The sequence below is a fragment of the Desmodus rotundus genome, chromosome 13 (assembly GCF_022682495.2).
Source record: "Desmodus rotundus isolate HL8 chromosome 13, HLdesRot8A.1, whole genome shotgun sequence".
NCBI lineage: Eukaryota > Metazoa > Chordata > Mammalia > Chiroptera > Phyllostomidae > Desmodus > Desmodus rotundus.
In genome coordinates this window covers 55,900,263-56,044,441 of record NC_071399.1, presented here as the reverse complement: position 1 = coordinate 56,044,441, position 144,179 = coordinate 55,900,263, and the positions used below count along the sequence as shown (strand labels likewise).

At 35.4% G+C, this 144,179-nt stretch overlaps 1 pseudogene; it reads right to left on the bottom strand.

Annotated features, from left to right (window-relative positions):
• Positions 1-27,200: 27,200 nt before the first annotated feature.
• On the bottom strand, positions 27,201-130,828 carry LOC112311438 (mitotic spindle assembly checkpoint protein MAD2A pseudogene; annotated as a pseudogene).
• Positions 130,829-144,179: the final 13,351 nt, after the last annotated feature.

The following is a 144,179-nucleotide window of genomic DNA, read 5'->3' as shown; positions in this document are numbered from 1 at the left end:
TATTGCAGTATTCTGATTCTCTTCCTAATTTTCAAAAAACTTGCCTTTTCTTCATTTGGAGTTGAAATTGTTCATCACATCCACTACGATTGTTCTTCTCTCCAGACTTCAATGTCTTCATTGAAGGTGACTTGCAGGAAGGTGACTTTCAGACACCAGACCAAGGAGTTTATGATTATCCTTTCTTAAGGACCTTATTTCTCATATCATTTTCTAAATGTACATATTTGTCAAGGTTTATTCCTATACAGGCAGGCAATCTCATCAATCTCTGCTTTAAAATTACCCTCTATGGAAACTCCTCATTAGATATATCTAGGCTTAGTGTTCAACCACATTTTGTAAGAAATCTTTCAGTTTGCTCTGTCTGTGAAACTCAGCATGGAATAAGCCACATAAGACCTCTCTGTGTTCTGAATATATCTGGTGTCCATTCTCTGTCCATTTGCATAATTTTGTTCACTGAATGGAATAAACCTGTGTGCATAAAGACTCAATCTGGCCATCACAGCCAGAAAAAATCCATCTTTCCCATTCAGCTATTGTTCTCTTGCTGTTCAGCTAGAATATTGCCGAGCTCACTGTAGGATATTGCACACGCAATAGAATGTAAATAGAATATAGATGGTCTCTGTTCTTACAGAACACGTAGTGTAGTTTTCACTCTCAAACCCAGTTGGAAGAAATTGTCCTTTTTTCTTCTCAAACATAGTATATATCTCTTTTCTGACACTTATCCACTTCTGTGTTCCATGTAGGACATTGTACATACTAGGCATTCATGTGGCATTTGGTAGATGAAATAAATGTCTAACTTTAGACAGTGTGTAAAATGGGAAACAGATTATTTAACCTCTCTGATCTTGCAACCATACAAATCAAATAAGAAAAAAAAAATAGTCAAGAGTATAAACCTAAAAGAGCAAGATAGGATGCTAATGAGTAGGATAGGAGATGGACTACCATGGGGCAAGGAAAATCTCACATGGTTTGGGGAGCTGGAGGATGGTAGAAAAGAGAGACAGGTATAGGAGTCTTCATTACTCCAAAAATGTTTTCAAAACTAAAGAAAGTTTAGAGTAAGATTTGTTGGGATCTAACATCAGTAACAGTGTGTCCTCAAGAGCAAACAATAATTGTCCTGGATACAAAAATAAATAAATAAATAAGTCTATTTAGTTTCCAAGTAGCAAATAATGTTGAGGAAGATGTCAGGAGTAAGTCCTCAGGTCCATGGTTAATACACAGTGATTGATTTTAGTTCATAGGAAGGAGTTTTTTTGAGAACCAAATTGAACACCAAACCATAGGACTGGAAGACAGACTATACAACCAAGACAGGGACACAGACATTATGAATTAGCAAAAACCCACTTATCAAGTTCTAGTTCAGAGGTGTAGGTGTTTTTAGAACAAGACACATGTTTGCTTATGAGGACTCGGTGGTGTATGGGCTCCAAAAGCAACAGGAATCATTTGATGTTGAGTTTATAAAAGCTAGGCTAGCATTACTCAAGTCCTTCCTGTCATATTTCAGGGTTAGTCTATTACCCTAAGACTGCTGGTTAAGGTCAAGATTTTTTAAAAGATGAAGTGAAAGGGATGACCAGTTTACAAACAGCAAAAAAAAAAATTCATTTATGCATATGTAATCAGAACAGGCAAATGTTCTAGATAATAATCATTAGAAAGTGAAGTATTACATTCAAAGTAAAGATATTGTCATCTAGTATAACATAAAGCTCTTTATTTTATTTTTTAAATATATTTTATTGATTATGCTACTACAGTTGTTGCAATTTTTCCCCTTTTGCCCCCCTTCACCTGATACACCCCATTCCCTCTGGAAATCCCCATCTTAATTCATGTCTATGGGGCATGCATATCAGTTCTTTAAAGTCTCCATCTCTTTTATTGTTCTTAACATCCCACTGTCTATTCTGTACCTAGTAATTTGTATTTCTTAATCCCTGAATTTTTTCCGTCATTCTTTCCCTTCCCCCTCCCAACTGATAACCTTCCAAATGATCTCCATATCTATGATTCTGTTTCTGTTCTGCTTGTTTGCTTAGGTTTTTTTTTAATTTTTGATTATTGTGAATTTATTGACATTTTAATGTTCAAAATTTTGATCTTTTTATTTAACATTTCATATAATAATGATGATGAACTCCTTTAGCTTTACCTTGTCTCAGTAGCACTTTATATCCCCTTCCATTCTAAATGATAGCTTTGCTGGATAGAGAAACCTGGGTTGTAGATCCTAGCTTTTTATCACTTTGAATACTTCTTGCCAGTCCCTTCTAGCCTGCAAGATTTCTTTTGAGAAATCAGATGATAGTCTTATGGGAACTCCTTTGTAGTTAAGTGTCTACTTTTCTCTTGTTGCTTTTAAGATCCTCTAACTTTAATCTTTGGCATTAAGTTATGATGTGTGTTGGTGTAGTCCTGTTTGTGTCTACCTTGTTTGGGATTCTCTTTGGTTCCTGGACTTGTATGCCTAGTTCCTTCACCAAATTTGGGAAGTTGCTTTTATTATGTTTCAAATAAGTTTTCAATTTTTTGCTCTTTCTCTTCTCCTTCTAGCATGCCCATGATTCAAACCCTGGTATTTTTAAAGTTGTCCTAGAGGCTCCTGAGACTTGTTTGGGGGTTTTGGGGATTCTTTTTTCTTCTTGTTATTCTCATTGAATTTTTTTTTATTTGGGCCATATTTCTTTGTCTTCTCATTTTGGCAGTCTCCCTGTGTTTGTTTCTATGCATTAGGGAGAGCTGCTTTGACTCTGTGTAATAGACCTATTTACTTTAATAAAGTTAAATAATTTAACAAGAAAAATAATTATTTTGAGAAAAATATAAAGTATTAATTTGGAGCTATTAATGTAAATAGATAATATATTTTTACTTGAGAGCATGTAGCACAATGGTCTTATATCTTGTGTTTGAATATTTTATCAATATATGTGTTATGATAGAAAGTAAATAATTGAGTTTTCTGTTAATACCTACAATTACACCAAAAGAATTTTAAAATAATATTTTTCATTTTCACACTCATTACATGTTAAGGTCTATGCTAAGAGTTTTCTTTCACTCTTTCATTTAATTTCTCTTGTATTCATATATTCATATGACAAATATTATTTCAAAAAGATAGAAACTTTGAAACTCGAAGAGATTAAATAATGTTCAGAGTCTTGCCATTAAGGGACAGTGTTAGGCACTCACTAAGTACCTAGAGAATTCCCAAAGTCCTGAGATTTAAAAAACATACTGCGAAAAACAGGTCATGCAAATACTCACAGTATCTTATAATGAAGAGTCATAAAATTTATCAGAGGGAATAAGAGATTTGAAGTTATACCTGTAAAAACAATTTTCAAGATTGGGGAAGACCGGGCTTTGGACGGGAAGATGGCGGCAACATAGGTGGGAGCGGAATCCACTTCCCCTCAACGCCAGGGAAATACCTAGCTGATCTGAGGAGCAGAGCGAACAGCCAACAGTATTCCAGCATATATGAAGATCAGAGACCAAAGATAGAGGACATTGAAAGATCTGATGGTGAGACAACAAAACCTGGAGTGCTGAAAAGACTAGAGTTAGACCATGTTAAACACATAAACGTCAGCTCAAGACCAGTGAGCACAGGAGAGTAAGGAGAAAGCACCACCGAATCCCATTGGCATTCTACCATAGAGGTTCATATCATAAACCCAGGGAGTCAGAACAAAGCAATTTAAAGAGCAGAGGCCAACAAGAAGAGCCTCACAAACAATGGGAAGACAAAGAAACAATTCCCAAATGAAAGGAAAGGAGGAAGTCTCAGAAAGAATACTAACCGAAAAAGAGGCAACTCAACTATCAGATACTGAGTTCAAAGCAATGGTCATCAGGAAGCTCACTGAGCTCTCTGAGCTCAAAGAGAACTACCAGAAACTACAAGGAAACTACAATGAACTCACTGCAAACTATATCAACATGAAAAAGGAAATAGAAAATATCAACAAGAGCCAAGAGGAAATGAAGAATACAATTTCTGAATTGAAGAACACAGTAGAAGGAATGAAAAGCAGACTTGATGAAGCAGAGGATCGGATCAGCGAGCTGGAGGATAAAGTAGAAAAAAACACCCAGAAGGAGCAAGAAAAGGAAAAGAGGCTCAGAAAGAATGAAGAGGCAATAAGGGAAAAATGCAGGACAACATGAAACGTAACAATATCCGTATAATAGGAATACCAGAAGGAGAAGAAGAAGAGCAAGGGATAGAAAACCTGTTTGAAAAAGTAATGATGGAAAATTTCCCTAATCTGAGGAGAGAAAAAGTCACCCAAATCCAGGAATCACAGAGAGTCCCAAACAAGAGGAACCCAAAGAGACCCACTGCAAGACACATCATAATTGAAATGGCAAATTTCCAAGACAAAGAGAGGATCTTAAAGGCAGCAAGGGAGAAAAAGGAAGTAACATACAAGGGAGCCCCAATAAGGTTAGCAACTGACTTCTCAATGGAAACGCTCCAAGCCAGAAGAGAATGGCAAAAAATATTCCAAATAATGAGAACCAGAGGCCTGCAACCAAGACTACTTTACCCAGCAAGGCTCTCAATCAAGATAGAAGACCAAATAAAGAGTTTCCCAGACAAAAGAAGTCTAAAAGAATACAGCTCCACCAAACCAGCTCTGCAAGAGATGCTAAAGGGACTGCTTTAAGGAAAGGAAGGAAAAGAGAAAGACAGAGGAACACAGGTAGGATATAATGGCAATGAATAACTACCTATTGATAATAACCTTAAACATAAATGGATTAAATGCTCCAATCAAAAGACATAGAACAGCTGAATGGATAAGAAAACATGACCCACACATATGCTGCCTACAAGAAACCCATCTCAGGACAAAAGACTTACACAGACTAAAAGTGAAGGGCTGGAAACAAATTTTCCAAGCAAACGGACAGGAAAAAAAAGCAGGGGTAGCAATACTCATATCAGACAAAATAGACTTCCAAAGAAGGGCCATAAAGAGAGACCCAGAAGGTCACTTCATAATACTCAAAGGAAAAATCCACCAAGAAGACATAAACATTGTAAAGATATATGCACCCAACATAGGAGCACCCAAATACATAAAGAAAATCTTGGAGGATTTCAAGAAAGATATTGACAGCAACACAATTATATTAGGGGATTTGAACACCCCACTATCAAAAATGGACAGGTCTTCCAAACAAAAGATCAACAAAGATATTGTGTCACTTAACAATACCCTAGAGGAAATGGACTTAACTGATATATACAGAGCTTTTCATCCCAAAGAAGCAAAATACACATTCTTTTCAAGTGTCCATGGAACTTTTTCAAAGATAGACCACATGATAGGACACAAAGCAAGCCTCAACAAATTCAAGAAAATTGAAATCATATCAAGCATCTTCTCTGACCACAAGGGTCTGAAACTAGAAACCAACCCCAAGGGTAAAAACCCAAAACACTCAAAATCATGGAGACTGAATAGCATGCTATTAAACAATGAATGGGTCAAGAACGAGATTAGGGAAGAAATCAAAAACTTCCTGGAAACAAATGAAAACGAACTCACAACAACCCAAAACCTATGGGACACAGCAAAGGCAGTCCTGAGAGGGAAGTTCATAGCAATACAGGCCTACCTTAAGAAGTTAGAAACAGTTCAAACAAACAACCTAACCCTATGCCTACAAGAACTGGAGGAACAACAACAAAGACAGCCCAGAGCAAGCAGAAGGAAGGAAATAACCAAGATCAGAGCAGAACTAAATGACATAGAGACTAAAAGCACAATTGTAAGGATCAATGAATCCAGAAGCTGGTTCTTTGAACAGATAAACCAAATCGACAAGCCTTTAAGTAGGCTCATCAAGAAAAAAAGAGAGAGGATCCAAATAAACAGAATTAGAAATGAAAGTGGAGAGATTACAACTGATACCACAGAAATACAAAGGATCGTAAGAAATTACTATGAAGACCTATATGCTAAGAAATTTGAAAACCTAGATGAAATGGACACATTTCTAGAAAAATATAATCTTCCAAAACTGAATGAAGATGAAGCAGAAAACCTGAACAGACCAATATCAGCAAAGGAAATTGAAGCAGTCATCAAGAAACTCCCATCACACAAAAGCCCTGGACCAGATGGCTTCACAGGAGATTTCTACAAAGCATTTAAGGAAGAACTAACCCCTATCCTTCACAGACTATTCGAAAAAATCCAAACTGATGGAAGACTCCCAAACTCTTTTTATGAAGCCAACATCATCCTAATCCCAAAACCAGATAAAGACACAACGAAGTAAGAAAACTTCAGGCCAATATCGCTGATGAACATAGACGCTAAAATTCTCAACAAAATATTAGCAAACCGCATCCAGCAATATATTAAAAAGATCATCCACCATGACCAAGTGGGATTCATCCCAGGGATGCAAGGATGGTACAATATTCACAAATCAATAAACATAATACATCACATCAACAACAGCAAAGACAAAAATCACATGATCATATCAATAGATGCGGAAAAAGCATTTGATAAGATACAGCACCCATTTCTGATAAAAACACTCAGCAAAGTGGGAATAAAGGGAGCAGTCCTCAACATAATTAAGGCCATATATGAGAGACCTACAGCCAACATCACACTCAATGGACAAAAACTTAGAGCTTTCCCACTAAGATCAGGAACTAGACAAGGATGCCCTCTCTCACCACTCCTATTCAACATAGTATTGGAAGTCCTAGCCACAGCAATCAGACAAGAAAAAGCAATAAAAGGCATCCAAATTGGAAAGGAGGAAATGAAACTGTCACTGTTTGCAGACGACATGATAGTGTACATGGAAAACCATATAGACTCCACTCAAAAACTACTCGACCTAATAAATGAATTTGGCAAAACAGCTGGATACAGAGTCAATACCCAGAAATCAAAGGCATTCCTGTACACCAACAACGAAACTGCAGAAACACAAATCAGGAAAAAAATCCCATTCGATATAGCAACAAGAAAAATAAAGTACCTAGGAATAAACCTAACCAAGGAGGGAAAAGACCTGTACTCAGAAAACTACACAACACTGAAGAGAGAAATTAAGGAAGATACAAACAAATGGAAGCATGTACCATGTTCATGGATTAGAAGAATTAACATCATCAAAATGGCCATACTACCCAAAGCAATTTATAGATTCAATGCAATCCCTATTAGAGTACCCATGACATATTTCACAGATATAGAACAAACATTGCAGAAATTCATATGGAACCATAAACGACCTCGAATAGCAGCAGCAATTTTGAGAAAGAAGAACAAAGCAGGAGGGATCACAATACCTGATATCAAACTGTATTACAAGGCCATTGTAATCAAAACAGCCTGGTACTGGCATAAAAACAGGCACATAGACCAATGGAACAGAATAGAGAGCCCAGAAATAAACTCAAGTCTATACGATCAATTAATATTTGACAAAGGAGGCAGGAGCATAAAATGGAGCAAAAACAGTCTCTTCAACAGATGGTGTTGGGAGATCTGGACAGCTTCGTGCAAAAAAATGAAACTCGATCACCAACTTACGCCATACACGAAAATAAACTCAAGATGGATAAAAGACTTAAATATAAGTCGTAACACCATAAAAGTCCTTGAGGAAAACATTGGCAGGAAAATCTCAGACATTCCACGCAGCAACATCCTCACTGACACATCCCCTAAAGCAAGGGACATAAAGGAAAGAATAAACAAATGGGACCTCATCAAAATAAAAAGCTTCTGCAGAGCTAAAGAAAACAGCACCAAATTACAAAGAGAACCAACAGTATGGGAAAACATATTTGCCAATGATACCTCAGACAAGGGCCTGATCTCCAAAATATATAAAGAACTCACACGACTCCACTCCAGGAAGACAAACAACCCAATTAAAAAATGGGCAAAGGACTTGAACAGACACTTCTCCAAGGAAGACATACAGAGGGCCCAGAGACATATGAAAAGATGCTCAGCATCACTAGCCATCAGAGAGATGCAAATTAAAACCACAATGAGGTATCATCTCACACCAGTCAGAATGGCCAACATAAACAAATCCACAAACAAATGTTGGAGAGGATGTGGAGAAAAGGGAACCCTCGTGCACTGTTGGTGGGAATGCAGACTGGTGAGGCCACTGTGGAAAACAATATGTAATTTCCTCAGAAAACTAAAAATGGAACTGCCCTTTGACCCAGTAATTCCGCTGCTGGGATTATACCCTAAGAACACTGAAACACCAATCCAAAAGAATCTGTGCACCCCAATGTTCATAGAAGCACAATTTACAATAGCCAAGTACTGGAAACAACCGAAGTGCCCATCAGCAAACGAGTGGATCCAAAAACTATGGTATATTTACACAATGGAATTCTACGCAGCAGAGAGAAAGAAGGAGCTTATACCCTTTGCAACAGCATGGATGAAACTGGAGAGCATTATGCTAAGTGAAATAAGCCAGGAAGTGAGGGACAAATACCATATGATCTCACCTTTAACTGGAACATAAGCAATAGAAGGAAAAAGCAAACAAAATATAACCAGAGTCATTGAAGTTAAGAACAATCTAACAATAGCCAGGGCGGGGGTGGGGGGGTGGGGGCGGGGACAGTGGGTAGAGGGGATTACAGGAACTACTATAAAGGACACAAGGACAAAACCAAGGGGGAGGGTGGAGAGGGGGGAGGGAGGTGGGTTCAGCTGGGGTGGGGTGGAGGGATGGGGAGAAAAGGCATACAACTGTAATTGAATAACAATAAAAAAATAATAATAAAATTTTAAAAAAAAGTGGCAAAGAGTGAAGACTTTGCAAAAATATAGTGATTATTTAATTGGGTAAAAAAAAAAACAAACCTTATAATTACTTTAGTAACATACACTGTGATATGTAAAGTATTTTTGCATAGCTATGAAAAAAACTGTGGAAGCAACAGTATATCTTTAAGTATAAAAAAATGAAAATATAAAAATGGACTTGTTTAGTTTTAATTAACATATATAGAGAGAAATAATTTTTCTTTTATAAATATAATTTATCGATTATGCTTACAGTTGTCCCATTTTTTTCCTCCCCTTTACTCTCCTATGCCCTATACACCCCTCCCACCATCATTCCCCCACTTTAGTTCATGACCATGGTTCATACATACCAGTTCTTTGGCTTCTCCATTTCCTGTACTATTTTTAACCTTTTCCTGTCTATTTTGTACCTACCAATTATGCTTCTTATTCCCTGTACCTTTTCCCCCACTCTCCCCCTTCCCCTCCCTGCTAATAACATCATCCATGTGATCTCTATTTCTGTGAATCTGTTCCTGTACTACTTGTTTGCTTAGTTCATTTTTATTTTGTTTTTTAAGTTTGGGTTGTTGATAGTTGTGAGTTTGTTGTCATTTTACTGTTCATATTTTTTATCTTCTTCTTTTTCTTAAATAAGTCCCTTTAACATTTAATATAATAAGGGCTTGTTGATGATAAACTCCTTCGGCTTTACCTTGTCTGGGAAGCACTTTATCTGCCCGTCCACTCTAAATGATAGCTTTGCTGGGTAGAGTAATCTTAGGTATAGGTCCTTGCCTTTCATGATTTTGAATACTCCTTTCCAGCCCCTTCTTTCCCGTAAGGTTTCTTTTGAGAAATTATCTGATAGTCTTATGGAAACTCCTTTGTAGGTAACCCCCTCCTTTTCTCTTGCTGCTTTTAAGATTCACTCCTCATCTTTAATCTTGGTAATGTAATGATGATGTGACTTGGTGTGTGCTTCCTTGGGTCCAACTTCTTTGGGACTCTCTAAGCTTCCTGCACTTCCTGGAAGTGCAGTCTATTTCTTTTGCCAAATTGAGGAAGTTCTTCATTATGTTTTCAAATAAGTTTTCAATTTCTTGCTCTTCCTCCTCTCCTTCTGGCACCCCTATGATTTGGATGTTGGAACATTTAAAGTTGTCCTGGAGGCTCCTAAGCCTCTCCTCATTTTTTTGAAATCTTGTTTCTTCATTCAGTTCTAGTTGAATGTTTATTTCTTCCTTCTGGTGCAAACTGTTGATTTGAGTCCCAGTTTTCTTTCTGTCACTGTTGGTTCCCTATACATTTTCCTTTATTTTACATTTCATAGCCTTCACTTTTTCACTCAACCATTGGCCACACTCAACCATTTCTGTGAGCATCTTGATGACCAGTGTTTTAAACTCTCAATCTTTTTATTGCTTAGTTATATTTTTTTTCTGGAGCTTTGATCTGCTTTTTCATTTGAGCCATAATTTTTTTTTTGTCTTGGCACACCTGTGATGTAGTAAGGGGCAGAGTTTTAGGTATTCGTCAAGGCAGGGCAGCCCATGCCACTGTGTTGTGGTACTGCATGTGGGGGAGGGGTCTGAGAGGGAATAATCTGTTTGCTCTGTTCTGGGTCAGCTTTCAGTCATTTCCCCTGCTACCCATAAGCAAATTGGGCCCTTCTAGTGCTGATTCCCATGGGGGGGGTGGTTTGTGTATATTCTAGGACCCTGTGAGTCTCTCCAAAGAGCTCTCCTGTGAGGCTGGGAGTTTCTCCCATCACTGCAACCCCCACAGGTTTTATCAGTCAGAGGTCTTGGGGCTTTATTAACCTGTGCTGGAACCCTGGGTTTCATGGTCTGTCTTGCTCCCTAGTTGTCCTCCTGGTTTATCCTCATGCAAATTTGGTACTGCCCAGTGCACCAGCCACCCCCTCACCTGTCCTGGTCATCCACCTGCACCTTGCAGAGAGTCCTCTCCACCCTGGCTGCTCATCTCTACCCCTCTTACTGGTCTGGATGAATGTTTCTTCTTTAACTTCTTTGTTGTCAGAGTTCCATACAGTTTGATTTTCTGGCAGTTCTGGTTATTTTTTTTTATTTTAAATTTGTTTTTATCCTTCTTTTGGTTGTGTGAAGAGGTAAATTGTATCTACCTATGCCTCCATCTTGGCCGGAAGTTCTCATTTTTCTAATAAATGTAGGCTTTACTCATCAAAGGAAAAAATGTTCATCTTAGTCATAATGCTGTACATTATATAAGACAATAATCTTATAAGTATAAAAAATGTTTGTTCTGAAATATTATGCAATTTTAGGAAATTTTAGTCCTTGCCTATGTATCTCTGGTTCTAGGAAAATATGCAGTGCATTGGCTTACACACATTTTCAATTTTGTTAGTGTTCTTCAAATTACAAGACAAAAGATTACTTAAAACCAAAGACATACAAGAATTGTATCTTTTTTAAATTACAAATACAGATAACTGCCTTTTTCATCATAAACAAATAAATGAAAATCCCACCTTGCTATTGAACCATTAATTAGATGGAGCAGCAGGCTTTCTTCCTACTGATAGCACTCATGATTATTTCTGATTCTGAATAGAGGAACTGTTAGAAGTTTATTAATTGTGTAAACTGCTATTATTTTTCTCTTTCTGTCATCCTTTAACTTTAATCCCACATTGTCCAAAACACCCAAAAAGTTTAGCTAAATGTATCAAAATATAACTAAGAGTTCATTTAGTAGCCCAATGATTTGCTTCTACTTTGCTTCACACAAGCTCAAGGAAAGTGGAAGCATTACATTATGAATATGCATCTATAAGAAAAATCGATTATGTTGGAGTATGCATACCATTGCCTTTGTAGTCTGAAAGAATAGGTTTGGAGGCCAAGATCTGCATTTACTAACATTGTGGCCTCTTACAAGATTCTTAATTTCTATAAATCTCAGTTTTCTTATATGGAAAATGATATAATTGTGCCTGAAGGTTGTTTTGAGGATTAAAAGATATAACATATGTAAATTACTCAGCATTTGGTCTGGCTTGTAGTAGGCACTCGAAATTGTTAGATCTCTTTTCCTGTGATGAATTAAGACGGTTGAGGATTACACAGTGATAGATAAAACTCGTTCTCATTTTGGTTTTGAAATGATCGGTTCATATTATGAGTAACGTAAGGGGAGTCCTTCTAATCAACCCTAAAAGTGCTGCCAGATGATGACATCTACCCAGCTCTTCTGTATACCCGTCTGTGTTGCTTTCACTCTTTGAGACAGATTAACTCTGAGTAATTATCCAAAGCCAACCTCCTGTATTGGTCACCGGATCTCAAGCCTTCTTACCTTCTAAAAGCTGTCCTCTGAGTCTGCCTTTGCTTCCTTAGATCAATTTTTCTTTAGGTGCTGTATCATTCCCAGTGGCACATGACTTAAAACCAATTGAAAAGTTCTCCTCGTGACCACAGTGCTGTACCAACTCCATTGGAAGCAGCCTGCTCAGAGGAAAGGCCATATTAGGAGATGATTATATAACATATATAATGTTACATAATATGTGTGGTTGAAATTAGTGTATTTATAACTTATCATTGCACAAACATTATATTCACATGGAATTTAATTTTAAAACTCCGGGTATAAAGTAATATAAGGACTCAGGTAAACAAATTGATTTTGAAGGTTAATTAATAACAGTTTGCAATTATTGAACATGAAGGTCAGGTGAAATTCATGTCTCCAACCTCAGTACATTGAACTATTAAACAAAAGAGGGAAGTAATAAATCAATACATTTAAATTACTGCAATGCATTATCTAAGAAAAGAGCAAAAGTCAATGAAGAAAAGTTTTTACAAGGCTTACAAAATGATTTGTACATAGAATGACAGAGCTGAACTCAAGTTTTATTTCTGATGTTTGCAATCACTGCGCTCTTGTTGCTCACTTTGAATCTCTTGTTCAAACACAAGCATGTATTGAAACACTAGGGTGCTCCAGTTTTATAATGGGAGCAGCCATGAAAATAGAGAAGTGTTTCTTTACTTAGGGAAGCAATTAAATAGAAAACATATCTTATATACTAGATTAAAAAGTGTGGTCAAGCAAGAAGAACTGTTCAGTGTTTCTATCTGACACTATGTAGGATCTCCTTGTTCTCTTTTTAGCTAAGTAAAGTGTTTCAAAACTTCACGGAGAAAGAGAACAGTTTATCTTGTTATGCCATCTTTGAGAATTTTACTTGTCAGTGATCTGAGTTAATGAGTATGAAGCTTCTGAAATTGTTTTACAAGATCTGCATACAGAAAATACCACTTGGGAGCATGCTGATGATATCAAACTACATCCTCAAGCTCCTTCATTTCTAGAAGAGTTCATTTACTCTTAGGTTTGTTAATTGATGTGTTTTTGCAAGATTATCAGACTGTCCCAACTATTCCAAAAGAAAATCTCTTTTTACTCATGAGTCTTAAGAATGGATTCAATATCTTCTCCACAATATGACTATTTTATTCTTATTCGTATGTATTACCTGGCCTTTATACATTTTGTCACTCCAAAACATTTTGCTAGCAAGATCTCATTTATCATTTATTGCCTCTCTTACGTTTTTGCCAGTGACAGGCCACTCACTGAATTGTGTCCCTTTTCAAAGTACCACATGCTCCATGAGGCAAAGTACCAAATACTACTCCCCAGATTACCATCTCTTTCTCAAAATTTTGATTTTCTTCACTGAGGTTGATTTAAGAGTCTCATGATATTGGTGGATGTTTACTGATCTCCCAATGAGAGGAGCACCCCCAGGGGTTCCAGCCATGGCAAGCTGCTATGGCTTTAACAACTGGCACACAGTCTGCCGAGAAAGGAAGATTAAAGTGAAACCTTGCTGTTTCATACTTCACTGCTAATTCCATGGCCATGTATTAAAAGTGCTCTTTCTTTGGAGGTAAACACTGCCTGACTCTGCTATAATCAGCAGTGTGTTGCTTAAAAATCTTGTGGTCTGGAAATTTGCATACAAAATAATGAAACTTACTAGAAATACATAATCTGGGAAAATCTATGCAACTTTGTAACTAGATTCACTTTTAACAACATTGAAACAAACGAAAGATACTACTACCAAAGTTAAGAAGGCAAATGACTAGACCATCCCGTGAAAGCAAAAACCACTTGATGATAGTTATGGTGGAGTATGTGGAAGGAGAGCATTGCAAAAACTGAGTTATTTAGGCAAGGATTAAGTGCACAAATATAGTGAAGAACCCTCAATAAACCTTTCTAAAATAAGGCAAAAGAAAGAATGTGGCAAAAGAAAGAATGACAGATGAATGGCATCTTGAGAAGCAGATACACCTTCATTACTTACGGCCTCAAGCAACAGTAGTCTGATATAGGTTCACCGGCCCTCAAAAGAAAATAAGAAATAAAACATTGTAAGAATTTAAATTTTTGGTTTTTATATTTACATGTGTTCATTTATTTAAACACTGCACATTATTTCACATTTAGCTTGTTATATTTTCAAATGAAAAATGGCTATATATGTAATATTTTTAAATGTTAGCAAAGCGCAAATGGTCAGAATTATTAACAATGATTTTATAACAAAATTAAATATGTGTAAAGTTTGATATTATGGAGCATTATAATGCTGATATTTTCATTTTTTATTTTTCTCTTTTGAAATATCTGTGATTGTTTCTAATAATTAGAAGCAAAGATTTGGAAGGTCAGATTTCAATAACTGATAATCCTAACTGAGAGATTGTGAGCCAGTAAAATGTAAAATGCTGCTTTGATTTAATTTAAAGGTCACCGCTACTCTAAGCAGTATACACTATTATGAGCTACTTTTCACAAATGAGAGAACAGAGGCTAAGATTTGTTATGTAAAGTTCCTGGGTTACAACTAGTCTAGTAAGTAGTACATCTTTGATTGGAATTCAAGAAGTTTTATTCACATCTTATGTTTTATGCAATATGTCATATTAAAACATGGAACTACATACTGATTATGAGTGAAAATAGGTAAGTGAACTAGAAAAGGTCTACAAGAAGAAGATGAATTTAAAAAATGGCTTCCTAGGAATAGAAAATGTGTGTTCTAGGAAATACGCTTTCCTAGAATAAACATATGGAGAACGCAAGGGGCAGGAAATAGTCTTCCCTGTGGCACAAAGAGCAATAAATTTGGCACCATTTGATTTTGGGATTCAAATTAACCTGACTCCTTCATAATCAGAATGCCTGGAATGTGAATAGAGAAGGATAGACCAAGAAATTTAACAATCTCAGCAATCATGAGAGCTGTGTACGATGATAAGCTGAAGGAATTCAAATTGAAAACTGTCCTCATATTGGACAATGACTCGATAAGTTTTATATATAATCTGAAAAGAAGGTCAGATCTAGGTACTATAGAGTTTGGAAAGGGCGTGTCATATACATATGTCAATTACTAAATCAATGTGGCTTTAAAATTTTTAGTTATATTAAGTAAATTTAGCAAATAAGTCCTGTATTTTAAATATTTCTAGAAGAGTTAGGAAAAAGGAAAATATTACAACATGGCAATATTCATGGATATGATTAGCTAGAGAAATCTATATAAAGATGTCCTTGTTAAAATAAATGTACTTAATATAAATAGTCAATATATTTCCTTCTCCAAACCAACTATTTGGTTAAATAAATTTCCTCATAAAAAGGCATTAAGATAAACCACAAGAAACAATAATGATGACATACAGTGAATTGTTTAGAAACTACAGATTTTTATGTTATGCTAATTTAATAATCTTTTCCATAAAAAATTAACTTGTGTTTTTGAATTCACTGATTTTAAAATGGACCTCAACTTCAGAAATGTCAAAAGAAAATAAAAAGGAAAAAGTTTAAAAGAGAAAATATATTAATTACTAAATTATCATTACAAGTTATTGCAATAATTTTATTAATATGAAAATTGTATAAGCTAAGTAAAATTAATCAGTATGTTTAAATCAATAATAATTCCATCTTAAAAGATTGAAATGTCATTGACTAGTCTTTTTTGTTGAGACTTTATTTGTTTATTTTTAGAGAGAAGGGAAGAGAGGGAGGAAGACAGGGAGAGAAGCACTAATGTGTGGTTACCTCTTGTGTGACCCTAGTTGGGGACCTGGCCTGCAACCCAGGTATGTACCTTGACTGGGAAGCAAACCAGCAACCCTTTGGTTTGCAGGCTAGCACTCAATCCACTGAGCCACACCAGTCAGGGCCGTTAACTAGTATTTTAAACAGGTGTTATATACATAAATGATAGCTAGATAGAGGATAGATAAAGTAAAGATAATATTCTTTTGTCTGGTGCCTCAGTATTACCATTCTATTTCCTAGAAGGTTGGAAGCCTTAAAGTTGTGTTTTCAGATCCCCTTGCTAATTATAGTTAGTGCTGGCCAATAGAAGACTCTGACAAATAAGATGACAGGAAGAAAAGGGCATTCTGATCCTTGCTCTAGTGGTAGAAGCAGCAGCAGAGGCTGCTGACAGAAAGGGACTGTGGCCTCCAGCAGAGTTGGTTTTCCCAGTAGGGGCAGTGGGTGACAGAACTGTCCAGAGGCATCAGTTGTGCCTCCAGCAACTTGGATTTGAGAATGGACTCCTGGATGGCCCAGGGAAAATGGCAACTTTCTGATCTCCAGTAAAAAACTTTTTAGATATGTTATTATTCTATCCTTTCCAAGAATGTTGTAATTTTAAAAAAATAAATTGTTCTTTGTTTAAATATCATGGATGGGTTTCGTTTTTTGAATTAGACATTGATACAGATAGTAAAAAATAAAAAAAGGGGTGGGTGGGAGGGAGAGAAGAGAAAGGAAGGAAAAAAGAAATGAAAAAAAAGGAGGGAGGGAAAGAAGGTGAAAAGTTAAATTGATCTACATATTCAAACACTGAATATAAAACATTTAAGAAAAAAAGGCACTGAATTCAAAACATACAAAAAGAAAAAAAAAGAGCCACTCAGTCACTGGATGAGCAAGAGGAAAAGCAAGAAAGACAAGTAGGAAAGTCGCTAGAAAAACAGAACAAGGCAGACCAGGTGGAACTTGGGTGAGAGGATGTGGGATGAATACTGGCTAAACCTCTGTCAAGTGCCACATTGTTTGGCCTCAGTTCGACTTTTTCTGATATCACAGTAATAAAACTACTTTCTTATGGTTCAATTTGTGCCAAGTTAAAAAATTCTTTTTAAAATGTTTAGTTTATGTCATTTTAACCTTGTTTTGTTGTGCTTGAATATAGCATATAGTTAGCTCTGAATCTTAAGTCAAATTAAAATTTTGTTTTCTTTTGATAGTTTCTCTTAAAGCTCATTAACTCCAGAGGGAAAGAGGGAGGCTGAGTGAAAGTAGAAAAGGGGGTGTGTGTGGAATGGGGACATGTGTAATAGTATCAATGATGTATATATTTTTTTAAGTTTCTTAACTCCATTAGTTGATACCACTGATGTGTTATTTGGTCATAACTAAAGCCACTGATGTATTTGGTCTTAATTTTGATACATTCTATTATGATTAATATATATATAAAACTTTGTAATACATACATTAATATATATTACTTTGTATTTGCAGTTTTTCTAGTTTGCTTTAAATATGGTATTTATAAAAGTTGGTATTTTTGTTCAAATGATTTAGTTTTATGTCTTTGTTTCTTTTTATCCACCATTTATCATTTTTATAACCTACTTTATTTTACTAAATGTTTTCATAATTTGTAAACAAATCCTTAAACACTCACCGATTGCTTAATCAATTGGTTATTTCTTTTCACCTTCCTTCTTCCTACATAATTATTTTGTCTCTTTTGTCCAAAATGTTTGTTTTTTTCTGTAAGATGGCTCTAGTAGTACTTGGCTGCCTTTAACTTCATCCAAAACAATTTTGTTAGATTGTATTGTGACAGTTGTCCCAGCTTACATTAAAAAAAACAAACATGAAAATTGGTGAATTATTGTGCAGTCATTTTAATATTGAAGATGGAACAAAATAAGCTTTATTATTTGAAGAAAAGTAAAAACACAGCTGAAACAAACAAACAACAAAGCAATGATTTGTGCAGTATATGGAAAAGGTGCTGTGATGTGTCAAATATGTTAAAAGTGGTGTGCAGAGTGTCGTGCTGGAGATTTCTTGCTGGATGATATTCCTTGGTCAAGTAGAGCAGGTGAAGTTGATAGCAATCAAATTGAGACATTAATTGAGAACAATCACTGTTATACTACATGGGAGACAGCTGACATACTCAGAATATCCAAATCAATAGTTATTGGTGAAAATGAAAAATGTGTTTTATTTAACAGAATAAAAACATACAGACTTTTGGCCAACCCAATCTATCTTTGGTTTTCCAGGAATTGCAATATGTATCATTAATTTACCACAATCTGAATTCATGTGATGATAAACTACTTTGAACAATAGTAAGAATCTTTTTTAGTGGTATAAAATTTTTACCTCTCCCCACCAACTTGCTATCCCCAACATATTTGTTTTTTTTTTTAATTTTAAACAGGTGATTACATTTTAAAGTAATTAAAGATAATAAAGAATGTTTTATATTTTACCAGATATTTCTCTTCTTTATTCTTCATTACTTTCCAAACTATGGGAAATGAATTTACAGTGTATCTGGCATTTTTTTGTAATTGAGACTCTGTTGACACTCCCTAGTGCGATCCCCGATTTTCTGACCTCAGAAATTCTACCCTGCTTTCCAGACTCCAGCCTTTCTGGGCTGGGACAGGTGCAGTGCCCTCAGTGAAGGCGTGGAGGTTCTTGGAGAGATTTCCCTCAGCTCCCTTCCTCAGGGCCTCCAGTTTGCACTTGGTGAAAGACAAGTGTGCCCTGTAAAAATTTCTCTATGTTCTGTTTTCCAGTCTCCAGCTCAAATGTGGCAAGTATAGTACAGGATGATTCTTGCACACGTGCTCAAAAACAGACTAAAAGAACTGCTAGAAAAGAAGCAATTTTGTATTGTATCAACTGGCAAAATTAAGTAATCAGACTTGCTGAAGTGAAAACAATTATAAATAGTCCACACTTATTAAAAACAATGTATTCTGTGAGCACGTGTTTCAAGCCTAAGTAATTACAGGGCAGTATTTAATTCAAGCTAGAGAGACAAATGCATTTTCAAAAAGGATGCAAAAGTGAGCGACACCTGTGGGAGGCCTGGTTAGTGTGATTTATGAGATCTTGTTGGCTGATACTAGGGTTCAATGAACAATGGAAAAAACATTTGCTACAAACTTGCTTCCCATCCCAACATGTTGAACTGCAGGATATGAAGGAGGATGCTCAGCAATTTATGTTTCAAAAAGCATTTCAGGTTATTCTGATGAATAATCAAGTATGAAGACACTAAACTGGTCTAATTTTTAAAAGTTTTAAATGCTCAACTTCTAATGTTATTGAAATATAATGTAGAAAACAAGTCACTACAATGCATTTAGAGTTTAGCTAACAGCCTTTAGATATTATAAATAGGAACTGCTGTCTCCAAAATTTTATAACTAATCCCTAGAAAGTAAAAAACAGTATTTCTAATTGAATCTGTATATTTCTATTCATATATTACATAAATCTAATATAGGATTATTTTCTATTTAGGAAAAAGTCTTTTCCTTGAAACTTTCAGAATGAAAGTATGAAAACCCTGTGTGATTTATCAAAGACCAGTGATGATACAACAATCAAGTGACAGCCTTCAGTGATAGTTTGTATAAAGGCATGCTCACTTCTTTCACTGAATGACTAGAAGCCACAAATATTCCACCCCAGCCCCCTCCACCCCCGTTGTACTGTGTTCCTTAGGTTATAGTCTTTCATATAACAGATGCTTTTGGGGAAAAAAAGGTAAAGTTGTTTTTTGTTGTTGTTTTATATAGATGAATTTATGATTTGATCAAAATCTTGGGAGTCAGTTCTGTTCCTATCCGTCAATATGTTGAAAAAAATGCTCTATAGAACTTCAGTGTTTCTTAGATAAAAATAAAAATAATAATAATAATAATAATTAGATAGCCTGAAACACAAAGATGAAAAGTAGAGTTCTTGGACACTTATCCTTAAATCTATTTAGTCATAGTTATTAACTCATACCAAAGAGATTAATAGAGGGAAAATCTTTGACATATAAGCTGAATAAAATTAGAGGGAGGGAGATGAATAGTTTCATAAGGAGCTTTTGAATTTGGAATTGCTTTGATAAAAATTTCAACATATTGCAGAAGACATTAAAAGATCATCATCTACAGAAAGGTTTGCTCAGTGCAAAATGAGATTTGGAAATAAATCTTAGAACAAACATCAAAATCTCATTCTTCTTTACCCAAGTTCTAATTTACTGCCTACTTTAAAACAGTATTTCTCTGTCCCATCTCAGTTCACTTACCATTCTCTTTTTTCACTAGGTCCACTGCTACCACCCTGATCCATGCCGCCACCATGCTTACCTGGATTATTGCAGAATGATTCCCCCAGCCCCCAGAATCCCTTGCTCTACCCTATTCAACCTCTCTGCTCCAAGCACACTGGCTTCTGTGATGTTCCTGGGTCATAATCATGCATGCTCCTACATCAGTGCATTTGTCTTTTGTTTCCTTTGCTTGACGTGGTTTCTGTTTAGATATTTGCATAGCTCGTCTTCCTTTTTCTTCTGATCTTTAATCAAATATCAGTTAACCAAAAAAAAATATATATATATATATCCCCATTTGGCCAGTATTCAAAACTTAAAGCCCACTTTATTTTATGTTCTGCTTTATCACTTGTAACTATCTAACTTACTTTGTATTTAATCAATTACATCTCTTCCTTATTTCCAGTTTTTCCAACTCCATCCTGTTCATGTAAGATCCAGAGCTCTCTTCTATTCTTCTATTCTATGTGATGTCACAGTGCCAAGAAAACAATCTAGCATGGAATACACATTCAAATAAACATCTATGGATTAAATTAATGCGAATATAGCCCTGGCTGGTGTGGCTCAGTGGATTGAGTGCTGGCCTGCAAACCAAAGGAATGCTGGTTCAGTTTCGAGTCTAGGGCACATTCCTGAGTTATGGTCCAGGTCCCCAGTAGGGGCTGCGTGAGAGGCAACCACACATTGATGTTTCTCACGCTCTCTTTCTTCCTTCTCTTCTCTAAAATAATAAATAAAATCTTTAATAAAAATAGAAAAAACAAATTAATGCAAATATAAACAATAGTGACACAAAAACTGGAGATAGAATGACAACTTATATTTATAAATAGAAAGTCCAAAAGAAGACAAGCATATAAAAAATAACCATTCATGAAAAATCAAATGAATATTTTTTTAAAAACAGTGAGAAGAACGCTCTTACTTGGTACGTACAGCCTGAAGAGATTCTAAATTTTGCTAGATAATAAGAAATCATTTTTTGCAAAAGCAAATAAAATATCATTTTTTGTCACGTATTCTTTCTTGTAAGAATGTTATAGTAGATATAAAACAATTCTTTCAATCTGACATTGTCACCAAAAAGAAGAAAAACCCATACAAAATTAAAATAGTAGAAAGTTAAATTATATACTTCATTGATTTTGGAAAATCCTCACCTTTACAGTGTACTGCAAAACATTTACAAAAAAAAAAAAAAAGAATTCCAGGGACTTAAAAGTTCAACAACGCAGCCCACGTTGTGGAACAGTGGCAGATCCAGAGCATTTTTCATGATGGTGAAAAGTGAGCTCGTTAGCAAACTGATGGCTTAAAGCTGACTCTGCGGGCGGATGCAGCTAAACTTCACAGTCCTTCATGAAGCGAGATCGTGAAACATCCCCGGCCTCACTTTGTTGGAAGCTGCTCAGCATGCTTTCTGGCTTAAGGTAAGATATGAGTCAGTACAAAGCCGGGTGGAGAAGGGCGAGCATTTGAAATAACAGAATGAAAGGCCACCATAGAAGCTGGCATAGTATAAAGTAAGATAATTCCGGTGTGAATTCTTTGAACAAAGAATATGCCAAAGCCATTGTTAAAAGTTTCAACACATAACTCTAGATATATGTGTATATATCTATGTATGTGTTTGTGTATACACACACACACACACCACACACACTATTTCATGCTGCTCTAAGAAAATTTTTTTAAAATTTTTTATTTATAAATTTTATAACTAGGTAAGGATGTAAAAGACATTTATTTTAATTATCTCAGGTTAATTAGAAGCAGGACAATATACGCTCTCAAGTTTCAAAGAGAATTAATTCTTTAATGATTAGAGTAAATAAAATTATGACTGTTAATTACTGTTTTGCATATTCATAGTCAAAAGGAAATTGCTAACAACAGAAATCACATACAATTTTTTAAAAATGAGCAGAAATTATTGTGTTAGTCTTTAGATTCAATTTTTGGTACTTATTTGTTGGACATTTCCCACAATACTTGGACTTCAGAAAGATTAATGTAGTAATTATATAATTCTTATATGCTGGTAATATTACATTTTAAAACTTAAAAATCAACCAGATACTGCATCAAATAATGTGAGACAGAAGAGGAGCAATGGAAGCAATGACCAACCAGAATTCCACGGAGTGTGGGACTAGTTAGAACAGTTAGGAACTAGTCAGGGTGGCTGAGATATCTCACCAAAGTAACATCATTGAGAAAGAGCTGTCGGTGTGCAAATCATTTTGTAATCAACCTGTTCAAGTGATTCAAAAGAAATGGGGTCAGTTTCACAACAAGGCCCAAAGAAAGGAAAGACGTTTGATAGCAGCCTAGGCAATAACAAGAGCAGGAAGCTGGAAAGAGGGCTGTATTCCAGCATCCTGGGGCAGAAAGAGTGGTCAGAAAGTGTGTATGTTTGGACAGGAGATGGGGGTCAAGACCTGAGCAGCGGGAACAGAGCTGAGCTTGGAAGTCTATCCAAGCAGAAAAGAAGCAGATCATCAGTGAACAAGGCAGATGGCAGGAATCAGAATTCAAAAAGCAAAGTTAGCTGGATTCATATGCAGCAGAGTAGAATCCTCCTTCCCAGACCTAGGTAACATTTTATTTCAGGCAGAAAAAGAACACTTCTTTTTCATTTCCTCCCCATCTCTCATAAAGACTCCCCGACACTGTAAATGTATGGATACAGGGATTTAAATGCATTGGTTCTGGCAGACTTTTCTTCTCTTCTCTTCTCTCTCTGTCTCTCTCTCTCTCTCTGAAACACCCTCTCACAGTTTATTCACAGAGAAACAGTGGTAGGTACTAGTAAGTGCTTAAAGCATATATATTAAATTGCATTCATAACCCATGAGGGCTGGTCCTTGGTCTGACCATTATTAGTTCCACCAGTGATTTTGATATTAAAATTTAGCACCTTCTCATTAAATTCTCTAAGAACATCAATATTGTGACAGAGCAGCTGCCTTAGAGAATAGTTTTAAAACTCAATTTGACCATGACAAATTATGGAAGCAAGCACAAACAAATCAGATGCAGCCTGAAAAAGCAGAACCATGCTGCATTTTTCTTATTGAAAACCACTCACTTAAAATGGTTTATTCATTATGTACAATCTTCCTTTGATTTATTAATTAACACTCTGGAGATTAAATAGCAGATTCTGTCACTGGTTTCCAGTTAACTGTTGTCACAGATAGTATTTTATTTTTTTCTTTCAAAATAGCTCATCTAGAATTGCTTGTTAATGTAATGAGAAACATTTCTCTCAAGCACAATTTTCTTTTGCGGAAGATGAAGCACCTTACTCCTGTGTTCTTTCATATTGCTCTGAGTGCATGGCATGCTTTTGGGGGATTATTTTTTCATTTTTATTCAGAAAAATTACATGAAGTATTAAAATATGTGACTAAAAAATCACAGGTGCTTCATTACATGCTGTAAATTCAAATCATTTAAATAACCTTTTTTCTTCTTTATGGATATTTGTTAAACATTAAAATTTTACTGCATGAAAAGTGAAATATTGATCCCTTCATAAAGAAAGATGAAAAGGTATTATGATTGTAATAACAGAAAGATGATAATGGTTGGTCAAAATGTGGAGGCACCTCGGTCAATAGTTGTTTTAGCCTTTCTTGTAAGGGACGTTGTCAAAGCACCTGAAACAATTCACATTCATTGCATTTTACTATCAAATTTTTTAAAATCACACTTAGTAAAGAGAGCTTATTTAAAAGCATTGTCACAGGGAGTGGGAAAGGGACCATTGTGACGGTGGGGGCGGGGAAATTATTGCAGTTCAGAGAATTCTCTGAGCATAAAATCAGGAAGCATCTCAAGGATTAGGCAAAACATTTGTGGAGAGGAGTAAATAAAACCAGAAAGAACCAGGTGGGAGCAGCAAGGTGATAGGTGGTTCCATGACATAGTAGGTCAGAGAAAGTTTTGCTGAGGCTAGCCAAATTTGGAGGTAGGTTGGGGTGAGAACTATTTAAGAGAGGTTGTATGCTGCTCAGATTATGAGTAGGGAGAAGTTTAGGAATCTTGTCAAAGAAGAAAACTTTAACCACAGTTTGGTTAAAAAGCATTTTCCTCCGATTGATCACTAGGGACAAGTAGTTCTCTCAATCATTTATGAGGCAAAAGGGAATGTGGAAAGGCTATGTCTGCCTGGGTGATAGGTAAACAAGCGGACGTCTGTCAGTTTTGTGTAAGGCATATGGTAAGGGTGGTTCTTTTCACTAAGATATTTCCCAGAATACAAAAGGGTGGGCAGATTTCTTAACCTTCCATGCTTTCCCAGAGCACAGAGCTCGGTTAAAGTTCAATATTGTCAGTATGTCCAAGAATACTGTTTTAGAAATATTATTATTCTTGCAGTCTAGCTACTAATATTTTAAATATGAAATGTATTCTTAACACAAATAAACCTTTATTTTCTACCTTTATAAATAACCTGGTATTTTTGTATCTTTTTGAAAATAGAAAAATAACAAACATTTTTGTTTGTTATTTTTGTATTTAGTTGCATTTCATAAAAGTACATGAAAGCAACTGAAAATATTGCTTATTAACAGATTTTTATATCTTCTAAGCTGCCAATATGCTAAGGTAAAAATGTTTTATTCCCTGACTTTTCTCAAGTTTAGCATGCATGAAATGGAAAGGTACTCATAATTTATTGCTTTCTAAATCAGGATATCTGGACGAGATGCAGTTTATGGTGAATGCATAAACTGGTCAGTTTCATTCTTTCCTCCAGAGCACACTCATACCACTCCCTACAAATATATAGTTCAGTAGAAAACAACCACAAAGCTGCATTACTGAATATACTTGAAGCAAAGTTATTAAAGTATAATTTAAATGCTTTTTTTATTAGTGCAATAATTGACAGCTTCTTTCAAATAGCAACTTATAATTAACAAATACTTATAATTTATTCCATGAGACTTATTTAGTTCACTGAGAAAGTTGACCAGCGACCACAAATATCTGTTGGCACATGTAACAAAACCAAGGGCTGGATTTGGAGAATCACTTTGACTGGAGCAAAATGTTCTTGGGTAGATTTCTCTCTCTTCTGGAAGAGTTCACTAACAGATGGCAACTTGTCATTGTTAATGGAGTGTTATCCTGAAAAACTTCAAGGATCCATGCAGAGTCTGACACTCTCCCCCTCCTCTTTTGAAGCCACCTCACAGAAATAGCCAATAATGACCTCTGTCTTTTCACAGATGATACCACCTTATGTCGGCTGATTCCTTCCAAGCCACATAGTGGCTGCTCCAATCCAAATATGACAAAAGACTTTTTTCTGTTTGACAGCTAATTTGCGTACTAAATAATAGAGGCATCAATGCAGTAGGAAGAGTATTTGGACACAAACGTGGGAGTCCTGGGTTCTAGCTTGTTTTTCGGAGTTGGCCAGATAACTTCTCCTCTCTGGATTGCCTTGTTCCCATTGAGACTTGACCAGACTGCCTTACACAAACGAGAAACTCATTTCAGGTAAATTTGTGAGATTCAAAATTCCTTTGATATAAAAAAAAGAAAGCATGCATTTGTTAGCTGATTACATGTGACCATTTTACATTTAGTTTACTTTATTCTAGTAAAATTACATTTTTATAGGGAAAAATGGCAATTGGTTTCTGAACTATATAATAGTCATAAAACACTAACAAAAACACTTTCTATATTTGCTTAGCAGTACATATATTTAAAAGCTCAGCCACAACATAATTTTGGTTTCTATAAATTCATTACTAATTTAGCACTTCAGAAATGACAATATGAAATGGCAGAAACTTACCCAAGATCATACGACTTGAAGAAATCAGTGCAGATCACCTAGCTGATGTGAATTCTGGCACCAAGCTTCCTTCACTTCTTAAACCGGAAGTATCTACTTTATTTTATTAATGGTAAATAATATTCATCTTATACCTGCTAGTTACATGGTGTTTTGTACTTTTAAATGTTTTCTTGAATAATTTTACTTAAAACTTAAGAATAATATCCAGAAAAAAGATAGAAAATAGGTCCAAGGTCTCAGAGTTAATCAATGATAGATAAAGAAGGGTAATTAGTAACAGGCAGGTAGAGGGAGGTATTGAAGGTATTTTCCTCAATATTCCAAATTCCACTCCTTTTTATTTATTTATTTATTTATTTATTTATTCATTATTTTTCAAACACACACATTTAACTTTGTTTATCATTGTTATTTAAAGCTTGATTTTATGAAACACAAAGGCATTTTTAAGAGTTCTGTATCACCAGAATTTAAACAGCAGATAGGCTGTTTAATGATAGTTTTATAGGTGTAAATTGCATATGTGAAAATCAAATAATTGGAGATTTTTCTCAGTAGGGAAACTATACAAAACTATATAAAATAAATAAGTGGCAAAAGGACCCATAGCAATATTTTGTTATTATGGATTATCAGTTGTTTTAGTACCTACGCAAAGATTCTGAATAGTAGGACTTCTTTTGCTATCTATCATATTTACCTATTTTCTGAGTCAAGCTGCCTGATTAAAAGGTCTGATTTAAGAAGGCATTTATATTTATATATTTGCATATATTTAGCTTTATAGCAAAAGTTTTCCATCTATAGTTACCACCTTCAAAGGAATTAACATTACAATGCTGACGTAATCTGCTGGTTCCCTTTTGAACAGTGTGCAAAAAATTATGTCAATCCTATAGAAAGTCAAACAGGTACCAAAAAAATGGAACAGTTACATGCAGTTCAGTAAAGTATAATGCTAAGTTTTTTCCCATCTAAAGATTAATCAGCTATGTTGTCTTGGCTTCAGGAAACACACATCCGAGAATTACATTAGTGACCTGTCTCATCTTCAGTCCTAGATGGGGAGTCTGCAGGCCACCATGCTGTTTTCTTTGTGGGTGGTAGTGGTGAAGGAATGCAGATGGACTTGCTCAGAATTGGTAATGAACTGTGGCCTTCCCATTTTTCAGTTGCAACCAAATCTTTGTCTGTACAGATCAGTAGATTAAATGAACAAGAAACTTCCAACGGTGGCAGAAATGTCACTGTAGCTGTGATCTGTCTGATCACTTAGCAGATTTCATCTTTGATTACTTTCTGAGACTTTTATCAGGGTGTACTGTCATCCTTAGCTGTCTGTCACAATCAATATTGAATCGCCATCTCTTAAGGATCTCGCCATTTTCAATATTTCTGAACACTTGTGTAAACAATCTTTAGTTGTTCCACAACATTATTTAGACATTTCGTGAGCTCAGGATCAGTAGTTACAAGCAAGGTAAGTCCATATTTCTGCACTTGAGTAAAGGTTTGAGATGGATGAATGCCACACTGATATAAAATGCTGTTGCTGCCAAACGAGAAGAACTCAGGCAGGAGTTTGGAGCAATCCCATTGAGGGTGATGCCCTGCTTCCGGGAGAGCTATGGCCCATGGCTAGGCCCACAGCTGCTGCACCTGCTCACCGCACACAGCCACCGCGGGCTCCGCCCCACTCCACTGTTTAAATCAGCCACTCCTAGAAGATAATTAGGCTGGACACCAATGCCTATTGAACAATTAGAAATCCATTATTTTCACCAGATATGTTTTCCTTAAACTTGTTCTGTTTTCTAAGTAGCCATTTTCCTCCCTCCATCCCTTCCTTTCTTCCTTCTTAGCATTCCCTTCCATTCTCTTCCCTTCATTCTGCAGGCTGCTGTCCACAGTGTTGTTCTACACTGGTCTCATAGACAGTAACGTATGTTGCCCTTTTAAGAACTGTTATGCAATGACTCAAACAAATGAATGTAATATTTTTGCAGGTTTTCCTTTTTGTAATTAGAAAAAAATATCACTACTACTTTTCTGCAAGTATATATTTGCAACACTATGAGAAGATTAACATTCTCATTGCATAAAATGTGTTATTTCCTGGAATAAATAGACTACCTAGTACTAAAGCAGTTTAAAACATAACTGAAATGTAAATAGAGTGAGACTTTAATTTCCTGAAACTATTTTTCTTGAATGAAAGGGATCCTTAAGACAATACTTTTAGTTTTAGACAAGACACTTTACTTAAATATTAACACTTTATAATACCGTGCATCTTAACAAACACTGACAAATATGACAACTATATTTTACATTTTCAGCATATGTTGTGACTTCCAAGACATGAGAGGGAAATCTGGTTATGTAGTGCAAGGGACACACCCACAGACTCCAGCATGACTCCATGTGTTCAAAGGAAACAAAATGCTCACATGCAACATTGCTTAGGCCAGTGATTTAAAATAAATAAAATATATTTGTTTTTACAGTGTAACCAGCTTCATTGGAGAGATTGATTTTAAATCATAGTCAGAGAATAATAAGCCAGAAAAGTACCCTGACAGTTTACTTTCACCATTCCAGACAAGAAGTCATCTATGAAACATCCTTAAAAGAGAGATTTACAAAAGAAGAGATAAGATGAAAAGAAACATTATGTATTAGTATACATTTCTTTGTTATAGTGGGCTTCTACACAAGAAAAAATCCAATGTAAAAGGCAATGCCACAATTCATCTTTAAAATTTATATAAACTTTATTAAAATTTATGACTTTTCAAAGAGATCTCAAATCTCTTGATGTGTTTCATCATTTTATCGACAATTTTGAAAAATGACTCCTTTTATTCATTGTACTTATCATGATCCATAATATATATTATTAACTTGGGTGAAAATATTTTCTTTACTGATGGTTGAATTGTAGAGATTAATATATTGAAAGGTGATCCATGAAAGCTAGCATTGCAAAAGGAGTTCTGTTTATGCACAGCTCCTGCTGGACAGGAAAAATTATCCTTCTATCCCTCTAGGGTGTTGGTCTGATATAGTGATCAAATTAACACAAGACAGGTTAACAAGAGAAAAACATTCAATTACATCTGTACAGGCGTTCCCTAAGAATATGAGACCCACAGGCAGTTGAGTAATTGAGGCTTATATGCCATCCTGAAAAGGGTCAGTGGTCTGGGACTTCAAAAGGAAGGAATTCAATTTACAGGAAGATGGAAATGGCAAATGTTCAGTTAAAAAAAAAAAACAATAACTTTCGTGACATGCAGACACAAAGGGACACAGAAAAGAGAAGAATTTGATATCCGGGCCCTGCCAAACTCTACCCCCACTCAGCTTATCACAGCTAGCTCATACCCTCTGCAGTTACCTCTGGTGATAGTTCTCATTCTTGGCCAGGCCCTCTATCTAAATTCTTATAGGTGGCTAATGGAAAGTTCTTGAATCTGCTGGGACTTGATTGCCTTCAGCTCAAAATAATTGACATGGCAAAGTGGCACATTTTATGGGGGCTCATTCTAAACTTCTTTACTCCTTAGTTACTGAATAGTGCTTAAACTTTAGTCCCCTTCAAAGTCCTCTTCATTTAATAAAATACACCTATAGAGACATTTTTTCCACTGCTCAAAACAGTTTTTGAACTCATTGATTTTGATGCCTTTTAGTGCTCTGCCGCTTTTTTGTTTGTTTGTTTTTATCTATCTCTTCCATGTCTGTAAAATGTTTCCCTTTGAGGAGTCTTTTCATCCAGGGAAACAAACAATAACGAAAAGTCACTTAGAGAGAGATCCAGTGAATGAGGAGGGTAGAGCAAGGGGGTTTTATGTCTTTTATGGTCAAAAACTGCTGAACACTCAGCACGGTGTGGGCAAGTATGCTGGTAAATCACTCATCATGAAATGGGCAAATCCATTGAAAGTTTTCAAAAATATCTCTTGAAGCTAAATGCAGCTTCTCATGACAATGCTAGCTGGCACACTAATACAGATGGGTTCCTAGAACACTCACTTAGCAGAGAAAGCCTATACTACAGGGGGCCCGCCCTCCAGACATAATTCCATTTTTGTTTTTGTTTTTGTTTGTTTTGGTCCCCTCTCATATATTCCAACCAGTGGTAATTCCAATTACCTACATGATGTAACTGAACAGGAAATTGGAAAGCGGTAATCAACAACACAAAATTATATAGGAAATAATGTTATGCATATTTATTATCTTCCTTTTAAAAATTATTTAATTCTCTTTATAAATTTAATTTTTAATAACTGATGTGTTTAACCACCAGGTAGCAAAATTTCTGAAAAGTTATCAATCACCCCTGTATCCAACCCAGCTGAGCCTCTGAGAGCTACCAAAGAATGCTGTAGATATTGGAGACAGGCACGCTCACCACGCTTTTTTCTCCATAATACTTCCCAGTGAACTCTGCTGCTGCTAAGGTTTCCATGTGAGTTCTGCCTGACCTTCTGCTTTATTTTCATAAAAAACGGCAGGAAAAGTCTCAGCAGGTAGATACATCATCGTCTTCTTTTTTCTCATTATCCAAAAATAAAAAAATTCCAAAAATTTTATCCAGATCTAATGTACATAAAGATTACAAGCATATCAATGTTTAAAATATATATGACATTTGGTCCTATGAAAATTCTTATTAAAATTAAATTGTAATGGAATTTCAAATATGGACCCAAATTCTCTCACAAGAAAACTTTATTAAATGTTTTAGATGTGGTAAAAATAATACTTTATTAAATTTATTGAATATGATTCATATTATTTTACATCTATAAAAAAATCTTGAAACCAGATCATGTTATTCTCTTTCTTCTCCAATATAGGCAATGTTCTATGAAACATTAGAAACTGAGTCGTTCCCTGACTATGTAAGGATCAACAATTACTGCTAGGTTTAACAGTGACTCTGTAACAATGGCTAGGTATATTTTGAAACATTTAAAGAGACTTTGATTAACTGGTTCTAACATAAAAGATACCTTTGGAAACTCTTCTGACTCTTAGAGTGTAACCAGGCACTAGTGCTGGTAATACATCCCCTAAACCTTTCATCTCTAGCTTGTCGCTGTCACAGTGAAGATACGGTTGACTAAATTCCTTCTAATGTCTACAGCAGTGTTGGGGAGAAATAAATTTTTCTCTACCTTCTATATTCTCTAGACTAATCTAATAATTAAGTCAACATGAGGCAAATTAACAAAAAAAATCCATATTTAATTACATACATACATATGGGAACCATGAGTACATGAGAGTGGCAGAGGCCCACATGCATGAGAAGTTCAGAGAAGCTAAGGAATTGGGGAAGTGGCCTGAGACTTCAGAAGGGAGGAGAGTAACTCACAGGATGATGAGAAGAGCAGATAGATATATGTTCAGTAATTAGATATGTCCCCTGCTATATAGATAGCCCATAAACATTAATTCTGATAATAACTCTTATTCCAGTCATAGCCCCCAATTTAAATTGTTTGTGGGAGAGGTAAGTTTCTTTTGAGTATGCCAGGTCTCAGTTGCCTTAAGCTCAAACTAATCCACATACCACAGATGCACATCTTTGTGTGACTCTTGCTGAACAACTACAACAGGAGCTTTTAGAGCAGACATTTCAATTCTCTGACCCTTGGTACTCAATGTGGTCAGGGACCAACAGCATCTATTTGTTAGAATCACAATATCCCAGGCTTTACCTCAGACATACTGTTTTAGCATCTCTATTTTACAAGGGTCTCCATGTGATTCTAACCCAAATTAATGCATAAAGGTACTAATACAGATAACATTCATGGGCTCTGTGTTAGTTCTGATCATTGCTATAACTTCAGGCCCTATGAAAGTGCCTGGCATTGGCATATACTCTGAAATAAATGAATATATATTTGTATTGGCATGTGGATTAAATAGAAATACTGTTTTGAGGTTATCAATTTGTTTTCTTCATGACCATTGTCATAGGTAGCAGAAAATGGAATCTAAAAAAAACAATGGAAAATATGTAACATAAAAGTAACTAGATTTTGAACAAATATGGAATTGTTAATAAAGAAATATCCATTACAATAAAATAATTTTCTGAAGTATTATTTTATTTGAAATTTTTCCTTTATATCAGATAGCATTATAAGGTAGTTTTTCTTAATTTGTGTGATATTAATTTATTCTCCCTTGAAACATTTATTTTAAGCATATTTTTATTATCTAATTAAAGTGTTTTCAAAGTGCTTAACATCTATATCTCTTGTAGTCCTTATCAAAATGCCCTTTCTTGGATCTTGCTCTGTGGTTACTAAAAATCTCAGAGATATACACCTGAAAACACCATGGTTGATTTGCCCTGTTGTTTGGGTATCATTTAATCTGACTCTTAGCCAATATGTTAATGATGACAAAATACAGGTATGACTATTTTCCTTTCTTTTACAAGATGGCTAATAGATGTAACTATACAAATATTAAACTAATTGGCTATGCTTTGAAGTGGTCTGAGCATCATTAAAGCCAAATTAAGAGACAATAAGACTCAGTTTAACATAAATGAGCAGACACCTTAGAGTGATATATTGGTTAGATCTTAAAATTATAGTTTGTCTTGAACTACATCGTGTTGAGAATGATTCCAGACAATCAAGACTTCTGAACTGTTTTGCTGATATTTATAGAAGTAGCAAGAACAAAAATTCTTCTTACTGCTCACTGCTAGACCATCATTCCAGTTTTTTTGCTTAATAAAATCAAAATGCCAATTCATATAGTGTAGATGCATATTAGTAGACTAAAGATAGAATAATTTTATCAATGGTGGTAACTGTGTAAAGTATTGTACAGTATTTTTTTAAATATCATCTTTGATCTCAGATGGTGGGATGAAGGGATGTATGTCATCACCTTCAAACCTGCAAAAGCTAAGGAAGACTGGATGGTACTAACAATTCTAAAGAATGAACGAAGCCCACATCAACATCTCCCCAGATATGTACTATATGCATGGATATAAGCCGGCCCGTTACGTTCCATTGCAATAGGCATTAACATTTCAGAGTTATTGAAGTGAGATGGGAAAACAACTATAAATTAGTGACATATACTTGAAAGTGATGTTATTAAGAACACTTATTTATTTGCCATTCTGTCCATTTATTTTATTTACTTATTTTTAGGACTAATAACAAAAAAGTATTTGTCATTGGACAATTTTTTAATTTACTTTTTTCTTTTTCTTTTTTATTTTTAATATATTTTATTGATTATGCTATTACAGTTGTCCCATTTTTTTCTCCTTTTATTCCCCTCCACCCTGCACCCCACTCACACCATCATTGCTCCACCTTAGTTCATGCCCATGGTTCATACATATAAGTTCTTTGGCTTCTCCATTTCCCATACTGTTCTTAACCTACCCCTGTTTATTTTGTACCTACCATTTACGTTTCTCATTCCCTGTACTTTTTCCCCCTCTCCTCCCCTCCCCAACCCTGCTGATAATCCTCCAAGTGATCTCTATTTCTGTGATTCTGTTCCTGTTCTAGTTGTTTGCTTAGTTCATTTTTGGTTTTTTAGGTTCGGTTGTTGATAATGGTGAGTTTGTTGTCATTTTACTGTTCATATTTTTGATCATCTTTTTCTTAGATAAGTCCCTTTGACATTTCATACAATTTAGTTTTTTGATCATAATTTATACTTGCTAGTTAAAAACCCCATGGATTTCTCTAAATTTCATTATTTGATTATTATCCTTCACTTTACTGATTACCTATTATATTATGTTCTATATTAATGCTTTACCAAGATAACTTTTTACTTGCTATATGTATCAAAAGAAGATTCAAATGCAAAAATACCCATGATTTTCAATACATAAATGCCCATAACACAATTAAGGCTGCTGTTCATGTGTGTGAGCTAAGTTAATAGAAACTATATTAACAAATTTTAGATGTTCACAGAAGAGACTATAAATCATTTATAACACATTATGTTATAATTTATTATTTATAACATTTTATAACAATGGAACAACAGTGCTGACCTACCTTGTACTCAGTTCTCAGACAACTTTTCTTCTCTGTGTTCATTCACTCCCAAGGTGATTTCTTGTTTAAACATTATCTATATAATGCTAATTTCCACAATCATATTTACAGTGTCCCATCTCACATGGAGTAAAATTTGTTATCATGTTTTGCCCTCACACACACCTTATGTCGTTATTGCCTTCTCTCTCTCATTCTCTCTACATCCTGCTGTTTTTTGAACAACCTAAGTACTCTTCTGCTTCAGGGCCTTTGCTCACTGCTCTGCTTCAATTCCCTCACTCAGTTAGCAACATGACTGTTCCCTCATGTCTTCTCACATATCACTGTATCGGAGAAGCATCTTTCAAAGTTTATATAAAATTTCACTTTCAGCCCTGGCTGCTGTGCTTCAGTGGATTGCGTGCTGGCCTGCAAACTAAAAGGTTGCTGGTTCAATTCCCAGTCAGGGCATATGCCTAGGTTGCAGGCTAGGTCCCCAGTTGGGGACATGAGAGATGCAACTGATAGATGTATTTGACACATTGTTTTCTTCCTTCCTTTCTCTCTCCCTTCCCCTATCTCTAGAAATAAATAAAATCTTTAAAAAACTGTTACTTTCCTTCCTTGTCCCTCTTTTTTTAAAATATATTTTATTGATTATGCTATTACAATTGTCCCATTTCCCCCCTTTATTTCCTTCCGCCCTGTATAACCCCTCCCACCCGCTTTCCCTGCCTTTCATTCATGTCCATGGGTCGTACATATAAGTTCTTTGGCTTCTACATTTCCTATACTATTCTTAACCTCCCCTTGTCTATTTTCTACCTACCATTTATGCTACTTATTCTCTGTACCTTTCCCCCTCTCTCCCTCCCACTCCCCCACTGATAACCCTCCATGTGATCTCCATTTCTGTGGTTCTGTTCCTGTTCTAGTTGTTTGCTTAGTTTGTTTTGTTTTGTTTTTTTTAGATCTGGTTGTTAATAGCTATGAGTTTGTTGTCATTTTAGTGTTCATACTTTTTATCTTCTTTTTCTTAGATAAGTCCTTTTAACATTTCATACAATAAGGGTGGGGTGATGATGAACTCCTTTAATCTGACTTTATCTGGGAAGCATTTTATCTGCCCTTTTATTCTAAATGATAGCTTTGCTGGATAAAGTAATCTTGGATGTAGGTCTTTGCCTTTCATGACTTCAAATACTTCTTTCCAGCCCCTTCTTGCGTGTAAGTTTTCTTTTGAGAAATTAGCTGACAGTCTTATGGGAACTCCTTTGTAGGTAACTGTCCTTTTCTCTTGCTGCTTCTAAGATTCTCTCCTTATCTTTAATCTTGGCTAATGTAATTATGATGTGCTTTGGTGTGTTCCTCCTTGGGTCCAACTTCTTTGGGACTCTCTGAGCTTCCTGGACTTCGTGAAAGTCTATTTTCTCTGCCAGATTGGGGAAGTTCTCCTCCATTATTTGTTTAAATAAGTTTTCAATTTCTTGGTCTTCCTCTTCTCCTTCTGGCACCCCTATGATTTGGATGTTGGAACATTTAAAGTTGTCCTGGAGGTTCCTAAGCCTCACCTCATTTTTTTGAATTCTTGTTTCTGCATTCAGTTCTGGTTGAATGTTTCTCCTTTCCTTCTGCTCCAAACCATTGAGTTGAGCCCTGGCTTCCTTCCAGTCACTGTTGGTTCCCTGTAGAGATATTTTTTTTTTTATTTCACGTAATATGACCTTCATTGCTGCCTGGGTCTTTTTTATGCTATTGAACTACCCAGTGAGTTCCTGGAGCATCCTGATAGCCAGTGTTTTGAACTATGCATCTGATAGGCTGGCTATCTCCTTGTCACTTAGTTGTATTTTTTTTCTAGAACTTTGAACTGTTCTTTCATTTGGGCAATTTATTTTTTTGCCTTGGTGTGCCAGTTACATAGTAAATAGCAGAGCCTTAGGCGTTCACCAGGGTAGGGCAACACAAGTTGCTGTGTTGTGATGCTGTACATGGGGAAGGGGTCTGAGAGGGAACAGTGCTGCTTGCTCAGCTCTCTGCTGGTTTTCAGTCACTCCCTCCACTACCCACAATTAAATTGGGCCCCTCTGATGCTGATTCCCAGGTAGATGGGTCTGTGTACATTCTAGGCCCCTGTGGTTCTCTCCAGCAAACTCTCCTGTGAGGCTTGGAGTTTCTCCCGCTGCTGCCTGAACATCCACAGGTGTTTTCAGTCACAGGCTTTGAGGCTTTATTTCCTGGCGCTGGCACCCTGGGTTGTGTGATCTATCTCGCTCCCTAGTTGTTCCTCCTGGTTTATCTGCACACAAATGTGGGACTGCCCAGCCTGCAAGCCACCACCTTGCCCAGTCTGCCAGCTGCCACCTTGCCCACCCTGGTCCTCTAGCCCCTGTCTTGCCACAAGTCCTCTCTACCCAGCTGCCCCACTCTGCCCTGCCTACTGGTCTGGTTGAATGTTTCTTTTTTAACTCCTTGGTTGTCAGACTTCCATACAGTTCGATTTTCTGTCAGTTCTGGTTGTTTTTTGCTTTTAAATTGGTTGTTGTCCTTCTTTTCATTGTGCGAGGAGACACAGTATGTCTACCTACGTCTCCATCTTGGCTGTAAGTCCCTTCCTTTTCCCTGTTTATCTCCATTACCCTGCTTTGTTTTTCTTCACAGCACAAATCTCTATTTAGCTTACATTAAATAGTGATTATTTTATTTATTTATGGTTTATCTTCTCCTATTAGAATAAGGATTACAGAAGCAGAGATTCTGTCACTGCCCCAGCTCCAGGACTTAGTACGTAGCAGGTACTTAAGAATCACTCATTAAGTGAATTATTGAGCAGAACATCACATGCTGGCAACACTGGTATTTAAATAGAGTATTGTGGCAATAATATTGACATTTAGATATTTGTAGATCAGCTCTGGAATCCCAGTATGATTTATCAGTTCTATCTAATAATGGCAGTGGGTGGAATTGTTTTCACATCTTCTTCTCATTAGGTCTACTTACATATTGATTGAATGTTGTATACTATGAACGGTGAATATAGTCATAATCAAATAAATATGATAATATTACTAAAATTTATTTTATATTATCTTTCTCTTATATCCTTAAAAAGTAGTGAAGCTTTACATATTATTTCTACCCCATGCCAAGAAATCCTACAAGGGTCACATATTTCTTTCCACCTTACAGATGACAAAACTGAGTTTCAATAGTTTTAAACTTCAATAGTTTCAATAGTTTTAACTTGACCAAGTTAACAAAGCTATAAATTGTTAATATTTGAATACAAGTTTGTCTCATACTATATGCTGTATCCATTGCCATATTGCTTGTTTTCCTATCTTCAAGTAGGAAATATTATGAAAACAAGATGATATAGTCATACTAGAATATCACTTACAAAAATCTATTCCTTGAGATTGTATTGATTGATAAGCCTACTTGTTTTAGCAATCCTGAATGTGTTCCTGAAATATATTGGGGTCAGAAAGTATCTTAAGGTTGTTTAATCTGATTCTCTCATTTAATAGATCTAGAATGTCTGCCTAAGGCATGTTGTTTCAACCCATGTCATATAGTTGCCATGTCGCCAAAACCTTTCTAACTCTCTGTTCACTGTTCACTGTGTCAAACCTTCCCCAACTCTAATTTACATCATACAAGATCTGAAATAAAATAAACTCTTGTCAGTCACCCTTTCCATGGGTTGATTTGGAAGGAAGTGAAAAAGGCTTTCACTTTAGAGCTGAATAATTGACTATATATACAGTGTAGGAACTCCTTTTAGTCAATCAATAACACATTACTGGAGACAGGAGAAATCAGGACTGTAGGAAATCCAGACAGAGAGAATGAATTATACATAATAGTAATTGGAAAGCCATTGTACAAATCAAGTGGCAGGCTGATACCAATGATCCCAAAGGCTATTTATGGTTAAGGTAGCTGATACAGAGCTCCAAGTTGTAGCAAATCATGATCAGCAATCTCTTCATTGATATGGTGGCAATTTATATCACTTAAAAATGCCAGCAATGTCAAAATAACAAAGCAGTAAAAGCTATAAACTAGAAATGCATGAGCTTATTACACATACCACCATATGTATATATATATATATATATATGTATATATACATACATAAAATAAAAATACATAAAATATGACATATATACTCTTAAAGATATTTTTCCCAACTTAAAAGTTAAATAGCCAATTCTATTATAGAATAACCTGGAAAATTTTTCAAATAACATAAAATAAGTTATGTTTCTCCTACATTTACTTATAGATTATTGTAACCACCTCTCACTTGATCAGAGCTCAGAGTTCTGTAGTGTAGGTACGATAGAGCTCATTATTTTTATATCTTCAACAGTATTTCAACAGATATTCTATTGAAACAAGTCTTAAGTGTTTGTGAAAATCTATATTATGGTCATTTTATAACTTGTCTTTATTCACGTGTATTCCTGAAGCAAATATTTAAGAAACTTCCTAAATACTTTTCTTTTACAATTTCTTACTTTAAATGTTTTTTAAAAAATAGATAGGACTAAAGAATTTTGCAAAGCCAGAACAGTTAAATTTTTTTTGAAAAAAATTGCCACTAGTTATTATAAAATTGAGTTGTTGAAAATTATTTCATATATAAAATTTATATTATCTATATAAATACTTAAACTTTTATTTACTTCATTTTGTTTTATATTACAAGGTTGAAATTTATAATGCTGGATACAGACTTTAGTAGGTAATTAGAAATCCAAAGCCTCAAATAAATATTTTTCATTTATGTTAAAGAAAAACAAAGAGAGAAAACAAATGTACATTGTAAGGAAACAAACAATTAAAGTCATGAAGTCTTACTTTGAATAGCTGGTTGACACTGTAACACAACATTTTTCTTTTTTTGTTATTATTTAGGATATAATTTGTTTTGAATATTAGGCAACCATACTCAAACCCAAATGGAACAAAAAAAATGAGATCAGGATAATAAATTTTTAAATAGTAGGAGCTATGAAAAAAATTATTTTGTCAACATTAGAGCTGCTTGAAACTAATTGTCATAAAGACAAATACACATAAACTAATTTTCTAGGCATATTGTTGTTTGAATAAGGTTGTTTTTGAACCAGTTAAGGAACTCAATGGCCATTTCTAAAAATTGATTTTAGCCCTGGCTGGTGTGGCTCAGTGTATTGAGTGCCAACCTGCAAACCAAAAGGTTCATTGGTTCTATTCCAGGTCAGGGCACATGCCTGGGTTGCAGGCCAGGTTTCCAGTTGGGGGTGTGCAAGAGGCAACCAGTCAATATATCTCTCACACATCTTTCTCCTTCCCTTCCCCTCTCTATAAAAATTAAATAAAATCTTGAAAAATATATAAATAAATAAAAATAAAAAAGTTTTTATGGTGAAGAAAATAATTCTGATTTTTAAAAATAAGTTAAATGTAATAATTTCTATTTTTCTGTCTCTAAACTATCCTTTCCATAAACATATTCTACTTAAACATAATCTTCCCAAAATTGCATTTTTCATTTCAAAGTAAAAATTTAAAATATATTATCCATTAAATCATGCTACACCAATCTTGCTCAGATATATCATATATATTCATTATTTTCTCCTTTTTAAATCCTTCTACATATAAAATTTCAGGTTTTTAATTTTACCAGAAATTCTACCATAATTTCTATCCAATAAAATTTTTAATTAACATTTTCTAAAATGATCCCCCCCTTTTTTTATTAGCCATTCTCTGAGTTTAAGATTATTAGTTGCCTTCAGTGAGCAATAAAATTAAATATCTCAGGCTTAAAATAAATTTCTTGCCCTGGCCTGGAGAAGTCATTTGGCTAGAGCATCATCCCGATATGCCAAGTTTGTGGGTTTGATCCCCAGTCAGGGCATATATAAGAATCAACCAATAAATGAGTAAATAAGTGGAATAATGATCTCTCTCTCTCTTTCTTTTAAAATAATTAATTTTTAAATAAGTATATAAATATTTTACCTTGAAAAGCAGTAAGGGAATGGAAAATATGGAAAGATTCAAGATTTATTATAGATATGAAATCAACTATATGTTAATTTGATATGGGGCATTGTTATGGAAGTCAATGATTACTAAAGGATTTAAAGAATAACGAATGAGAGAGTAGTGGTGACAAACACATAAATTAAAAGGTTAAGAGATGTGGTTTATTCAGGATTGGAAAAAGAATGAGGTTGCACTTTGACTTGTTGAGTATGTTTACAGTGGTCCAATTGGCAAATGATTGAAAATGCCCTTTATAATCTCATGGAACAGGTCACATGTCAAGATACATAGATTTCCTTCATGTAAACAAATTAGGTATAAAGTACTTATTTTGTGCCAGATAATTTTTTGAAGAGTAGTGTTCAGATACAGAATAAAATGGCACCTGTCCCTAAGGATTTGTATGTTTTAATAAGAAGAAATGTGTGTGTGCGTATTACCACTTATAAAAAGAGTTATATGAAAGTATCTACACAAAATTCAAGTGAAAAAAACGTCTAGTTGGCCTTGAATGCTTGGGTGAAGCCATGAAAAGCCATGCAGTAGCAGACAAAAAGTTGACAACCAAGTACTACTCTCTCCAGTCCTAGCTAGTGTCTATCCCTATATAATATCACTTTGTGCAATTTACTTAATGACATGGGACTCTTCTATATATACCTTCACTGAAACTCTGTATCTTTTGACTGATTCCTTCCATCCTTAAACACTTGACTCTTTTACTAATGTTTCATTAAGGTCTTCTGTACTCCCTTGGCTTGTGTTTCTCCTTATGTGACTCTCTAATCACTGCTATTTTAGTATTATTAAACATTGTTAAAATTACCTGTTCACTAAACCTCTCATTAGACTACTTAATGGTGGAAGCTGATTCTATCTCTGAATCCGTAAAGTTTAGTATAATACTTACAATTATGAGATGCTTGATAAATCTTTGTGAGAAAAAAGGGGGGATATAAAGTATAGTAGGAGAAATCAAAGAAAGCAAAAAATACACAGCTTAAAAAATTCTCAAGACAGAGACAAACATTGTTAGGGTATTATAACAGAAGAAGTAGAGAAATGAATGGAAATTATGTAATTGTCTTGGAAAAGAATGTAAAACAAAATAGAGTACAATTTTGCAGTACATTGATTTAAGAAAAAAGAGGGAAATCCTTTTCTTTTGATGCATATGTATATATGTATATTTCAATATCTGGGAAGCTGGGGACTGAGGGAAGAATATGGTAAGTCAAATGTTATTCAGGTTTTAATAGACATGAGACTGGATTTGGATTTATTAAGAAGTCACAAATGGGATGTCAGTGAAATGATGGACTAGGGAACTCTAAGGATCCAAACTTCAATAGAAATACCCACCCACCCCCTCCCCCACAAAAATAGAGCAGAAACCGTTAGAATCAGCACTGTCAGAACTCTGGAAAATAACAGCTGTTTTACAGCAACCAAGTAAATGTTTACTCAAGAAAAGTTCAGCTTAAACCTGGTGTGATAACTTCATGATATTTTAACATAATGTCCCATTTATTCTTGTTCTCCCTATGACTGTACTCTTGAAAATAGTAGTATGCAATGTTCCCACTGTGCATACCAAGTTCCAGAAGGACCAGAGCTGACCTTGTCTCCAAAAAAATTCTGATTTCTATTTGAAACTGTCTGGGAATTCCCGAAAGGACTGATACAATGCACCTGGCTTTGTTTCTCCATACTTGGATCTCTTTCAGGGCGGAACAGCAGGAAAGCCAAGGACATTTCTCAAAAAAATGTTAGAAGAAGAGTGACTGAGCCACATGGGGAAAAGATTACAGACGAGGACAAACAATAGACATGCTGAAAGGCTAGGGGGAAAGGCTGAGTAGAACATTACTTTGGGCATAAGGCACTTGAAAATCTTTCTATAATAGAAAATCTGGAAAACTAGATGCATGACCAGGAAAGACCTAGAAGACCCTAGGGTTTGAACTTCAGCTGATCTTTTGCTCAGCACAAATAGGAAGTGAATGTTGAGGCAGAACTGAAAAACTACCGTAACACTGAGCCAATCTGCAGAAGTTACAGGGACTGCTCTTTTCGTTTGCAGTTTGTTCCAAGCATCTAATTTAATCTGTGAAATGACTAGCTGACTGCAAGCTAAAGAAACGGAGACATCAGAGATCACATAGGACAAAAAAAAAAAAAAAAAAAAAAGAAGGTTTTAAAAATAGTTTAGAAAAGTTAATAAAGAAACAAATAACAACTACAAACAATAGCCAGCAACAAAACCAAACCCTGAGGAGGGAGAGTAATCTGATTTGCACAATTAGCATGTCAAAATATTTAAAATGTCTTGTTTTCACTGTAAATGGCCCATTAATCAAAAAAAGAGAAATTAACAGAAATTTTTCTTAACCAAAAAAAAAAAAACACTGAATTTACTAAAAAAATAAAAGCAGTAAATAAACTGACTTACATATGCTCAAAGAGGAAAAGGAAACCATTGGAAAAGAATTAAAGGATACCAGGAGAATTATATCTCAACAAATAAAGAATATTTAAAAACAGTAATTCTAAAAGCACATGAATAAAAATTCAAGAGATGAAAAGCATTATAATTTAAATAAAAAATTCATTTTGGCAACAGAAAATTCCAGCAACAAATTTGAGGAGCCAGAAGAAAGACTAAGCAAATGTGAGAAGACAAGAAACATATTTCACATTACTAATGATCCAAAGTGAGCTGAGTGGCTTACTAATATCAGCAAAAATAGACTTTATCCAAAAACAAACAAATGAGCAAAACAGAACCAGAGACTTGGAAATAAAGAACAAACTGGCAGTGACCAGAAGAGAAAGGGGAGGGCAGTAACTGGGGAGAAGAAGGGGCAAGCAATACGTGCAATAAAAACTGTGAAAATAAGTTAAAAATCAACTCTATTTCCAATAGCATTAACATAATACAAATACTCAGAAATTTTTTAACCAAGGACTTGCAAGTCTTGTGCACTGAAAACTATAAATCACTGATGCAAGAAATTTAAAAAATCATACGTAGGTGCAAGACACCCAATGTCCATGGACTAGAAAACTTAATGTTGTTAAGAAGACACTTTGCAAAGCAATCTACACATTTATGCAATCCCTCGCCTTTTTGGCAGAAATGAAAATGCCTGTCCCAAAATTTATACGGAATTGCAAGGGGCTCTGAAAATATAAACACCCTCAACAAAACAAAACTGGAAGATTCACACTTTCCCATCTCAAAATTCACCACAAAACTATTATATTTAATATTGTGTGGTACTGCTATAATGGTAGACATATATAACACCAGAACAAAATTCAGAGTCCAGAAGTAACCCTTACAATTTTCTCAAATAATTTTAATAAGGGTTCTAAGACCATTCAATGGAGAAAGACTAGTCTCTTCTACAAATGATGCAAGAAAAATTAGATTTTTATATGAAAAAGAAAAAAAAGATAGTATCTACTTTGAACCATATTAAATTTTAATTCAAATGGATTAAAGATACAAATGTAAGAGCTAAAACAATAAAACTTTTCAGAAAAAAAAATTAGGAATAAAATTTCCTGACCTTGTATCTGGCAATGGAATCTTAGAGTGAAACTAAAAAACGGCAGTAATAAAAAAAAAAACAGAAATAGATAAACTTAACTTCATAAAAATCAAAAACTTTATGCATCGAAAGACAGAGATAGTGAAAAGACAACCTAGAAAATGGGGAAAATATTTGCAAATAATTTATCTAATTAAGATCTAGTATCCAGAATATATTAATGTATTACAAATCAACAACAAAAACACAAATATCTCAATTAAAAATTGTTTAATGGATTTGAATAGACAATTCTTTAATGAAGATATTAAAGTGATCATCAACACATAGAAAGATGTTCAACATCATTAACCATTAGTTAATTGCAAATGAAAACTGTAATGAAATACTATAGGAGACTGTTCTGCGTGGTGTGGGCCCAGCTCCCACTTCGAAAGGCCAGTGGGTGCAAGGTTTGGCCCACAGATAGGTTCTCCCATGGGGAATCAGCCCTGCATTGTACCTAGGCCTCTTTGAGACTTGCTTTTTGCTAAAATTCCCTCACCCTGAATTGAGGCAGCAAACGTTTACTGCGTATCTTTACAGTAACTTCCTAAAATCTATGCTAAACCTTCCAAGGACCAGTGTAACCAGTTCAACCACTTTTCCCTTTACAAATAGCCTTCCTTTGTGATGTAATTAGCAACATCCTCTCCTTTGTTTTCTGTGAAAGGTAACCACCTAAATCCAACCTGTGCATCGTAAATGAGGACCATCCTCCATGTAAAGTGCCCAGAAAAGCAATAAAATCCTATCGAGGCAAGGGTCTGTGTGCTCTCCTCTTGAGAGAGTGGCCATGCCATCCCCTTTTCTCCACAGGATTTCTGTAATCCTGTGAATTTGTCCATTGCTATCACAACACACGGATGCCTCAGGCTGGGATCCTCATCAAAATACCACTTTACACTTCCTGAGATGACTGCAACACAAAAAAATAAAATAAATATAAGTGTTGCAAAGATGTGGGGGAAATTAGAACACTTGATGGTGAGAATATAAAATTGTGCAGCCACTGTGGAAAGCAGTTTGGGAGTTCCTCAATAAATTACACAAAACATTACCATATAACCCAGCAATTCAGTCCTATGTATATACCAAAAATAATTGAAAACAGTACTCAAACAAATACTTGTACACAAATGTTCATAGTAGCGCTATTCACAATGGCTAAAAAATGGAAACAACCCAAATCAAACGTCCATCGATGGTTGAATGGATAAACAAAACATGTTGTAATCATGCAGCAGAATATTTTTAAGCATAAAAGTGAATGAAGTACTACTTATACAAGCTACAGTGTGAAAGAACTTTGAAAACTGTATGCTAAGTGAAGCTTGACATGAAAGCTATGTAGTGGATGATTCAATTTATTTGAAATGTTCAGAATACTAAATTCATAGGTACAGAGAGTATATTAGTGGTTGCCAGGGGCTGGTGGAAGGGAAGAATGGAGAATTATAGCTTAATGGGTACAGAGTCTCCTCTGGGGTTGATAAGAATATTTTAGAAGTAGATAGAGGTAATGATTGCACAATACACAGTATTGAGAAGATATTAAATATGACTGGATTGAACTTTCGAATGGTTAATTTATGTTTTGAAAATTTCACCTCAATACAAAAGTTACCAGTGAACTTTGATAGAGAATTTTTAGAACTGGAAGCAAAAGTCAGATAACTGTTAAGTCCTTCGGCAAGTTACTTCGAATCTTTAAAGCTGTTTCATGCTCTGTCAAGTGAAGGAAATAAGAGATATTTTGAAGATTTAAATAAGGTAATAAATATGAAACATCAAATTGTGCCAAAATAGTGAGTTTTCAGTATTATTTTTGCATCTTAAGTACTACATTATTATTGTTGCAAGAATAAAAATAATAACTAGTGACAAAAGACAGGTAGTCAAGGAAATTTTATGGGCTCAACTTTCAGCAAACTTGGCACTAAAGAAACTGAAAATAAATCATGATACAGGAAAATTTTTTGAAGTATAATTAAGAATAATATTGATATCTGTATTAAGGGATGAAAGAATCAAAAGATAACTTGGAAATGCAAATGAGAAATGAGAAATTAATGGAGCAAGTTCCGTAAGAGTTGGAATTAAAAGGGATGAAGAGGAGTTTTGAAAATAAGAAATGAGAGTTCTTGTTAACACACACACACACACACACAGAACAAGGAAAGGGAGAATATCAAAATGCCCCATGAGGTGGAGTTACCTAGAATTTGTATTGGGTCCACTGAGTGTGGTTTCGGAACCTGTTCCAGCTGACAGGATGTGAGAGGCAGCTAAGGAGCACAAAGCAGGAGGTATCCCACAGCCTGACAGTGGCAGGGAAGGTGAAGGAAAAGAGAAAAGAAGTGTAGTACATTCAGTGAATTCACTTTTTTGTGTGTGTAAAATACAAACAATTGATTTCAAGCAGATTAGAGAATTTAGTGTCAGAGATGGACTAAGGAATCTAAAAAGGAGATATGGGTGTAACTATAACAATAAAAGGAGAAGAAGATTTAGAAAAGGCAGTAAGAAATAGAAAGAAATCATTATTATCAGGGTAAGGAAATTCGGAGTTTATATTTTGCATTTAGAAAATTCCCAAGTGATAGGAAGGCTTAAGTGAAATGCTCTTGTGGGTAATGGAACACTTTTAATCAACTTCTTGACCAGATAAATTCTTTTGTGGTCTCGCCCTATCACTAACCAGTGTTGTCACTGTACCAGCCCTGTGGTTCTTACGGTTGCAAGACACCCTTAAGCAATAGTCATCAGAAAACAGAAAAGACACAGGTTTATTACTTACAGGACCTGGAAATTTCAACACACACCTGGAGTCACATAGCAAGGTCACTGGTAGAGAGACACTGTGCATGGTCTTGGGGTTCGGCTTTTATCAAGGGCGGGTGTCTAGCGTATCATCAGCTCACTTTTTATTCAAAACATAAAAGATGGAATTTAAAGTTCTGGAAGACTAAACAAGCAAGTACCACAAATGGTGACTGAAACCAACCAAGATTTCTAAAACAAAGTGCCTCAGGCCTGACTCTTTACCCAGGTGCTGGCAATGTTTTGAGTCGGCATTGTTTAAAGGGGATGGATGCCTCTTTGAAGTGGATGTATCCTCGATCAAAGCTTAAGACTGTTACCTTCATTACATAAAGGAAAAAAAATGTTAGGTTTTACACTTCTCTCCATCCCTTTAGTGATATACATTAACTGGTGCCCACAAAACAGTAAACACTTGGAACTGTTAGCTCTGTTACTCAGCAGGCTTATTCAGAAGGATGTTGTTCCCAGCAGTTGAATTATGTGCTTGCTCTCAGTTGAATTTTGTTTCAAACCTCACTTATAACAATTACTAATACATTAATTGTTTACTTAAATTAAATAAGTCAAAATATGTATTCTTTTAACAAGAGTCATTAAAGTGACAGGAATCACTAAAGAGCCTTATTGTTGAATTAGATATAAACAAAACAATGATAAATTATCATGAAAATATTAAATAATTGAAAATCCAGGTTACTTCAAAATGTTTTAAATTGTGCTAATTTGAGAAATGTGAGAATACAAATAATAGATGTTTTAGTCATGACTTATGCAATAATATCAATCAGAATTCAAACCAGTTGTCTCATATTTAAGGAGAAGGTGATAGTTCTACAATAAAAAATAGGTAAATAGATGTACATTTATAAGCTTTAAGTAAATGCCTAAAATATGTACTTATTATCAATTTCAATGCCTCCATGTTTAAGTGATTTTTATAACCAAGTAACAATGCATCCACATAATGTTGGATAGGAACTTCTTCTATTCTGCTAGTAACTGTCAAATATAAGGACAGGAAGTGGGATATGTCCATAATTTTTGCCCTAAAGTTACTTTGAACAACACAGCACATGCCCTGTATGGAAGTATGATTAGTAAATATTTGCCGGATGAAAAAATTATAGAGTTGCCGTAGGTAATGGCAAAACATTAATGGGTTTTCACACGTGAGATTGTATTTAGATGGATGATTCTGTTTTACAGAGTGGATAATACATTTAATATGAGACCAGGTGGTAGGAGAAAATGGAGGAGACTATTACAAATACCCATTTGAGATCCAATTAAGGCCAAAAGCCAGTAAAATTTAATAAATGTTTATTGCACATGTTATACACTTAACTAGTAGTTGTTGCGCAGCTACAATTTGCCAGGTTTTAGATCAAGTGCTGAGGGTTTACTTATAAATCAGACATCATGGGCCATGAATTTACATGTTTTTCATCCTAGTATAAATTAGGGATAAAAGTTAGTTACCATTGTTGTGCTAATACTTGCAGTGATGGAGGAGGTATTGTGTGCTATGGATACTCATTGGAGGAGAATCTGATGGAATGATACCAGTCCAGGAAGACTTCCTAGAGGAAGTGAGTTCTATGCTCAAGTTTAAAGAAGGAATCTGATTTAATCCAGCAAAAGAAACGTAGGAAGATGGGGTTTTAAGGCAATGGTTGTGTGATAACTTAAAGGTAAAGAAAAAAGACAAAACTAGAAGAATGGAGTGTGTGAGTCATCAGTGGGCAAGGGAAGTAGTGACAAGAGGTGAGTGTGAGTTTGTAAACAGAGGTCAGATAATGAAAGGTAAAATTAGCTTTGTTAGATGTTTAGGGTTCTATACTGAGAAACATCAGGAGCCATAGAAGTGTTTAAATTAAGTATATGATGTGGTTAATTTCAGGTTACAAAATTTACTCTGGCTATAAAGGACAAAATTAATTAAAACATAGCAAAAGTATGTGTGAGCAGTTTAGAAGGTATTCCCACAATCTGGGTAATTGGAGATTGTGGCTAGAGCTGAAATATCATCAGGGAGGTAAAGGATCTATATAACAAGGGTAGCATCTATAGGGCACTTATCAGATGCCAAGGAACAGGTTAAACACTTTTAAACTTTTTAAATAGTTTTCAGAATAATCTATCATGCAGCCATTGCTATTATTTTCATTTTATAGGTAATGATACTGAGATTTAGAGTTTAACTTCCCCATGGTCACATAGTAAGAGTTAAAGAACACTATTATAGGCCGTTAAGGATATTCCTATAGAGAGCAAGATGCTCACAAAACTTGTCAGAGTTGAAGAAACTGGTGTAGCTCAGCCCATCAGAAATGAGGACAAAATAATAAAAATGACCAACAGGGAAACTACTTTCAGGCCACCACTGCAACTATAGGATCGATCACCCACTGCTACTTCTAAGAATCCTGACATTGCACTTTCCTTTGGACAAACAGCAAACTGGCAAATGGACTTCCACACTATAATTCAGGGATCAGAAAAGCAGATAATATGCCTGCCGCTACCACTGCTGCTCTGATGCTTCTTATGGTGGGAAAGACTGAGGAATGGATGCTGGAATTATACTGGGCAAAATCCCAGAGGTCCATGGCTTTGCTACCTTTCCTAAAAATGACCCAAGGGGAAGGGAATGTGGTATCTGCCCACCCTCTGTCTTACAAATCTAATTCAGGGAACCTAATCCAATACCTAACTGCAAGGGGGTCTGGCAAATGAAGTTTTAGGCTTTTCAGCATCTGTAACATGAAGAAAAGTATGGAAAATGGGTTAAGTATGCCAACTAGAGAGGCACAAGAGGGAAATCATCAAAGATACCTAAAAGATTATGGCAGAAATCCAAATAAAACATGAGTCAGAATGGTAGCATAGAGGTAGTATAAAATGGCTTACCCTGGAATGAATTTAGAAGTTAAAACTAGCAGGATGTGCTGGCATATTATATGAGGAGCATGAAAGGAAGAAAATAGCCCCTGATAACTAGTATTTTGAGATGAAGTGGAATACTGGAGTTATCATTTGTTGATATGGTGAAAATGTAAAAGCAGATTTGGAAAAATATTTTGAAGAAGAAAATTCAGAAGTTAACATTTAAACATTAAGTTTGAGATGTCTTTTAAACATCTAAGTGGAGATATCGAGTAGGAAGTCAGAAAAATATATGTGAAATTCAGTGTGAGTTCAGTTGCAGAAAATAGAGACATCTCCTATAATTGCCTATAAAATAAAAAGAAAACTTGGATAATTTTTAGGCTGCATATTTTTAAGAAATCTACCTTCTTTTTGTTTTATCATCAGCAAGTCCTTACTAAAGCAATAGTATAAAATTCTATCTGATAGCATGAAAAATGATGTTGATAACATTGAATGCTACATATAAATGAGTAAAATTTCCTCATGTTAGAATGAGCTAGAATCTCTAATAACATATTACCAAACATAATCAGAGTTAGCTCAGGATAATATACAAATTAAGGAAATCTGAAATAACACAAATTCAGCAAGAGGAAAAAAAGAGTTAAGTCTGTTGGGGCCAGAGAAGTAACAGAAGATGGTAAAGTGTATGTTAAGGAAAGTTTCATGAAAGAATCAGTCAGAAGATGAAGAAAAATCTAGGTTTTAATAGTGAATTGCAAAGAAAAATCAAGCAAAACCACATTGACTGCATGCACGCTGTCATGCCATGTTTACCAACTCTTGTGGTAAATCAAAAGATTATGCTAGGTCTTAATAATGTCTCTCTTATGTTGAACATGCAAAAATAATAAAGATTAAAGTAATTTGCGGTGGAGAACAGGATAAAAGCTTGCATGTTGCATTTTGTGCTGTTGTTTTGATTCCACTGCTGTCTCCTTTCCTTGCAGTATTATTTATTCAATCTGTTTAGTTTGCTTTACAGGCTGTGGCAGCATTCACAGGGTGGACCTATTGAACCAAGCTGTAATAGATGTAATACATCAATACATTTGAGCTGAACAGCTTTAATTAGGCCTTCCCGGTCATTTCATCAATTCAGTTGAATACCATTGGGATTTGAGTAACACCCAGCCTCCTGTTGAGCATGAGAATTAGAGCCCTCCAGCAGGGCTCCGCCAGTCACAGCACAAGGTTAGGCAATCAACAATAATTCACACACGGAAATGCCACACGCCCAGCCCATAAACTTACCCTCACAGAGATATCTTTGAAATCCTAAAACCTTTAAACCCAAGTGTCAAATTGGGAGGCGAACTGTCTTAAAAATCTCACAAACAGATACATAAGGCTCTTTTCCTGATCAATAAAAGAACAGGAGTTTGCTTTGTTGCTGCTGACATACATCTATAATCAAGATACTTTTTCTGTACCAGTTAGGCGAATGGACAGTTTCTAAGATTCAAAAACTGTGTTAGGTGTAAAATTTGATGTATACCATTTCAAGTTTCAATATCAAAGTTGGTTTATATCTTGCACTGTACTTGTCACATATAACCCAGAATAAGCAGGGGGAACATAACCTGATGCTGAAAATCTATACAAATGAATATTACAGCAGAGCAAAACCACTTATATCAGGAAAAAAGTAGACTATTTTACATGCATGAACTCAAAGCATCCCTCGTGACTGATTGTCATGTAAAAAATATCTTCAAAATGAATCACTGGAAAAAAAAAAAGAAACATTGGTCAATATGGTTGGCCAAAATCCAGGTAACAGAGACATTTACATTTACGTAGAAAGGCATCCAAATAATCTGATTTCCTTTTTCTATAATGTGTGCACTGGGAAGACAAGAACTCACTGGAAACATCCAACAAAGATGAAGTGGAGAAAAGCCAGTAAACACTACAGTGCAGCACTAGAGGCAGCCAGCACAGAAGGCTGACCTGCGGTGCTCACACTGCAAACCCACATCAGAGAAGTCATTAGATTTTGAAAAGAGAAGGAATGGGCCAAACAGATTAGACTGAGGTCTCCAATTTCTCAAATGCCAAGGAGCAAATTGGCAGATTAATTGGGAACACCACATCCAAGGAAAAGTAGTAAGAGGTCTTTACTAGGAAGTCTAACAAGGACCCCTCGTTCTTTTTCATCCAAATGGAATCATCCCCAGGGGAAATATTCTGGAAGTCTGGCTTGTTTTGTAGCCACAGCTGCTAAAACATGGGAGCAGAGCCTGCTCATTTTCCAGGACCATGAGTCAAGTGGAGACCAGGCCAATATTTTTATATGACTATGGAAGTTTTAAGTTATCTCTATATTTACTGAAATAACACTGGGGAAGTAATGTTTCTTAAAATTTTTAACCTTTGAAACTGTTTTAGCTAAAAAGGAAAAAATAAATGTATGAAATTAGAGCATAGGCACTGGCAAAGAAGTTGTTTTTTTACTTTAAAAAATGAACCACATGGCTATGAGCTTAAAGAACTCTGTCATTTACATTTTAAAATAATACTAGACATAATATAGGTTAATTTGAAATGCTCTTTCTCTTAGCTGCAGACAAGAAAATCAAATTAGTCTTAATTGTGTCTTGTTTAACGTGAGCATTTAAATTAGAGATTCTTTGCTAATCTAGATGCTTTTATAGTTACCACATCTTTCTACAATGGCACTTTTCTTATTTGACTTCTTTAACCCATGGAATATTTTCAAGTGGGCATTTTTATCTTAAAAATTGTAAGAGTGATGCTATAATTACACTGTGGAACTCTGTAAAATTTTAAATCTCTACAATGTTCTACTCTACAATATTGATAGTATTCATTCATGTGCATCAGTAGCAAACATTGTTAGTTCATTTGTTTTAACATAAGAGAAAATGATATGGTTTTGTTCTAAGAGAAAGAATATAAATCTAATAGATATGAATAGTCCAAATTGATAGACATACTAAGTAAAATTGTACTAGAACTGAACTCCTCATTTAAAATGCTTTATAAGTTTTGATTATGAATTGTTCAGATGATAAATGTTGGGTTAGTACACTTTTAAAAAGCACTATATATTAAAAATAAAAAATAAAAATAAAAAAGTAAAAAGCACTATATAAAGAAATTAATTACAGTGTTTATTAAGTCCAATTATGAAAACACATTGTTTTAAAATTATAGAAGAGGAGTTTTCTAATGCACATGAATGAGTTGCAATAAAGATAATTTGAATATATAAAGTATGGTATTGTGCCATTAAACCCAAATATCCTATGTTTAACATTTTCTTCACTAACCTTGTCTAGAATGTCCTTCCAACTCCACCAGGATCCTCTGGTGCATTTTAATATTGTGGCAACCTACTGGACTCTAAAAAGAAGATTTAGATATTGACTCAACATCTACAATATGTTTTTTTATTATTGTTTATGCTGTTACAGTTGTTCCTACTTTTTCTCCCTTTCCCCATCTCCTCTCAGTCCTACCCTCTCCCCTCCCCACACCAGTCCCCATATCGTTGTCCGTGTCCATGGATTGTGCATAAATGTTCTTTGGTTAGTCCCTCACCATCTTTCATCCAATATGTTTTTAATGTAACCTTTGAAACTTCATATTTCCTATTTGTATGGAAATATATGTATATGCTTATCCCTTATATCCTATCTAAAAGCTTTGTGAGTCTTAGTGTATTATAAAAAAAGTTGGAAAATAATGAAAAACTTTCAAATTTTAGTTGTTTTTAAACCTTAAGGTAAATGAATTAATTTAGAAAAACCCACTTAAAATAATTTTTAATAACTAAGTTAATAATTTTTAATAGCCTGGTTGAGTAAAACTTCAGAGATTACTGACATGCTTAGAGAAAGAGCAAGACTTTCTCCTCTTCAAACCATACCCATAAAAATAACCACTTCCCAGCAGTTTAATGTATATCCTTTTAGGTATCATGCATATTTAATATATAAATAAGTAAAATATGAATCATATATATAAATGAATGTGTTGTTTTGCAAATGTTGTTCATGATAATGCTTTTTTATAAGAAGTTAATATCATGATATTTAGATTCACCTCATTCTTATTAAATATATTAGTATTTTATAGAATATAATTTGCATATATAACAATAAATATATTAGTCGTTTATATAATGTAATTTACATAAACAACAATAAATTCACCCAAATGCCTCCATCTTTGAAAATTTAAGGTGTTTATTTTATGTATTTTTATTTTTATTTTTCTATTATATACAGTGCTATAGCATATATATTAGAATGCATAAGTGAACATTTTTGGATATTTGTTAATTTCTTATGTTTTAATGGTTATATCTATTTTTTATTTAACATATTTCCTTACATACACTAACAGATTTTCTAATTCTGCTTCAAAAACCTTTCACTAATTAACACTACTACAAAAAGTACACGAGAGACCCATTACTTTCAAATTTTGATGTGTAATATATGAATATCTATACAATACACCGTAGATATTTTCTCCCAGTGTACACCTACTCTGCTTCATTTATTGTGTTTTTATCTATATCAATTAAATTTTTTCCAGCCAATTTAATTAATATCCTCCTTTATGTATTTGAAGTTTTATGTCACATTTAGAAGATGCTTTTCTTCCCAAGATTATAAGTGTTTTCTTAGTTCTCATCATCTGGAAGCAGAATCCAAGAGGGGGTTTTCTAGTGCAAGGGATCTGTTAGGAAACATGGCCCTGAAGAAAGCCTTAAGGTCATGAGGGAAGCATAAGAAAGGGAAAAGTTAAAAAAGATGTGGCTTCAGGTGACACCTAGTTAATCACACATAGACTCTAAAATGTGAATTATGTTTTAAGGTCTATCCTTCCTTGAGACAGATGAGTAAATCCACCATCAGTCATTGTCCTGGATTCCTGAGCAGCAGAGAGGAATAAATCCAAAAACCTGCCTGGCCAAGTGACATCATTTCCACAGAGAAGGTTAATTCTCCAGAAAAGGTTACAGGTGTGAACCATTTAGCAACAGAAAGTAAATTTCCAAAATTCTGGGCAAGGCATCAGCACCATTTGTTGCAAGTACTCCTGCATTTTCTTGAAATAGTAGATACCCATTTGTAGATATAAAAGTTTGTGTGTTTGAATATTATGCCTTTTGGGACATTTTATGGCATGGCATGATGTACTAATATCCCCCCCACAAATATAACCAATTGCAGCATTAATTAAATAATCAATGATTTTTCCCACACATTCAAAATATGGCATTTACCACACATTAAATTCTCGCATACACATAGGTCAGTTTCTAGATTTTAAATTGTGGTCTATTGATATATCACTCAGTGTCATGCCAATTCTACATCGCCTCAATTACATAGTTTGAGGCTTGGAGGAAAACTTGCCCGACATCGTTCTTTTATCCACATCTGGCTATTCTACCTTTATTCTTCTGGAATAATATGCATTACGATTGAAGTGTTTATTCACATTAATTTGTTTCATTGCTCTTTTTTAGGTTGGAAATGATTCACCTTACCCAGGACACAAAAAGAATCAAAATATATAAAATTTAAGGTCAGTTATATGTGATGCTATCACTAAACAACTGATATCTACACCATGTTAAAAGTCCATATGACATACTAACAAATCTATTTTCAGAATTTTAGACTTCAGCAACAGTTACATTATACTATGGTGTGAGTCACACTCCAGGACATAAATATTGACTCACTGATAACTCAAGAGATAGCAGGAGAAATATCCTATGAAACAATACTATGGACAAGAATATAAAATCCATGGGAAAGTCCAATGTCATGGAAGTTATCTCATACAACAACAGTCTTGAGAATTCATGTCTAACAAAATTGATGTTAACAAAAAATTTTGATAGAGTCTATAGAACATGTATTTTTAAATATTGCATGAAGAAAGAAAAAGAGAATGAATCTCCATAAATAGCATAATGAATATATAAAATACATAGCTCTAAAAGAAGAAAAAATTGAACTCTGTAAGAATAAAATTTTATTCACTAGAAAAAATTAAATAATTAGTTTGACTAGGATCTAGGAGAAAAAACTACAAATTGAAAGATAGGAGAAAGAAAAAATAATGGAGAAAGAAAAAATAGGAGAAAAAATATTATAGTCAGATTTTTTAAATCACATTATAAAAGCATATTTAAGAGACATGGAAGACGGGGAGTAAACTCCAGTATTCCAATAGTATTTTTTCCAGAAACTTAGCAGAGAAAGATTGATGAGAGGTAATATTAGGATAGCTAATGGATGATACATTTTCAGAAACAAGAAAAGGGATGGTGGTAGGTTTGATGATATTTGCAAATCCATACCTGGTCAAATCACAATGAAAATAAGGACCTCAAAGATAAGAGGAAAATCTTAAAAAAGGATGAGAGAAATGTCTGAATATCTAAAAAGGATAAAGTATCAGAGACACATCCTCAGTAACAATGGTTGACAGAAAAAAATGGAAAAGTACCTAAACTCTGCTAAGAAGAAACATTTTTTTGAACATATGAAACCAATTTACAAAGATGAAGTAAAGATTATATTTGGAATAGCAACAGCTTACTAATTCTATAGCCTCCACAATCTCAATGAGAAAATATTATTGTTTGACCCTCTACTAGACAGATAGATACTCAGAGAGAAATGGAAATTAGGAGAAAAAAGAGAAAGAGCTAAAAAGAAATTTAAAAAGATAACATTGAATCTAACTACGCTCTTACTACAAACATTTGGGACATATTTACAATAGCTTGAGGTGTTTAATAAAGTAAACAGAATTGTTAATATTATTTGGGAATTCATTCAAAAATAATATGAAAATAGGATAAAACAATGACAAAATGTATTTTAGTAAGAAGTGTGATAAGGTCCTTATATAATTTGGCAGGTAGTTAGAGATAAGGTCCAAATTAGACTGTCAGAAAAATAAAAATTTAGATACCTGTGTTAATGCATTAAAATTGCTACTAAAAATTGGTAAAAGATCATAATTTCTATCCAGTAATAAAAATTTTAAAAAACTTGACTAATACAACAAATAATAATTCAAGAAGCAAATAATTCCAGAAGCAAATAGAAAATATAGCAAATAAAAGCCATGAAATGTGTTGACAGAAATGCATCAAATTAGAAGTCAAATAAAAGAAAACTTGCCAATTAAAAACCACTCATGGAGGATTCTTTTATTCCTCACTCCTGATGTTTCCTTCTCTTCGGAGGGACTTTCCTTAGTGTTACAATTCTGGCTCTTCCCACACCTGTGATCATTCTTCTCCGGGCTTTTGAATCTGCTGCCTGGTGGTTAACAGCTCAACCAGGAATTCTCTTGTTTGACTTTGTGATCCAGCTTCCCTAAGGGTTTTTGTTTTCTGGTCTTTTGCTCCATACTAAAGTTATAGAGATGTGTGAACTGTTAAAAAGTAAACTGCATCACATTAAAAATTTTAAGAATTTACTCAAGCAATAATTAGAATCATCAGTGCCAAAACCGAAGTGGCTAAGAGCATCCACCAACAAGACCAAGGAGGGTAAAGACGTTAATAGGGAAAAGGTGGAAGCAAAGCAAGGAAATTATTTGATTGGCTACAGCTTAAATATTCACCTTATTTGGAAAAGCCTAGCTGGCTGTTTGTGATTGGTTGTTCTCATATTTTGATTTCTTAACCCTGACACATTATGGACTTAAGTATTTTTTGGTTACAAGGCTACTAAGATATTAGACCTTCTTCAGTCTCTGGCCTCCTTGTTTAATTGATTAAACAGAACTGACACAGGAAGGCCTGTAATGGTCCCACACTACCTATTACTGGGTAGATATGCTGATTCAATATTGAGGTTCAGTATCACAATCCCTGGGCCACATTCCCAATATCAGTATCATAACAAATATTTTTGTATTTATCTACTCTTTAATATTTTTGTATCCAACCTCATTGATATTTTTTGTTTCAATATACTGGGTTGGCCAAAAGTCCATTTAGAGTTTTTCCATGAAATAAAAGACACATTTTTTCATTTTCACCAATAACTTTATTGATTTGGATATTTTGAGTACATTGGCTATCTCACACATGACATAATGTGGATCATTCTCAATTCATGTCTCTATTTGATCACTATTGACTTCAACTGGTCCACTGGAACACGGAGCATTGTCCAGTGAGAAGCCTCCAGAAGAAACTTTGCTAACCACTTTGACAGATTCGCTCAGTCACAGCACCTTCTCCATACTGTGCACAAATCATTTTTTGTATTTCAGTTGCTCTTTTTACATTTCTTGAAATAATAAAGCTTAATATGCCAAAATTGTTGCATTTTTTCCATCAATATTAAATTAGCTACACAAGAATTTACCAATTTTGATAAGATTTTTTTCAAATCACACTGATAGGACAGCTGTCATTATACAATATAGCAAAATTGTTTCACATGAAGTTAAAGATACCTAAGTGCTACTTGAGCCATCTTAGGCAATAAAACAAATGAACTTTTTGGCCAACCCAATAAACTTTAAATCCTAAGCTATAAGAAAAACCTGAATTTATATTATTAATAACTTTGATATCTTTATATTTTAATATTGAGTATCAAGTGATTATTATAGTATATAAATGTTTGCTGTTAAAAATCCTCTTCATATTTAAGCAAACTTGATTCACTTCACCTTTCCTTCGAATGTAATTCACCAACTCCATGCCGAGCCTCTTTTTGGACTAGGAATATCAGAACAAACCATACAAACTGCTAGGCAATTGAAAGAGGTCACATGATAGATATATATGGGTTGGGATGGGTATCCTGTGGTGCTCATGACTTTTTCAAAAGCTGTTTACTTTCTAATATGCAGCTATTTTGTTTTTTAAATACCACATTTATCTTTTGAGAACGTAGGACAGTTCATTCTAAAAAAATGTCATCAACTTTAAATAATGGCAGTCGTTTACAAAAAAGAAAAGCAAAAGCAAACCCCCATTATTTAGCTTTTCTGCAAGTGGAACATATGGTCAAATTTATTGGAAATTAAAGGGAAACATCTGAATTTGGCTGCATATTATAGGAGATTGTACACTATACTTATTGGTTGGATGAATTCACTACTTGTCAACTCTCATTTATTCTAAAAAAGTCACCTTGCCAAATGCCTGGATTTTTAATGTTCCCATATTTAGTAAAGCGATTTTAACAATAAACACTGCAATTCTACCATCCCATAGATGTGTCATGACTGATACATTGGTATATTCTTTCTTCTGTTTTGCTTGTACTTTATTCTCTTTGATTTTGTATCACTAGTCTAACTGTCGATTCACTCAGGGAAAACTTGGGGTTAATAAAATTGTAAGTTATCAAAAAGCAATACATGAGAAATATAGCATTGCATTAACAGTGGATATTCTTTAGCAAGACATTGATAGGAGATTTGGCAACTGAATGATATATTTCTAGAAATAGCAAGATGTCCTAGAGTAACTTGTGCGTGTTCCTAAAGATTTATTAAAACTAAGCTGACACTTGCATCATTGATAGAGGTAATTTTAAAGCTCTTGAAATTCTACTGACCCTAAGATAATGAAACCACCACCTTATACACATTTGTATTCTGTGGCATGTTGTGTGGCTGGCAGTACGGAATGTGAAATGCTATCGTTATCTTCCAGAAGAATTCACAAAATAACTGAGGGCAAATGCATGGACTAAAAGACATTGCAAAGAAAGGTAGATACAGTGCTGAGTACCTGATGAGTGGTTTTGTATAAAAACAAACAATAATGATAAGGGATTATTTGCACAGTTAATAAATCATGAGGCTTGGTGATGTACAATATACAGCAGCATAACCAACACAGATTTCTTAAGAAGTGTTTCCTTTATCATGTATCACAGCTGAGAGTTTATATTATGCCCTAAGACAAATCAAATCCAATGCATATGAAAAACACCATTAAATGTACTGGAAAGAGTCTTGTGGAGGTGAAGATATGTGCATATTTACGACACAGACTGCCATCGGCTCCACAAATGAAAGCTCTGCTTATAATCCAAACAACATTCCTAACAGCATTTTCAGACAAGGAGAACGTGATTTAAACTCTGCTCAGAAGCTTCAAATCTTTAGGCTCATTCAAAATGTGGATTGCCCAAATGAAATAGGATGATTGCTTTATATTGAAATTCAACAGAAATACTAATGAAAATCTATGGGGATGGCTAACATTCAACTTTCAGAGGTTCAGCACTGAACTATGATTTATTAATTACATATTCATGGAAATAGTTTATTACACTGTTCTAGTCCTTCCGTCCCAATACTGATTTTCACCAGGGCTGGGTAAAAAGATTAGCTTTCAGAAAAAAAAAAATATGTATGAGACAAGTGGAATATGTGGAAGGTAGAAAGGTGTATAAAGATAAAATATATAAAGCATAAATGATTTTAGTAGATGCTACAGGTTAAAGAGGTGAAACAGAAATTCTTTTTTCTTCTTTAGCAACTCCATCCATAGTTATTGGGCATAATTCTTTTATGTTTCCTTTTGTCAAATCCCTCCCCCATTGTCCAGGATATTGTAAATCCATTCTGCTATAATCAAATCTCTTGTTTCACCACCCTTCCCCACTTTCAGTAGATGGTTTTATCTTCAAATTCACAAAGACAAAACATATATCAATTAAGTGTCACAATTTTATATAACTGATTTCATAATCGTTACTTCCCTTCTTTCCTTAATGGAAATTGTATTTCTTTAGTCTTATAGTTGTGATCCCACCTCATCCCAATACTTTATTCATTGTTCATTTTCTATTTCTTTCTATCCTTTAGCTCCTTTTCTCTGTTCCTTTGACTATGCATCTTACTCTATTTTTTCTATCTCCTGCCTTATATCTATTATTATTTTAGCTTTTTTTAAGTACCCCCAGATTTTACTTGTGAAAAACCTTGCTATTTTCCTCCTTCACTGCAATATTGCAACATTTTTTTCACCATCTCCCCAGTCCCTCATTCGTTCATAGTCAAACTTGCAGGAAAGCCATCTTTCTCTTAGGGCCAGTCCCCTCACACCTCAGTCCCCTGACCTCTGATACTCTAATTCATTGCAATTATTGTCTGCAATGAATCCTTCTCAAGAGAAATTTTATGTACATCTGCCCTCTTCTTTCCTGAAAATGAAGTTTTTACTTTAGTTTTAAATATTACATAGTTACATATTTTTTTCTATGGCAGGATTTCTCAAGTTCTGCAACTATGGCCCATCGTGGACTCTGCTGGCTGGACAGATGTCTGTGGCACCCTGCGCTCCTGCCCCTCACCTCGGTCATGACAATGAAAACATTACTCATCTTTTGCACACTCCCTGGGGAGCATTAGTGTCAGTTTTGCCCTGGATTGAGAACCATTGGTCTATAGTAACTCATATTCTCTCTCTGTTTTTCTCTTCATTTGCCAGCTACATGTTGGTGTTCCTTAAACTGTGCTTGAACACTGGTAAGTTCACATATTATATGCTTTGGCTTACAGATACGCATTTATGTGTCAGAAAACTCCTTGAGTTTTAGGTATTCTACCTACAGGACTACAGGATATCTCATAAACACCTCAAACTCAGAACTGAGTAAACTGAATGCATTATTTTTCACACCCACCTCCCCAGACCTGAATATCCCCATCTTCTCAGGTGAAACAACTGTCTATCCAATTGCCAAGGCAGAAAAATGGGAGTCATCCTTGATTCCCCCTCACTCAATAGCCAAATATTGAATCACAAAATCTCAAAACAATATATTTCATTTTTAACATTATTCTCCCATTTCAGATCATCATTTCTAATGTATATTATTGCAATATTTTGTGAGGATGTGGCAAAACTATGTTTTTAGGTTTGGGTTTCTCCAGTGTATTTATCACACTACAATGAGAATGTCCCTTCTAAGATGAAAATCTAACCTTGGGCCTCCTCTGCCTAAAACTCTTATGGTTACCTATTATACTAAAAAAAAACAAAAAACAAAAAAACACACACACAAATTACTGAAGGTTCTTAAGTGCCACATACCTCTTAAGGATCTAACTCCTCTCATATTCCTTAGTCCCTTGTCTTGCCACTCTTGTCCAAACTGAATAACTTCTAATTTCTTAAAATGTATCATTGTATCCTATTCTAGAAATTTGCATATACTTTTTTTTTCTCCTTGGTACACTCATATATCATAATGTATAAGCTTTAAGTTCACTCATTGATCAGTTCTTGGCTATCAGGATGCTCATTCAGGAAGCTTCCCTTAGTCTTCCAGCTTTTATGAGACATACATCCTTAACAATTTCATGAAACACTGTAGACAACCACACATTACACTTCATTGAGAGTGTACGCTTGCCTATGTCCAGAGCTGGGCATAAAGTAGCTGGAAGGTAAAGGCAGTGATTTAGTTGTTTTAATTAATCCCACTATGGTTTCCCATATTTAATTTGTTTGCTCCTTTTTCTGATTTTTTAAAATAATTGTTATATTCATTCATTCAGTGAGTCCTCATTTAGTACTTATAGTGAGGTGTGCTCTGCTTGGCAGTACAATGAAGCCTCCATTGGTGGGGAAGATAGAAAAATAAATGGTATCAGTGAAATGTGAAAGTGTCACAGGGGACAAGTATAAAATCTATAAAAGTCACTATCAGTACAGCTGAGATATTTGGGAAGTGGGTTGTGAAGGAAAGATAGCAGGTATCAAGAGAATACTTCTGGATGAAAAAGAACAATCGTTTGAACATGACTATTAAGTGAGAGTTTTCCAAAAACTAGACGAAAAAAGAGAGGAAGAAGAAGGGTCAGAAATAAAACAGGGAATGCAATAGAAACAAGAACACAAATGAATAATATCACAAGTACGTGGCCAAGAAGCAAAAGCTGAATCTTCAACTTAACAAGAACAAACAATTGTATAATGTAGAAAATAAGCCTTGGCTGGTGTGGCTCAATGGATTGAGAGCCAGCCTGTGAACCAAAAAGTTACCAGTTTGATTCTGAGTCAGGGCACATGCCTGGGTTGTGGTCCAGGTCCCCAGCTGGCCGTGAGTGAGAGGCCATTGCACATTGATGTTTCTCTCTCTCTCTTTCCCTCCCTTCCCTTCTCTCTAAAAATAGATAAATAAAATCTTTTTTTTTAAAAAAAGGAAATAGGTACATTTTTGAAGGAACTCCAGGTGGGGAAAGGTCATGGTCAAAAAGTCAGAAATAACAGCAGAGACATTCTTCGTGAAAGGGCCATGAGACACATGTAATGGTGGCCCTCAGTCTCTTTTAAGTGATGCTATTGGACACTTGAGAAGCAATTTAGCACTAATTTGCCTTCAGGCTCTTACTCTCATGCAGCTTGGCAGACTGTGTAACTTCAGGCAAGTTATTGATTGCTTTCTGCTTAGATTTCCTCATCTGTAAAATGTGGATAAATTTATGTCAAAGAGATAATTTCAGTATTAAGTACTAAGTTTTGGATATTATTATTCAGCAAATGAAGTGTCTAATCCTTATAATATAAAATGTGATATAAAAATTAATCCACAGTAATGTCCTAAATTATAATGATATCCTCATCAAACTAAAATATGCTAATACTCTTTTCTGAAAGTTGATCCTATTACCTTTTATCTATAGCTAAAATAAAAATTTCTAAAGCTTGAAAATCTAATATCTGGGTAGCCAAAGTAAGTTGCAGCAATTAAACATAGAGCAATATGAAGAGTCTACATATTTCAAAGATTTCATAGTAGTTTTATGAGGAACACTATTAAATATGTCACAAGCTAAATAAAAATGCATATAATCTTTTGGAGCTATCTTAGTGAAATAAATCTCCTATTGCCTCTAAAAGTATAATAACCAAATGATTAGTGCTTGATTAGCAAAAACTGAAAGTCTTTTGTTAAACAGTCACCTTTGGTTCTTTCTATATCTAATACATCTTTCATTTTTCACATGTATAAGCAAAATTCATAGCTGTGATGTAATGCACCAACTGGGGGTTTCTAGGAGTGGATTGTTATGATTCCATTTTGTTAATGTGATGAGATGGCCCTAACCTCCCCCTCAGCTTCATTTAGTTTTACACAGGTTACTTCCTGACTGTGACCCTTGATAACCTTAGAGTATTTACTTTAGAAAATTGTAATTACAAATTCTTTTTCAGCTCCCTTTAGATATAAATCTTCTCCCAGGCTTTTGTCAGTTTTACAACCCATGAATGTCTTTCTCAAGGACCTGGGAATTATCCCTTTTAAATGTAATTGTTTAGAGAGATATCTGTGCCCTTCTCTCCCAGTCTCTTAGAGGGTAGGCATATAACTTAATAAGCCACAATTTGCAAACACAGATGACCAAATCATATTTATCAACCTCTCCTAACCCCTTCCTCCAGTACTTTCCATCAGCTCACCCCAGTGCTAAAAATCTCACCTCCTCCATTACCACCAAGTTCTGTTTCAGGGAGTTGAAGTCAATCTCTCTCATCTATTGCAATAGTCTTGGATAAAGTCTTCTTTGCTTGTTTAACTCCATCTGTTGAAATTTTTTGACAACTGAGAATGATAAATTGTTAACATATTCAAATACAATTATACAAAAGTCACCATTAGAATATGATAGAATATGCTATTTAAAGTTTTAATTTTTACATTAAGGATTTGGGTTATAAATTGAATAACATTAGAACCACCTTATATGTATATCCAAATAAGTTAGTATTAAACTTTAAATCTTTACATAGAGTATAAGTTCAAAGAAAGTCACAACCTTTGGTCTATTTTTGTACCTTTTAAAATATGGTCATGTGTGATATTATTTGAACTATCAGGAAATAAAATCTAAAACTTATTTCTCATCCTGCTTCTAAGCAATTGATGTTCTATTTAGAAGGTAGGATTATCTGTTTAAAAATGCATTAACTTTCACATAACCTCAATATGTTTACCAAAATTCATTTTAAATTTATATTGAAGCTGTGAAAGCTTTGGAATTGCTGCCTAACAAATTATTCACACAAGTATTCAAAATGGTTCACTTCTGTGTCGCAATTCTACAGTTGTTACTAGAAAACTTATATGTAGTTGAAACTTTGATTAGATTTCCATCTGCCAGGCAAATATATTTTTAAAAATCGAGTTTTAATAAAATTAAAATACAATTTCAACTTACCATCAGAAATTTACATAGTGTAGGGACGTATGTATTGGGCCCTTTTAGCAGCTTATGCATAATTCTATACTTAATGGTTTCTAAGCTGCAAAAATATGAGCGAAGCTTCTATACTTCAGAGAACAAGTTGTCCAAGACAAGCAAAATAAACCTTGTGAGCACTTGTTTATCCTATCAATATTTCATTAAGTATTACTAAATGCCAATTGTAGGTCATTTATGTAAGAAAGTATATTCATATATCTATAGTTTATGGTCGAGAGTGCATATTACTCTATAAATTATCAAAAGTAGCTGATCTGTGGATCATAAGAATATTAGAGAACCATTAAAGCAGTGTTTTCTCAATAATCATATATTATAAAGTAGAACTAACCTTGTGAAAAATAGTTTGCAGAAATCATAAACTTTGGTTCCACAAATTCCATTAAAAACAAACACTTTAATATAAATAATAAGAAGATAACATTTTACCTTTATCTACTGATTTATATGGATGAAACTTGAATATCACAAAATGAATGCGTCCTTAAGAATTATTTGAAAAAGTGAACATTCTAAAAATTACCCACATTTTAAAAGATAAAAATTGTACTGCTCTGCATAAAGGTAGTCATGATGAAACCTCCGAAAGGCAGAGAATACTTTCAGTAATGGAAATTATCACCAGCTAACATTATTTGGTTTGAGTTAAAGATAAAATCTAGCAGAACATGATGCATTCGGGTTCGAAATTCATAACATAGGTATAACATGATGGCATGGTACCATGATGGTACAGGCAGCATTAAGTGTTTCAATTAACACAGAAACAAAGTTTATCAGCAATATGTCATTTTCACAAAAATTTTATAAAGCAAACAAGTAAAAAGCCAAATTGAATAAAACTACATTGATGGAGGATTAAGGAAAGTCACAATCTCAACATTCTTTCTTCTTTGGACTATACTTGATGATCATGGTAATTTCTTTAAATTTATTTTTTTATTTTTTATTATTGTTCAAGCATAGTTATCTGTCTTCCCCCCCAGCACTCCCCACCTCATTCCCCTGTTTACACTCCCCCTTGTTATTGTCCATGTATCCTTTATAATTGTTCTTATAAACCCTTCACCTTTTCCCCCCATTATTCCCTCCCCTCTCCCCTCTGATCACTATCAGCCTATTCTGAATTTCAACGTCTTTAGTTATATTTTGCTTGCTTGTTCATTTTGTCGATGAGGTTCCAGTTAAAGGTGAGATCATGTGGTATTTCTATTTCACCACATGGATTATTTCACTTGGCATAATGCCCTCCAGTTCCATCCATGCTGTGACAAAGGGTAGAAGGTCCTTCTTTTGTTCTGCAGCATAGAATTCCATTGTGTAAATGTACCATAGTTTTTTGATCCATTCATTTACTGATGGGCAATTAGGTTGCTTCTAGCCCTTGGCTATTGTAAATTGTGCTGCGATAAATGTTGTGGTGCGTAGGTTCTTTTGGATTTGTGTTTCAGGGTTCTTAGTATATAATCTTAGCAGTGGAATTGCTGGGTCAAAAGGCAGTTCCATTTTTAGTTTTCTGAAGAAATTCCATACTGTTTTCCACAGTGGCCTCACCAGGCTGCATTCCCACCAACAGTGCACTACGGTTCCCTTTTCTCCACAATCTCTCCAACACTTGTTTGTTGCTTTGTTTATGATGGCCATTCTGACAGGTGTAAAGTGGTATCTCATTGTGGTTTTAAATGCATCTCTCTGAGGGCTAGCAATACTGAGCATCTTTTCATATGTCTCTGGACTCTGTATGTCCTCCTTGGAGAAGTGTCTGTTCAAGTTCTTTACCCATTTTTTAATTGGGTTGTTTGTTTTCTTATAGTGGAGTCATGTGAGTTCTTTATATATTTTAGAGATCAAACCTTTGTCTGAGGTATCATTGGCAAATATATTTTCCTATATGGTTGATTCTCTTTTCATTTTAATGCTGTTTTCTTTAGCCATGAAGAAACTTTTTATTTTGAAAAAATCCCATTTGTTTATTCTATCCTTTATGTCCCTTGCTCCAGGGGACATATCAGTGAAAATATTGCTGTGTGGAATATCTGAGATTTTCCTGCTTATGTTCTCCTCTAGGACTTTTATGGTATCACGACTTATATTTAACTCTTTTATCCACCTTGAATTTATTTTTGTGTATGGTGTAAGTTGGTGATCAAGTTTCATTTTTTTGTATGTAGCTGTCCAGTTCTCCCAACACCATTTGTTGAACAGGTTATTTTTGCTCTATTTTCTGCTGCTGCCCCCTTCGTCAAATATTAGTTGACCATAGAGACTTGGGTTTATTTCTGGGCTCTCTATTCTATTCCATTGGTCCATATATCTGTTCTTATGCCAGGACCAGACTGTTTTGATTACAGTGGCCTTGTAATACAGTTTGATATCAGGTATTGTGATCCCTCCTGCTTTGTTCTTCCTTCTCAAAATTGCTGCAGCTCTTCAGGGCTGTTTATGGTTCCATATAAATTTTTGAAGTGTTTGTTCTGTATGTGTGAAATATGTCATGGGTACTTTAATAGGTATTGTGTTGAATCTCTAAATTGCTTTGGGTAGTATGGCCATTTTGATGATGTTAATTCCTCCAATCCATGCGCATGGCACATGCTTCCATTTGTTTGTGTCTTCTTTAATTTCTTTCTTCAGTGTTGTGTAGTTTTCTGAGTACAGGTCTTTTACATCCGTGGTTAGGTTTATTCCTAGGTACTTTATTTTTCTTGTTGCTTATCAAATGGGATTTTCCCCTGATTCCTGCTTCTGACGTTTCATTGTTGGTATACAAAAATACCTTTAATTTCTGAATATTGACTTTGTATCCTGCTGTTTTGCCAAATGCATTTCTTAGGTTGAGCAGTTTTTCTGGTGGAGTCTATAGGATTTTCTACATACACTATCATGTCACCTGCTCATAATGACAGTTTTACTTCCTCTTTTCTGATTTGGATGCCATTTATTTCCTTTTGTTTTCTGATTACTGTGATTAGGACTTCCAATACTGTGTTGAATAGAAGCAGTGAAAGTGGATAACCTTGTTTTGTTCCTGATCTTAGTGGGAAAGGTTTTAGTTTTTTCCCATTGAGTGTGATTTGGCTGTAGGTCTCTTGTATATGACCTTTATTATGTTGAGGAATGCTCCCTCTATTCCCACTTTGTTGAGTATTTTTATCATAAATGGGTGGTCTACCTTATCAAATACTTTTTCCACAACTATTGATATGCTCATGTGGTTTTTGTCTTTCTTTTTGTTTATGTGATGTATTACATTTATTGATTAGCAAATATACCATCCTTGCATCCCTGGGATAAATCCAACTTGGTCATGGTGTATGATCTTTTTAATGTATTGCTTGATGTGGTTTGCCAATATTTTGTTGAGGAATTTATCATCTATGTTCATCAGCAAATTGGCCTGAAGTTTTCTTTCTACATTGTGTGTTTATTTGGTTTTGGGATTAGGATGATGCTTACTTCATAAAAAGAGTTTGGGAGTCTTCCATCTTCTTGGATTTTTTGGAATAGTCTGTGAAGGATAGCGTTAGCTCTTCCTTAAATCTTTGTAGAATTCTCCTGTAAAACCATCTGGTCCTGGTCTTTTGTGTGTCGGGAGTTTTTTATTACTGCTTCAATTTTGTTAGCTGTTATTGGTCTGTTCAGGCTTTCTGCTTTTTCTTCATTGAGTTTTGGAAGATTATATTTTTCTAGAAATGTGTCCATTTCACCTAGGTTTTCAAATTTTTGGCATATAGTTCTTCGTAGTAATTTCTTGGAATCCTTGGTATCAGTTGTAATCTCTCCTCTTTCATTTCTGATTGTGTTTATTTGGGTTCTATATCTTTTTTTCTGATGAGTCTGTTTAAAGTCTTGTCGATTTTTTTTTTTTTAATCTTTTCAAAGAACCATCTCTGGATTTATTGATCCTTAGAATTGTGCTTTTAGTCTCTATGTCATTTAACTGTGCTCTGATCTTGGTTATTTCCTTTCTTCTACTTTCTCTGGGCTGTCTTTGTTGTTGTTCTTCAAGTTCTTGTAGGTTTAGGGTTAGGTTGTTTATTTGAAATGTTTCTATCATTTTTTAGGTAGGTCTGTATCGCTATTAACTTCCCTCTCAGGACTGCCTTCCCTGTGTCCCATAAGTTTGGGTTCTGTGAGTTCATTTTCATTTATTTCCAGACACTTTCTGATTTCTTTCTTGATCTCATTCTTGACCCATTCATTGTTCAATAGCCTGCTATTCAATCTCCATGAGTTTGAGTGTTTTTGAGTTTTTTCCTTGAGGTTGGTTTCTAGTTTCAGTCTCTTGTAATCAGAGAAAATGCTTGGTATGATTTCAATTTTCTTGAATTTGTTGAGGCTTGTTTTGTGTCCTATCATGTGGTCTATCTTTGAAAATGTTGCATGTGCATTTGAAAAGAATGTGTATTTTGCTTCTTTGGGATGAAAGGCTCTCTCTATATATCAATTTAGTCCATTTGATCTAGGGCATTGTTCAATGCCACAATATCTTTGTTGATATTTTATTTGGAAGATCTATACATTTTTGACAGTGGGGTGCTGAAATCCCCTACTATAATTGTTTTGCTGTCAATATATTTCTTGAAGTCCTCCAAGATTGTCTTCATGTATTTGGGTCCCCATTTTGGGTGCATATATATTTACAATGTATGTCTTCTTGATGGATTATTCCCTTGCGTATCATGAAGTGACCTTCTGGGACTGTTTTTATGACCCTTTTTGAAGTCTATTTTGTCTTATATGAATATTGCTGCCCTGGCTTTCCCCGCCCCCACCCCTGTCCATTTGCTTGGATTATTTATTTCCAGCTCTTCACTTTCAGTCTGTGTAGGTCTTTTGTCCTGAGATGGGTCTCTTGTAGGCAACATATGTGTGGGTCATGCTTTCTTATCCATTCAACTATTCTATGTCTTTTCATTGGAGCATTTAATCTGTTTACGTTTAAAGTTGTTTTGATAGGTCTCATTCATTGCCATTTTTTCATACCTGTGTTCTTTTCTCTCTCACACTTTTTTTTTTTCCTTTTCTTAAAGCAGACCCTTTAGCATCTCTTGCAGAGCTTGTTTCATGAAGGTGTATTCTTTTAGACTTCATTTGTCTGGGAAGCTCCTTAATTGGTCTTCCATTTTAATTGAGAGCCTTGCTGGATCAAGTAGTCTTGGTTGTAGCCCGCTGGTTCTCATTACTTGGAATATTTCTTGCCATTCTCTTCTGTCTTGGAGCGTTTCCACTGAGAAGTCAGTTGCTAACCTTATTGGGGCTCCCTTGTATGTTACTTCCCGTTTCTCCCTTGCTGCCTTTAAGATCCTCTCTTTGTCTTGGGATTTTGCCATTTTAATTATGATGTGTCTTGCAGTGGGCCTCTTTGGGTTCCTCTTGCTTGGGACTCTCTGTGTTTCCTGGGTTTGTGTGATTTTTCTCTCATCAATTAGGGAATTTTTCCATGAGTACTTTTTCAAACAGGTTGTCTATCCCTTGCTCTTCTTCTCCTTCTGGTATCCCTATTACACGGATATCATTACATTTCATGTTGTCTTGCAGCTCCTTTACCATGTGTTTGTTTTTTCTGAGTCTCTTTTTCTTTTCTTGCTCCTTCTGGGTGTTTTTTTTTCTACCTTGTCCTCCAGTTTGCTGATTCAATCCTCTGCTTCATCCAGTCTGCTTATAATTCCTTCTAGTGTGTTTTTTTATTTCCGAGATTTTATTGTTCATTTCTTCCTGGGTTTTGTTTATGGTTTCTATTTCCTTTTTCATGCTGTTGTAGTTCTCACTCAGTTCCTTGTAGTTGTCTGTGAGTTCCTTGAGCATGTTTATAACCATTATTTTGAATTTTATATCTGATATTTTGGTTACCTCCATTTCATTTAACTCTTTTGTTGAGGAGTCTTCCATTCCTTTTTATTGCATGTTCATTTTGTGCATTCACATTGTAGGTAACTCTTTTTATTTGTTTCTGTACTTCCTGACATTTTTCTTTGCTAGCTGTCTTTGTACAGTGAACTGCTATTGTTAGGGATTCTGTGGGGTTCAGTGGTGTGGTCTCTTTGATCTCCTTGTCTGGACACTCTAGCTTTGCCCTCTCTTCTGTTTGTGTGGCCTCTCTTGTTGTACTTGAGTTTTTACCTTTTGGTGGTTCCTTTGTTGGTGGTTTTTCTCCTCCAGCAACTATACTGATGTTCCCAGCTCCAACCTATTCTTGTGTGTGATCAGTGTCAGGCAATGGATTAAGACAGCAAGAGAATATTTTATGGGATTTAAAGTACCAGCAAATAGAGAAGATAGGAGGTTCTTTGGATAAGTATAGCATTAGCTGTGATATTTCACCCAACTAGCCACTTTTTATAAAAGGTGAGAGATAAGACTCTTGTTAGAGGGGGGAGGATTGTGAGCCGAATCCAGAAAACAGCATTTGTGCAAGGTTAGATGATGAAATATAGTGAAAGTAAAGGACAGAAAGTAGGCCTAGTGTGAGAAAGAATAGAGTTAACCACAACAATAATAATGCTCAGGGTTAAAGTGAATTTGGCTAAGATCATGTAGGGTTGCTGTGTAGTATGTACTATGGAACAACAATTATTTACAATAGCACTGGAACAACAATAATATGACAAGAAATATATGATTTTATAACCAGAATAGAAAGTACCTGATCAAGAGTTGTGTGTTATTGGAACATGGGTGAAGTGAAAGAAGGAAAATTAAAATATAATAAAGAGAGAATAAGGAAAACCAGTCAAACAATACAATTGAACAAAGAAATAAAATGGGGAAACTAAACATGAGGAAGGGGAATAAAAAAATACTAATAAAATGAAAATGGTAAATATAATGAAAAAAAATAATACACATGAACAAGAAAATGCCAGCTCTATGGCATAGCAAAATGACATTTGTCTCAGTTTCTCAGTTTTTGTGATTAGCCTTGTGCTCCCCCTTTGGATCTGTCTCTGGACCATTCGTGACTCCACGTCTCATTGTGTCTTACTTGGGGGAAGAAAAAAAAAAGAAAAAAAAAACATAAAGGAAAGAAAAAAAAAAAGCTTCCTGCTGACTTTAAACCCATTCAGTGCATTCTGCTGGTTTTCCTGAATGCCACAGGAAGAGGGGGCTGAGCTTTGCTTTTCTCCCTTCCTATGGTTTTGAGAGGATGGGGACCAGCTCTGGGCCATAATTTTCATAGATTCCTGGATGGCCCAGGTCCTCCATGAGCTGTCAGGCTCAAATCAGCCACTCAGCTGGGCACAACATGAGTCAATCTTGGTGCGCTTCTTCACTCAGCCACTCAGTCTTGGGCATGTGGCTTGAGACAAGCTGGGGCATCATGCAGTTCCACTAGGCCACTCAGTCTCTGGGCACTTGCAGCTGAAATCTCCCTTGGGGGCTGCTGGACAGTTACTTATAAAGCAGCTGCCTGCCGTTTCTAACAAGTTCATGGCTTTTCATACAACCCCATTTTCCAACCAGTCTGGAGACTATTCGAGTGAGGGTCTGACACATCCCAATTGCTCCCTTCTCCAGGTGTCACCTGGCACCTCAGTTTCTCTGGTGCTGGCGTCCATAGTCCCAGCAGATATGTACCACTTCTGTATGTCTCCCAGTTCATCTCCATTTCCCCCAGCAACCTCCAGCACCCAGGTCCCTCCTGGTGCTGGGCTGCCCTCCCTGCTCTGGTAGGGGAGGGAGCTGGTGATCTAACTCTCCTCCCTGTATTCTGCGGCAGGTGCCAGGCCAAGGGCACAGCAGCCTTAGTCCAAGGGCAGATCCCAGGGACCTAACCATTCCAGCGCAATCTCCTCACCCATGGTAATTTCATGTGGACATAAATACAACACTTCTAGTGTGATATGAGTCCTGAAAGCACATAAAACTTCTGTTTCTCAATAATTTCAATTTAAGTATTTAAGTTAAACCTAAAGAGACTAGAAATATGTTAGAATAAGAAACTGTCTTTGAGTAAAGTTACCAGATGAAATACAGAATGCCGTGTTTAAAATGAGCTTTAGAATAATCAGTGAATAATTTTGTAATATAGGTATCACAAACACATCATGGTAAAATTTATGGGACATACTTATGGTAAAATGTTATTTGTTATTTATCTGAAATTCACAATTAAATGAGGCCTTCTGTTTTTATTTGCTAATTTAGTACCTGTATAATTTTAGAAAAAAACCTTTATGTGGAAAAATGGTTTGACATGCTGTATACTTTCTGTAAATAGAATAAAAGCAGGCATTACAAGAGATGTCTCTAGGCTAAAAAATCACTAACAGATACTGTGGAGGTGCTCCGCCCGCAGGACCCCCGGTCTGCCATGGATGAGAATAAGTCTATCAAGACATGACCTGCTTGGGGAGAAAAGGTGGCCATATGTCTCAGAGGAGAAGGACCTGGAATCACTCAATGGGCTTTTATTGGGTTTAATTTGCATAGAAATATAGGGAATATTCCTAAAGCTCATCAATCATTGTCAAGCAGAAATGATCAAATAATAGATAACACTCAAAGAACCCTGAGGGCTTATTCTGAGTCAGGGTCAGATAGTTAAAGAGTCATAAAACTTTGGGGAACAAACTCATTCCATGCATGGATCCTTATCATTTAAATTGAGGGTATTAACAAAGTAGGTTTCATAGGATTTTATATACTCTTTCTTAGGCCTGATTGTCCTAGGGAACTCACCCTTTCCAGCACAGGGCCATACCCACCTCCAGCATTCTTTCAAGCTTAAGTAGGGGAGGTGAAGTAAGGCAGCCAAGAGATTAGGAGACTTCTTGCAGATAGAATGAGGACTCAGGCTATGTCAAAGCAGAGGGGTGAGGGTTTATCACGCCCTTTTTCTATAGCTCCCCAAGTCCTTCCCTGAGAGCCTCTTCGTGACCATGCCTGTCTTAGGTCTTCCCTCCCTTGAGGAATCATAACCATCATTGGATAACCGGTAATGCATTGGGGGCCAAGCAGGGTGAAGTAAAGTGGGCTGAGGTGGTGCCACTGCCAGGGAGATAAGCTTTGTCTCCTTAGTGGCTTATGGTCCCAAGGTCTCTCCCTCACCCTTAGCCATAGGGATTTATAGCTGCTGAAACCAGGCAGGGCAGTTCCCAACAAGGTACAAGATTCATTAACTGGAAAAACAAAACACATCAAAAAGCGAATACAACAAAACAGAGATTTCTACTTTGGAATGTTCAAGCAGTGATTGTCAGTGACACCTTAGAAAAGATTCTCCTTCACATGCAATATTGAGTCAGATGAAGTGCCCTAGAGCCTCTTGTACTTAAAAGATACTATAAATCGAGTTTCTAGTGCACGTGATTTCATAATCAGTATGGGGAACCCTACCAAGCGTGGGAAATGTGGCCCAGCCCCAACTCAGAAAAGCCAGTGGGGAGCGAGGTTCGGTGGGCAGGACCCAAGTCCATGGATAGGTTCTTCCATGGGGAATCAGGCCTGCATTGTACCTAGACCTCTATGAGGCTTGGTCTTGCTAAAACTCCCACACCCTGAATTGAGGCAGCAAACCTTTACTGCATATCTTTAAAGTAACTTCCTAAAATCTATGCTAAACCTTCCAAGAAGGAGTGTAACCAGCTTAACCACTTTTCCCTTTACATTTGCAAATATCCTTCCTTTTTTATATAATTAGTAACACCCTCTCCTTTGTTTTCTGTAACTGCCTAAAGCAAACCTGTGTGTAGTAATGAGGATCATCCTCAATGTAATGTGCCCCCAAAAGCAATAAAAGCCTGTCAGGGCAAGGATCCCGGCGCCCTCCTCTAGAGAGAGTGGCCTTGCTGTCCCTTTTCCTCCACAGGACTCGGTAGTCTGTGTGTATTTGCCTATTGCAGCCACAACACAGGATCCTGCTGGCCAGTATCCACATCAAATCAGCCCTATTTAGCAACATAATTTAGGGCTAGTCACACTTCCTATTCAAAGTATTTCAATAAATTTCATATGATATAACTAACTAAATAAATAAAATATAATAATAAATATAGTTCTGTGTGAAAATAGGAAAAATGTTCATTATAGAATTCAAATGTTCTTTCATTCACTCAGTAACTTTTTGTTTCCAACAAATGCCACTAACCTTTGGAAACAATAATTGCACATTTGATTTACCCTTGAATGTTTTTCTACACTGAGATCCTTAAATGTTTCAAAGCAGTTTTTTTCTTTCAGGATATCTGTAAATTTATAAATTTCATCATTGAGGATTATTGTTTATTTTTTTAAATAGCTTTATATTTAATAGGATGAACATAAGAATGATATATTTCACATAAAATAAAAAATAAGAGTTGCAAAATTATAATATGAATTTTAAATCATTACAAAGTCATAAAACTAAGTAATTTGAATGACAAACTTATTTTCTAGAAAAAATGAAAGTCTTTTAAGTATTAAAGAATGAATTTTTTTTATAACACCATGTATAGTTCTAAAATGGGTGTTCAGATGGGAGAGACCTAACTTAATGAGCAACCACGTAAATATAAAATGCATAACTGTAGAAATTACTTACACTCTCTAAAAATGGAAACTGGAAAAGTACTTTGCAATCATTTGCTAATGAAAACTATTTACACAAGTTTTTTTTCTTTTGTTGTCATGTGAAGTAAAAAAAATCTTGAAATTTCCTATGAAAGAAACAAACCAAAAAATAAACAACCCTAAAAACAGAGATATCAATACTCCAGAAGAAAACTGTATCTTCCAATGAAAAATAAGGAAAGAAAATTTTACTGTATTAAACTAGGTCAGATCAAGAAGTATTTACTGGATTCCTATACCTGTTAGATTAAGTGAAGGGATGGCAATCAATACACACACAAAAAACAGAGGCATTTTTTTTGTTTACTAGCAAGAGGTGATGGAGTTAAAGAGATAAAAAAGATATCCAAAGTACTACAGAAAAAAAAATGATGAAATTAATCAAATTTGTTTTGGAGCATTGGGGCAAATTTTTAGAAGTCTCATTTGAACAGTAATTTTTTAACAGGGTGTTGAGCTGAAGGACCCCCTAAATGGAGAAAATCCCCATAGCTATCTCTTGGGGGATGAGGGTAGTGGAGCTGGGCCATTGAGAGCTACTTTGCATATCTGAAAAATGTAGCCAGTGTTTTAATACTCTTAAAAAAAAGCTGTGCCTGAGCTGGGAGCCAGGGAGATGTGCGTGACTCTAACTTGTGATGTGATGTAGCTGGAGGGGCTTCCTGGGCCTGTGAAAGCAGCTGGGAGGCAGTTTCTGTGTTTGCCTAGATTAACAATGGCAGCTGAGAAAGGCAGAAGAAACCAGACTATAGGCAGTTGTAACTCAGTGTGGGAGGAGTCAGAAATAGGGTTATAGAGGAAGATCCACCCCAAGATTAAAACCCAGGTGCAGCAGTTTAACTGGGAGGGTTTTGGGAAGCAGAGAGAGGCCTCTCTTGACCACATGGCTTAGAAAGCAGGAGAGAAAGATGTAGCAGTCATGTGGAGCTCTCTATCTCTTAGCAGTTTGAAAGAGTGAAGGATTCCCATGAGCCCACCATGAGGATGAGGTTTTGGATTAAGAACGGAATCTAGCTGAGCTACAGATTTCTATTTCTTTCCTGAGATATGGTACCTCTGACTGGCCTGGTTTGGCAAGTGGAGGCAGGACTGTGTGTGTGTGTTTGTGGGTGTTTTAAAGGGACTTTGGGATTTAACAGCAACATTCAAAAATTACTCTAAACTCTTATAACTTTTGAATAAATAGTTCCTTTCCTTTTTACCAAACTGTGGCATGGAGAGCCACAGTTCCTAACATGGTGGTAGTCAAAGAAAAAACATGGTAAAAAGAAAAAGACGCTGGAGAAGGGAGGTTGTTTCTGTAATAATTTAGATGAGAAGATATTTTGAACAAGTAAAGATGGAGAGAAGTGTGTGAAATATAGACACAGTTGTCAAAGGAGGGGAAGAAGCTGTCTTGTATATTCTCAGTAGGTAAAGAAATCGTCTGAGGACAGAGGGGGAGCAGCACGGGTGCCTAAATTCAATAACTACTGTTACTCTGGATTACAGACTTCTCCAAGGCTTTTCTAATTTGCTAGGCCAGAATTACAGTGATAGTACTAGGAGAAATTTCCACCAACCAGAAGCCCAAAGTAAAATAAAAGACACTGGTATGAGTCTAAGCACATCGTAGGTGGCCAACAATTAATCTATCAGAGAAAAAGGGAGCGGCGCGAAGTAAAGCTACTTAGTTTATAAGCATTGAGAAATGTTTGGTAAATGTGACTAAGTTATCAATACTATAACTTGAAATAAGTTATTTTTTTATATGGAGCAACTATATTTTTACAAGCATTATTTAAAAAGTAGATACAGAGAAATACTGAGTTAACTAAGATATTAAATATCACCTCAAGGATCTACTTTATACTTTTCACTCTGACTAAACAAAAATAAAACATTAATGCTTTTTTAGAATTATTAATATAAATTTCATTTGACATAGGTAATTGTACGTTCCTCTATTGATATGAATTCTACAAAATAGTAATCTCATGATATGGTCTATGAACAATGTTTTGTGAAGTCAAATAATTTTTGTGAACATTAACTTGAAGTAGGGTCTTAGAGAACCCCTAAAAGCACTGGCAGTTTAAGAGTTCTCAGAAATTTACAGGGAAATAAAAACCTGTTCATTTTAACCCAGCATTTTCCAAACATGTAAACAATAGATCTCATTTTTAAAATAACTAATATTAATTGGTATTCCATGGGCTACTAGTCATCTGATCATGTTTTGCGAAATACTAGTAAATTGATTTTAAGGACTTCAATCCAGTGTTTATGACACCTAGATTGTAGGTTTCAGTCAGTCTATGTATATAGGAAATGTCTCCTGAATTAAAAAATAACACGCCCCAAAAACAAACCCCTAAAAATGACTCACCAACGGAAAACAAATGTTTTCCAACAAATGCCTTTCCTGCAAATATAATGCATCCTGAACAGTCTCTCACATGGTTATTTTTCAAAAGGTAGAAATTATTTTGTCTAGGGTATTTCAACTCCCCAACTTCTGGCCTGTTCCTTTTTTTCTCTCTCTCTTTTTGCTTAATCCCTTCACCTTTTTCACTTAGCCTGCTGCAGGTCAATCTTTTGAGATGAATCTTGAGTTAGAAAAGAAAAGCCACCAAAAAATAGAGAAGTATAAAACAAATGAAAGGATGAAAGCTTGAAATATAAGGCAAAGGGAACAGTAATCAGGCACTGAGATGGCAGTTACCTGAAAGCAGTAAATGTCCACTGTCCAGCTTTCACCCGGCAACATGTCTATCATTACTCAGAATGAGGAGGAAAAAAAAAAAAAAAAGATGTTGATCTGGGAGGGGGGAAAGCATAGAGCAAAAACAAACAGGTGTTTACAGTCCTGAGCAAATGCTTGGGATAAACTTTCTTTTACTTTATTATCACAGGCTGTAAAGAAATATACAATATTCACGTGAGGTGTTAATTGGTGAAAAAAATCTTTAAAAACTTAAAACCATGTCTCATTTTTTTTTAAAAAGGTGATTTAAATTTTGCAGATGGTTTAAATATAACACAGCCACAGCAGTAAAAAGAAAACATTTTCACTAGTATAATCCTCAGCTAAACCTGAACAATTTTCTGAATTAGATAGACAGGAATTCATATCTGAGGAGAAGAGAAACCACAGAGAAAGAGTCTAGCAGAAGGTGGACAAATATCACTAATGACCAGAAGGGACTGACTGTGTTTTACTCATACCAAGCAGAATGAAAAATCAGTTCAGCATTTGACCAGAAAGCACAGAAGCTTTATTCATGCAGTAAAAAATGCAATCAGAAATGTGGGTTCCCAGGAGCATTTAGGCATCACAGGTCTATGGAATGCACAAGCAATTGTTAAATGTGGAAGAGAGACTAGAATTGAGAGAATTATAAAAGCAGGAGAAAATAGTAAAGAACAAACTAAGCAAACAACTAGAATAGGAACAGAATCACAGAAATGGAGATCACATGGAGGGTATCAGCTGTGAGGGAGAGCAGGGAGAATGGGGAAAAAGGTACAGAGAACAAGAAGCATAAATAGTAAGTACAAAACAGAGAGGGAGGTTAAGAATAGTATGGGAAATGGAGAAGCCAAAGAACTTATATGTATGACCAATGGACATGAACTAAGGCGGGGGCGGGGAGGGTGGAATATTGGTGGGAGGGGGAGTGCAGGGCAGAGGGGAATAAAGGAGAAAATAATTGGGACAACTGTAATAGTATAATTGATAAAATATACTTAAAAAACACATATCACATAAGGGGTCTTATGCTGATTACTAGAATTTGTAATTGTAAGGCTAATGCAATACATTTAAAACTTCAAAACTTATCAAATAACTTTGTTGAGAAAGCAAATAGCAACTATTTTCTCTTAAACTGATTGAAAGAAGCCAGGAAGGAAGTGTAGTACAGGTAATCAAACCATTAACTCCAGCTTGTTGAAGATGGAAGGAACCTTAAAGAGAAATAACTAGTGGGCTGAGAGTTGAGACATTTGTTCTAAACATGCGCCTGAACTAAACTGAACACGGGCCCGGACTTAGGTAATTCACGTTATCTTGTGCACATTGGTGTTCTTCATGAAATGAGATGCTTACATGAGATTTTCTTTTAGGACAAATTTTCTGCACTCGAGTGTTGGGCCTATTGCTCATTTGTTTTACCCTGAAAACCAAGAATTCATTTACAGAGGCCTATTGTGTGTGAGGCATTGCGCTTGACTTTGGACACCCTAAATGAACAATGTAGAGCTCCTGCCATCATGAAACTCAAAATCCATTTACTGTCTTCACAGTAACAGTGGCGTATTTGCCCTTTCTTTCATTTGTTTCCATTATTATTATTGATCACTAAAAATGTGGTAATTTGAATACTGTTTTATTGTTTACCTTGCTATTATTTATAGATTGATCGCTACCTCCTGCCCCAGGAAATAGTAGCATCTAGATAAATAGACTTGGTTATCTTTATATAGTACCTGAGCACATTGGAACTTAATGCAGCTTGTTGACAATACTAAGAAAAAGTTATATTGTTATAGCATAGGAACTAAAAATACTGGTTTGGGGGTCAGAGAGTACTGAAAAAGAATGATGATTCTACCTCTTAGTAATAACCATTTACATTTGTTGAGTATTTTAATAAATAAATTATTCTGTTTATCTATTACTAATAGTCAATCTCCCAAATTAATGGCTTAAAGCAACATTTATTTTGTTCACCAATATGTACTTTGGGCAGTTCTCAGCAGGAACAGCTAGTCTCTGCTTCATTCAGTGTAATTTGGTGCCTTTCAGAGTCTGGAGTAGAGAATCTTATAAATACGTGCTCACTTATATGCCTTAAAGTTGATGTTGATGCCACGGTGGTCTGTAGCTGGAGACGCTGGAAACAATACCTTCACATGATATTGGGTTTCCTTACAACCCAGAGGTTGGGTTGCAAGCATCCCAAGTGAGAAATTCAGGCAGAAATCATATCAGCTTTCATGACCTGGTATCAGAAGTTGGTCAGCATCGGTAGTGATGCAATCCATTCATGGTCAATGCATTCATAAGGATTGCCAAATTTCAAGTGCAGAGGGAATAGAATCCTCATGTTGATGGAGGAGTGACAGGTTCTAGAAAAACACATGGAACAGAAATGACTCAGTACTTTCTTTTGGAAAATACTGTCTGCCACAGTTCTATGTCACTTTCCTGTAATATAAAAAATATTCTTCCCCACTTGACAAAACCCCACACAACGTTTCCTTACATTATGGCGTCAGGCACAAACTCCAGATCCAGGATCTCTTAGTCTGAATAAAGTCCACTTCTGAAAAGCAGCTCCTTTGGTGCATTCCTCCTGCACAGTATTGATTTGCAGAGCTGTGAATTATTATCTACTTCACTCTCCCTTCCCAATACACAATGGGAGGATGAGCTTTAAAAGGGAAGACAGGACGGAAGGCCCATTGCAAATCTGAAATCAAGCTTGACACCAGGGTTGTTTTTTGGTTTTTTTTGTTGTTGTTGTTAAGACTCAATCCTATTGCATGAGAATGAATCTCCATGACTCTTGGCTCTACTCTCTGTGTTCCCCTTTCTTTCCCAGAAGAAATTGTCTGTGTTTGCTGCTCAATAATTTTTCAGCCTGTTTTCCACTCATAAGAGTTCATAGATGTAAAAGCCTATTTTTTATTTGATACTTTTTATATTCTTTTTAATCAAAGTTGGTGATGTCTCTACCAATAAAATTTTCTTAAAATTTTGTGAGTTCCCTATGATATCTATTGCAGTTTACCCCATTAGAAAAAAAGCTATATCTATAAATTTCTTTGTGTCAGAAGATTGTTAAAGTCACTGTAATGACAAGTTTAGGTATGATTCTTGATATCTACAATTATTTTATTTTCAATTTTTAGCTTTTAAAAGTAAACTCTGGTAAATAGATCACCACCAGACCTAAGATAAAACTGTTGAGGAATTTTTTAAATTATAGATGTGAAATATGTAATAATAATAAATCATACCTCTCACTATGGTTTATAATGTTGACAGGAGACCCACCATCAAATTTTGTGGCTTTATGTATTTTGCTGTACATATCCAAATAATACTTGAAGCGTATTAGTTGAGCTCATGAATATTAAGTATCCCCATGGTTTCATATGTGCTGTATATCTTCTGTTTCTGGATCTGTTTTCCATGCTTGTCAGCCCTGATTTGTGCCCAGGGAAGCTGATTTAAATGAATTGCATAAGTAGGCTCTTGTCCTCTTGTTCCTCATTCTACTAAAATATATCAAATGCACCAGTGAGAAATAAGAGGACGAGAGAGGGAAGTCAGGTGTTTATTTCCCCTGTGGCCTCCCTGCAAGGGCTGTATGGATTGTCGGCATACATTTTTTTAAAATTTTTTATTGTTATTCAATTACACTTGTGTGCCTTTTCTCCCCATCCCTCCACCCCACCCCAGCCAAACCCCCATCCCTCCCCTACTTCTACCCTCCCCCTTGATTTTGTCCATGTGTCCTTTATAGTAGTTCCTGTAATCCCCTCTCCTCACTGTCCCCTCCCCCACTCCCCCCTGTCCACTGTTAGATTGTTCTTAACTTCAATGTCTCTGGTTATATTTTGTTTGCTTTTTTTTTTTTTTCACTACTTGGTACCTTCTAAGGACCCTCTCCATACAGCTACCCTCTTGAGATTTTGTTAATTTTTTCCTTCCGCTGGCTGATTCTGTTCTATCAATGGTTTTGGTTCTTAATATTAAAGAGAACTTTACTGTGTTGGATATCAAGATAACTAAAGGATACAGTTTTCAACCTCCCACAGGAAATAAGCAGTTAAATAATTAGCAATCATCAAAGCCAAACAATTTCTTCTAAGAACAACAAATGAAAGAGTTTTTACTGGGTCTTTAAGCATAAGTAAGATTTAAAATGTAGTTAAAGGAATTGACTGTATTTCTTAAATCCATGTAACAACATTACATAGCAAAATATAAAATTGTACATAACTGATAATATAATTTTAACAAATTTGCAAGAAAGGAATTGTAGGTAAAATTTCTAAAGTGAAAAAAATTAACATGCTCTGAAAGTGTGGCTGAGATACAAAAGTGAAATGAACTGTGGAATTTCATAGAACTTAAAGCTGGAATAATAAAAATGTAGAACAGCTTCATGGCTTTCGTTCTCATGTTGTATTTACTGTCACCTGCTCAGGGAAGCCTTTCTAACCATTCCACCTAAATTTTGTTTTCCCATCCTTAGTACTCTTCATTCCACTTTCCTGCCTCAGTATTTTTCATGTAGCATTCGCTGTAATTTAATCTACACTATATTTTACTTATTTATTTTATTTATTGTCTTTCTCCCTCTCTACTATTGTTTAGAATACAGAGCCCATAAGAAAATATTATCTGTTGGTTTATATAATATTGTATCTAAATAACCTAAAAATAGACTTAGACACCAATGTGAATTCAACAAGTATGTCTATATAAATTAATGGAAAAAATGTTTACTACATTAAATTTATTTGTACTAAATTACTTCCCAGGTTGTACAGAAGAAAAACTTAAGTAATTCTCAACACTTCCCTCTCCAATGTGTGTGTAAAGTACTTCTTTTAATTAATATTATTATAGTATATTTTTAAATTTTCTATTGAAGCTTTTAAAATTCATTCTATTTGTAGATTTGCAATGGTATAACCATAGACTTTTAGAGTCTCAAGACTAGTAGGTTAATATATTTGTTAATTCAAACATGTTTCTTTCATCACATGATCTTAGTTTTTATCTAACTGTACCAATCACTCATTTAATTTTTTAAATAATTAATTTGGCTTCTTAAAAGATATTAATATTGTTCTTTCATGAAAATATGCACTCCAACAAACATCATTCTCATGAGGCTCTTTCCTGTTTAAAGTTTGTCATCTTAACAATATTTAGGATGAGTTTTAGATGAGATAATTGATCCTAGAACAGATATTCCCAGTCCTAGCCCAAATTTTTATGTTACTCACCACTTTGATCATAAATTGCCATTGTTATCTATCATCTGTCGTTGCTAATAAGAAGCATATTTTCAATAAAGCCACTTGACTGAAGTGGAGAGGACTTCTCTGGGTCAGGTATTTAAACTCTCTGGTCACCCTATCTATCACATCCTGACATTCATTAGTATGACTAAATTTCACTTGTGTATGCAGTTCTCTTTCAGCTGTTTATTTTCCCCAACACTTTGAAAGCATTTCTCTATTTTTTTTCTTACCATCTATAGGCATTTGTAAGAAGTTGGCTGGCTGTCAAGTCATTGTTCCTTTGAAGATTATCTATGTTAGCTTTTTTTTAAAAGATTTTACTTATTTATTTTTAGAGAGAAGGAAAGGGAGGGAGAAAGACAGAGAGAAACATAGGTATTTGGTTGCCTCTCATGTGCCCCCTACTGGGGACGTGGCCCACAACCCAGGCATGTGCCCTGACTGGAAATCAAACTGGCAACCCTTTGGTTCTCAGGCCAGCACTCATTCCACGGAGCCACACCAGCCAGGGCTATGTTAGCCTTTAAAGTTAAATATTATTATCCTTAATATGTCAGTATTTTCTGTTCATACAGTTTAGAATTATATTTTTATTTTTATATTTGCTCTTTGAAATTAACCATTAATCTAATAATTTATGTCTACCTTTACTTCTAGAAATGAATCATCCATTATTTCTACTAATATTTTCTGATAATAACCCATCTATTTTCCCTTTCTTAAATAGTTCCTTGATCTGTGTTGACTCCTCAAGCCGTTTTATGTCCCTTAATTGTATTTTCACATTTTTGTTAATCCTTTTTTTCTATGTATGCTGTAATCTAAGTGAATTTCTCAGTACAATCTTCCAAATTATTTATTATTTGCCTGCATCAAATCTAACTTTCAAATTTTATCTAAACTGCATTTTTCATTTCCAAGTTTTATAGGTTTTTTAATTCACTTTTCTTTTAAGACATATATTTCCTCATGTTTAGTGATTTATTGTCCATTCCCTTTGATTAATGACTATCATTACTTCATTTATGTCTTTAGAGTCTTACATACATTAAATTTTATTGTAGATGCTTCAGTTATTTTTGTTTTATTTGAAGAAATTCATTTTCAACTAATGCTTTTGTTGGCTCCATTATAACAAATAATCAATTATAATACCTTAGTTTTCTTCAGATGTATGAAATTTTCTTTGTGAGATTATTTTAAGCATGAGGTTTTCATCTTTAATTTAAATCTTTATTTTTGTATTCTCTCTCCTCTGTTTAGTGGTTTAGTGATGGCACTCCACAGTCCAGAATTAATTATGTATTAGTTTCTATTGGCTTCCAATCCACAGACATCAGGGACATTCCAGATATGGCCATGACACAAGCCCTGGTGGAAGCCATCAAATGGCATTATGTGTTACTTTCTTTTCACTAAGCACAGTTGCAGGTAAACTGAAGTTCCATGAAAAATGTGCATCAATTTATTTTTTTTTTCATAAATGAGAAGTTTTGCCTCAGCAGAAAGCCTGAATCTAGTTTACCATCTTATGTAGAAAGCAAAGAATAAACTCTCCAGGCTATCCTGGCCTTCTTCCAACTTGAAAATCAGCAAACTATTCATGTCCACTACACTTACTACTCTGTTTCTGTTTCATCTTTGGTTATTAGAAATATTAACTGTGTTAATCATAATTATATTATTTAAACATTCTTTCTATTCTAGTGGTATGCATCTGAACAAAGGCAGAAATTGTCGTCCTCAAACAACTTAATCAGAACACCTTCTTGTTCATAATTCATTCTGGATAGCATTTTAAAATCACATTTATAAAAATAAACATTTGAATAAAAGTATGTCAAAAATTATCCATTGTTTATATTTTAATGGAGGCTAAGTCCAAGTCAAGTGGAAACATAGGCAATGAAATGCCTATTCCTAATTAGAATAAATTCCTTAATTATGATTTTCTCTTAAGAATAGGGAAAGTGTTTGGTTTGAAGTTTTAACAGGAATTTTTCAGCTGAATAGTCAACAGCAGTGGACTCAAGAAAAGAACAGTATATGAAGAGATATAAGGATGTGAGAAACTATCACCATAATGTCCTAAGACTCATACCCTAACAAGGAATAATATTAAGAAAAAAAAAAAGAGACTTTTTTTCTCTAGTGGATCTCACAGGTGAGTCATATTGAAGATTACATGTTTTTTGCTTTGTTTATGTGAACATCCATGAATCAACTACTGAAACTAGTGATTATTATCTAGCCTGGGTCAAAGTCCACATCTACAACATAGTGATGGGGACCAATCTTCACCTTGATTGTACAAATGAGAAATGAGGTCATTTTACTAGAAATTATTTTTTTACCTTACAAAAACTCTCCCTTTGAGGTTAATTCCACTTAATAACATTACAATGATCCTACTGTTTTCTTGTTATTAACTTATCTCCAGTCAGTTACTTATGCTTTCTAAGAGTTTTATAATTATCTCCGCTTTAACCTTTGTGATCATCCTTTTCACCTTTTGTTAAACTCATCCTGCCTTTTCCTCAACACGACTTGTGGTAGCACTGAAAAAATGTCTAAAAAGCTTCACAGATGCCTAGATCAATACTGCACATGGAAAGATAGAAGGGTTTCTCACAGAGCTCGGGATCCTTATGTAGACCACTATTCCCCTGACTTCAACATTACCCTCAGCAGAATACTGAAGGGTCCAAGAATGTTGTTTTTGTTGATCAATCTAATTATCCCTTTGCCTGAAAACCTTCCAACACTGGATTTGGGGAAAGGAAAGTTTAAATCATTTTTCACTATGGGTAGACCACCTATCTTGCCATGCCATCTGTCTCATACATACAGAATATCAGCTTCATTATTATAAGATTAGGCTGATTGAAATTATATTCTTACCCCTATAAAACAGTAAAACTAATTTCATGATGCCATACTCTTTTGTATGTAAGTCAACATGAAGGGTCTAAAGCTCCCATGAAATCCATCATCACCCAGAATCTAATAATATATACATGGTTGAGTGCCTAGTGTTCATTAGCCATTGTGTGCTAGAATTTACTTTGTCATCAACAAAATCCCATATATTCTGTTCCGAGTATCATGGAAATTCTGATTCCATGAAGCCCCATTAAATGATGTTTTTTTTTTTACCCTCTCACACCTGCTGGCATAAAAATATGAGAATAAGGTAGGATCTCTACCTGTACAATAATTCAGATATTAAAACAAAAACAATAGCAAATATAAATCAGTTTCTTTGACATCTTAACATCCTATAAGCCACTAGATTTCATATAGTGGTAACTGGCCATACTTCTAATCACTCCTTCACTCATTTTGATATAAGGCTTATTTACTTTCTCTTTATTATCTCTCTTCTACTACTTTTGCCATTCATTTATATTTAACTCAGTTCCATATGGATGATTCATGGGCTTTTTACTTTCAACAATTTTTTCCCCCACTCACCTCAATCATTTCTTACCATGCACACAGCCTAGAATTTTAGTTAACAACAGTGGTGCTTTTTCTAGCATAACATTTTGAAGAATTTCACCTTTGCCACAGTCTTCTTGGTTTTCAGCACATTCTCTGTAGCATGCTCACTCCAACGTTCACTCAATTCTATTGTGGCCTCCAGTCCATTGTTCTTACTGTTTGTCCTCCTCCAGCCTCTTCACTCAGTCTCTGGGTCTCTGCATTTACTTGTTGTCTGGGTGCTCAGCCAGTCTCACCTAAAAATGATAAATAGTACATTTTTATCTCTAGCCCTGATATATCCTCTGAACTCCAAACTCATATTTGCTTATATCTTCACTTTGTGTTTAATAAGTACCTCAAAAATAACATAACTAAAACCAAATCCTATACTTTACACCCTTAAAAATGTGGTTTTTGCCTTCAATTTTTTTTAATTTTAATAAATGGTACCACTACTTACAGTTGGTTAAACAAGACATTCTTCAGTTATCTTTGACTCCTGTCATAGTCATCTTTGACTATGTTCTACATACTACTGATGAGCATATTTTGTATATTTGATTCTTTAAATTACTACAAAAATTTTATCCCATCTCAATTATTTTACTTCACTTACCTAAGCCAAAAATCCGTTCTTACATGAAATTTTATAGTACTCTCCTACTCAGTTTCTCTACATCCTTCTTTTTCTTCCTTACCCTATCTACTTATATCATAAATTTTACTCTCACTCCCTGTTCTCAACACTTCATTGGTTTACCTTCATGCTTATAATAAAAGCTCTTACTGTGTTCTAAAAGGTTTATTATGATCGAGATAGTCTACTGACCTAAATTCATTTCTAACCACTTCTTAGTAGCTACATCGGCTGCACTAAAATGGTAAGTAGGTCCAATGATGTAACAGGAAATAAAATGGAAAATTAACTATGTTAAATAAATGTGGTATAGTAAGAAATTTGTATCCTAGAATGTGAACTTTAGGGCTAGCCTTATTGAGCTAATTGATGTGGCTCACCCTCTCGTCCTCGCTTTATCTGACTATTTTAGCTTGCAAAAAAATCAGTGAAGCCAAAGTTATGGACTCTTCTGATCTGGGAGATCTTCTATCTGTATAGATCACTGAAACCTAAGACTTTAGTGGGCATGTATCTGTGAACAACAAATACAGTGTCAGGAGGTGTGCCCAGTTGCTCTAACATGTGCCTCCTGTGCATTACTGTGGTCTGTGTACGAGTCAAATTGGTGTATTCTAAGCTGAGTAGAAGTTATTATTCTCGACAGTCCTCAGTGCTGGACCTGCCATTATGTTTTGGCCTCATCAGGTTCTGGTCTGTTTTTCTAAAACACTAAGCATTCCTATCCCTTAATGTTTGCTTTACATTTGCTATAGCCTCTATCATGAATGATCTTGCTCCAAATAGTCATGTATTTTGTTATTTTTAACTAAATGCTACCTTTACAGAAATGCTTTCCCTGGATATTGAAAAAAAATTTTTGTATGTCCTGTATGTGTCCTATGTTCTTCTCCTGATATATCTTCTAATATAATACACCAATATATTACTTGTTTTCTTGTTTTGTGGCTAATTGATTCAATAAGTTCCAGGCCTCACTAAGTCTTGTTTTTCTCAACATTGTATCCCAGCTTTTAAATAGTTCCTAGTATGTACATATAAATTCTGAGTAAAAAAATTGTTGAATAAATCTTAGGTTATTAAAATTTAAGCCAAAATAACTCAATCTTTAGTTCCTTATATTTCTGAGCTCCAATAATCTTTATGACTCTTCTAACTTGTTAATACCCCAGACATTGTCATACTGTGAATATCCATAGACATGAATTCTTAAACAGCAATATCTGACCAGAACTTATCTATTTACCTTATTTCTTCACTCCCAACAGTCTTGATATAGGTCCTTAAATCTTATAGTATCTATTCCCTTATTTTACTTGACTAATATATCACCTCACCAAATCCTCCACACCATTTATTATTTTTTTCTTGGACCTTCCCACCATAGTTGTTTACTTGAATTTCACATTATTTCTTTTAAATTCCTCAATATGTCAATGTCCATATTATCTCTTTCTGTAATTCCCAAACTTGAGTAAACTTGAGTCAATAATCATATTTCTTCTCCAGAGCAAAACAGTTCTTAAATACAATAAGAGAATCACCCGAGCACCTGATTTTCACCCAATGTATATTGGATTCCCATCTCAACAGCCACCAACATGGCTAAGAAAACCATTTAGCACCTTGTTCATCTCTTTCTGTTTCCATTAGTAGATTGGAGATGTTTAGGGACTAACATCAAGTTATACATGAACCTCACCTTCAATAATGTTTTCACTTGTTTTTTCACAAAGGATAAGTAACAGACCAAAGTCTATAATTCATAAGTGTGTTACACTCAAATTACCTAATCATCTTGATAAATAGCTCTTCTGTCAGTTTCAGAGAAAAGGATGCCTCCATCTATTTCCTCATTTTGTTTTTCATTTTAAGCCATAGTTCTTTAATTTTTACCCTTTTCTACTATCTTTTTTCTATGGTACTAATTCCACCCTCTATTTTAAAATTTTAACTCCCAGCTCATTTATTCCTCCCACTCATTTCCTTATTCTTTCACAAAAGCACAAAGTCAAATACCATAATTCGCTAAAATCTTTTTTGACTTTACCGGGATAGTTTATCCTCAACTCTGCCATCATGTAGAAATTATATGCTCCTGGGCCAAAGCACAATGAAGAGGCTCTATAGTCACAATCATGTAAATGAGTAGCTCAATTAAAATCTCATTGATTTGCATAACATTTCTGCTTTATGAAGGAGAATACTATGAGAAAAATTGTGCCTTTGTATGTGAATTAGAACACACCATGAAACACCTCAAGGAAGAGTTTTGCTCAGTCTGAGTGCCATTTTCCAGCTATGTTGTTGGAATAATTTCTTAAACCTGTGTATAGAATAGGAAACAATAATGAATACATTTTCTATTCCTCAGGGAAAGCTGAGATTGTCTCCCAACCACACGAATCCCCTATCCAGCATGTTAGGTTAATTCTTTATAAAAATGATTCCTTGTAATAGAATATCTTTGACAACACTTTAACCTAAAAACACAGAGGTAAAGACTTTCTCCAAACATAAGAACACGAGAAATCATCATTCCTAGTGAACATGTTCTAGTGGTCAATGAATTAAACTTATGATATCCTTATTTAGGGGCCACAGCAGGATCTTCATAAAAACTGTGTACCTTTACTCCTTACCTCTATCTAGGTACCAGTCTGAGAGCATCACCTATTCCCAACACTGTAAATCATGAGAATTCATTTGTCCTTTTATCTGCTTGTAAAAAAAAAAAAAGTAAATTTCCAAACCCATATACATTAAAATAAAGATGATATGGTAATTTCAACCCAAATAAATATATTTGGTACAAGACTACTAGCAACAAAGTTGTTGATTTGACCCCTTGGGGTTTTGGAAACACTTTTTCTTTCATTGTTGTTGTAACAGGTATGGAACAAGGTTCAGAATGGGGTGTAGGCTGAGAACCCCCCAGAAACACAGAAAAACAAAAACAAAAATCCCACTAACATGGCTTGGGAGATCTGAGTAGGTGGAGCACAGCAATTGAGAGATTTTGCATAACTATGACAACTTGGCCAGCTTCATAGCTCTGTTGAATAGTTTTGCCCCTCATGACTCCAGGGAGATGGGCATGACTTTGGCTCATGATGTAGCTGGGAGGCAGTTCTCCAGTTGCTGCCCCTGTGCAAGAAGCAAGAAGGTGATTTGATCCACATCTTGGTGCCATGCCTGCCCAGACTAACAATGGCAGCTGGAGAAAGGCAGAAGATACCAGCAGACTGGTAGTTGTAGCCCTTTGTGGAAGGAGTCGGAAATGGGGTTACAGAGGAAGTGCTGGGATTTAAACCAAGTGCGGCAGCCATTCTGGTGCTTAACCATGAAGCTTGAAAAGGAGAAGCACTCCTTGCCTTGCAGGGAGTAGTAGTGAGGGAAGAAACATGCTGTCTGTAGTAAGTTTTTTTTCCCCATGTGATTTGAAAGAGACTATTGAGGGAGAAGTAAACAAGCAGCCCTGTTGTTTATCCTGAGGAAGACGCCCATATGGCCTGGACTACTAAGAAAGGAGATGCCGCGGCTGTCATCCTGCTCCAGCTGACTGATCCTGATCTGCTGCACCTTGATTTTACCTGGACTTCTAACCATGATCCAGAATAATACGGCACATGTTTTTCTAGACTATTATACAGAGGCTGATGGCAATGTACTCCAGATATTGCTTAGATAAGAGCATGGGAAACTTTTGGGAATGTTTTTGGCTCCTGGCCTGGTGGGGAGCTTAGGAAGTGCCGGGTCTCATGGGAAAGGAGGGCTCTGAGCTGAGGTGCTCTGAGCCCTCCCAGTGTTGGGATGTCGTAAATAAAGACCTGCCTTCCAGCATTTAATTATTAGGTCATTCACCAAGGCACCACATGGACGGGCCCCTGGCTACTTGGTAACACTGTCTCATTGTCAACTTAGTTCAGCAACCAAATTTTAGGTGATGCTAACAAGGGAAGTTACAAACTAATAGTCTATTAGGTGACATATGTCTCTTCACTATGGCAATTCCAGCATGTGTATATTTCTGCCAAATTATAGCTGCCCCTCAGAATCCATCCCCACATTCACACATTCTCCATTTCTACACCTGGCTCAGTTTTGGTCCTTGGTAACATTTCTCTTTCATTCTCTAGCAAATAGGCAATAGTTTAAAAGAGTCATTGGTTTGATTTTTGAAAGTGAGGAAAATCTGGGAAAGGTTTTTGCCAACACAATAACAATACTTATTATCAAGAATTTCTAATATGGTGATGGAACTTTCAATCAATCAGAAAAGCAAGTAGAAATTAAGGCCAAACAGTGCTAAATATCTGAATTGTGTAAAAATAAGTTTAGTTGCATATGGAAAATATATATTGTGACTTCAAAAACATAGAATTTTTTTTCTCTCACAAATAGAGAAGTTTGTAGACAGACCATTCAGGGCTGTAAACATTTCATTACATCAGTAACCTGAGCTCCAGCTATGTCAGTTCTATCATTTTTTAGTTGGTATCTTCACCCTAGATGGTCCAATATCCTTACGAAAGTCTAGCTGTCATGTCTAAGTTCCAGACAAAAGGAAAGGAGAAGGATCAAAGATGTTTTACCTAGTTTGAGAATTATATGGACACGTTTCCAAAGCGTCAAGAAATTCTGTGATTTTATGGGTCATTCAGGAGCCCCTTTAGGTTTATATTTTCTTTAATAAGGTATAATTTGCTTTTAATACATGATCTAGCAAAGTTATATTTCTAAATATCCTAGCATCTTATGTGTACACTAATAGTGAAAAGTTAGAGAACTAGTCAGATATAGCTGTATAATTTTATGTTGAATTTAGTAATACATAATAACACCTAAGTTATCAGCTTTTATAAATATTTATACAAATTCAAATGCATTGTGATTCTGAATTAATGAAATGTAATTAACATGTTCTGAGACATGGAGTAGACATATTAGCTTATATCTTAAATGATTTGTCATACAATTAGGGACTCTTTCTAAAGGAAGATGGAGCTAGCTCTGCACATTAATTCAGGCTCCTGAATTTAAACTTCAAGTTACACTGAAAACAGGCAAATAAAACACAGATAAATCAGAATTTCAACTAAAATGGAAAATATATTCTGCTTAACTTAAAGCTGTCACTCAATAAATTCTTAGAATTTTGGATTTTATGAGGACAGTAACTGGCTAGAATTCATTAGATTTTTGTGCATGGCTAAAGTTTTGAAACAAATATCACATTCTTGTATAAATTTATTTGGAAAGAAATTTTAAGTTTGTTTCCCAAATAAACCCCAATGAAAACCTACTACTTCTCTTGAGAATTTATGTTTTGAAACATTTATGAATCATATCAATGTTGAAAAGATATGTATATTAGGAAGAGATATGTTTGGATTTTCTTTAAGTTTTGTAATATATATTTAATACCTACTGATCTAAATTTTGAATATAATTTTAATATTTGTTATGCTTTTTAGCATTTATAAAAGCATTAGAAAACAAAAAAGTAAACATCAACAGCCAAAAAAGTCAAAATGGGTTTTTGGGGTTTTTTTTTTTTTTACATGTTTTGCTGTTGAAAGTATCCAGAAGGGAAAAAAATTAACTAGGCATTTAGCAACTTTTTGGAGTGCTATGAAGTATAACAATAAGTGATTTTGCTTAAGTTCAAAACAGTATTATTTAAATAATCTGTAATTAATCTAATCTATGACATTAATTGTTAAATGCACTTCATAATGAAATTGCTGTCAGAGCTTAATTATTATATTTAGGTAATACTCTCCCCTTCACATATTAACTTCAGTGGATTTAGTAAGAAAAAAATAGATACTGCAAAGCTTACATGATCAAGACATCATCAAATTTCTTTGCTTGAGCACTCTCTCTCAAGAATTAGTGATTCTATTAAATATGGCTCAGAAGAGCTCTGAGGGAAAATTGTGTCTAATATCTGCTCTTCTGAATATGTGCTTGTGCCTGTCTAGTCATCTGTTTTTCATCTCTCCCATCAGACCTCAGTCTTTCCTTGCATTGTTCTCCAAGTTCTTCCCACTGGCTGTCCATCTGAGCTCCATACCTTTTCTTCATCCACATTTTACCTTTTCTCCAACAATCTCTATAAGACCAACAGAGATCTTAAAGATAATGTAGCTAATCTAATAAACTAATGCAAAGTTTTAATAAATAATATGGGTTTTAGATATTTACTTTGATTCTAGGAAATTTATCATTTAATGGGAAGCTCTAGGCGAGGCTAATAGAGAAAAAAGGCATTTGAGGGGGAAAAAAACGCTTATTGCAGTCACACTCAAACCATGCAGAAATGTGCCTACTTCATTTGACTTAAGGTGATCTAGTCAAAAGTTTGGAAACAATATTTTCAAAGTTAATTGGTTAATATTCTAACATAGAGAACAATGATTTTTTCCCTGAAATTCTGCGTTTTCTTATTTTGTGGATAATGATGAAAGAATTATGCCATATTGTCTAACTTTACAAAAATAAGGTGAGGAAGATTACACTGAAAACTTTGCTTGCCAATTTATAACTGTTGGTATTATAAAATCAATCTACACAATATCTGTCTTTCTAAATGGTACAATATGTAGAAAGTAGAGCCAAAGCTACTTCTTTAGTGAGGAAGGTCTTTCAAGGTTATCATTGTAGACATCCTATCCAAAATGATCCCGTACAACCCTTCAATCCTTGTGGATATGTGGAATAAAGTGTCTTATCTACACAAGATACCTAAATGCTATGGCTGATTCAACTTTATCTAAAAAATTTTAAAGTGATTTATTTTCCTATGTATTAATAAATACTCTGGTAGGCTGCCTTGTTTTTTGTTGTTGCTATTGTTGTTTGGTTTTGGTTTTGTTTTCAAACTCTATGAGAATGTATAGGATGAGTCAAAAGAAGGTTACAGTTGTTTGTATGGAAATAATACAATAATTAATAAATATTAATACAAGATTAAATTTTTGTATAAAACACAGAATTTCAGGGAAAAAATCATTGTTCTCTATGTTAGAATATTAACCAATTAACTTTGAAAATATTGTTTCCAAACTTTTGACTAAATCACCTTAAGTCAAATGAAGTTGTTTCATTTATTCACAACTATAAGCCTATTTTTGCTCCATCCTGTATACTTTTATATGTGGTGATGGAGGAAGCAGCAGAAAGATTTCATATGTTTTATAAATAAAAGTGACAATTATGGTAGGCTGAAATAAAATTTGAAGAGATGCATTATATTCAGAATACTTTTGTCTCACCTCTAAACAGCCAAGCCTAATCTCAGTTTGGTCACTGTTTATCAACTTAGAAAAACCCTAGATATCCACAGCACTTTAATAAACATGAAAGTGGTCTTCTTTTTTTTAATTGAATTTGTTGGTATGACATTGACTAATAAAATTTTATAGGTTGTAGGAGTATAATTTTGTAATACATCATCTGTATGTTGTATTGTGTGTTCACCACCCCTACTCAAGCCTCCTTCTATCTCTTTTATCCCCCTTTACCCTCTTCTACCTCTTTTTACCCTCCTTTTTCCACTGGTGGCCTTTAAGTTTGCCTGCTGTTTCCTTGTTAGGAAATGTCAATGCCTAACTAGCTCAGGGATTAAGAGAAAGGGCCTTGCCACATGTCATTACAGTTAGTTAATTGTTCTGACTTCTACCATAGATGGAAATCATTATTGATATTTTCTGTTTAGAAGACAAAGAAATGGCTAATGAAAGATATTTGTATGGCCCTGGCTGGTGTGGCTCAGTGGATTGAGTGCCAACCTTCGAACCAAAGCTTTGCTGATTTGATTCCCAGTCAGGGCACATGCCTGCATGGTGGGCCAGGTCCCCAGAAAGGGGCACAGTAGAGGCAACCACATATTGATGTTTCTCTCCCTGTTTTTCTCCCTCCTTTCCCCTCTCTCTAAAAATAAATAAATACAATCTTTTAAAAAAGATATTTTAAGAATGTTCATGAGAAAAATATAGTTCAAATCTAGATCATCATTTTCTGAAGTTGCACTTTGAAAGGTAGGCTGTAGAAGTGATTTTCTCAGGTTTCCTCTGGCCACTTCAAGGAACAACGGTAATCAATCACAATTGTTTTACAGAATTGAGTTGCTGGTAACATGTCACAACAAACTGATTAAATTCTCCCAGAAGAAGTTATCAACTTTATTGGGACTAATGGTATCTAAGATCTTAAGTTAGAAAGCTGTTTTCATTCACCCTTCAAGGAATACTCATGCTTTTGAAAACTCAGCAAAGTCGACTTAATATTTTTGGAATAGACCTTAGACAAATGGTTCACTACAACACTTTTCATGTTTCAGGATATCATAAATACTGTGTTATTAGTGTAACAGAGACAATCAATCTCTCTTTCAAAGTATTTTACTAATTAATACATCTTTCTATATCATTTTAGCTTGCTTTTCTTTTCTCACACAGGTTTACTTTTCTTGTTTTAATATATGTGTTTGTCCTAATCTCTGTTCTTTCTTTCCTTATTTTTTAAAATTTTGTTCAAATAAAGTTGTCTCCATTTTCCTTTCACCATTCCCCCCCTCTCCACCCATCCCAACCACCCACCCTCGGTCCTACACTCCTTAGACTTGGTCCATGTGTTCTTTATATGTGTTCCTTGACGACCCTTCTTTACTTTTCCCCCATTAGCTCCACCCCCTTCCCTCTGGTTACTGTCAGCTTGTTCTTTGTTTCAATGTCTCTGGTTATATTTTATTTGCTTTTTTCTTCTGTTGATTATGTTCCAGTTAAAGGTGAGATCATATGCTATTTGTCCCTCAGAGCCTGGCTTATTTCACTTAGCATAATGCTCTCCAGTTCCATCCATGCTCTTGCAAAGGGTATAAGCTCCTTCTCTCTCTCTGCTGCATAGAATTCCATTGTGTAAATGTACCATAGTTTTTGGATCCACTCATTTGCTGATGGGCACTTAGGTTGCTTCCAGTACTTGGTTATTGTAAATTGTGCTGCTATGAACATTGGGGTGCATAGGTTCTTTTGCATTGGTGTTTCAGGGTTCTTAGGGTATAATCCCAGCAGCAGAATTGCTGGGTCAAAGGGCAGTTCCATTTTTAGTGTTCTGAGGAAATTCCATACTGTTTTCCACACTGGCCGCACCAGTCTGCATTCCCACCAGCAATGTACTAGGGTTCCCTTTTCTCTGCATCCTCTCCAACATTTGTTTGTTGATTTGTTTATGTTGGCCACTCTGACCAGTGTGAGATGATACCTCATTATGGTTTTAATTTCCATCTTTCTGATGGCTAGTGATGCTGAGCATCTTTTCATATGTCTCTGGGCCCTCTGTATGTCATCCTTGGAGAAGTGTCTGTTTGAGTCCTTTGCCCATTTTTTAATTGGGTTGTTTGTCTTCCTGGAATGGAGTCATGTGAGTTCTTTATATATTTTGGAGATCAGACCCTTGTCTGAGGTATCATCAGCAAATATGTTTTCCCATCATAAGCCTGATATCTTAAAAAATGGCTAGCAGCTTACTCTCAAATGAAAAAGATCAACTTCATATTTAAAACAGAAGCATTTGAATAGGGAGGTAAAATGATAGTGATAGCTAATTCTAAGTGTCAATTTGACTGGGAAATAAAGTGCCCAGATTCAACATGATTCTGGTTATGTGTACATAAAGGTGTTTCTGGATGAGATTATTATCATTTAAGTTGTAGGTCTGAGTAAAGGGGTTTACCCTCTGTGAATGTGGGTATTATCTTATCCATTTCGGACCTGAATAAAATTAACAAAAAAGAGGGCAGGAAATTTCCCCCCACTTCCTGACTGGTTCAACTAGGTCATTGGTTTACTCCTGGCTTTTTTAAAATAAAGATTTTATTTATCATTTTTAGACAGAAAGGAAGGGAGGGAGAAACATCAATGTGTGGTTGCCTCTCACACCCCCACCCCTGGGGACCTGGCCTACAGCCCAGGCAGGTGCCCCTACTGGAAATCAAACCTGCAACCCTTTGGTTTGCAGGCCCCACTCAATCCACTGAGCCATACTGGCAGGGGTTACTTTTGCCTTTAACTGGGAGTAATATCATCAGCTTTGAAATTGTCAGAATTACAAATCCACTCTCCTGGGCCTCTAGTTTGCAGACAGCAGCACATCATGGGACTTCTCAGCCTTCATAATTGTGTAAGCAAATCCCTTATAATATATCAGAATACTATGATATTATAATAATTATTTAGTTTACATATGTATCTATGTATAGATACATATGTGTATATATGCATCCTATTGCCTCTGTTTCTCTGGAGAACAAGTATTCTTTCCATTAGGAGTGGAGACTCCTAATACAAAGACTGTCTTTGATTTTTAGACCAATACATCAGACAATCAGACAACTCTTCTACTAAAAAGAGTAGAGACTAGGCACTAAAAGATCCATTACAAGGTCATTATAGTCATGTATTTGTGATAGAATAAAGACCATGAGAATGGCCATAGATAAAAAAGATAAAATTGATATAATTTTAGGAGAGATTAATCAGGTAGACTCAATAAAATTATAGAAAACAAATTGGCATATATAAAAAAGAATTTTCAAGATGCAGACAGAAGTGAGAAGTATAAAAAATCTGTGTGTAAGTCCCAGATCCCTGGAACTGGAAGTAGGCATCAGAGATGATCATTGATGGTGATCAACACGAGGGTATAATAAGCTGAAATTGAGGTGGATGTTGACAATGTGAACAAACAATGTGTGACATATTTATTATTTTACACATAATGAGATGAGGCTCAAAGAAGGTGTTTGTTTATTTCCTGGACTAAAATTTAAGACTATACAGCTTGAAAGGATTGAGATAATACTGCCTCCTGATCTTATGGTGCAAAGCTCATGGTCATTCTACTATTAAACTGTATCAAATATGAAAAGCAAGATAAAATTATCCTAAACATTTAAGAGCTGAAACTTGCTAAAACTTAACTTTGGTATGATAATTACGATATGAATATGGGATTACAAAATTTATTTGAGGATCAGCTGACCAGTGGATCCAAAAGTAATTTTAAAGGATTTTTCTATATAATATTTTGTATAAAATAAAATATCTTTGAGTTATAACTGTAGAAGTCAGAGATACTGTTGTGGCAAACAAATTAACATCTCATGCAGAAGTAAGACATTTTAGTAGTAAAAGGTATGTATGTGCAACCATGAAATAGAACAAGATTAATTTCACAAAATAATAGATTCTAAACATGCATAAATAAACCTTCAATTGTATATACAATGGGGTAAAAAAGGGTTATACAAAAATCTTTTTTAATCCTCACCCAAGGATATATTTATTAATTTTAGAGAGAGGAAAGAAGAGAGAGAGGGAGAGGAAAAGAGAGACGACTCTGTGAGAGAGAAACATAGATCAGAACATTGACCAGTTTGGTTGCCTCCTGAACATACCCTGACCAGAAGTCAAACCTGCAACCTTTTGTAATATGTACATTTTGATATAAAGAACCTAGTTTTGCACTGTGGCCAGGTCACTCAGTCAGTTAGAGCATTGTCCCGATAGGCCAAGTTTGCGGGTTCCTACTCTGGTTAGGGTACATACAAGAAGCAACCAATGAGTGCATAATTAAGTAGAACAACAAACTCTCTCTCTCTCTCATCTCAAATCATAAAAATAAATAAATAAAGTACCTAGCATTTTTACTTACATTTTTTCTAATACCCTGCAAGGTATGATAAGCAGACAGGTATACTCCCACCATTTTACAAATTTTGAAGAAAAACTTGAAGAGCTGGTAATTTTTCTCAGGTCACAGCTATTGTGATCTCAGGAGTTATGGCTGCAAATACTTTATGTTTAATTTATGAATGTACAGAAGTGTGGAAATATGTTAAGACATACCTCAAATGGATACTTGGTATAATGGACAACTCTTTATACTTGAATGACTAATATGTTTATTCTTTGATTACCTTTAGTTATTTTTAATAAGATTTTCTGAACAGAGTTCAAGCTTATATTTTGATGTAACCTTTTCAGAGAGACCTTTGTTTTTATTAAAGTCCTTTTTTCCCTTGTTAGCATTATACAAGTCTTTAAGATTATTTCAAATTTTGATTCAACAAATAATAAATTACCCATGTCTAATCAAATGCATGCACTCAAGCGGTTGTTGTGGGTTTTTGTTTGTAATTGGTATATTTAATATATGACATCAGTATTCCTTGCTGAATTACTTAATACCTAAACTTCATCACCATCAATTAATATTTATAACATGCTCAAATGCCTATTATGTCTGTTAAATTAAATTTCATAAAAACAAATATTTTCTAAAGGATAATTCCAATGATTTTGTATATAAACAAATCACTACAAAGCACATGCATATTATGTACTAATTTTTATTTTATTTTGTTATTTTTGTTTCTTATTGATTTAGAATGAGCACTTGTAGCTGGCTATCAGCATCCTCATCACTGAACCATGTTACTGAATATTAACCTACCTATGAGTATTTCTGTATGGTTTGAATGGCAAATCCAGGAGCCTATGACATGTAGGCAAAAACTTCAACTGAGGAAGTGTCCATCTGAATTCAGCATAAATCCATTCCTAACAGTAGATATTGCTGCTTTGGAAAAGGTATTTCAGAAAGTGTGCGGTTTTGGTCTTACAATAGTATAACCAAAGGTAAAAAGTATGAATGGACCATTTTAGCTAAAAGTGTCTTTAATAGAAAGTATTTCTCCTTTGAACACTAAATATATATGGTTTATAATTGAGTTGCTTTGTTCTCTAAGTAGTATATAAGTGACTAAATCAAATGGAAGGAGGAAGGATTGCTGTTGTTAACTATCATCTATAAAACTATATATTTTCTGTTGTATATGTTCTGCATTTATCTATAGCTTTTCACTTTTAATGCTATTAATTTTGCTTGAGGATTCACATAGCTCTTCATCTCAAATCATGCTGTTTTTTTAATTTATACACTTAATAAACTTTAGACAAAGGCAGTAGTAGTTTCAAACTTTTTCATGGATTGAGATTGGTATTCGAATTGAAATATATAATTAAAGACCTTGCTAAGCTTCATTATGGTGTCATCTCTATTCTCTTCCCTTCTGGAAACATTTAGTTACTTCTTCTTTTTACTCAAACATTTATTTTTATATATACTTCTATGCATAGATATACATATTGCTTGTTAGGAACTTTAAGAAAAAGTTTTGCTAAAAGCTTCCTTATTTCATAATTTTCAAAGTTGTATGTTCTCCATAAAAATATTAAACTTACATACTCATAGTAATGTGTTTATTTGAATAGAAAACTGAATAGCTTACACATGGCAAACATGATAAATTTATTTTGATATACTCTCAATGCATGTTTTAAACATTAGATAAACTGGTTACATGCAAAGGAATAAAGCTTTACATTATTTCCATTTGCATCATTTAATCATTTGACTAATTCATTCATCTCTATTCCCATGGATTGCAGTTTGTAACAAGAAATATGTTTTCCCACCATCAAAGCAGTAACTAGAGAGTAAGTATCTGAGATTCTAAAAATAAAACACTGTCACCTTCTTAAATTTTAATATAATTAGTTTCTCATTCTCTTGGTAGATTCTTCTGGTGGCAAGTATTAATGCTAAAAGTATGATGCCAATTCAAATATACAGAAGAGAGAAGAAAAAGAAAATAAGATTTGTTGTGTGTACCATATATGCTAGGCACTCTGCTAGCTGGGAATTTTAGTGAAAATAGTAGCATTCACACCTAACATTTATATACTTATTTCAATTAGCCAAGTGAAGGCTTTACATTTATTTGCTCACTCACTCTCACAATAACTCTCTGATGTAGGTGGATTTTTATTTAGGTGTATTAGATAATCCCATGCAAATTAATTACCAAATCTCAGATTTATAATAAAGAAGGTATTTATTTCTGTCCTATGATCCATATCCAAAGTAAATTTGGGGCTGGGGATATGTGGGAAGGGTCCTGTTCTACACAGTCATTCCAAACCAAGGCTGTCATAGCTGTTACCAACCATTCATTGGGCCCAAAGTGACACATACTGTTTGTGTCCACAACCCTTTGGCCAGAGCTAGTCTCAGAGACCCACAAAACAAGGAATATGGAAATAAGGGGCACATGTGGGATGTTTGATGAACACCACTGTCTCTGTCACAGTGTGCTTCTGTTGTGCAAACTATTTGATTTTACTTAGTTCCATCTTCCAAATGAGGCCTTTCGTGGAGAGTATGCACATTTATTACCAATTTTTCTACTTGAAGTATAAGGAGGCGGATGATTGTTTTAGCTAGGATTATAGTTCCTTTGGACAGTACAATGAATGCAGATCTCTGCATGGAGTCAGTTTTCCAATTCAAAAGCTGCAATAGGAGACTAATATATAATTGAATCTTTGCCCTGATGGTCCTTTATCCATAGACTTTTTTAAAAAAGAAAAATTGTTAAAGCCACAACTGTAATCTGATCTGTGCCATAAGGGTTAGTTTTAATTTGTTGTTCTTATTTAAAGGAATTTTTCACTTCAACTCCAAATGTTTACCTTCTTCAGTAGTTAGAAACTCTAGCACTGCAAGCCCCCATGTCTCTGGAATCTACCCCTTTACTTTCTTTTTTTTATTATTTTTTACAGTTGTATGCCTTTTCTCCCCATCCCTCCACCCTACCCCAGCTGAACCCCCCTCCCTCCCCCACCTCCACCCTCCCCCTTGATTTTGTCCATGTGTCCTTTTTATTTTTTCCCCCATCAGGCTGACAAACTAGCCCATCTCTTTCTTATGACAACTTGCCAAACACAGGTGATTAGAGCTCACACAAACTATGTTTTGTTTTCCAACCTCCTCTCCAACAGCAACGAAGTTCTTCAGTCACAAAATCTGTCTCTCCTATAATTTTACATGGCAGTTTAACCAAACAATTTGGCACTGCATATCAATGATCACCATCTTTCCAGACTCCAATATTAGTTGTTTTTCTTTTTTTCCCTGTCTTCCCCAAGCTGCTTAGCTAATGCCACAATGTATGATTTACTTCAGGAAAACTCTACTCGTAGTAACAATTTTGGTAGTAATAGTAATATAGATGGTATTCCAGCTGTTGTGATCTTCCACCAATTAGACAAGATTCTTATAGGCTCCTGGTCTGTGACCTCACTTTGACCACTCCTGAAATGCTGGTAACCTCTTTGGCTTCACCATCTTGTTTTCTTCATGTTTTACATCTTTGTTTTTCCATGAATGAAATATTTAGTGAGCACAGTGACTTTCATCACAATAGTTACTGCTATTATTCTGATTTACAGATGTGAATCCTGAGGCACAATGTGTTAAATTACTAGCTCAAAGTCACATAACCAATAAAAACAATGACTGTGCAGAGTACATGATCATTATTGTAACAGAATTAATTTAATTCCCACAACTGTGGTCGTAAGTGTTTTTAATTTCTCATATCTAAGTATGCAGACTTTTTGGATACTCTATCCAACCCCTCTACTTTAGCATTTCCCAAACTGAAATAAGAAAGTCAATTTTTCTGCCTAAAAGCTCCCCTGTATTCTCTGGTTAAGTTAATGACACCATCTACAGAACTAGTAAATCTCAAAATACTTCCCTCTTTCTTTTTCTAAAAATCTCTCTTCTCCAATTAGTCACAAAACCAAAATAACTCTGGAATCTGTGCCCACTTTACAGCCTCTCTTTTGTCTTTCTCTTTTCTAGTTTAGACCTTTATCCCCTATTTCTCTCAGAGTTTGGCACATGTGTTTCACTGGTTTATCTGTTTAAAGTCTCTCTCAAATCCCACCCATCCTATGTGTTCTTGGAAATTATGGAATTAAAGTAAAGATTTACTATATTATTTCTCTTTGTACAACTAATAGCAATAGTGTCTTGCCTACTTTTGCTACAAAATAAACCCTAAATTTTAGTTGCATTAAAGGGATTGTATGGCTGCCCTCAAATGGGATCGGGAGGGTGAGTTGGAAGAAGTTTAGTGAGGAATGATCACTTGAGGACATATAATGTGCATAGACATCAAAATAGAGCATTCAAGTTGGTGTTTGGATGTATAAACTTCAAGTCATTGTGATATAGATTTCAGTGAAATCTACATGAACAAAACCAAACTACCAAGGGGTTGAACGCTGAAAAGGAATGACCGGTGGAGTAAGGAGAAAACCAGAAGAGAAGGGTATTCTGGAAGTAAAGTGAAAGAAGAGTATCAGAGAGAAAGGCAGGACTTACTTTTCAAATACTGCTGGTAGGTGAAGTAAGATACTCATTTAAAACTGAAGTTTGAATTTACAAAGTGACTGAAACAGGAACTTGGCAATAATTGAATTGGGTATAAAAGGTGATTGTAGGAAAATAATTGGAGACAGTTAGTATAATAGACTATTTTGAGGTGAAACAAAGAAACAAAGAAATGGTGTGGTAGCTACTGGGATAGGCAGACCAGGTATTCTTTATAAGAAGGAAGCTTTCTACTGAGGGTAACAACTCTTCTGAGGGAGAAAAGTTGATTATGTGAAAGAAGTAGTGACTAGGAGAGAATGGATGTTGTTGAGTAGGTAAGAGAATCTGGAATCTTATACCCCAGTGAGGATATTGGCTCTATATAGCAGCTTGAAATTTTTATAAACAGTGAAGGAAAAAAATGCAGAATGTATCTGCAGATATAGTAGAGCAGTAGGTATGGTAGCAGTGTTTGTGGATGTTCCCTTCTGATATTCATAGTTTTAATTTCTCAGTGAAATAAGAAGTAATGTCAGTAGCTAAAAATTAAGGTGAGAAATGGAACTGATGAGAGAATGGGGACTTATGAGTGAGGTTATAATATGAAATAAGTAACTTTTTGAGTTTTTAATTCTTGTAAATGTTTTGCTCATGGATGATGTGTCTACTAATTTTGTATTCTCAACACACATTGGACATATTAAGTTAATGATAATAATAGCAATAACAGTGTAAAAATAATAATTGTTCAGATTTCTTGTGTACTTGTTGTTTGCCAGGCATCATTTTAAGTGCTGCATACAGATTAAGTAATCTTCACAGGATATCTAAGAGTTAGCATAATATTCTGTTATTCATATGAAGAAATTAAGATATAAAAATGATGTTTTACCTAAGATTATATGTTTAAAGAAACTGTTGAAATGGAAGAAACAGAAATTAAGTAGGAAAAAAAAGAATACCTTTTATCAGGAAGACTGAGAGGCTTGAGAAGCCAGTGGCAGTGGAGCAGGAGCTTTGGTAAGTCATGGTGTGATCATCGGAAACAGAGTTTTAAAACCTTCCCAGGCCCCTAAAACCGGCCACTTATTTAAGCTCGTCTCATGGTTATTTCTGCATTTATAAACAAGCACCAGGGTCAGTGTGGTCATATGTCCCTCTTAAAACAAAGTTATCTAATGTCTGAAACTGTTGCAGTAGTAAGCAACAGTAAAGGAGTGAATGGAATCAGACACTAAGTGGGATTAACTTGGAAGGAGACATCTTCACAGTCACTTTAGGCATCTAAGTAGACAGAAAAGATTGCCCTTCCAAGTGACCACAAAGTGGAGGAAACTAGCCTGGGAAAATCTTGGAAAGGGATTAGATAGAATAAGGGCACAATCCAAGAAGATCCAGAAGAGGGACTGGGTAGATGGAGGGGCCAGCCTCTGAAGAATTAGGAAGAAAATTGAAAAAAAATTTACCCCTTTCTAAACCCAAAGATATATGTTCAAAGCTTAACAAGACCCCAGGCAAGCTACACAAGCTCTCTCTCCAAAGCAGCCTCATGGGCCCGTGTGCACAGCTGCACAGACCAAAGCACAGCACTGAACGAAGGCTGGAGGGAAATAGTAAGCTAGACTACCGAAGCTTCAGATGCGCACAGCATGTGTGGGGCCTGGCCCTCCTCTTGGATTTGGTTGGGACACCTGCATGCCTTTGGCCTCAGAGGTTGGACTTCTTCCATAGCCAGACTGGTTGAGCCACCTGGTTGTGGATGAGGCAATGTACCTAAGCCCTTCTTTTGTTTTTGCTGAAATAAGTCTGTCTAGGATACCTCAAATTCTGCTACACAGGAGTCCCCAAAATTCTCTCACAGCTTCACAAGAACCAATTTCCAGACTGCTCTGGCAGGCTGGCCTTGGTCCCCGTCCATGTCCACAAACAAAACCATCCTAAAAGAAAACCTTAGGTTTGTTCTTTGATGTTAGGGTGTGCACCTTAAAGCCTTTAAAATCTCCAGCAAATTGCAAATAATATAAATTCTTCATGGATACTGATTGTAGGGATGACAATTTCGTGGTTTTTTAAATTTACATCTGTATATGCAGATAAACAATCACCTTGAAAGACTGATTGCTAATATTTAAATTACCTTTTGTGCAAAGCTGACAAATTTTAGATCAAATTGCCTTTGGCTATGTTTTCAGAAAGGTAGATCTTACTAATGACATTTGATTTTTCTTTTTTGAGCAAATGAATGAGTTTCAAGACTGTGTCTACAAAGACAGAGCACTATATAAATTCCACATGAAAGCAAGTCTTAATTTAAAAAATAATACCCTAATAATGCCTAATTATTTCCTTGAGAATAAGCAGCAACATAATTAGTCACCTTTATCTTCTTGTGCACCTGGAATTGCTATTGCGAATAAAGGATACGAAGCACAGTCCATTTTCAAAACAATGCTCTGCACTGGGGGTAACTGAAAAGGTTGGGTTAAGTAGGCAAGGTAATTTATGACAAATCATTACAATTTCTAATAGTATTTGATCCATTTTTTGAAGGAATTGATGAAATAATTAACAGAGTTAGGAAAATTTTCCATTGCACGTTATACAACTGTTTTCGACCTAAACATAAAACACTTCCTATAAAACTAGATATAATGCAGTTTGAACAGTGAGTCTCTATATGTCAGGCATTTCTCTGCCATAGCAAATGGCAACTATTAACTCCAAACTTTGAGATTTTATCCAGAGAGAACTTGGAAATCTCTTCTCAGTTAGATAATGTCTTTTCAGAAATGGGTTGTGGACAGGATAGATTAACCAAGCTGACAACCACTCAAATGAGTTCCTGGAGGGTGAACCTTTTCAGACAGAAAGGAAAATAAAAGTCCCATGTCTTCACCACTGCCACAGTGAATGGCTTAAAATCAGTTTGTACCATCTTCTATAAAATTCGAAGTGAGAAAGGCAAGGCACATTCTCTCCTTGTTACTGCAGAACAGCTAGCCTTCACCTGTAGCACTAATACTGTAAGTCTTTACACATATTCAAGGTGGTCATTCTTTCTAAGTAGAAACAAATCTACTTCTTGGTAAATTACAAATAAGCTACCATGGAAGATAGATAATATTTCTGATTACTGTTGGGCTTTTCTGAGTGGTTATTTTTTATACTATTGAAATCTTCTGAGTAGTTACTTTTTATACTACTGGGCTTTTCGGAGTAGTTGCTTTACCGCACACTTTATTTATTAATTGCTCTGTAGAAAATTACCACATATAGTAAATTAAAACAACACAGTTATTAAGTTTCTTTGAGTCAGGAGTCTGGGAAATGCTTAGCTGATTCCCATACCAGGGTCTCTCATGCAGCAATCAGAGTCAGTCAAGGCTGACTTCTCACCTGGAGGTCCCAATAGGAAAGGATCTGCTCCCAAGCTTCTTCCACCAGTTGGGCAGAATTCATTTCCTTGCAGCTGTGGGCTGGATGCTGAAGACAACCCTTAGCTCCTAGAGGCTGTCCGGAATTACTAGAGAACAACTGCAGTTCTGTGGCTTTTAAGATTCCCCAACCTGGCTATAAACTTCAAGCCAGCAATGAGAGTCACTAGAATAAGTGGGCTAGCGACACAGAGTCATACAAAATAATCACAGGAGTGATGTGCCATCACCCTTGCTATATTGTATTAATTAAAATTAAGTAATAGGACCTCCCTCATTTAAGGAGAGGGGGTAGAAATCTTGGATGGGGGAGGGATCCCCCAAAAAACTTCAATTTTTTTTAACATGGAGCATTGTTTTCTCTGTTCCAGCAAATAGATATTTGCAAATCCTTAACTATTGGGTTGCCCGAAAAATCTGTTTCATTCTTCTTGTAAAATAAAAGACACATTTTTCATTTTCACCAATAACTTTATTGATTTTGGTATTTTGAGTATGTCGGCTAACTCAACATTGGTTGTTTTCAATTAACATCTCAATTTGATCGCTATCAACTTCAGCTGGTCTACTTGACCATGAAGTATTATTATCCAATGAGAAATTTCCAGCATGACACTTTGCAAACCTTCTGCATACACTGCACAAGTCCTTTTTCTTTGCAAGTTTATTTTTATCTTTCTTGAAATAATAAAGCATAATATACTGAAAATGTTGCTCATTTTCTTCCATCTTCAATATTAAAATGGCTACACAAAAATTCACCAATTTTGATAATTTTTTAAATGCATACTGATATGACAACTGTCACAATAAAATCTAACAAAATTGTTTCGAATGAAGTTAAAAACACCTAAGTGTTGCTAGAGCCATCGTAATGGAAAAAGAAATAAACTTTTTGGCCAACCCAATATAACCACAGAATTGTTGATACTTTTACTTAGGAGACTTCTTTAACAAAGTCTATATACCCAAGTTCTCTACTTTTCATGATGACTATTACACACCATTGTCTCCCTACCTTTTTCACTAGTCCTGAGAGCACAATGCTGATTCAAAACAGGATAGTATATTGAGATAAGTAAGAGTCCAAGAGGTCCAGTTACTCAACACAGCCGTTAGACCTGAGTCAGTCTCTTAAAGTTGATGATCAGACCACTTGCTTGCCCTACTGTCATTTTAGTGCAGCCTCTAACTGCATTTCTTTAGGCTACTGAATTTGCTTCCCTTCATTAACTGTGGAGAGAATATGTCTTTAAATTTGATTATTGGAACAAATCAGCTATCTAAGAAAAAGCTTTAGTTCTAAGAATTTGCCACCAACTCATGTGTTCCCCCATTCCCTATTTTTTTGACTGGTTAAGCTGGCTTTCTAAGTAATTTGAGGTTCAAATTTCTATACCTACCCCTGCACTTAACATATAAAGATTTCCTGCGTAAAGAAATTCTTCTCTTTGAGTAAACCACGGAAAGCCTGAAAATCACTTGATATATTCTGGTTTTAAACACACACACAAAAGACTACTTTTTCTGATTACTGAAAAAAAAATATTTTGACTCCTAAAACAGAGTAAATCAGTATTCCTTCAATTGCTATGAAGATCATGTAGCAAGAATTGCTTACTAGTCTCTTCTTAGCTATATAACTTCAGGCCACATTCTTTACCTTGAAGCAGCACTGCACTTTATTCTGAAAGACAAAACAAAACAAAAGTGAAAAAATAACACTCACCCTACCTTCTCAGAATTAAAAAAAAAAAGTTCTTTCTTGTCTTTATTCATGGTGTGCTCCTTTGGGTCTTCCACTGTCTGGTACTAATTTCACACTCACTTCCACTAACATTTTTCTCTTCTTTTCCTACCTGCCAGGTTCTCTAAGCACTGATTGGATATACCTCAACATTTTCTGATTTTTAAAGCTGATTCTAGTCCTTTATATCATTTGTTGTCCCTTTGATTTTCTCAGGTAATAGCTAGGTAAAATTTCTCTCATTATTACAAAATGTTTGTTGTGGGATTAATTTTTGTTGAGGACTCTCTATTTAATACCAAATCTTTAAATCATTATAGGTACATTCTTCTTTCCCAAGAGCTAGTCTCTCTCTCTCTCTCTCTCTCTCTCTCTCTATATATATATATATATATATATATATATACACACACACACATATGTGTGTGTGTACATATACATGGGGTGTGTGTGTGTGTATATATATACCAGAAGGTATCCAACAATGTAATATGAAACATTTATTGAAGAAGATACAAGGCACAAGAAACATTGTACATAGGACAATGACACCTCAGTCCCCTTCCAAGGAGGCACCTAAGGACCTCAAATAGTTCTCCTAATTGCCATCAGCAGCCCCATCCTATTTACCTGAATTTCATAGATGGTCTAAAATCTCTTCCCTTTCAAAGGTGATTTTAGTTTGGTGAAAAGCCAGAAGTTTTGGTACCCTGAAACTTCTTTGGCACCCTGATACATGAGCAGGCACATTGTTTTGATGAAGCTGCCAATCACCAGTTGGCCATAGATCTGGCGAATCAGCTGAATAGTTTCCATGGAGGAATGTTCAAGTTTAACACAAAATTTGATGCAGATTTGTTGCTCTACTCACTCGGTCATTTTGAATGTGAAGGCCACACAGTACAGGTGCTCACTCAATGGTGTGTACAGCCCCCACTGACTAGTACAGTGAAGTCATCATTGTTCATGCATGTGCATTCCAGTCCACCCTACTAGGCTGGCAGATTACATTGATATCGTGCAAACCATTCTCATTATATTAATAATGGCTGGACGTTTTCCAGACAGATTAAAACTGAAGTATATATATCTGAAGTATGTTATTTCTTTATTGTTTAAATTCTCAGTTCAGATAGTTTAGAGGCTTTAACTAATGCTTTCTTTCTTTCTTTTTCTTTTCTTTTGGTAATGGCTTAACTTAACTAATGAGCTAATCTGTTCCATTTATCTAGAGAGTCATCCCTTCAACTTAACTAGAGAGGTGAGATTTCTGCTATTGTCTGTCTATAGATGAAGAAAATTCATTCATTTTTTACTGTAGAATGTGAATTAGTTATACATTGTTAAATGAAATTAAAAGTATTAAGATTTGATTAATTTCATACATGGTAACAAAAATTAAGATCTATGTTTTTACTACTTAAAAACATTCACATATATCCCATTTCATATTTTTTCTTAGTTGCACAAAGACATAGGGTGCCAAATCTAAATTTTTTGGACTACATTAACTGTATTTCTGAAAGACATAGTGCTTTAGAAAGAGAAAAATATTGAATACTATGTGAAACTCATATAATATCTCATCTAATTATAATAGAGATTTAGATTCTGACATCAGGATCTAACAGGCCACAGAGCAATAGAGCATTTCTTTTAAGTTAGGAAAAATAAAAAGAAAAAAAAGACAAACTTATTCCTAAAAAGATACCACTAAAATCGCTGATGTCCTATGGGGGGGGGGGGATAGTCACGTATTGTAGTAGAGTCATAATCCATGCTGGTATGATTCCTCATTTCATTTATTGGCCTTTCCACTTGGGTTTATATTCTTTTGTGAATCAAGTGCCCATTGGCATGTCTTCTATTGAATTGTACTGTGGAATATCATTAATGTCAATATACTTCAGCATGATTTGATAAATATTGTAAAATATGTTATTTCCACATTTATTAAATTAGTTTCTCTAACGGAGACTTAGTTTGTTCTATATTAGTATAGAAGACAGTAGTCTTTTCAAGAATGTGAGGTTCACACCAGGAATCTAGTCTTTATTCTATTTTTTTAATTAAATTTATTGGGGTAACACTGGTTTCCAATAAATTTCAGGTGTAAAATTCTACCACAATAAATCAGTCTACTCTCTTCTTAATGACTGCTTTTGAGTGGAAACACACTTTCCCTCCCTTTTGGTTCCCATGAGATAAGATTAACCCTTACAACCATTTTAGGCCATTCTCTTCACCCTTTTCCTCACATGGCCAGTGATGAGGTAGACTGATTTCTCTCACTAGCAAATTTGGAAAAGAATAACTGAGAATGTAAAGCCTTGCCTCTTCCTCTTAGGAATCAAATTCTTACGGGATCACAAGTTCTACTCAGCTTTTCCATGTCGCATGTTATGCAGCAGCCCATCTCACAGCACCCTCCAGGATGTCCAAAGTGATGTAGAACAGGAAGAATGAAAATAGTCATCTTCTCATTTTCTGGACTTTAAAATATTTTTAGCATTTTGTAACTAAATATGATATTTGGTAGGTACAAATCATGTAAATAATTCCTTTGTATTTATAACTTGCTGAGGTATTTTTTAATAATAACATTATGCTAAATTTTATCATTATTTTCTACATCTAAAGAGATCATCCTTTTTTTTTTCACTTTTCAAATTAAACTAACATGTTAACTTAAATTCATAGATATTTTTTGGTGGGAGAAACTTAATTTAAAACCTACCTAGCCGGAGAGAGAAGATGGCGGCGAGATAGGTGGGAGTGGAGTTAACTTCCCCCTGCACCTGGGTGAAACACCTACCCACTCTACTGAGAAACAAAGCGAACAGCCAAAAGCAGCCCAGCGTTTATGAAGACAGGAGACCAAAAAGTACAGAGGACACTGAGAAAACAGAAGGTAACAGGATTGCTTCAAGACAAAAAGGTCCCTGGGACCAACGTGAGGACCCGGGCAGCTGCAGCCCCAGGCCTGTGGGGCCTGCCACAAGACTCCTAAGAGAGAGCCAGGTTAACAGACCCCTCCCCTTTCAAACAAGGCCTGAGCAACACTGTGAGAGACCTGGTTGCCTGAAGTCACAGGGAGGGGAATAAGGATGAAGTGGAAAACCCAGGGATACCACAGGCACTGGCCGAGGAGACTGGAAAGTTGGGCCACATGCGATCCTGACTCTGACAGCCCCTGGCCTAGCTGGACAGGTGGGCTGTGTGAGAGGCCCTTCCTTGTACTGAGGGAGCCACAGGATTGAGCAGGAGGATTTTTTCCCAAAAAGAAAAAGACCCTCTGGGGCACTTTGGGGAATTCCCCTGCAGCAACAGCTCTAGTCTCCTCTCCACCCCACCACCCAGCAGGGACTGTGTGCACCTTATCTTGGAGGGAGCTGAGACTACAGGCACCACCCGGGCAGGGTGCCCATCCACTGAGGAGTGTGTGTACCTCATTTCAGAGGGAGCTGAGGCTATAGGCACCACCCGGGGCAGGGTGCCTAGTGACTGGGAGTGTGCCCAGCGACCCGGGAGTGTGCGCAGTGACCAGGGAGTGTCTGCACCTCATCTCAGAGGGAACTGAGACTACAGGAGCCAGGGAGAGTGCAAATCAAGGAAGGCTCTGCAAGCACACCCATAGCCCAGAGAAGGCCTACCATAAAAAAAGAGTGGGTAGAAGCTGGGAACACCAGGATTCCTCCTGGAACAGGAAACCCACCAACAAAGGAAACACCAGCAGATAAGAAGAGAAGAAGGTGAAGGAGGGAGGGGAAACCACACGAAGTCAACCCAGGACCTATCTGAAAATACAAATAAATAGTGAGAACAAACAACTGAACAAGAGCAAGAGAAAAGCCTCAAAACCTTGTACACATGGAAGAACCAGCTCCAACACAACCTGCACACACTTGCACAAGAGAAGACAAGACGTAGGGGACAGACTGACCCTCAGATAACCAGCTGGTGGGAAAGACCCAACAAGAACCAAAAACTAAAGACATACACAGAGCCAAGAGAAACCACAGCCCAATATCAGTAAGATCAGGAGATCAAGGAGACTGTACCACTGAATCTCACAGGTATTCTACCACAGAAGTTTACACCAAAAACCCAGGGGGTCAGAACAGAGTAACACAAGAAGCAGAGGTTAACAGGAAGAATCTCACAAACAATGGGAAGACAAAGAAACAATCCCAAAATGAAAGGAAAAGGGGAAGTCTCAGAAACAATGCTAAATGAAATAGAGGCAAGTCAACTATCAGATACTGAGTTCAAGGAATTGGTTATGAGGAAGCTTAATGAACTCACCCAGAATTACCAAAAGCTACATGGAAACTACAATGAACTCACTGCGAACTGTATCAACATGAAAAAGGAAATAGAAACTATCAACAAAGGCAAAGAAAAATGAAGAATACAATTTCTGAACTGAAGAACACAGTAGAAGGAATCAAAAGTAGGCTCAATGAAGCAGAGGACCTGAACAGCAAACTGGAGGACAAGGTAGAAAAAACACCCAGAATGAGCAAGAAAAAGAAAAGAGGCTCAGAAAGAATGAAGAGGGGTAGGGGAAATGCAGGACAACATGAAACGCAATAATATCCCTATAATAGGAATACCAGAAGGAGAAGAAGAAGAGCAAGGGATAGAAAACCTGTTTGAAAAAGTAATGATGGAAATTTTCCCTAATCTGATGAAAGAAAAAGTCACACAAATCCAAGAATCACAGAGAGTCCCAAGCAAGAGGATCCCAAAGAGGCCCACTGAAAGACACATCATAATTAAAATGGCAAAATTCCAAGACAAAGAGAGGATCTTAAAGGCAGCAAGGGAGAAAAAGGAAGTAACATACAAGGGAGCCCCAATAAGGTTAGCAACTGACTTCTCAATGGAAACGCTCCAAGCCAGAAGAGAATGGCAAAAAATATTCCAAGTAATGAGAACCAGAGGCCGGCAACCAAGACTAATTTACCCAGCAAGGCTCTCAATCAAGATAGAAGACCAAATAAAGAGTTTCCCAGACAAAAGAAGTCTAAAAGAATACACCTCCACCAAACTAGCTCTACAAGAGATTCTAAAGGGACTGCTTTAAGGAAAGGAAGGAAAAGAGAAAGAGAGAGGAACACAGGTAGTAAAAAATGGCAATGAATAACTACATATCAATAATAACCTTAAATGTAAATTGATTAAATGCTCCAATCAAAAGACATAGAATAGCTGAATGGATAAGAAAGCATGGCCCACATATATGCTGCCTACAAGAGACCCACCTCAGGACAGAATACCTACACAGACTGAAAGTGAAGGGCTGGAAACAAACATTCCAAGCAAATGGAAAGGAAAAAAGCAGGAGTAGCAATACTGATATCAGACAAAATAGACCTCAAAAAAAGGGCCATAAAGAGAGACCCAGAAGGTCACTGCATAATACCCAAAGGAAGAATCCACCAAGAAGACATAAACATTGTAAATATATATGCACCCAACATAGGAGCACCCAAATACATAAAGAAAATCTTGGAGGACTTCAAGAAAGATATTGACAGCAACACAATTATAGTAGGGCATTTTAATACCCCACTGTCAAAGATGGACAGATCTTCTAAACAAAATATTAACAAAGATATTGTGACATTCAACAAGGCCTTGGATGAAATGGACTTAACTGATATATATATAGATACATTCATCCCAAAGAAGCAAAATACATGTTCTTTTCAAGTGTACATGGAACATTTTCAAATATAGACCACGTGATAGGACACAAAACAAGCCTCAACAAATTCAAGAAAATTGCAATCATATCAAGCATTTTCTCTGACCATAAGGGACTGAAACTAGAAACAAATCTCAAGGAAAAAAACCCAAAACACTCAAAAACATGGAGATTGAATAGCATGCTATTAAACAATGAATGGGTGAAAAATGAGATTAGAGAAAAAAATCAAAATGTTTATGGAAACAAACAAAAATTAACTCACAACAATCCAAAACCAATGGGACACAGCAAAGGCAGTCCTGAGAGGGAAGTTTACAGTGATACAGGCCTACCTAAAAAGAATAAAAAAGATCAATTAAACAACCTAACCATACACCTACAATAACTCGAGGAACAACAACAAAGACAACCCAGAGCAAGTAGAAGGAAGGAAATAACAAAGATCAGAGCAGAGTTAAATGACATAGAGACCAAAAGCACAATTGTAAGGATCAACAAATCCAGGAGCTGGTTCTTTGAAAAGGTAAACAAAATGGACAAGCCCTTAAGCAGGCTCATCAAGAAAAAAAGAGAGAGGACCCAAATAAACACAATTAGAAATGAAAGAAGAGAGACTACAATGGATACCACCAAAATACAACGGATTGTTAGAAATTACTATGAAGAACTATATACCATAAAATTTGAAAACCTAGATGAAATGGACAAATTTCTAGAAAAATATAACCTTCCAAAACTCAATTAGGAAGAAGCACAAAGCCTGAACAGACACCAGTAACACCTGATGAAATTGAAACAGTAATCAAAAATCTTCCCACACACAAAAGCCCTGGGCCAGACAGTTTCACAGGAGAATTCTAAAGAGCATTAAAGGGGGAGCTATCCCCCATCCTCCACAGATTATTTCAAAAAATTCAAGAAGATGGAAGACTCACAAACTCGTTTTACGAAGCCAACATCTTCCTAATCTCAATACCAGATAAAGACACAATGAAGAAAGAAAACTTCAGGCCAATATCCGTGATGAACATAGATGCTAATATCTTCAACAAAATATTGGCAAACCGCATCCAGCAATACATTAAAAAGATCATACACCATGATCAAGTGGGATTCATCCCAGGGATGAAAGGATAGCACAATATTTGCAAATCAATAAACATGATACACCAAATAAACAAAAGCAGAGACATAAACCACTTGATCATATCAATAGATGAGGAAAAAGCATTTGATAAGACACAGCACCCATTTCTGATAAAAACACTTAGCAAAGTGGGAATAGAGGGAGCATTCCTCAACATAATAAAGGCCATATATGAGAGACCTACAGCCAACATCATACTCAATGGACAAAAACTTAGAGCTTTCCCACTAAAATCAGGAACAAGACAAGGATGCCTTCTCTCACCACTCCTAGTCAACATAGTACTGGAAGCCTTAGCCACAGCAATCAGACAAGAAAAAGAAATAAAAGGCATCCAAATTGGAAAGGAGGAAATGAAACTGTCACTGTTTGCAGATGACATGATAGTGTACATAGAAAATCCTGTAGACTCCACCAAAAAACTACTTGACCTAATAAATGAATTTGGCAAAACAGCTGGATACAATGTCAATACTAAGAAATCAAAGGCATTCCTGTATACCAACAATGAAACTGCAGAAACAGAAATCAGGAAAAAAATCCCATTTGATATAGCAACAAGAAAAATAAAGTACCTAGGAATAAACCTAACCAAGGAGGTAAAAGACCTGTACTCAGAAAACTACACAACACTGAAGAAAGAAATTAAGGAAGACACAAACAAATGGAAGCATGTACCATGCTCATGGTTTGGAAGAATTAACATCATCAAAATGACCATACTACCCAAAGCGATTTATAGATTCAATGCAATCCCTATTAGAGTACCCATGACATATTTCACAGATATAGAACAAACAATTCAGAAATTCATATGGAACCATAAACGACCCCGAATAGCTGCAGCAATTTTGAGAAAAAAGAACAAAGCAAGAGGGATCACAATACCTGATATCAAACTCTACTACAAGGCCACTGTAATCAAAACTGCCTGGTACTGGCATAAAAACAGGCACATAGACCAATGGAACAGAACAGAGAGCCCAGTAATAAACCCAAGTCTCTATGGTCAATTAGTATTCAACAAAGGGGGCAGCAGCAGAAAATAGAGCAAAATAACCTCTTCAACAAATGGTGTTGGGAGATCTGGACAGCTACGTGCAAAAAAATGAAACTCGATCATCAACTTACACCATACACAAAAATAAATTCAAGATGGGTAAAAGACTTAAATATAAGTCGTAACACCATAAAAGTCCTAGAGGAAAACATTGGCAGGAAGACCTCAGGCATTCCACGCAGCAACATCCTCACAGACACATCCCCTAAAACAAGGGGCATGAAGGAAAGAATAAACAAATGGGATCTCATCAAAATAAAAAGCTTCTGCAGGACTAAAGAAAACAGCATTAAAATGAAAAGAGAACCAACAGTATGGGAAAACATATTTTCTAATGATACCTCAGACAAGGGCCTGAACTCCAAAATATATAAAGAACTCACAGGACTCCACTCCAGGAAGACAAACAACCCAATTAAAAAATGCACAAAGGACTTGAACAGACACTTCTCCAAGGAAGACATACAGAGGGCCCAGAGACATATGAAAAGATGCTCAGCATCACTAGCCATCAGAGAGATGCAAATTAAAACCACAATCAGGTGCCATCTCACACCAGTCAGAGTGGCCAACATAAACAAATCCACAAACAAATGTTGGAGAGGATGCGGAGAAAAGGGAACCCTAGTGCACTGTTGGTGGGAATGCAGACTGGTGAGGCCACTGTGGAAAACAGTATGGAATTTCCTCAGAAAACTAAAAATGGAACTGCCCTGTGACCCAGCAATTCTGCTACTGGGATTATACCCTAAGAATCCTGAAACACCCATCCAAAAGAACCTATGCACCCCAATGTTCATAGCAGCACAATTTACAATAGCCAAGTACTGGAAGCAACCTAAGTGCCCATCAGCAAATGAGTGGATCCAAAAACTATGGTACATTTACACAATGGAATTCTATGCAGCAGAGAGAAAGAAGGAGCTTATATCCTTTGCAACAGCATGGATGGAACTGGAGAGCATTATGCTAAGTGAAATAAGCCAGGTTGTGAGGGACAAATACCATATTATCTCACCTTTAACTGGAACATAATCAACCAAAGAAAAAAGGAAACAAATTATAACCGGAGACATTGTAGTTAAGAACAATCTAACAATAGCCAGAGGCTAAGAGGGAGGGGACAGTGGGGTGAGGGGATTACAGGAACTGCTATTAAGGACACGTGGACAAAATCAAGGGGGAGGGTTGAGGTGGGGGAGGGATGTGGTTTTGGCTTGTGTGGGGTGGAAGAATGGGGTGAAAAGGTATACAACTGTAACTGAATAACAATAAATTTTTTAAGTAAAAAAAAAAAAACCTACCTAGCCTATGTGAAATAATTCCATGCATGTTGTAATATACCTCATTTTTCCCAGATTTGCTTAACTGTAATTTGTATTTGTAAGATTGCTCTATTTTTATATATAATGATGGTTGTTCAGAATTATCTATTCTTTAAAATTTATGCTTGAGGACACTTGTAAATCAAATCTGGACCAAAATTTATCCTTGTGTAGAACTGTAAACTACTAATAGACTTCAGATATTGAACAGTTTTTGTTTCTCCTTGAATTAACTTCATATATGTATTTTTCATATTTGTTCTATTTATCTTATGTTTTCCTTTTTCTTTCTTTCTTTCTTTTTTGCAAAATATGATCCACATATCATTTAATTAACATTCTACTTTCTGCTGCATCTATAAATTATGTCCCCTTTCATCATGTTCATTTGCACCTCCACACTTTTTGTAAATATGTATTCCTGGGCTCCCTCACATTCATTCACATTTTCAAAACAGTAACTTTGAGTTGTTAATTTTATCTTTTTGTTCTATATTATTGAATCATTTATGTATATATATTATTATTCTCTCTTTTGTTCCTCTTTTTTAAATATTTATTTATTTGGGGGCCTCTATAACTATATACTTCTAATTCCTTCTTTACTTCCTCTTATGTCTTCTTTAGCTTTGTTCTAAATATTTGATATGTTTTTTTAATTATTCATTCAAATTTGCTATATTTCCCATCAGGAGTTACTTTTAGAAATATTATATAGATGTAGATATAAAATATATTTATTAAAATTATAGCAATCTAGTATAAACTTGACTTACTAGGTCTTATGGGTGAACAAGACCTTTTATCAATATGTGATCATTCTTTTTATTTCTGGTTTTAATTTATTCTTATAGTTTATTGCTTTTCTTGATATTGCCACACTTTTTTTTACATTTATATTTGCCCAATCTAATTTTCTGTAAATTTAATTTCATCTTTGTTATAATGGTTCTTTTATCCTCTGGTACTTTCTTACACTTTTGCTACCATCATTCATAATTTTAAAACTATGAGTATATTCCTTTATGTTCTCTATTAAATATTTACTAATTGTATGGGTTTTGAAGCTCTTATTCTTTGTTCATTCTCCTGACTCTGACACAGAGTAAGGATCATTTCTTCATGTTTCTCATAACTGTTTAGTCTGAATTTATATTCATTGGAATTTTATATATAGAAATTGTATAAAGTTTGGTTCTAAATCACAGGTGGCAAACATAAGACCTGTGGGCTGAATCTGGCCCTCCAGCTGAATCCGGTCCTCCACCTTGTTTTATCTGGTCCGACACCTTGTTTCTGCCGAGCTCCTTGCCCCTAGTTAAGGAGTAGTTACACTTATACAGTCCTAAAGTTACATTTGGCCCTTTGAAGGCAACTGAGGCTGATGTGGCCCCCAGTGAAAATGAGTTTGACACCCCTGTTCTAAAGTGTATTTTATTAAAGAGGATTAACATTTGGTTTCTCTTAGATATTTCAGGACAGTTGATCTGAACCCCTTTTTTTGTGTATGAAGGTGTGGCAAACATGAAATGAAGTTTCCCCTACTTCAAGTGAAATCATGTGGTTAGAAATTTACTCAAATAAATTTTTTTTTCTACTTTTTTTCTGCTCTATCCAGAGCCAAGCTGGAGAAAGTCCAGTATCCCTTCTACCCACCTTAGGAATGTTTTATTCCTCTGCTTTTATAGAGAGAGTAGCAGATCAGATCTTCTGTCCTGCTTGTTACCCAGGCTCAATATCCTGTCACTTTGATTCATTTAAACCCAGGATCTAAGGTAACAAACAGGCGTCCACAAGTCCTCTAGAGGCATTAATGCTTCAGTGCTCATCTTGTTTCAAGATTCCCGTTTTATCTTTATTTTTGTTAATTACCCAATCATATCCATTAATATCTCTTTAATTCAACTATACATTTAGCTTTTATTTTATATTTTTATCCAGAAATTTATGTAGCCCATAAACAGAGTCTTTGTTTGGACAATAATCTGCCAATTTATGAGAAGGAAACAACACATAACATTTAATTTTAAAATAGATAAATAATTTTTTTTCTAGGAATCTTGTATGGGGGTTTCACTATATCGATTTTGTGTACAACTTGTGGTAATTAAGGAAATATGCACGCACTATCATAATATTAGTTTGCATGATACAAAGTTGCTATTTTTGAATTTATAGAGTTGAATATTAGCATATTCATATAACTTAATTTGACACATATTTTATATATATACATACACAAGGTCCATCCAGAAAGTATCCAGCCACATAATATTAAATACAGAGACATTTATTGAAGAAGATGAAAGATACAAGAAACATTGTAAGTAGGACAACAATATTTCAGTCCTCTTAAAAGTAGGCACCTTGGGACCTGACACAGTTCTCCCGATGGCAACACTATGTTTCTTTTGCTCTGGTAGCAGAAGCCACCAAATGAATTTTGCCATGACATGTGTTCATGCCAAGATACTGCATCAAAATCTTGTACACAGTAATTTTTGGAATCCCCAGATCAGCTTCTAGTTTTCACACTATTAGTCACTGATCTTTGTCGATTGCAGCCCATACACGTTCAGCATTCCCAGGTTCTGCTTCTTGCAGACCTTCCAGAATATGGGAAATTTTCAACACATTCTCAACCATCTTTGAAGCATTTGTGCCACACTTTATTTGAGCTGTATTCACTGCATTGTCCCCAAAAGCTTTCTGAATCATCTGAATAGTTTTTGCAGAAGAATATTCAAGCTTAATGTAAAATTTGATGTAGATTTATTGCTCTACTCACGCAGTCATTTTGAATTCGATGACCACACATTATATATTCTCACTCAGTGGTGTCTACCACCCCCACTGACTAGTACAGTGAAGTCAATATTATTCATGCACATGCATTCCATTGTTCATGCATGCACACTTTATTCAGCTGCCACGTTACATCGATGTTACGCAAACCATTCTCGTTATATTAACAATGGCTGGACTTTTTCCAGACAGACCTATATGTAGTCATGCACACATATACACAAATATATAAACATATAAATGCATTTTATTGATTGATTCACGGAAACACTATACTCTTTTATATACTTCATTATTTAAAACTACATAAATACCCTGGCAGAATAATTTTCAATAGCATTAAAATATATTATTTAATTATTATATTAATGATAGGCATTCCTTGATGAGATAATGTTTCAGATATAATTTTATTCAGAATATCCATCATTATATTCTGGAATTAAGAGAAATGAGCATAAATTAATATTCAGATAGCAATATAAGCCAAACTACAGATACTTTGTACAGAAACTACAGAAAATTAGATACTTTGATATCTAATTTAATATCAAAGTATGAATTTTCAAAAATAAATTTTTTTATCATTTATTGTCATTCAGAAACCTTGGATGACAGTGCCAGGCTGTTTTGATTACAGTGGCCTTATAATACAGTTTCATATCAGGTGTTGTGATCCCTCCTGTTTTGTTCTTCTTTCTCAAAATTGCTGCAGCTATTTGGGGTCATTTATATGGTTCCATATAAGTTTCTGAAATGTTTGTTCTATATCTGTGAAATATGTCATGGGTACTTTAATAGGGATTGCATTGAATCTATAAATCGCTTTGGGTAGTATGGCCATTTTGATGATGTTAATTCCTCCAACCCATGAGCATGAGCTACCATCTCACAACTGTCAGAGTGGCCAACATAAACAAATCAACAAACAAATGTTGGAGAGGATGCAGAGAAAAGGGAACCCTAGTACATTGTTGGTGGGAATGCAGACTGGTGCGGCCAGTGTGGAAAACAGTATGGAATTTCCTCAGAAAACTAAAAATGGAACTGCCCTGTGACCCAGCAATTCCACTGCTGGGATTATACCCTAAGAACCCTGAAACACCCATCCAAAAGAACCTATGCACCCCAATGTTCATAGCAGCACAATTTACAATAGCCAAGTACTGGAAGCAACCTAAGTGCCCATCAGCAAATGAGTGGATCCAAAAACTATGGTACATTTACACAATGGAATTCTATGCAGCAGAGAGAAAGAAGGAGCTTATACCCATTGCAACAGCATGGATGGAACTGGAGAGCATTATGCTAAGTGTAATAAGCCAGGCAGTCAGGGACAAATACCATATGATCTCACCTTTAACTGGAACACAATCAATAGAAGAAAAAAGGAAACAAAATATAACCGGAGACATTGAAGTTAAGAACAATCTAACAATTGGTCGGGGGGGGGTGGGGAGGAGAGGGGATTACAGGAACTACTATAAAGGACACATGGACAAAATCAAGGGGGAGGGTGGAGGTGGGGGAGGTAGGTGGGTTCAGCTGGTGTGGGGTGGAAGAGTGGGGAGAAAATGCAGACAACTGTAATTGAATAACAATAAAAGTTAAAAAAAAAGAAAGGATGTGCAGCACACAAAATATATATATAAAAAACAATAACCTTGGATGACATGGAAAAAAACAAAGTGTTCATCAACAGATAAATATATATATATTTATCTATCTACCTACCTATCTATCATCTATCTATCTAGGGATATTATTTAGCCCTAATATAGAGGAATGTCCTGACATTTGTGACAATATGGATGGACCCTAAAGTCATTATGCTGAGTGAAATACATCAGACATAGAAAGACAAATATTGTATGATTTTATTTATATAAAACAAAACAAAACAAAAAAGCCTCATAGAACGAAAGATCACATTTGTGATTCCTAGATACAAGGTTTCAGGAAGAGAATTGGATGAAGGTTGGATGAAAGGTACAGACTTCCATTTATAAAATAAATAAGTACTAATATAATGTACAACATAATGATTGTAGGTAATGCTGATATAACATATTTGAAAGTTAAAAGAATAGATCTTATGAGTTCTCACTGCAAGAAAGGAAGCACTTTTTTTCCCTTTATTCTGTATTTATGAAATGATGGATGTTTCTGAATTTATTGTGGTAATCACTTTACAATATATGTAAGTCAAATTACTATACTTTATTTCTTAAATTTATATAGTGTTGCATATCAATTATATCTTAGTAAAGATAAAAAATGAAACTAAGTATATTAAAAAGCTTATCTCTATATCTTCTGAAGAATAAGATTCACTAAACTCTATGTTTTTCTAATTAAAGATTGCTTAGGTTTATTATTGTTTGATACTGATATGAAGGGGATTTTTACCAAATATCTCTAAAATTATTTGGACAAAGAAAGAAATATTTGTTTTGTTAAATAAGACTATGCTCTTTGGGGTATAATTTTTGTAAAGTCGGAGTGTTTTATTTCTGTGATAATCTCTTAATTGGAACACAGTAAAAATTGGAGACGTGTAATTTACAAAATCCATTAAGAGCTTTATTGAAGTACAATTGACATGTAATTAATTATACATGATTAATGTGTATAATTAGATCAATTTTGACATATTTATGCACTTGTAAAACTATCACCATAACCAAAATGGTGAATATATGCTTCATACCCAAAAGTTTTCTAATACCCCTGAGTATTTTCTATCCTCTCCTTTTAACTCACTTCTTCTCTACAATCTCTAATTTGCTCATTTCTTCTCTACAACCTCTAACTTGCTTTATTATACAGTTCGTAAATTTTTTAAATAAATACTGACATAAATACTCTTTTGTTAGCTGCATTACTGAATGTACTGATTTGAGGTTTATTTGTGTTGTTTGCATGTATCATTAGTTCACTCCTTTTATACTTGAGTAATATTCCATTGCATGGGTATATCACGATGTACTTGCCACTTTATCATGGACATTTAGGTTGTTTCCAGCTTGAAGATATTACAAATATAGTGGGTAAAAATGTTTGCATATGTGTCTTGATGTGGCTACAAGCTTTCATTTATCTTATGTAAATACCTAGAAATGGAATGGTAAGGCCATATAGTCAGACATTCCTACTGGGAATTTATAAGAGTTCAACTTGTACCACATTCTCACCAATACTTGGTATGGTCAGTGGTTTTATATTACCATCTAATAGGTATATATCATTTCATTACAGTTATGATTCATGTTTTTCTAATGCCTAATCATACTGAGCATCTTTTGATGTGTTCATTTTGAAAAAAAAAAAAACTATATACATAGCATCTTTGGTGAAGTGTCTAAAGAACTTTGGACCTTTTTTCTTAGATTACTACCTTAATTTTAATTTTTAAGAGAGTGTCTTATATATTTTTAATAATTTTTATCATTGTTCAAGTACAGTTGTCTCCATTCCCCTCCCTCATGCCCCCCTTCCCCACCCATCCCTGCCTCCCATCCTCAATCTTACCCTCTTTGACTTTGTCCATAGGTCCTTTATACACATCCCTTGATGACCCTTCCCTTTCTTTCCTGTAATCCCCCTCCCACTACCCTCTGGTTACTGTCAGTTTGTTTTTTATTTCAATGTCTCTGGTTATATTTTGATTGTTTGTTTTGTTGATTAGGTTCCACTTATAGGTGAGATCATATGGTACTTGTCTTTCACTGCCTGGCTTATTTCACTTAGCATAATGCTCTTCAGATTCATCCATGCGGTTGTGAAGGGTAGGAACTCCTTCTTTCTTTCTGCTGAATAGTATCCCATTGTGTAAATGCACGGCTAAAGAAAACAGCAGTAAAATGAAAAAGGGACCAACTGTATGAGAAAATATATTTGCAAATGATACCTTGGACAAGGGTTTGATCTCCCAATACATAAAGAACTCACATGACTCTACTCCAGGAAGACAAACAACCCAATTAAAAGATGGGCAAACTGCCTAAACAGACACTTCTCCAAGGAGGACATACACAGAGACCAAAGACATATGAAATGATGCTCAGCATCACTAGACATCAGAGAGATGAAAATGAAAACCACAATGAGATGCCACTTCACACTGGTCAAAATGGACATCATAAATGAATCAACAAACAAGTGCTAGAGAGGTTATGAAGAAAAGTGAACCCTAGTACATTGTTGGTGGGAATGTAGACTCGTGCAGCCACCATGGAAAACAGTATGCAGTTTCCTCAGAAAACAAAAAATGGAACTGCATTTGACCCAATGCAATGGAACTGCTGGGATTATACTCTAAGAATCAATTCAAATGAACCTATTCACCCTTATGTTCATAGCAGCACAATTTACGATAGCCAAATGCTGGAAGCAACCTAAGTACCTATCAGTAAATGAGTGGATAAAAAAAAAAAAACTATGGTACATTCCTTATATATTTTAGATATAAGTACTTTATCATGTGGTTTACAAAAATGTTCTTTCTGTCATGGTTGTTCTTTTCTTATATTAACAGGTTTTTCTGAATTTTAATGAGATCAAATTAATGGATTTTTTTCTTTTTTCATGGATTTTCCTTTTGGTGTATCTTATAAATTTTGTATTGCAAAGGTCAAAATATTAATCCTAAATTTTCTTCTAGAAGTTTTATAGTTCTATGAAACACATTTAAGCTTAAGATCCATTTTGAGTACATTTTTGTATATAGAGCAAGGTATGGATAGAAGTTCATTTGTACAATATTTTATTGTTATTCTATTACAGTTGTCCCCATATTTTCCCCCTTTGCCCTCCTCCACCCAGCCCAAGCCCCACTCCCACAGTCAATCCCTACACTGTTATCCTGCCCATACATCATTCATACACGTTCGCTGACTAGTCCCTTCCCCTTCTTTCCACGCTTATCCCCCTCCTGCCTCCCCTTTGGGTGATGTCTGTCTGTTCCTTGTTTCCATTCCTCTGGTTCTATTTTGCTCATTTGTTTGTTTTGTTCATTAGGTTCCTCTTACATCCTGGCTTATTTCACTTAGTATAATATTCTCAAGTTCCATCTTTGCTGTCACAAAACATAGGAGTTCCTTCTTTCTTTCTGTTGTGCAGTATTCCACTGTGTATATGTACCACAGTTTTTTGATCCACTCATTTGCTAATGGACACTTAGGATATTTCCAGCACTTGGCTACTGCAAATACTGCTGCTATGAACATTGGGGTACATAAGTTCTTTGAATTGGTGTTTCAGGATTCTTAGGGTGTTAACCCAGCAGTGGAATCACTGGGTCAAACAACAGTTCCATTTTTAGTTTTTTGAGGAAATTCCATACTGATTTATACAGTGGCTGCACCAGTCTGGATTCCAACCAACAGTGCACTAGAGTTCCATTTTCTCCACATCCTTACCACCACTTGTTGTTTGCTGATTTTTTAATGATGGCCATTCTGACAGGTGTAAGCTGACATATCATTGTGGTTTTAATTTTCATATCTCTGATGGCTAGCGATTTGAGCATCCTTTCATATGGCTCTGGTCTCTGTATGTCCTCCTTGCAGAAGTGTCTATTCAGGTCATTTGCCCCTTTTTTACTTGCATTGCTTGTCTTCCCAATCATGAATCTTAAGAGTTCTTTATAGGTTTTAAAAATCAAACTCTTGTCCAAGTCATCATTGACAAATATATTTTCCCATACAGTCAGATCACTATTCATTTTGATGATGGTCTCTTTAGCCTTGCAGAAGCTTTTTTAATTTGATGTAGTCCCATTTGTTTATTCTTCCCTTTATTTCCCTTGCCCTAGGAGGCAGATGGGCAAAAATATTGCTGTGAGGCATATGTGAAATTTTACTGCCTATGTTTTCCTATAGAACATTTATGGTGCCACAGCATATATTTAAGTCTTTTCTCTATCTAGAGTTTATTGTTGTGTATAGTGTAAGTTGGTGGCCATTTCTTTCTTTCTTTTTTCTTTTTTGTATGCACCTGTCCAGATCTTCCAACACTGTTTATTTTGAAGGCTATTTTTCCTCCATTTTATGTTCCTGCCCCCTTTGTCAAGTATTAATTGACCATAGAGACATGTGTTTGTTTCTGGCTTCTCTATTATGTTCCATTGATCTATGTGTTTGTTCTTATGCCATTACTAGACTCTTTTGATTACAGTGACCTTGTAGTATAGTTTAATATCAAGTATTGTGATCCCTCCTACTTTGAAATCTGTGAAATATGCCATTGGTATTTTAATAGGTATTGGTTGAATCTATAGGTTGTTTGGGGTAGTATGGACATTTTAACAATGTTAATTCTTCCAATCCATGAACACAGTTCATGCTTCCATTTATTTGTGTCTTCCTTAATTTCTTTCTTCAGTGTTCTGTAGATGGAGAACTACAGGTCTTTTACCTCTTTAGTTAAGTTTATTCTGAGGTACTTTATTTTCTTTTTACTATAGTTTATGACAATTTATTGTTGGTGTAAAAAATGCCCTTGATTTCTGAATATTGACTTTGTATCCTGCTCTTTTACCAAATTAACGTATTAGGTCAAGTAGTTTTTTGGTGGAGCCTATAGGGTTTTCTCTGTAAACTACCATTTTATCTGCAAATAATGACAGTTTTACTTCCTCCTTTTCTATATGTATCCCTTTGTTTCTTTTTCTTCTCTGATTACTGTGGCTAGAATTTCCAGTACTGTGTTGAATGAAAGTGGTGAATGCAGATACCTTTGTCTTGTTCCTGATCTTAAGGGAAACTTTTTAGTTTTTGCCCATTGAGTGTGATGTTGGCTGTATGTTTCTCATATATGGCCTTTATTATGTTGAGTTAGGCTCCCTCTATTCCCACTTTGCTGAGTGTTTTCTAACATATGAGTGTCAGACTTTATAAAATGCTTTTTTGGCATCTGTTGATGTTATCATATGATTTTCATCCTGCCTTTTCTTTATATGGTGTATTACATTCATTGATTTGTGAATATTGTACCATCCTTGCATCTCTGCTATGAATTCCACTTGATCATAGTGTATAATCTCTTTTAATATATGGATGGATCTGGATTGCCAACATTTTCTTGAGAATTTTAGAATATATATTTATCAGAGATATTGGCCTGTAGTTTTCTTTATTTGTTGTTTCTTTACTGGTTTTTGGAATTAGGATGATACTGGCCTTGTGAAAATATGTTGAGAGTCTTTCCTCTTCTTGGATTTTTGGAATAGTTTGAGAAGGGTAGGAGTTTGTTCTTGTTTAAGTGATGGGTAGCATTTGTCTATGAAGCCATCCAGTCCAGGGCTTTTGTGTGCCAGGAATTTTTGATTACTGCCTCAATATTCAATAGTTGTTATTGGTCTATTCAGGCTTTCTACTTTTTTTGATGCAGTTATGAAATATTGCATGTTTCTAGAAATTTGTCCATTTTGCCCTGGTTGTCCAATTCCTTGGCATGTACTTATTCATAATAATTTCTTACAATCCTTTATATTCTGTGATATCAGTTGTAACATCTCTTCTTTTGTTTCTGATTTAATTTATTTTGGTCTTCTCTCTTTTTTTCTGGTGAGTATGACTAAAGGTTTCTCAATTTTTTTTCCCTTTACCAGCTCCTGGATTCATTGATTCTTTCAATTGTTTTTCTCTATGTCATTTAACTCTGCTCTGTTCTTCATTATTTCCTTCCTTCTAGTAACCCTTAGCTTTGTTTGTTGTTGTTCCTCTAGTTCTTGTAGATGTAGGGTTCAGTTATCCACTTGAGAGTTTTCTCTCTTTTTTAGGTAGGCCTGTATTGCTATGAACTTTCTTCTTAGGACTGCCTTCACTCTGTCCCATAGGTTTTGGGTTGTTGTGTGTTCATTTTAATTTGTTTCCATATACTTTTTGATTTGTTCCTTGATTTCATTGTTAACCCCCCATTCATTATTTAATCATTATTCAGTCTCCATGTGTTTTGATGTTTTTGAGGTTTTTTCCTTGAGGTGGGTTTCTAGTTTCTAGCCCTTTGTGATCTGAGAAGATGCTTAACATGATTACAATTTTCTTAAATTTGTTCTTTTGTGTTCTACCATGTGGTCTATCTTTGAAAATATTTCATGTGCATTTGAAAAGAATGCACATTTTGTTTCCTTGGGGTTGCAAGTTCTGCATTTATCAATAACTCCAACTGATCTGGAGTGTCTTTCAATGCTAAAATATCCCTGTTGATACTTTTCTTGGAAGTTCTGTCCATTGTTGACAGTGAAATATTGAAATATTCTATGATGAGTGTGTTGCTGTCAATATCTTTCTTGAAGTCTTCTGAGATTTTCCCTATATGTTTTGGTGCACCTATGTTGATTGCACATATGATTAAAGGGGTTATATCTTCTGGACAGACTACTCCTTTAAGTATAATGTCATAACCTTCTTTGTGTCTTTTTTGGCTTTGTTTTCAAGTCTATGTTGTCTGATGTAAGTGTTGGTATCCCAGTGTTTTTTTTTTTTTTTTCCATGTTCATTTACGTGGAATTTCTTTTCCATGCCTTCACTTTTGGTCTGTATAGATCTTTTGTTCTGAGGTGGGTCTCTTGTAGACAGCATGTATGCTGATCATATTTTCTTATCCATTATACTACCCCATGTCTTTTGATTGGAACATTTAATCCATTTACATTTAAGGTTTTTATTGATTGATATTTATTCATTATCATTCTTTCCCTTTGTGCCTATGTCCCTCTCTCTCTCTCTTTTTCTTCATCTTCTTAAAGTAGTCCCTTTAGCATCTCTTGCATTGCTAATTTGGTGGAGATGTATTCTTTTAGTCTTTCTTTTTTTCTTTTTTTGGTTTAGTAAACACCTTATTTTGCCTTCCATTTTAACCAAAAGCCTTGTTGGATAGAGTAGTCTTGGTAGCAGGTCTTTGCTTTTCATTATTTGGAATATTTTGTGCCATTCCACCCTGGCTTATAGTCTTTCTATTGAGAAAACAGCTGATTGCCTTATTGGAGCTCCCTTGTATGTTACTGGCTGTTTCTGCCTTGCTGCCTTTAAATTCTCTTTCTTTAAATTTTGCCATTTTAATTATGTGTTTTGGAGTGGGCCTCTTTGGGTTCATCTTGATTGGGACCCTCTGTGCTTCCTGGACTTGTGAGAAATTTTCTTTCACCAAGTTAGGGAAGTTTTTTATCATTAGTTTTCAAACAGGTTTTCTATCACTTTTCTCCTATTCTTCCCCTTTTGGTATACCTCTGATATGAATATTATTATGTTTCATGTTGTCCTGCAGCTCCTTTAAACTGTATTCATTCTTTTTGAGTCTTTTCTGGTTTTGTTGCACTGTCTGGGTTTTTTTCCTAACTTGTTCTCCAACTCACTAATTCCACCCTCTACTTCATCTAGCCTGCTTTTAATTCCTTCTAGTGTATTCTTCATGTTGGATGTTGTATTCTTCATTTCCTCCTGGCTGTTCTTCATAGTTTCTATGTCCTTTTTCAAGCTGATATAGTTCAGAGTAAGTTCCTTATAGTTTCCATAGAGTCCATTGTAGTTCCCACTGAGCTTCCTGAGCATCCTTATAATCATTATTTTGAACTCTACATCAGATACATTGTTTGCCTTAATTTCATTTAGGACTCCTTCTGGGGATTCCTCCTTTCCTTTTGACTGGGGGTTGTTTCTTTCTCTTCCTATTTTAGGTGACTCTTCTTGTTTGTTTATGTGTACTAGGTTGATCAATTTTGACTCCATGTCTTTGTGGTATGGCCTTCTGTGGTAGGATACCAGTGGGACTCTGTGGTGCAGTCTCCTTGATCTCCTGAGGTGGTTGCTCTTAGAATGTCCTTTGTGCCATTTATGTGGGCTCTTTTGTTGTAATTGGTGTTGGTTGTTATTGGATCAAGCTTTGGTGCATTCTTCCCTCCAGCTGGCTGACTGAGAGTCGCTCTGCCCACCACATCCTGTGTGCTGGAGTATAGGTGCTGCCAGAAAAAAATGAACCAACCCAAGAAACAACCCACACCTGCAAAAATAACTCTCACCCACAACAACACTACTAACAACAAATGAGCAAATGTTAATAAAGTTTTGAAGAGATTAATACTATTACAAGAAAGGAAAATTGAAAATCAGATGAGTAAGAGAAAGAAAATGATTTTCAGTGTGTAGCAGAAAGAAAAAATAATAAGACTAGAGAAAGAAGGCAAAGAAAGAAAGAACATAATATTTATGCCATAAATAGTGATGGAAGATGGCATACTAGAGTAAGAGAAGGGAAGAGTATAATATGAGGCTTAAAAATTATTTTAAATAGTGAAAAAAATAGGAACCAAATAGAAAAAATCCACTATAGCAATATCAATGACAAGTGAGCAAATATTAATACAGGTAGAAAGGGAATAAGCTGGGAAAAAGAAAGGGAAAAAGCTCATATACATGTCTAAATGAAAGAAAAGTGAATTTAAGAGGATAGAGGAAGAAGAAATAATAAGAGTGAGGAATTAAAACCAGGCTAAGAGAGGAAAAAGGTGAAATTTAAAATGAAAAAAAGAAAAAGCAGGAGGAAGGCAAAATGGAGTAGGAGAAGGAAACAGTGAGATTTGAGATTTGAAATACAAAAATAATGAAGATCTAGTAATAAAATTAAAGAAATGAAACAACAACTACCATATCAACAACCAACAAGCAAAGATTAATAAATGTGGAGAAAGAATAAGGATATTTTAAGAATGGGGAAAAGAGAGTGAGATAGCTAATGACAAGAAAAATGGTTTTGAGAGGCTGGAGTGGGGGAATAGTAAGAGTGAGGAATAGAAACAAATCGTAGCAAGTGAAAAGATAAAACTTAAAACAAGAAGATAGAATAAGGCAAAATGAAATAAGAGAATAGAGGAGTAAAATATTAGATTTGCAATAAACTAAAATAAGAAAACTAGTGAAATAATAGGAACAAATAGGAAAAAGAAATGAATGCTAAAAAGTTATGCAGGTGAAAAAATAATGCATATAATGAAGAAGACCGTGGCGGAGTTCGTCTCAGCAGACTCTATCATTTTGCACGGTCTACTCTTTCTAGATCTGCCCCTGGTAATATCAGATGGTGTCCTAGACTGGCCTTAGGTAGCCTGTTCGAGACTACCAGCGATCCACAGTCTATGACTATGTCCTTCAGGCTTGGCTGGTCCCTAATGTAATGCTCTACTGGGTTTCCATCAGCACAGGGTCCCATAGTGGTTCATCTAACCACCTGAGAGCACTTCCAGTACAATCTCCGCCTGCCTCCAAGGGGGCTTCTGGTGCTATTGGGAGGGTGAAATCCCTGGGTAAGCCTGGAGGGGTGCTGTTCTGTTGTGAGGGAAGATGGTGGGTGTGTGTTCCCCAGTCCCTCACCACACATCTTGGTCTGTCCCAGATTATTTTCAATAATGTGTGGTTTCTGTTCAATTAGCTTTCTGTTTTCTATGAGGGGCCAACCTGTGTAAAGGGGGCAGTTCTTTCCTAGTTGGTGCAGATGGCGTCTCTGTCTAAGAGCCGGAGCTGGTGGGGGCCCTGAGCACCCCTTGTTGTGCCTGTTTCTAATCTCCCTGCTTTGCTGGTTTTAGTGGATCTAGGCTGGAGAAACACTGTAGCTCACAGTATCTGGTAGTAGTTCTGAAAGAGTCCTTTCAGAGTTTTTCCTTCTTTCCTCTGTGGGCTCATGAGCCTGATCTCACTTATCTGCAATGTCTCTAATTCCACAGGTGGAGGTTGGGCACGCCTGTCTGTGAGGGGACCAGGCTCGCTGCAAAGAAACTCAGGTATTCAGCTCTTGGACTGCCACTTATGCAGGAAACTGAGGCCTGAACTCTCCTCTCTGTACAGTCCCCTGCTTGGCCACCACACACCCAAGCACAGGGTCCCTGCAGTCTCAAGTTTCTCCTCTGTTTTTCTTATAAAATATTTTCTATGTGGCCTCCACACTGCAACACTGAGCCCTAGGGGGCTTGCTCTCCAAGAACTCCACCTCCCCGAAAAGCCTGCTGGTACCCCTGATAGTTTTATACAGCATTTCTCTCTGGCTTTCCCCTGCATGACACTGGGTAGAGTCTGGCATAATACTATGTCGGGGGGCTTTAACGCAGCCCCCCAGTCCGTCATGGATGAAGCCGTGGCGATGGTGGCTCGAAGGCTCTGGTCCATGCAGGTCCTGAAAATCCTCAGGTCCCTGTTCCAGGCACCAGATGTCGGGGGGGCTTTAACGCAGCCCTCCCGTCTGCCACGGATGAAGAAAAAGACTACCAAGACATGATCTGCTTGGGGAGGAAAGGTGGCCGCTTCTCTCAAAGGAGAAGGGCCCAGAGCCTCTCTCTCCAGGGGCTTTTATTAGGTTCATTCGCATAGGAATGCAGATAAAGCTCATAAATCATTGTCAGCCAGTAAGGGTTACACAATACAGGATTTACAGAGAACTTTGAGGGCTTATTCTGAGTTACAGCCAATTAGTTAGAGGGCCATAAAACTTTAGGCACCAGACTCATCTCAGGTCTGGACCCTTATCTCTTAAACTGAGGGTACAAATTAAGTAGGTTTCACAGGAATGTATGTATTTTTGTTAGGCCTGATTCCCCAGGGAATCTGCCCCTCCCAGCACAGAACTGCACTGCCCTCTGTTATTGCTTCAGGCTTAAGTCAGGCAAGGGAAGTAAGGCAGCCAAGAGATTAGGAGACTTCTTGTAGACAGAATGAGGACTCAGGCTATTTCAAAGCCGAGGGGCGAGGGTCCATCACCCCCTTTTTCCACAGCCCCCGGAGTCCCTCCCTGCGGGCCTCTTCCGTGACCATGCCTGTCTTAGGTTGATCCTCCCTCGAGGATTCTTACCTGTCATTGGCTAACTGGCCAAGCTCAGGGCCAAGCAGGGTGAAGTGGGCAGAGGTGGTACACCTGCCAGGGAGACAAGCTTTGTCTCCTTAGTGGCTTATGGTCCCAACTCTGACTCAGCCTTAATCATGGGGGGTTACAGCCTCTGAAACCAGGCAGGGCGGTTCCCAACAATACTATAACATGGGACAGTGCTCCCACTGCTCCTCCCCTGAGTTTCAGCGTTGGGGGCCTGTTACTGCGCTGCTGCTCAGTCAGCACTGCCCCATCCACCTCTCTCCAACCCCTGCGCTGCCAGCTCCTGGGCTTATCTGTCGCCTCCTCAGTCAGACTCTGCCCGTTCTAGGTTCCGTGGTGCCCAGGGCCAGAGAGTTGTCAGCCACCTTCCCAGTAGTACTGCAGGACCCAAATCCTTCCTTGCTCGTCTTGGCAGCAGGGTGTGCTGCTTTGCCCAGGGCAGAGGGCACAGAGATCATCGGGGGTCAAGGTGTGAGCACTCTGGAGGCTTCTTCCTGAGGAGGGTATATTAAATTCCTCAAAGTGGCTCCTGTCCCAAATCTGCACAGACAGAAGTGCTGGGCTGAGCAGCGGGGACAATAGCAGCTGTTCCACAAGGAGGGCCCTGGCTGCGGATTCTCTGCCCGTGAGCATGTTCTCGCCCACTCACGCACATTTGCACACATATTTGTATACATGCTCACTTGCACACAGTCACAGTCACTCACACTTAGCTAGGTTTTTGAGTTGATTGTTCTGTGGTTTACTGCAAGACCAGTCCCGGGCTGGGAGCCAGTGGATGGAGCGTCCAGCTACTTTGCAGCCATCTTGGATCTCCTAGAAGTTCCTTTTGTACATACAGACGTCCAATTGTTCCAGCAAAATTTGTTGAAAAAACTTAAGAGTTCCTTCACTGAAGTTCTTTCTTGAAAGTCAATTAAATATATATGAGGTCTTCTGTCTGGATTCTGTTCAATTCCATTGATCCTTTTGTCTGTATTTTTATAACTATGATGTAGGTGTGATTTTTCATATAAGTCAACTTTAGGTAATAGTCTTTCAGCTTTGTTATTTTTTTCAAAGTTTTTTTTTCCTATTCTATGTGTTTTTCATTTATATACATTTTAGAATTATCTTGTCAATTTCTAACAATATAAAATCTGAGATTTTGATAGGTATCATATGAAACTTATAGATCAATTTAGGGAGAATTATTATCTTAGCAATTTTGAGCCTTCCAATCCCTAAAAACACTGTAACTCTCCACTTAACTCACTTAACTCAGGTATTATCTTAGCCATGATTTGAATGTACAAGTGTTGCATGTCTTTATTTGGATTTAACACAAGCATTTCATAATTTTGATGGTATTGTATTTAAATTTCAATCTCTTCATGTTATTGTTTTTGTATAGAAATATAGTTGATATTTCTATATGAGCTGTATTATGCAACCTTGCTAATCCAACTTATTAGTTCTGGGGCTTTTATTCCATTTTATTGCATGTATTATCTTAGATTCATCATGTTTCTGTTTTAATTTAGACTATGATGCAAATCCTAGATACCTTGTCTTCTGCAGATATCTATAGCTATCTGTTCAGCTCAGAAAGATCAGCCTTGGCCTTTGTTTGTTCTCCCTGTATTGCTCCTGGAATATTTCTCCTCTTAGTAAGCTGGGACAATAAGTTCTCTTATTTATTTCATGTCTCTAGAAAACAATGCCTTTTTATTGCCTAATATCCAAAGTCAGCTTGAAAACTGTTGTTTCATATGCATATATTTTGGCCAGTTTCTTATTTGTTTGGGGATATATCCATCCTCTGTTATTCTAATTTGGCCAGAAGCAGAGGTAAGTAAAGTATGTTTCAATCTACAAAAACATCCATATCTTGTCCTCACCATTTTAAAAATTGAAATATTAATTACATACTATAAAATGTAGTCTTTTGAAGTATATAATTGAATGGTTTTTAGTATAGTCACATAATTGTGCAACAATCACCACTATATAATTTAAGAATACTATTATCATCTCAAAAAGAAACCCTGGCAACTACTAATTGACATTCTGTCTTCCTTGATATTTTTATACTGGGCATTTCATATGCATCAGCATAATATTTCAAAGGTTCACCAATGCTTTGGAATAAATCAAGTACTTATTTTTTGACTAAATAATGTAACACTATATGAATATACCACATTTTATTTACCCTTTCATCAACTGATGGGTATTTGGGTTGTTTGTACTTTTTAATTATTTTAACTAATGTTGCTATTAACATTCATATGCATAATTTGTGTAGACATATGTTTTCAATTAGTTTAAATATATATCTGGGAGTGTAAATGGTGGACTATATGTTTAATTTTGGAGGGACTGCCAAACAATTTTCCAAAATCATCCCATTTACATCTTCACTGAAGCCTAGAATTGTTCTCTACTCAATAATCTGGGGATAAATTTTGTAGCATTTATACACACAAGGTTTATATTACTGTATACAAATGACACATCATAGTGTGAGTAGAAATTAATGAGAAAAAAAGAGTACTACATAAATTTCAGACTTATGTAAAAAAAAAGAAAGATCTTTGCCATTACATAACTGAGCAAACTCTGGGGTCACACAGCTTTATTTCAGCATTCATGTGGGAAAAAGCAATGTAAACACTAGGCTGGTGAATGAAGACTGTAATAATCTCTGGGGACAAAGAAACTAATGTGTTCTTTGTAAAGTACACGGAAGCTTGTCTGTGGCAGATAATTCAAAGTGAACCTGGAGTTAAGAGTAAGTAGATTTTAAGTATTCTCATCACTAAATAAATAAACAGATAAATAAATAAATAAATAAATATGGAAGGACCTATGCAAGGTGATAGTATGTCAATTAACTTTCTTATGGAGATCATTTCTGATATATATACACACACACAGGTGCGCACATATCAAAACATTGTGTTTACATCTTAAATATATATAATTTTTATTTGTCAATTTTCCCTCAATAAAATTGGGAAGAAAGGATGGATCTAAAATTTCTTATTGCAAGAAATCATGGATATTTTAAAAAGTGATTCAATTTAGCTGTTTCTTTTTTAAAAAGGAACTCTGATTGACTTAATCGTGATTTTAAAAAATAGTGATTACAGTTTGTTGAAACAAGTTGAGTAAGTTAAATGAATAATGCATCATTGATAATGACAATGAAAAGAGAAAGATAAAAAAGAGTGCTAAAGAGTGGTTGTAAAACACACATACTTGTAAAAAGAAGTTGATTTTCTAAAAAGAAATCCATCTATAATGCTATATATTTAACAGCTCAAGTTTAGTGAGTCTTATCTTGGGGTTAATCTAATTATAAACTGCACATTAGTTTTGTGTTGTAGTTCAATTGAATATTTGGAAAGATACATGTAAATGTTCCTAGAATATTCATTGGTTGGAAATGTTTGTAAGAAAAATATTTGCCCTAGAAGAGGGAAAAACATCATCCTGTATTGTTGAAATAGAATGTGTAAAGTTAGTCAAAGAGGAGAGAAAAACCTCTGGTTTGCAAAAAGAAAAGGGGAAAATATAAGGATGAGGAAATTTCAGAATTATAATTATAAATAATGAGATGATCCAAGAACCTAGTAAGAGTTTATCCAAGCAGAGTTAAGATCTCAGTAAAGGATGGAACTACACTTGTCCATTCCCTGTTTCCTCAGCACTAACTCCCCCTTTATGAGTAGCATCATAATGAGAAAAAGAATGTGCAATGTAAGAAAAAAACATATTAATTACAGGTCACTCATTTAGCATGGATTTGGGGAGGAAATTGGGAAGGGTATGTGCTATAGAAAACCAATAATGCCTTGAGGAAAATAAGTTGAATTTTTTATAAAGGAGTCTAACATTACCCTCTACACTAAAACACATTTTTGATTTTGTTGGCTATCCCATGTCTCCAACTGGATTCTGTGTAAGAATAAATCATGTGATTGCATGTCCACCTTATAATCACTTACTATTTGTACTTCATCATTTACAGAAATCATCTTTAGATTTAAGAATATTGAAGCACTTTCCAACAGCATGCGCTGTTTTACACTGGAAATTTCCTTCTATCAATTACCAATTTTACGGCATAAATCCTTTGAGTGCAAGCACCATGTTTGTACAACTGCGTTTGTTGCATGAAGCTGTAAAATAATAAGTGTAAAATAATTATTTCTGATGGATAAAGAAATAAGTAGATAAAATTTCAGGACACTCAAACTCTTCCTGTAGAATGAACTTCACAGTGACTCCAGAAACATTAATATACATAAAATGATTGCATTTTATAATCAGAAAAACTCTTAAAAGTTGTGCAACACAGTTTGAATCAAAAATATACTTTCCTCCAAGTTAGCATATCAATTTCAGCATTGCTGTGTCATAGTCAAGCCAATTAAAAATCAGTGTTCTTTTTTAAAAATATAATATATAGAATTTTATATTAAAGTGGAAAAAGGACAATCGGCAGGGGCAGAAAATGATTGGCTTCCTTCATTAAATGTCTAGATGTCAGATAAAATCCTGACACTCCTGGACAGGTGATGGCATTTAAAATGATGTACTAGAGTGTTAAAACAAATGAGAAAGTAAGGTGTAATTATAATTTCTTATAAATACATGTAGAAAAATGTTTTATTTTAATGTATTTCTTTACTTCTATGATTCTTTTCTTTCCCCTTCCTTCCTTCCTTCTTTCCTTCCTTCCTCCCTTCCCTTCCCTTCCCTTTCCTTTTTTAGTATTGCTACTTTGTAATCTATACATTAAATCCTAACCCTAACAATGCCTTAGAGATACGTCACAGATGGATAGGAAATTGATAACAATGCAAGCCAACTTAAAAAGGAAATAACTGAAATAGGCCATGACCGTGACTGTCATAGCATATGTTGCCCAGGGCTTTATCCTGCCATCTCAAGAACCTTCTGCTAATAGGAGCAGTGCTGTCAAGCAAGGCTGTGGTATCAATCTTCTCATTTTACTTTAATGCTGTTGTCCTGTGACTGCTGCTTTACAAAAGATATTTCGGGCTGACTCTGCTATGTTTATGAGATTAGCAAGAGTGAAAGTAAGTGTTTGGACTGAGAATTTAGCCCCAGAAATAGTTTGACAAAGAGAAAAGAATTAAAGCCTCAGATGATGGCAATTTTCCACAATAATGTGACCTCCAATGGTAAAAGTGTAATCTAATAATCTAAAGAACCAAGGGGAGCCCTGGGTGGTATAGCTAGCTCAGTGAACTGAGTGCGGGCCTACAAACTAAACGGTCGCAGGTTTGATTCTTAGTCAGGACACATGCCCGGGTTGAGGACCAGATCCCCAGCAGGGGGAGCTCAAGAGGCAACCACACACGATGTTTCTCTCCCTCTCTTACTTCCTCCCTTCTTCTATAAATAAATAAATAAATAAATAAATAAATAAATAAATAACCAAGGGAGAAAACGTAATACAAGTTCAATTTTAAAAGTGAGTATGTATCCTAATTTGACTATTATTGATTACTGGTACTAATCCTGACAGAATCAGAAATATATGTTAATCATGACAATGACTTTCTCACTAACTAATGGCTACTCACTTATCTATTAGGAACAGTTTTTAGTCCTGCTAATTGCATTCTTACTGTTTATTATTTTGGTTACAAATGAAATGTCTGCATAAAATATTGTTCTGATATTAAAGATGGAGAAATAAAGGTATAAATTAGTAAACCATGTTTTGGCAATTCCAGATAAATGTCAGAATAAATATTAGGATTTTTTTTCATCCCCCAAATTATTAAGTTCATTCTATGTGCTTGGACTGTTCTAGGCACTTGCAATACATTAAATGAACAAAAGTGACACAGATACCTACCCTCATGAAGATTATATTCAAGTAAGACATAATCACCACATAGCCGGTTCTCTTCCTCATTCAATTAAATAATAAGTGTTCCAGTGATTGCAAATAAGATTCTATTAGTTTTATAGCAACATATTTATATTTTAGGCATTCACAAGAGCAAGCAACATTTTTTTCAATCTTCTAACTGGTAATATACAGTAAAAAAGCAACTGTAACAAACCAAACAACAATACTTGTTTTCTCAAATACTATTTCTTATGGAAATTCTAAGAATAGTTGATACATTACAATCTCCAATAAAATTTAAAAATTAGGGAATAACAGTTCATATTCAAATGTAGTTGTAATTGATTCTTAAGGTTTTCTTTAGCTAATAATATAAAAATCAAAATCAAGATTAAGATTTATGTTTTAGTGTTTTCCAATAGAATTGTGTTAATTGTGCTTGATTTTAGTTATATTCACAGAAATAAATTCAGTTTTTGGAAAACAAGGTCATTTCACAGTTACCATTTTTTATTTACTGGTGTTAATTTTTCATTAGAGTTAACCAAATGTTTTTTAATTTCCTGCTTTTTCATCATTTAGCTCTTAACTTAAAATGCTCATAGTTAAGCCTTTTTTGCCATATACTATACTTCTGTATGATACTTTTTTCTGTTTTTGTTATCATAATTAGTTTCTAGTTTTCTACCTTCTAAAGAAAAATATTTGCATTTGCTTATTTTATTGTCAATTTCAAAGCAAATGAAAAAGAAAACCAATTATATAATAAAGCACAAATTGTTGCTCTTTTCTGGTGACAAAGTTTTACCATGAAAGTTTAAGCTTTACTATAAATAAATGAAAGAATTTATCCAAGTCCAGCACATGGCAGATATATTGTGGAGAGATGTAAACATATTTGTCCAATGTGTATTTTCCTGCTTGACTGCCATCTGCTCTCCCGTTAGCTACCATTTATCATTACTTAAGCTTTTCGTAGGCCCATTTGAGATATATGTTGCAAAGGGATTTTTAATGTGGTTACAATGCAAGAGGATGGTATACTCATCTTCAAGGCACACAAAGAATAGTATTCCATGAGTTTAATAATATGAGGCCTAATATTTGGGAGATATAGTGAATTGATGTTATAGTCAGGTCAGTTTACTTTACAATGCCCCTTAGAGTCTGAATAAATTGACCATTTGACAGATGGATTTCTATAGTAAGAGAAGGAGGAAATTCTCTCTCTCTCTTTTTTTTTTTAAAGTAAATCTTCACATAAAGATAAATGTGTTGATTAGAGAGAGAGGGAGAAACATCGATGTTAGAAAGAAACATCAATCAGTTGCCTCCTCTGGGTGCCCAACCGATGATTGAACCTATAACCTACATATATCCTAACCGGGCATTGAACCCACAACATGTGGTGTTTGGGATGACTCTCCAACCAACTGGCCAGGGTGGAAGGAAATTCTTTTACTACCTAGAAGCAGCATGATTCCCTGAAAATCTGAAATTAACAATACCAAAACATCTGACTATAAAAGCTGCGACATAGGAAATGCTAGGCTATAAGTACAAGTTTCACCTATTTCAAAGTTTGGTCTGGATCAAGTTCTATTTGTGTGGTTCAGCAGGCAGTGCAAGTGCCTTTTTTGCTGATGCTTGTTCTTAAACATAAATGTCAAAAGATTTGATTGCAGAAAAATAGAGAGGGGCAAACATTTTTAGAACCTTTCCTTTGAAATAATGACCTCCTTGCCTCTTCTCATTAATTTTAAATTATCACCACAATGCAGAAGCATAGGCTCCATTTATTTGTAGTCTGGTGACCAGTAATAGACATTTATCTCCAGATTTATCAATTTTAAGCCTTGTCAGCAACAAACTAATTGCCTCTGCTTGACTCCAGTATATAAGAGGTCTGCCCAGAAGGTATCCAGCCATGTACTATGAAAAATAGGGACATTTATTGAAGAAGATACAAGAAATGAGAAACATTGTATACAGGACAGTGACCCCTCAAAGTAGGCATCTTGGGACCACACAGTTCTTCCAATTACCATCAGCTGCCCCTCACTATTTCCCTGAATCTCATCAATGGTCTGAAATCTCTTCCCTTTCAAAGGTAATTTTAGTTTTGGGAAAACCAGAAGTTCCGGGGCATCTTGGGCTGTAGAGGGGCTGAGTCACCTGAGTGATTTGATGTTTCACCAAAAAGTCTGCAGGGAATGTAGTGCATGAGTAGGTGCGTTGTTTTGAAGAAGCTGCCAATCACCAGTTGCCCATAGCTGTGGCCTTCTGAATCATCTGAATAGTTTCTGTGGAAGAATGTTCAAGCTTAACTCAAAATGTGATGATGCGGATTCATTGTTTTATTCACTCAGTCATTTTGAATGCGATGGCCACACCGTACACATGCTCACTCAATGGCGTCTATTGCCCCCACTAACTAGTATAGTGAAGTTGTTGTTTATGCATGTGCATTCCAGTCCACTCACCTTGGCTGCCAGGTTACACAGATGTCACACAAACTGTTTTTGTTATGGTGACTGGCTGGGCTTTTTCCAGACAGACCTCATAGTCTTTAAATTTATCTATGGGTTCCAATAACATCCAATTACCAGAAAAAGGTGTTGGTGTTATTTCAATATCTTCATGCTCACATTGACTTTTTCTACATCCTCAGCAAACTGTACCTAGTAGGTATTAAAATTATTTTTTGAAATAGTGATAATAAAAAATTACCAATGTTAGTTTATGTAATATTTTTAAAGATGTGACAGTGTTCTGACACCTAGATATCACTTATCTGACTCAGAAATTTATTTTTTCTTATTTTTCAGACATTCTATTATTAAAAATTTGTTTCCTAAATACACTTGTCCACGTGTGCCAAGACAAATGTAGTAGGATGCATGTGGAACTGCTTGTAATAGCAAAAGACTAAGCACAATGTCCTTCTATAAAAGGTTAAAGACATGTTATATCCACTAAATGGAAATCATAAAGCATTTAAAAGAAATGTGTTAAAGTGTGTGTATGTGTATAACTATATGTTACACACACAAATATGAAATTATCTCCAAGATATATAAATTTAAAATGCAACATACAGAACTGTATTATATACTATATATAAGTGTCAATTCTAAAACCTATTCAAATTTCTATTAACCAATAAATGGGTTAAAAAATGTGCTTTGTTTATATAATAGAACACCATACAGCAAAGAAAGTGAGTGAACTATAGCTATACACAGTATGCTTGAATCTGAAATGCATAATGTTGAACTTGAAAAGTGTTAGACACCAAACAGTACTTTTAATAAAATTTGAATGTTGGCAAAACTAAGCTATAGAATGTAATTATCACATAGTGGTGATAAAGTAAAGACAGTAAAGAAGTGAATATCATAAAATTCAGCTTTGTGCAACCAATAGAAGAGGGTTACCTTTTTTTTTTTTTGGCAAGTGATGTGTGTGTGTATGTGTGTGTTGGTATTTATTCAACTTTGTGTCAGTTACATTGTTGTTCATGTTATTCATCAGTAATTCACTATATCTACATTAATGTTTTATGTACTTTGTGTTTTATATATTTAATAATAACAAAATATTACTATGGAATATAAGCTGCTAATCATAGGCATATTATGTCTATATTTGTGGTAAGGGGACAGTGTTATATGTACATATATGAGTTTTGAAAGACAACCAAAGGACATAAAATAGGCATTGGATCCACAGTGTCATCAGGAAAAACACTAGAACATTAGCCTGGTGTGTTTATTTTTCACCTTGAAGAACTGCTTTTCAGTTATTTGGTATAAGGGCTAAGCTTCTGAAAATGTTTATTTTTTTTATTTTGTTAAATCAGCAAAAAACAGGTATGCCTGTGTTTTCTTAGTTGTGTAAATTTCAATAGTTTTAGCTGATGCAAACGTGTGCAATCTAATTTAAGAATTTGAAGGTAATTTAAAATGTAGTATAGCCAAGTTCCACAACATAAATTTTTATAATATATAGTAGCATTGAAAACAACAAATTGATCTGACAGCACAAAAAGATGAATTAACCAAGTGAATTGAATGAATTAATTTATTTCTAATTATATTTAAGTTATATTTCTTAGTTATTAGGGGAAAATGATAGAACAAAAGTCAAAATAGATTTTAAAAATAAAATAGTTCTTTTCAGTAAACACGTGTATTACCTTGTAAACTGAACAAAATTTTTTTTTGTGATAGAATACATTTATAAATGCAATGACAGTGTGATAAGTGTACTTTGCATTGGAGAGGATGAACCACTCGTCTCTTACTGGGCTATAACTGGTGTATGGTTTCTGTATAGCTTGAGAGGTGATC